Source organism: Mesoplodon bidens (assembly GCF_964165515.1).
Source record: "Mesoplodon bidens genome assembly, chromosome: 8".
NCBI classification, from domain to species: domain Eukaryota; kingdom Metazoa; phylum Chordata; class Mammalia; order Artiodactyla; family Ziphiidae; genus Mesoplodon; species Mesoplodon bidens.
The window spans coordinates 42,037,755-42,181,933 of NC_138165.1; the positions used below are offsets into that span (position 1 = coordinate 42,037,755).

General features: G+C 33.8%; 1 protein-coding gene across 1 annotated transcript; it reads left to right on the forward strand.

Annotated features, from left to right (window-relative positions):
* Positions 1-805: 805 nt before the first annotated feature.
* On the forward strand, positions 806-120,808 carry LOC308621309 (transmembrane emp24 domain-containing protein 2-like; the record flags this gene model as incomplete). The annotated part of the gene is made up of 2 exons (XM_081241749.1): positions 806-908; positions 120,156-120,808. 2 exons carry the CDS (start codon positions 806-808, stop codon positions 120,806-120,808), a joined length of 756 nt encoding a protein of 251 aa, XP_081097875.1.
* Positions 120,809-144,179: the final 23,371 nt, after the last annotated feature.

Sequence of the window (144,179 nt, forward strand, 5' to 3'; positions counted from 1 at the left end):
TTCTTCTAAGCTAAGGAGATAGTAGTAAACAAAACAATATTCTCCTGCTCTCCTGGAGCTTGCATTCAAAAGGGGAAAACAGTCATACTGAATACCTAAAAAAATACCTAAATAAGTCTGGGTGTATACACGCTCACACACATGTAAAAAAAGGCACAAATGAATAATTATGATTAAAAAAAAGAATGAGTGAGGGCTTCCCTTGTGGTGCAGTGGTTGAGAGTCCGCCTGCCGATGCAGGGGACACGGGTTTGTGGCCCCGTCCGGGAGGATCCCACATGCCGCGGAGCGGCTGGGCCCGTGAGCCATGGCTGCTGAGCCTTCGCATCCGGAGCCTGTGCTCCGCAACGGGAGAGTCCACAACAGTGAGAGGCCCGCGTACCGCAAAAAAAAAAAAAAAAAGAATGAGTGAAAAGGGGCATTATTTTCGATAGCACAGTCCGAGAAGATTTCTCTGAGAGTATGATATTTTCCCACAGACCTGAATGAAATGACTAAATGAGCCAAACAAATGTCAGGAAAAGTGGCATTCCAGACAGAGACTGTGAAGGGAGAACTTCGAGAAAGTGTCCAGGAATAAGGAGGAGGGCAGGCAGGTAAAGCCAACATAATTGCATGCATGTTAAATTTTCCTGGTTGCTTTCAAGCAAATTTCCATTTGTATTTTAATTAAATATGTTGGCATTTTTCTTCTGCAGCCCTGCTTCAGTCAGTTTTATTCCATGTAGTATCTCTTCTCAATCACTCCCTCGTCTTCCACCTGCTTCTGGAGTCATGAACTTCAAAACTTAGCTCTTCACTGTCAATGGCCTATCCTCGGGGGCCCAAGAGGCCGGTGGTAAGGACAGTTAAGCCGTTTCATCCAGATATCAATGCAAAGCGCCTTACTGGCTTGACTGCTTCTCACAGTACACTTTGGACATCCTGAGATCTCATTCTGCCAATCTGAAAATTTCCACCTCAATTTGTGCATTTTGTCTTCCCCTTTAGACACATTATTGTAGAAATTCCCTCACTGATCTCTCTTTGGTCACTTTTTATTTGTTACTCCTATTGGTAAATGATAGTTTGAATTCCAGCCCTGTTCTTAAAGGTTCTGGGTCCTTGCTCTGTAAACGGCTGTCATTGTTGGACTCTTTCTTTTGTCACATAAACTTATTGGTGAAAATGTTAACTCTGCTGGATGCTAGAGCAGTGCTGGTTCTTTCCTAGGATTGAGGGTGATCCAGTGAAATCTCTTCATTGACTGCTGACTGCTCTTCATGTCCTACACACTAAAGAACTTGCCATTCAAAGTGTGATAACAGACCTGCAGCTTCAGCAGCGCTGCAGTCACCCAGTAGCTTAGAAATGCAGATTCATGGGCTCCATCCCAGATTTGTTTAATCTGATTCCGCATTTAATGTGATCCCCAGAGGATTCATATGCACATTCAAGTTCGAGAAACACTGCAGTAATGACCTCACAGCAGAGTTTCTCCCAATAATAAAGTTCTTTAAAAACTGTCTCCAAGTTGTCATGGTGTGAATGATCGTTCTCAGAGGAACACGGTAGATGCCAACTCACACTGTATTATAATTACAGCACCAAATATGATTATTTTTGTTGTACATTCAAGCTATCACTTCCTTATTTCTGGCACTACAAAGTGCACCAGCCTCATCTTGTAGATTTCCTGCCCAGTCCTAGACTCAGCCATTTCTCCAAGGAGCCCTGGTTCCTTTTATGTAGAGGATGGTATTAGAAACCAAGATTAGTGCACTAGCTGTGACACTGAAGTATCATTGCTTCTAGGTACTGCAAATGACAAAACAAGAAACTCCAGTATATGTGAAGTATTATAATTGTTAACCCATACCACTGTGGGAAACAATTTTATCAACTGCAGTACAGTGCTAATGTAGAATTCTTCCCATTACAAATATTACAAGTATTTTTCGCCTGCATAATGTCTGTGGAGATTGTGACACCCCTGAGCTACACAGAACATTATAGCATATTCAGCATCCCTGGTCTCACCCACAAATGACAACACTGCCTTTCCTTCAATAAGACAAATTACAAGTTTTCTCTACAATTTCACCCTATTGAGAACAACTGACGTATTAGAAAGCCAATATTAATACAAGAAGTAAAACTCCCTTCAAAAAAGCATAGGCAAATTTTGCACAGTTTGGTTGCTCCCTCTGTTTTTTTCTACAAATGTGTACAGACAGAATTTTTATATTCTGGCAGTGCTCCTTTGGCAACTTTTCCTTTGGTTCATTCTCCAGTGGTCCTGAGAACACCTAGACTATAGTCTTTTTAAAAATTGAGCCTAGTGGTTGAATCCTAATACATGGGAAAGAAAATCTGACATGGTATGGAAAATATATAGTTTTAAAAATTGTAATGTCTTCTTAGACACTTTTTGGTATTGTGGGATAAACATACCAAACTACTAAAAAGAACCGCTGAGAGTGAATTTTGGGGCTAAGACAAAGAAGAGGTGCTTTACATTAAGCTCTTAAGAAGAATTTATCTCATATGGAAGGAAGTCAATACATTTGGAGCCTTGTGTTGTTTTCAGGTAACTTTATTCTACTTCACAGTTTCAAGCTCTTGTCCTAACAAGAACTGATAGCAGTGATTTTTGGAAGAAAATATTTAAGCACTGAATATTTAAGCAGATTCCCCTGACTCTGGCCTCACTTACTTGAAATTGTATTTCATCCAATAACAATTTGATGCTTTTAAAAATAAAAATCTGGCCATATTTCTCTCATGCTTAAACTTTTTTCATTATTATCACGTGGTTGAGTAATAATCCAAAATTCTGTGATTTCTCCTTTTCTATAAATCTAGAGACCACCTCCAACTAGCTCCTGCATAAAGAAACTATTTACCTGTCCATCAATAAGCCATGTGGTATTGTCATAGCTTTTTAGAGTATTTTCATATTTTATTAAAATTATTTTTTTACATGATTTGTATTGTGTTCTTTAACATAAGGGCCATGTCTTATTCAGCTCTCTACTTTGTGACATACTTACTGATTCTTAATAAGTATTTCTTGAATAATAAATCATAATTTAATGAAAATCAATATACATTAATGTATATCAAACATATGTTATATATTATAAATATATGGTTAATAAAAACATACATATATATCTTTTTAAAATACGTGAATGTTCTTCTAATTTGTTAAAATGTAATTTTACATTTTACAAAAAATTCTTCAATATCTGAAGAGTGAAAGAAAGCATTTTTATAAAGCAATTATTAACATAAGCATTAAGTGTATTGCATCATAGCAATTAAATAACATATGGCAAAAGATCATATGGCCTAAAGAGATGGATATAATTTTTTTGTTTGTTTTAATGGAACACTACAGTTATAAATTTGTGTTCTCTAAGGTTAATACTACTGAAAAACATAATTTGTTTATATATTTTCATTGCATTTTTATTAGCTGCAATCCTTTATTATAATTAATTAGTCTACACATGACACTTTGTGCTTTGAGTGATCATTAATTAGTTCATTATATGCATAAAAAGTGTAAGTCAATGTTAACATTCCCATTTTACAGAAATAAAATTTTATTTTTGATGATCAGAGTATATAGAACATAAACTATTCTTACCATTTTGTCCCTCAGCGATCAAAAAATAGTATTGGGTAGTTGTATTCTAGAACATTTTCTCAGCTTTGTTTTATACAATAAGACACTTGGATGGTATAAATAATAGATATAAATTTCAACATTTCATTTTAATTTAAAAGTGAATTAACAGAATAAAGTAAGTCACTGTTGAAGGAATTTAAGTTAATGTTGCATGTGGTTTGGGTTATTAAAAGTGCACACACTATGAAAAAATATTAGAATACCTCAACTTTTTCCCCTGATTCTTTTTGTCTCACTAGTCATCCCATTCCAGAAGCTTCCATAGATGAGTGTTTTTGTTTTCTCTTCAGAATTAGATAAATGGAAATACTTCAGAAATGTGTTCATAATTTCAAGCAAAGTCAGGGATTGCATTGGCTATGGAAGTCAATAGGATTGCCCGATATTTCTTTAGATATATTTAGATCACTATCACTTAATAAAGTGCCTTGACCACTTGTCAAAGACAGCCTTTAGAAGGGTGTGCACAGTTAGGAGCTCTCCATATTACTGTGGGAGTATGAATTGCTGCAAACTTTTAGAAAATTTTAGATCACATTTAGAAAATGTGGCCGTATCTATCCTAGCTGCAAATGTCCCTTTAAAAAAATCTGTTTATGACATCTCTCCTACAGAAAATATTTTTTTTTTTTGCAGGCCCAAGCTGGAATCATCTGGAATGTTTTTCAAAATGGAAAGTATTTGAATACACTTTGTTATAGCCATACAACTTAAATAAAGCTATATGTATGCACTGATCTGGAGTAATGTCTATGACATATTAACTTTATAAAGCAAGTTGCAGAGTAAAAATATATCAAAGCATAATTTTTGTTAAAATATTTTAAATATGTATTTTTGTTTATACAGGTTTTATAACCATAGTGCTGTGTGTGAATAGATTTCATTGATCTCTTATCATTGTACACTTCAGGGAATGGGGATCACAGTAATATCTAGTCATGGTCATTATTATTTACTTTCTTTCCTTAAACTTCTATGTTAGTTAACTTATTTCAGTGGTGTTAAATATCTTTTTACTTAAAAATAAGAATAATAAGTAATATATTGGGGGGAAAGGAACAAAAATTATATCTTGGAGTGACTTTTGTTAGAAGATCTCCTATAATGATTGACTAGAGTTGAAACTATAGAAGAATTATGACATATAATAAAATGTTACAGTATAGTTTCCGATTTATTAGACTGACTTGTTTAAAAAATGGCAACTTGTAAAGGCTTACTAGTTGACTTCCTCATCTTCCTATTTCCCTAGTTTATTGCTGTTCTTTTTGTTGTATATTATATATACTGTTAAATGGATTTTTCCAAAGTTGTTATTTGGGGTCTTGTCCTTTAAATTAAAGCACTTCTGAGAAATAAATAGATTGTATATGAAAACTTCACTAGCAAACTATTTGTTTTGAACCATTGTACTTTTTTCAAAGCTTGGATTGGATCCTAAGCTTGACTCACATTTATCCATTTGGTTCTATTTTCATGTGATCTTGGAGATACAGAGCTGATATAGTTCTTGGGCCTTGAAAATGTTTATTTCATGCCCAGATTTTTTTCTAACTTAGTGTTCTTCAATTCTGAACCCATCTAGTCTCTCTGCTCTCCCTATAGTTTTCTAAACCCTATTGTCAGTGTCTAATGGTTGAAAGAGAAACCCCGTAAGGTACATATCATAAAAAGACTAACCCAAGGTTGAGGTAAGAGATGTAGCTAAGACTAAGGGAAAGATAACAAATGAAAGAATTGAGACAGAATGTGGAGAGTTCCTGAACCAGCAGGGGCAGGGCAGGTTTTCGCCATGGAATGTTTATGACTCTGATAAATTATATCAAATTAGGCCAATCAATATCACTGCAAGATAAACCAATACTTTAATCCTGAAATATTTTAGAGTCCTGCCTAATTTCAAGTGGGTGTTGCTGCATGTGTACCTTCTTTTGCATATTTCAGGATAAGCACTGAAATCTACTTCACCTACTTGTAATAAGCGTGGAATGAAAAGACTAAAATCAGTGTCAATAGATATTTTAGAGAAGCATCTTCTAGTTAAACTATAGTTAAATGATTTTATGACAGACAATGATTCATTCTTTCCTTGTCTTCTAAAGTTCCAGGCAAGAACTTCCTAATCAATGGAAAGCTTTTAGCAGCATCGACGTTATTGAAATTTGCCAAACATGAAAGATAAGATATAGGACCCAGACTAATGGAGAACAGCTAAATACTTGTGCCTAATTCTGCTGAATAATAGATCATCTTCTCTGCATCTTTGTAGAGCAGGTCTATCTTGAGAATGTCCTCCAGAGTGTGAAATTACCCCATGGTGCTGTGGAAAAAGTCAAGAATATTTTATGGATATGGTCATCTATCCTGACTGTTCACTTGCTCTGATAAACTCTGCTCAGTTGAGAAAAATCATCACCATTATTTTATATGAGACTGTATTTAATCAAGTGAATTTAAAACTTACATGTCACTCTTCTTTTCATTTTAAGCAAAAATCTAAATGTGAAATTTTAAGTGGGACTGAGCACATACAAATTTAATTTTGAGAAGCAATTATTTTGCTTTTCACACAAACGTTGTGTCAGAACTTTGATGTTAGGAGAAGACAAGGTACACTGCTTATATCCTTTGCATTTAAGAAACCCACAAGTCATACTTCTAAACTGTTCTTTTGTTTCAGTTTCTAAAATTCCAAACACTTGCATCATTGATTTAAGTGTCACCTGAAATGTGTAATTGCAAAAACATTCTGAAAATTAAAATGCTTATGTTCTTTTACCCATCCATGACTACTGAGGTGATAAAATAATTTATTCCATTATATTAACAATTGCTTGATGCATCAAAAGATAATTTGCCATGTAATTTTGTTAAACCTGAAACTGTAGCATATTTTCTTGATAATACCATTAATATATCAAGAGTAAATAAAATGTTTAGTGGTAGGCACATTAATTATCGCCTTCATCTATCAGTGTTTAAAACTTAAAAATAATTAAATATGCTTTAATAAGATATGGTTTTGAGAAAGCAGGCTCATTTATGAATTGCTAGAGGTGCATGGAGCTGCGTTTCCCTTGAGAGATGGAATTTATACCTAACACCCCGCTGATTGTTCAGGAGGTAAAGAACCAATAGCAGCATGTACAGAGGTTTAATTTAAAGTGTGTTTCTCACTAGGCTGCTCACAACACTTAATTAAACTCTGCTGTTTTGGCAATGACAAATGCTGTAGTGTGAAAGGAACCAGAGTTGCAGTGACTGAAAAGCTTTTGTAATTTCTTTCATGTACACTGGCAGCCAGATCCAGGTCACAAAAGAAAGTAAGAATAAAAGGAGACGGATTTAAAGTGTTTGGACAAAGTTGTCACTTTTAAGCATCTATTTTAGATACCCACAAAAGTGCTGCGTTATTTAAAGGATTTAATCATGTTTGTGGAAAATATGGCATGTGACCAGAGACAACAATTTAAAGTTGTTGTGGCTTTGGGAAAAAGCTTCTTTTTCATTAGAGAGTATAAAGCCTGAAATAATAAGTGATTTGAATTTAGATAAATATGTAGTGGAAACATTTCTAGGCAATATTTTTATGAGACATTTTATATGTACTTTGCATAAAATGCATAAGTTCATTTCTGGGTATATTTTCAAAATTAAGGAAGTCTACTATATGGAGCAAAGAAAAAAATCCGAAATTTTTATATTTATATAAAATTAATTACGAAGTGAAGCATAGACAACTTTTAAAAATTCTTCCTGTAGAAATACTTAGTTTGAACAGTAGCCTAAAAGTCCTTTTATATGAATCATCATCTCTTATGCCCAGTCACACTTACATAGCACAGTGCTTTTCATAGAGCCATGGTTCCATTTTTATATCATCCTTATTCCCAAATGAGATAAAAAGTAAAAAGAATAAAAGATTGAAAAAGACACAAACAGTTAACATTTATTGAATGATGTTTACAATGTGTCAGAAACCATTTAAATGCTTTTACATGTTCAAATTCACTTAGTCCCTATGATAATCTATACATTCAGTACCAGCATAAATCACCACTGTACAGATCAAAAGACTGAGGTGCAGAGAAATTAAGAAATTTACACAAGATTACACTTAGTAATCATTTAGAGAGAGAGAGCAAAAATTCAAACACAGGTGATCTGTTTCCATAACCCATATCATTAACTAACATACCATACTGACAAACAGAAATATTACAAATTATAAGCAGAGAAATCAAAGAGAAAGTGACATATACACATTAATTATTTCCTTGCTTATCATTAAAAATCTACGCTCTTTCTGAGAATCATATTGCTGGAAGAAATTCAGATATCCTCCAACTCCTGTCTAGGTACAAAAAAAGAGGCCCAGAGAAATTAAGGAAGTGCACAATATTGAAGAATTAAGCAGTGGTTAGAACTAAAAATCAAACTAAGCTTCCTACTGCCAGTCTTTTTGTTTTCCAGAATACCATGCTTCTTTGCTCCTGACTGTTGGCATACCTTATCTCAGAAAGAAATGCTTGTACCAGGTATTACAAATAAGTAATGGTCTATTATTCTGTATTAATTAAAATATGACCATATTATTAAAATAATTATATCAAATTTTTCACTTGACTGAATTTTGTAGATAATAACTTATATCAACATGGTGCTCAAAGTGGTTCAAAAATATTTCTCTGAATGATTCAGTTATTGTCTATTCAACTGGTATCATAATTTCAAATAGACTCATGTCATAGAACTATAGAAAGAACTACAGAGCATGGAGAATAAAACTTTCATTCTCTAATAGATGAGCATTCCATCATACCTGAAAACATCCAGGGTATAAAATCTCAAATTTGCACGATAAATTTTCATTTTCACAAAACTCCAATAAACAATTTTCTAACTTATTTCAGCTCTTGGAACTTGCTATATTGGTTTAGAAAGTTGTCAGAGCTCAATGTTGTGTAGTATCATGAAATCTGCTACAAATTTGAAACAACTAAAACGTGTTTGAAACGAAATAGCATGAAAATATTATGGAAGGTGGGGAAAATTAGCTTAGCTCATTTCAGCTTTATATTTGGGGTAGTTTTAGAACATCCTATGTTTAAAACTATAATAGAAGTTGTATAATTAAATCATATCAAATATTAGGTTATTCATGTACACTGTAAACATTGTTGAGGTCTAGAATAATGAACTCAATAAGAATTTTATGTCTTTGGACCTTCACGATGGCAGAGGAGTAAGACGTGGAGATCAGCTTCCTCCCCACAAATACATCAGAAGTACATCTACACGTGGAACAACTCCTACAGAACACCTACTGAATGCTGGCAGAAGACCTCAGACTTCCCACAAGACAAGAAACTCCCCACGTACCTGTGTAGGGCAAAAGAAAAAACAAAAAACAGAGACAAAAGAATAGGGACGGGACCTGCACCAGTGGGAGGGAGCCGTGAAGGAGGAAAGGTTTCCACACACTAGGAAACCCCTTCGTGGGCGGAGACTGTGGGTGGCGGAGGGGGGAAGCTTCGGAGCCACAGAGGAGAGTGCAGCAACAGGGGTGCGGCGAGCGAAGTGGAGAGATCCCCGCACAGAGGATCAGTGCCAACCAGCACTCACCAGCCTGAGAGGCTTGTCTGCTCACCCACTGGGGCAGGGGTGGGGGCTGGGAGCTGGGGCTCAGGCTTCGGGGGACAGATCCCAAGGAGAGGACTGGAATTGGCTGTGTGAACACAGCCTGAAGGGGGCTGGTGAGCCACAGCTAGCCAGGAGGGAGTCCAGGATAAAGTCTGGACTTGCCTAAGAGGCAAAAGACTGTTATTTCAGGGTGCATGAGGAGAGGGGATTCAGAGCATGGCCTAAGCAAGCTCCAGAGATGGGCACGAGCCACGGCTATCAGCGTAGACACAAGAGACGGGAATGAAATGCTAAGGCTGTTGCTGCAGCCACCAGGAAGCCTGTGTGCAAGCACACATCATTATCCACACCTACCTTCCCAGAGCCTGTGCAGCCTGCCACTGCCAGGGTCCACCTGAATAGACAATGAATTATCCAATAACTGAGGCTGTGGACTTTGGGAGCAACTGTACACTTAGGGTTTACTGTATGGAACTGACTAGTTTCTAATTTTTATATTTTACTTAGTATAGTTTTCATTGGTGAATTTCTTTATTGGTTTGGTTGCTTTCTTCTTTTGTTATTACTTTTTTATTTTAATAATATATTTTTATTTTTTATTATAATAACTTTATTTTTTTGTTTCTTTTTTTTCCTCCCTTTTCTTCTGAGCCGTGTGGCTGACAGGATCTTGGTGCTCCATCCAGGTGTCAGGCCTGAGCCTCTGAGGTAAGAGACAGGAGTTCAGGACATCAGACCAGCAGAGACCTCCGGGCCCCACATAATATCAATCGGTGAGTGCTCTCTCAGAGATGTCCATCTCAATGCTAAGACCCAGCTCCACTCAATGACCAGCAAGCTCCAGTGCTGGACACCCTATGCCAAACAACTAGCAAGACAGGAACACAACACCACCCATTAGCAAAGAGGCTGCCTAAAGTCATAATAAGTTCACAGAAACCCTCAAAACACACTACTGGTTGTGGTCCTGCCCACCAGAAAGACAAGATCCAGCTTCATCCACCAGAACACAGGCAACAGTCCCCTCCACCAGGAAGTCTACACAACCCACTGAACCAACCTTCCCCACCTGGGGCAGACACCAAAAACAACAGGAACTACAAATCTGCAGCCTGCAAAAAGGAGACCCCAAACACAGTAAGTTAAGCAAAATGAGAAGACAGAGAAACACACAGCAGATGAAGGAGTAAGGCAAAAACCCACCAGACAAAACAAATGAAGAGGAAATAGGCAGTCTACCTGAAAAAGAATTAGAATGATGAGAGTAAGGATGATCAAAAATCTTGCAAATAGAATGGAGAAAATACAAAAAATGTTTAACAAGGACCTAGAAGAACTACAGAGCAAACAATGATGAACAGCACAATAAATGAAATTAAAAATTCTCAAGAAGGAATCAATAGCAGAATAACTGAAGCAGAAGAAAGGATAAGTGACCTGGAAGACAAAATAGTGGAAATAACTACGCAGAGCAGAGTAAAGAAAACAGAATGAAAAGAATTGAAGAGAGTCTCAAGAGACATCAGGGACAAAATTAAATGCACCAGCATTCGAATTATAGGGGTCTCAGAAGAAGAAGAGAAAAAGAAACGGTATGAGAAAATATTGGAAGAGATTATAGTTGAAAACTTCCCTAATATGGGAAAGGAAATAGTTAATCAAGTCCAAGAAATGCAGAGAGTCACATACAGGATAAATCCAAGGAGACACACGCCAAGACACATATTAATCAAACTATCAAAAATTAAATACAAAGAAAAAATACTAAAAGCAGCAAGGGAAAAACAACAAATAACATACAAGGGAATTCCCATAAGCTTAACAGCTGATCTTTCAGCAGAAACTCTGCAAGCAAGAAGGGAGTGGCAGGATATATTTAAAGTGATGGAAGGGAAAAACCTAAAACCAAGATTACTCTACCAGCAAGGATTCTTTCAGATATGATGGAGAAATTAAAACCTTTACAGACAAGCAAAAACTAAGAGAATTCCACATCACCAAACCAGCTTTACAACAAATGCTAAAGGAACTTCTCTAGGCAGGAAACACAAGAGAAGGAAAAGACATACAAAACAAACCCAAAACAATTAAGAAAATGGTAATAGGAACATACATATTGATAATTACCTTAAATGTAAATGGATTAAATGCTCCAACCAAAAGACATAGACAGGCTGAATGGATACAAAAACAAGACCTGTATATGAGCTGTCTACAAGAGACCCACTTCAGACCTAGGGACACATACAGGCTGAAAGTGAGGGGATGGAAATAGATATTCCATGCAAATGGAAATCAAAAGAAAGCTGGAGTAGCCATTCTCATATCAGACAAAATAGACTTTAAAATAAAGAGTATCACAAGAGACAAAGAAGGACACTTTATAATGATCAAGGGATCAATCCAAGAAGAAGATATAACAATTGTAAATATGCACCCAACATAAAGCACCTCGATACATAAGGCAAATGCTAACATCCGTAAAGGGGAAATTGACAGTAACACAATCATAGTAGGGGACTTTAACACCCCACTTTCACCAATGGACAGATCATCCAAAATGAAAATAAATAAGGAAACACAAGCTTTAAATAACACATTAAACAAGATGGTCTTGATTGATATTTATAGGATATTCCATCCAAAAACAACAGAATGTGCTTTCTTCTCAAGTGCTCATGGAACATTCTCCAGAATAGATATCTTGGGTCACAAATCTAGCCTTGGTAAATTTAAGAAATTTGAACTCGTATCAAGTATCTTATCCAACCACAATGCTATGAGACGCGATATCAATTACAGGAAAAGAAACCTGTAAAAATACAAGCACATGGACGCTAACCAATACAGTACTAAATAACCAAGAGATCATTGAAAAAATCAAAGAGGAAATGAAAAAATACCTAGAAACAAATGACAATGAAAACATGATGACCCAAAACCTATGGGATTCAGCAAAAACAGTTCTAAGAGGGAAGTTTATAGCAACACAATCCTACCTCAAGAAACAAGAAACATCTCAAATAAACAACCTAAACTTACACCTAAAGCAATTAGAGAAAGAAGAACAAAAAACCCCAAATTTAGCAGCAGGAAAAAAATCATAAGTATCACATCAGAAATAAATGAATATGAAATGAAGGAAACAAGACCAAAAATCAATAAAACTAAAAGCTGTTTCTTTGAGAAGTTAAAAAAAAATTGATAAACCATTAGCCAGACTCATCAAGAAAAAAAGGGAGAAGACTCAAATCAACAGAATTAGAAATGAAGGAGAAGTATCAACTGCCACTGCAGAAATAAAAATGATCATGAGAGATTACTACAAGCAACTCTATGCCAATAAAATGGATGAACTAAAAGAAATGGACAAGTTCTTAGAAAAGCACAACCTTCTGACACTGAATCAGGAAGAAATAGAAAATATAAACAGACCAATCACAAGCACTGAAATTGAAACTGTGATTAAAAATTTTACAACAAAAAAAGCCTAGGAGCAGATGGCTTCACAGGTGAATTCTATCAAACATTTAGAGAAGAGCTAACACCCATCCTTCTCAAACTCTTCCAAAATATAGCAGTGGGAGGAGCACTCTCAAACTCATTTTACGAGGCCACCATCACACTGATACCAAAACCAGACAAAGATGTCACAAAAAAAGAAAACCACAGGCCAATATCACTGATGAACATAGATGCAAAAATCTTCAACAAAATACTAGTAAATAGAATCCAACAGCACATTAAAAGGATTACACACCATGATCAAGTGGGGTTTATCCCAGGGATGCAAGGATTCTTCAATATACACAAATCAATCAATGTGATTCACCATATTAGCAAATTGAAGGATAAAAACCATATGATCATCTCAATAGATGAAGAAAAAGCTTTTGACAAAATTCAACACCCATTTATGATAAAAACCCTCCAGAAAGTAAGCATAGAGGGAACTTACCTCAACATAATAAAGGCCATATATGACAAACCCACAGCCAACATCATTCTCAATGATGAAAACTGAAACCATTTCCTCTAAGATCAGAAACAAGTCAAGGTTGCCCACTCTCACCACTATTATTCAACATATTTTTGGAAGTTTTCACCACAGCAATCAGAGAAGAAAAAGAAATAAAAGGAATCCAAATCAGAAAAGAAGATGTAAAGCTGTCACTGTTTGCAGATGACATGATACTATACTATAGAGAATCCTAAAGATGCTACCAGAAAAATATTAGAATTAATCAATGAATTTGGTAAAGTAACAGGATAAAATTAATACACAGAAATCTCTTGCATTCCTATACACTAATGATGAAAAATCTGAAAGAGAAATTAAAGAAACACTCTCATTTACCACTGCAACATAATGAATAAAATATCTAGGAATAAACCTACTTAAGGACACAAGAGACCTGTATGCAGAAAACTGATGAAAGAAATTGAAGATGATACAAACAGATGGAGAGATATACCTTGTGCTTGGATCTGAAGAATCAACATTGTGAAAATGACTATACTACCCAAAGCAATCTACAGATTCAATGCAATCCCTATCTAACTACCAATGGCATTTTTCACAGAACTAGAACAAATAATTTCACAATTTGTATGGAAACACAAAAGACCTTGAATAACCAAAGCAATCTCAAGAAAGAAAAACAGAGCTGCAGGAATCAGGCTCCCAGACTTCAGACAATACTACAAAGCTACAGCAACAAAGACAGTATGGTACTGGCACAAAAACAGACATATAGATCAATGGAACAGGATAGAAAGCCCAGAGATAAACCCATGCACATGTGGTCACCTTATTTTTGATAAAGAAGGCAAGAATATACAATGGAGAAAAGACAGCCTCTTCAATAAGTGGTGCTGGGAAAACTGGACAGCTACATGTAAAAGAATGAAACTGGAACACTCCCTAACACCATACAAAAAAATAAACCCAAAATGAATTAAAGACTTAACCATAAGGCCAGACACTATAAAAGTCTTACAGGAAAACATAGGCAGAACACTCTATGACATAAATCACAGCAAGATCCTTTTTGACCCACCTCCTAGAGAAATGGAAATGAAAACAAAAATAAACAAATGGGACCTAATGAAACTTCAAAGTTTTTGCACAGCAAAGGAAACCATAAGCAAGATGAAAAGACAACTCTCAGAATAGGAGAAAATATTTGCAAATAAAGCAACTGACAAAGGATTAATCTCCAAAATATACAAGCAGCTCATGCAGCTCAATATCAAAAAAACAACCAATCCCAAAAAGGGCAGAAGACCTAAATAGACATTTCTCCAAAGAAGATATACAGGTTGCCAACAAATATATGAAAGAATGCTCAACATCACTAATCATTAGAGAAATATAAATCAAAACTACAATGAGGTATCATCTCACACCAGTCAGAATGGCCATCATCAAAAAATCTACAAATAGATGCTGGAAAGGTTTGGAGAAAAGGGAACCCCCTTGCACTGTTGGTGGGAATGTAAATTGATACAGCCACTATGAATAACAGTATGGAGGCTCCTTAAAATCTAAAAATAGAGCTACCATACAACCCAGCATACAACCCACTATTGGGCATATACCCTGAGAAAACCATAATTCAAAAACAGTCATGTACCACAATGTTCATTGCAGCACTATTTACAGTAGCCAGGACATGGAAGCAACCTAAGTGTCCATCAGCAGATCAATGGATAAAGAAGAAGTGGCACATATACAAAATGGAGTATTACTGAGGCATAAAAAGAAATGAAATTGAGTTATTTGTAGTGAGGTGGCTGGACCTAGAGTCTGTCATACAGAGTGAAGTAAGTCAGAAAGAGAAAAACAAATGCCCTATGCTAACACATATATATAGAATCTAAAACAAAACAAAATAAAAAATGGTTCTGATGAACCTAGGGGCAGGAGAGGAATAAAAATGCAGATGTAGAGAATGGATTTAGGACACAGGGAGGGGGAAGGGTAAGCTGGGACGAAGTGAGAGAGTGACATGGACTTATGTATACTACCAAATGTAAAATAGATAGCTAGTGGGAAACAGCCGCATAGCACAGGGAGATCAGTTCCGTGCTTTGTGACCACCTGGTGGGGTGGGGTAGGGTGGGTGGGAGGGAGATGCAAGAAGGAGTGGATATGGGTATATATTTATACATACAGCTGATTCACTTTGTTATACAGCCGAAACTAACACAATATTGTAAAGCAATTATACTCCAATAAAGATGTTTAAAAAATAATAATAATTTTATGTCTTTGATTTTTAACAAAGCAGGGACAAGTATCACACTCAACAAGGGAGGGAGTTATAATTCTCTTTCCTATTGGAATACATTGCATAATCAACTTGACAGTTTATAAGACACGATCCACCAGAAGCACCACATTTGAAAAACTGTGCTGGGGCATGTGAAATGATGCCTCCAGGAGGAAAGTAACATCTAAAGCTTTCAATTCAAACACAGTTTTAATCCCATTCATTGGCAGTGAAGACTTAGTTTTTGGAGGACTACCAACAGCCATGAATTTTGTTTTCCACTTCTTCACATTTAGGCAACTTTACATTTAACAAAATTCACACTTTCATTCTTAAGGTCCTAGTTGATCTTTTTTTTTTTTTTTGTGGTACGCAGGCCTCTCACTGTTGTGTCCTCTCCCGTTGTGGAGCACAGGCTCCGGAAGCGCATGCCCAGCGGCCATGGCTCACCACGGGCCCAGCCGCCCCGCGGCATGTGGGATCTTCTCGGACCGGGGCACAAACCCGTGTCCCCTGCATCGGCAGGCGGACTCTCAACCACTGCGCCACCAGGGAAGCCCGTATTTGATCATTTTGATCAAGTTATTTTAGCTTCCACAGTAGACTTCTCAAAATTTTGTATCATATGTAGATGATTTTCAATTTTTGAAAATCGTTTACAACTGCGTTGAAAATTCATTTTCTCAATTGTAAACAGTATGTTATTACTCGGGTAAATATCTTTCATTTTGGTTTAAATGCACCTTCTCATAAATGCATTCTTGGACTATCCTATCAAAATTATGCTCTTTACTTTTTTAATTCTTTATCGCCAATCTCAGTTGCCTTCAAAGCATTTGTCAAATTTTGAAATTTCTTAATGTACATACATGTCTCTTTATTTTTATTTCTATTGCCCCTTCTAAATAATAAACTTAGGGCAGGGACAAAAATATTATTCCTGTTTCAGTCCTTAGCATCGATAAAATCCTTGTCATTTAAGCTGCTCAGTAAATTTTTACTGAGAGAATTAATAAATAATGAATGTACAAAAAAAGTTGTTCAAATATCTATAGATTCACTATTGTTTCTTTCTATATATTCTTTATTTCTTGTTTGCTACTACTCTGTAAGTTCCTTTTCCTGGCTCTTTACTTGGGAGATTTGACCTGGTAGGCAAAATTTCACTATTCTACCCAGAACAGAGAAAACAATTTGAAGGCTCCCATATTCTATACTCTTGGGTTACAAAGCACAGGTTTTCTGAAGCTTGATAGGTATTTATCCACAACAAGAAGCACATAGTCAAGGAGAGATAGGATTTCTTAGATGCGAGTGGCTGGTGTGACTGAGTATCAATGTTCTTGTGTTCAGTTTGCTTTCTAACTAGCTGTGTAATATTGAGCATATCATTCCAGCCTCTCTGAAATTTGTATTATTACATGTAATATGTGGGGATAATTCTGTCTCTAATTATCTGTCTCTAATATGACAGAATTATGGTGAAGAATCAATTGAGCTAACATATTTGAAAGAGCTATGACAAGTTAAATAATTATACAAATGAAAGTTACAGTAATAGTAATGACCAGGATGTTGAAAGTGTATGATATTCAATAGTGTTTTTAATATAACAAGCCATCATTTCTTTGATTTTTGTTTTAGTTTTTTCTATCTTCAGTAGCAGTAACTTAAGTTTGCTCAAACACTCCAAGCAATTGTTCTATCTCCTCTAAAATGTATTCGAGCAAATGCAGGAAAACACTATAGTGAGGTGTAGTGATAGTTACATAGTTATTATTCCTAACATTTGTTAAAATAGACCTTTTCTCTTTAGCCTTCCTGCATTTTCACTCCCTTCGATCTTCCTAAAAGCTGAATGTCTTCTGAGAAGTCAGAGCTGCTCCCTCTCCTGTATTCTCACGATGTCCTTTGCAATGTTTTAAATGGACTTAAGCTGTAAAGGGGCTTAGTAAATTTCACCTCTCTATACACTCAACTCTCTTTGCTCACATCCCATCACCTAACATGTAGTGGTTACAGATTGTACTTGAGTGGTTAAGGCTGAACTTCACATCCCAACATTTAGAGAAGCAATTCAAAGCAGAGAGTGAGCAATTCAGCCAGGGCCTATTTACCCTAGTCATTTATTTTAAAACCCTAACACTAAAACCAGACCATTTTAAATGGTAGATAAAAGGCAGTGAAATTGATGAATGCCTTTTGGCAAGTACAGTTGAGTTTCCAAGGGGTTTTATACATTATTGACACTGTCAGTGATTTCGGTGATTGTGGCTACAGCTGGGATGTTATTATTACCATGTTGCAATACTTCTGTTGGGAGGCTATTCCGTGGTCACAGCTGGAAGTGTTAGTGGCATTTGATGTTCATGACCTGCAGTAATTGTACTATTTTATAAGAGGAGTTCACAAAATCCACAGTCAAGAATTAAGCTGTGCCCGACCAAGTGACTTACGCTAGTAGGCAAAAGAATGAACAGGAGTGGCCTCAGTCAGAATTCAATAGTTACCACGAGAGACTGAGCAGGTCGTCGTGAGGGTAATGCTACCTCACAATGGCACCAATCTACACAGAAGTCTGGGGGTTGCTGTGTTGGCACTGATACATTTCCTTCAAGGCTGTCTTTGGGGTAGGAATTTTTTATGCCTTTAAGGCCAAGTGAATTCTATTCCACAAATGTATTGTGTGATGAATAACCCTTTTACTTTCTCTAAATTTATTTTTTTCAGATTATAAACGTAATATATGACCATTATGGGTAATCTGAACAATACAGCAAAGGATAAAGAATAAATTTGAAATCGCATTTAATCTCACCACTCAGAGGCAACCACTTTTAATATTGCTTTGGATGTCTTTTCAAATATACATGCATATATGTTTTAAAAATTGAGTTAATATTTTATACATAATTTTTAAAGTTCTTCCTTTACACACTTAAGACTAGGACTTAAGTAATGAACTGATTCGTATAAAAACAGGAATCAGTGACATTCTTTTAAAATTCTGAAATAAAGAAGAATAAGTTAATTTATTACAAAAACATTCATCAGGCTTTTGACAAAAACAGTCTGTAAAATATGTTTCCTTTGGTGTGTTGCTTATAGGCAACCTTACAATGGCAAGGATCACACCTAGGTAGATCAAGCAGTTGCTTACCTTACATAGGACAATGGGGCATTGAGAGACAGCTGTAATATCCTTGCCTCCACAATACTTTCCTTGTTGACCATTTCTAGTTATCTAAATTCAATCCTGAGGCATCAGTCTTTTAGAGCACAACAACAGTGTATACAGAAATCCTTTGTTGAAAAACAACCGTTTTTAGTGGGGTAGGGCAAGTATTCTAATATCAGTTACTGCCACTGGCTATTTGGCCAATGGCTTCTGAGATTTGGGAAAGCAGAGAGCAGAAAACTGAGGAAAAGGAACTCAGGCAGGCAGTTGGTGATGAGGAAAATGAGGAATATGACTGGGCATAGGCTGCAATTTATATGTGTGTATAGATGTGTTACCAAAGTCATAGGATTGTCCAGGTCATCAGCTAAGTGCTGCATTTCATGTCTACCCGTATATATATATACTCCTAGTACAACAAACACTCATTAGAGTGTTGTAGCCCAGCACAAGTCAGAAGGTACACATGCCGACCTTATTGTTGTGAATAATAGTTATCTTCTCAGAGTAATATAAGCATTATCATTGAATCTTCCCTCACTCTCACACCTACTATTTAAAATACGTTGTCATGATTTGTTAATTTTACCTAAGTAATGATCCCTTCTTACTAATTACTAGGGCCTTATCATCTTTCACCTGGCCTGTTAGAATAGGCCCCTCATCAGTATCCCTCTCTCTAATATTTCCTCTATCAAATATTTCTACACATAATAATGCATTAATATTCTCAGCAAACTGTTTAGTCTGCTGATCAAAGCTGGCAGTAGCTCTTCATTGTTAATAATAATAATACCAAAAAGCTTAACTTAATAACTAAGATCCCGGGCTTCCCTGGTGGTGCAGTAGTTAAGACTCTGTCTGCCAGTGCAGGGGACACCGGTTCGAGCCCTGGTCCAGGAAGATCCCACATGCTGTGGAGCAACTAAGCATGCAAGCCACAGCTACTGAGCCTGCATGCCACAACTACTCACGTGCCTAGAGCCCATGCTTCTCAACGAGAGTAGCCACTGAAATGAGAAGCCCGCGCACCGCAATGAAAAGCAGCCCCCGCTCGCCGCCGCTAAAGCCTGCGCACAGCAGTGAAGACCAGCGCAGCATAAATAAATAAATAAATTCATTAAGAAAGTTTTATAAAAAATAAATAAGATGCTTTACAATATAACTCAAATCTCTCTCCCTAGACTTAATCTCTAATTACTTTATGGCATCCTCTACTTCTGTTTACTTGGTCTAACTTCTGTATCTTGTACTTTCACTCCTCTGTGACTTAGCACACATTGATCCTACTTTTTTTACTCCTCTCACCACTATTGTTTGTTAAAAGTATTTCTACGTTAAAAGTGCAAATTAAATCATTTATTTTCTGACGTAAGTCAAAAAGAGAAAGACAAATGCCATATGATATCACTTACATGTGGAATCTAAAATATGACACAAATTAACTTATCTATGAAACAGAAACAAACTCCCAGACACAAAGAACAGACTTTGTTGTTGGCAAGGGGGAGGGGGGCATGGGGGAGGGATGGATTGGATGTTTGAGATTAACAGATACAAACTAGTATATATAGAATGGATAAACAGTAAGGTCCTACTGTATAGTACAAGGAACTATATTCAATATCCTGTAATAAACCATAATGGAAAATAATATGAAATATATATATATATATACACACATATATGTATGTATAATTGAATCACTTTGCTGTACAGCATTTATTAACACAACATTGTAAATCTATTTGTAATTAGTTACTATTTGTAATCTAGCATTGTAAAACTATACTTCAATAAAATACATTTTGAGAAAAGTGAAACCAGGGCTTCCCTGGTGACGCAGTGGTTGAGAGTCCGCCTGCCGATGCAAGGGACACGGGTTCGTGCCCCGGTCCGGGAAGATCCCACATGCCGCGGAGCGGCTGGGCCCGTGAGCCACGGCCGCTGAGCCTGCGCGTCCAGAGCCTGCGCTTCGCAACGGGAGAGGCCGCACAGTGAGAGGCCCGCGTACTGCAAAACGAAAAAGTGAAACCAAAAAACAAGCTCCTACATTGAGGTCTTTGACGCATTTTGAGTTAATTTTTGTATATGGTGTGAGATCTTTGTCTGACTTTGTTCTTTCTTTTATGAATATCATAAAGAAAATATTATTCTTTCTCCATTGAATTATCTTGTTACCCTTGTTGAAAATAGATGAACCAGTATAGTGGGTTCCTTTCTGGACTCTCAATTCAGTTCCATTGATCTATAAATTGATCCTCATGCTAGTATTAATATAGCTTTGAATTCTAACCTGAATCATAAAAACAAAGCCATCATCCTTCTTCAATTCTCAGACTTCAGCCAGTTTACAGACCCAGAACTCTTTGGGTGAAGGAGAGGCCAGTTCCCCCTGATGAATGACCCCAGTGTAGTACTGAAAATTTATGCAGTTAATCTTTCTCCCAGACTTTCCCAAAGGGAACACCTACCTTATGCCAGGGTGACTGTACACTGCGGAAAGGAAATAATCAGAACTTTCGGAGACTATCAAACACTGCTCTGAAATGACACTAATTCCTGGAAAACCAAAACATCACTGTGAGCCTCCAGTCAGAGTTGGGGCTTACAGAAGTCAGGCAATCAATTGAGTTTTAGCTATGTCCTTCTTTCTGGGCTGTGGCCAATGGTTTGGCTATACAGTCAGGGACTTGGAAGGCACATGATTTGAAAATGGATGATACTTTCTTACTGTGATCCTGCCATTTTTCTAAAGCAAATGCACCTTGGGTTGTTGTAAGTCTGATTAATTTCCAGAGTTCTGCAAAAGCTGATTTCTGCTAGTGTTCTCATTGCTCTTATGGGAGAGGACTTTCAGAGGTACTTATCATGGCATTCCTTCTGATGCCTAGAACCTACTATTTCTAATACTGAAATTATACATATGTTAAGTAGATACAAATTAATTAATTTTTAAGAATGGGGAACTAGAAGCAGAGAAAGACCATGAAAACTATAGGCAAAAGAGAAAAGTTGCAAAGTCTGTATGAAAGCATGAGCTCTTTATGAGTACATGTAATAAGGGAGTCGGGTAAATTAGAGTTTAGCCAACTTTTTTTATACTATATTATATAAATGTAATTAATGGTTAACTCTTTCTGGCTGTGAAATATATCAATAGCCTTAGAGTTACACTTTATATTATGGGGTGAGCCTGTGTTCTATATTCTATTTAAAAAGTGGAGGGAGAGGTAAAAAGTCATTTGAAACTAAAATGTAAGCCTTTGTAAGTTATCCAGAAAACTGAGGTACGGGTGACTAGATATGAGTAAACTCTAGATAAAAGTTGCCTATTTAAGCACTCATAGGGAAGTGTTTGATATGAATGTATAAAGTTTATAGTCAAAAATATTTGCATCATAGAATATTTCTGAGTAAAGCAATTGTCAGCATATAATCCTGATAAGAATATTACAGAAGAATTTTAATTATTATGACAAAAAAATCCATAGTAATATAATTCATTAAAGTACAGAATCAATCAAATAAAGGAAGTATTCTAATTTTCATAGTTGGATATAAATTAAAGATTTTATGTAATAGAACTCAATTTCTTTTAAAAATTATTTTGGAGAAGTAATTTGAATTCTTTGGAAGATTTGTGAGTGTACATATTCTTCTCTCTCTCTCTCTCTCTCTCACTCTCCCTTTCTTGCTACTCATATATTATATTTAGTACATAATTTGAATATAATGATATTGAACCTAGTAATTATATAAGGAATATGTATTTGAAAAAATGTGTTTTGTTCAATTCTGATGTTATTACTCTATTTGGGGTTTGTTTCCCATTTTACGTTTAGTGGTAACAATACAGGAAAACATCATTCAGATGGTGCGTTGGCTCTTCGAAGATTTTAGGGAGCAAATAATCCCACAAACAACTCTGTAGGAGACGTGTGAGGCAAACTTAGTGCCTAATAAGGAGGTAGGCAGCTAGAGTGTTTTGAGTGCCTACTACATGAGAGCACGACACTTTTCCTGTTTTCCAATATTAAAGTCATCAAGGAACTTTTTCTTGTGCTTTTCTATATAATCTCAGGTCTGAATTCTCCTATTTTCACTTATTTCCTTTCACCTGTGTATTATTCAAAGAAATGAGCTTTCTAACTACTTCAGCCAGCACTGTCAATCTGGTGCATTGCTTCAGACAATAAATACAGACTATAGAGAACATAGTTATTTGAGACAAGTACAAACTTTACTTTGCTGATTATATTTTTTCCTCCTTTTCTACTCTTCCTTTAAGAGACTGACTTCTCTGTCTTTTTTTTCCTTGTCCTCTCTCTTTCTCTTTTGTCATTCTTCCCTTCTTCCTTTCTTTCCTTCTTTCCCTCCCTCCCTCTTTCCTTCCTTCCTCCCTTTCTTCCTTCCTTCCATCCGTGTTCAGTGTGTTTGTTGTGTGTTTCTGTGTTTGCACGTGTGTATATTAACATTCTCTTCAATTTTCACCTTTCTGTTTTCTTAGAGGACCCAGTAGGATATCTGAGATATTTTTTTTTCTTTCTCTTCATTATTATCACATAACGCTAAAACAGAGAGGAAAACCAAGAAGGCCTCCAGAACTACGGAAGCTGATCTTTAGAGAATTTTTCTCATGGAGCACTAGAGGTGAGTGAATGGAAGCAAATTACTTTCTTCCTCTTCTCTTTCCACTTTAATCTTGGTCAACCTTAAATACACACAGAGCTTAAGTTTAAAAGCCCAGCGTCTCCGTCCAATTAGTGTTTCTGTGAGAGAGGTTTGCCGATGCCTCCAAGTCTCTTTATGATGATCTCAGGGTTATCTAAAAATCCAAAAGATTCTGATGTCGTGCTTTTTCAGGAAGTAATAAAAAGTATCTTGTGCTGATTGGAATGTGTGCACAGAAGGGAGAGAGGGTTAAGCACTTTGGGGCAGAGCAAAGGATGAGATTACCTGAACTCTGCTTCTCTCCGGTGGCTACAGGGGCAGTTGTTTTCAACAGAGCTCACAAAACAGACTACAGAATAAGACTATACCTTTAAAAAATATTGCAAAGGTCCATCCAAATCCCACAATGAAGTGTGTGTCTAAGCCTCTTCTACTTAGATTTTTAGCCCAGAAGAAGCTGCTAATCTTTCAGTGAGAAATGAAATATTTTATTTATATTTAGATAGCATGAATGCTTAAAATACATCAGGAATTATGATCAACATTCACAACTGATTAATTTGCCATTACTGTTTTTTATTTAAAATTTTTGAAGTCATTTTATGTTAAACATTCTTCAAAATTTAGAGAGAAACAAAACATTTACCAAAACGTTTATCCAGAGTAATAAAACCAATCTAGAATTTTGGTATACTTTCTTCCAAAATTATATCCTATATATTTATATTTAACTTTTTCTTTATTGGATTTATCCATAATGCAGAATTATACCTACTTATTGTATAATAAATGAAATAATACAGGGCTAAGGTGTATAAAGACAAAGCTAAACATGTTCTCCGATGTCCCCTGTGCTTCTCCAGCCTCACCACCATGTAACCAACATAGAAAATGTCTCACATATTCTTCAACACATGTTTTTATACCAATATACCTTGTGCTTATTTTTACTGATATAATCATGTTACACCCATCAATCTGCAACTTTCTAATTTCACTTAAGGTAACATAATCCTCCAAGTCAGTACACATAATTCTAACCATGTCATATTATACTCCTTTATATATATGTGCATACATAGACATATATTTAAACAAACAAGAAGAGGATATATCATGTGACTTTGTTTTTAAGGACTTTTTTCTTTTGCTTCTCATTCTCCTTCTATCTCCTCTGCATTTCTACCATTTTTGCCTACCTCCCAGATATATAGAAGCAAAGTGGTAATAACCCTTGAATGTGGTGGTATCACAATAACCCATGGTTGATTGAAATGTACAGCAGGTTTTAGGTGAGGCTTTGGCACTAATAGTCTGAATACCAAGAATGCTCTACTTTAATGACCCAGAAAGGTAAAGAGGATTAATGAACATGACAATTATCTCATACATATGCTGGGGCAATAAGATCCTCCCATGAATTCTACAAGCATTTGAGTTGAATACATATTAAGACTCAAAACGAAGAAAACCACTGGCATTTTTGAGCCTGACTGAAAGATAGTCCCTAGAAACAACTAAACTTGCATATGAGACCTTGTGTAAGGATTAGGAATGGGACCAGGGCAGAGAAAAAGTAGAACTTTTCATTTTATGTGGCTGGTCCACAATCTTCCCACCAGTGTGACTCTATTGCTTCCTTCTGATCTAGAAATTTTCTTTACAGAGCTAAGGACATTGCCAAGTTTAGCCTAAGGTACATAAACCAAGGTTACTCTGAAATAAAAGTAGAGCAGAGAGTGAGAATAAGAATATAAAAAATTCTTGTGTCTTCCACCTCAAATTAAGTTTAGGGAAAATTCACTCCCCATTACCAGAGATTTCCATTTAATCCAGAAGAAATGAAATAACAAGCACTTATTTAAACAATTTAGCCATAAGCTTCTAGGTCATAGAAGCACATACTGTATAACAATGGACACATTATCTCAGGTTCAGACGGTGTTATGCTAAGATAGGGAAGAAGCAAAAAAACTTGTGGCTCAAGAGTAGAAGAAATATTTGGATATAGGTAGAAGAACTATTTGAATCTATGTTAAAGATTTACATGGATTTCTCCTTGGTCTTCACAGATGCAGAGAGACTAATTAATCTAGGATTTTGTTGTTTTTGTTCTTTTTTATGATAGATTTACCTGGGTTTGGAGTATTGGTCTCACAATTATTTTTTTCCATTCTTGCAAGTTTAGGAGATTAAATGCTGATATAATTGTTTATGTTCAATCTTCAATTTCTTTACTGAGGTGAAAAGAACTCAACAAATACTCATGTTCTTAATATTTCCTATATCTTTTACTTTCTGTCCATTCTCTTGGACAATTTCTTTTCTTTATGAAAAATTTAGCAAATGTTTGAAGAAACATGTGTTGTATTTTCACTCCTTTACCTGTAGGTATTATGCTTGCTGAATAATTTAAAGGTAAAATCAAAACATAACCATCAATGATAAAATACAGCTGAATTGTGCTTAGTTTTACTTTGAACAAAGAAATAAATTATGACTAAAAAAGGGTCAAAATTTAACTATGACAAATTAAACAAAATTCCACATTAGGCATGGCTAAGTAGATTAAGACAAGTGATTATGACTTTAGTATCTTTCTGATTAGAAATACCTGTGATATAACCTTCAGGAAATCAATTTACCAGAGCTTTACAATATTTGTGGGTTTTTTTCTCCTAAATCCAACCACCAAATGTGCTTTAAATACTATTAATGAAAGAACTTGTGTTAAGTCGTAGATAATAACTTTTAATTTATCCTATTTTAGTCAATTCTTAATTTTCTCAACCATAAAGAGAAGTTATGTTTTTAGATTGTCTCATAGATTCTTCCTAAAATCAAAGTATTACGTCTCATTTTTAATCTTTAGACAAATTCTGTTGCTTCTATTTCCATAACGCCTTGACTCATTTCTATAACCCTGTGCATTTTCTTAAGTTTGGGACTCTTACCTGTATTTTTCAATAAATATTATTATAACTTATTTCCCTGTCTCCAGTAAGCCCTCATTTTAATTGTACCATCTATTTCTAACACATTTTTGTTTTTAATACAAAAATTTGATAATATCACTGTTAGTCATTTCTTTAAACATTAATAGTGAAGTTCACCAGGTTAATTTAATTTTATCATGTAGGAAAATGACTACAATTCATGCAACCCTTTTAGGATTCTATAATTTCTATAAGCAGAAATGGTAATGGTTAAAACATTCTTGGATAGAAAAAGTTGTAAACTTCCAATTATATAGTCTAGGTGTTGATAACCAATATTCCTTGTAAATTTGGAATTACTGGAACAAAATCAATACCTAATTTTGATTAATAACTCTGATTAATATGAGGTTTCTGTTTTATGTCTTTCAAAGCTTAATGCAATAAATTTTCCACTTTGATGTTCTTTGACATTTTGCAAATTAAATGGAGCCTTAAATATGATCCTCTTCAGTACAAAAGTGGACAGGATCCTTTGAGACTACTTTATTTACTTCTGTCAGAGCACTCAAATCATGATCCCACAAGACAACTGTTCGTTTGACAGATGATGATGATTATTATTATATTTAAGATCCATAGTGCTTTAAACTTTGTTTCATGGAATGGTGAATAAGCACACATAAATGAAGCCTCAGTCAGAGATTTTAAATGGAGGAAGAATAAAGATTATTATGATGCTATCGTTTTATTAAAATTGTACAACCACCACTTTAAACCAGTTAGAACTGTACTTTCAAAGTGCAGATCATTCTATGATTCTGACATCCACAAATGATAATAATGATGATAATATAATAATAGTAACAATAATAACAAAATAGTCATAATGACGCAGTGCTTACTAAGTGCTACATATTATTCTGAGTGATTTACATGCATTAACTAGTTTAAACCTTAGCAAAACCCTAAGAATTAGGTACTATTATTAGTCCCTGTTGCAGCTGTGGGAAATGAGGGGCAACTTTATCAAGTAATATTTCCCCAAATCACAGAGCTAGTGAGTGGTGGAACTATGTTTTGAAACCAAACGATCTAGCTACAGAATCCATGATCTTGATCAGTATGACAAACCATTTTCTAACTCAACTTTTAGGATCATACTGTGCAAAAGGAGTTATGCAAGACAATTGGGGATTGTAAGAATCTTACAACATGCTCAGTTTTAAAAACTGAAATCTAGTTTACGAAACGTCAGAATATCTGGCCATATAAATGAGACTAAAAGGTAAAACATAGCTCTCCAAAAGTGTTGTGCATTTTTACAATCTTATGACTTTATTCATACTACTCTACGTTCTATATAGCAATCTGTATGTTCTCTATATTCTGTATTCTTTCTGTGCTATTTTTCTCTAAGAATCCTTCATGTATAATTACCAGTTTACATAAAGTTGTTTCTGTTCCCCCTAATAGCAGAATGCACTCTTTTTTTGTGACCCCATTGTACCTGGTATTTTTACTTCTATTTAGGACTTTGGGCCTACTATGTGCCAGAAACCATTTCCACAAATGAAAGCTAGAAGTAGCAATAGAGCAACACATTAGTAATAATCCTAGTAGAGTAATTCATGAAAAGACATATTTGTTGGCCTGGCAGTTAATGGTGGCAAATTGAACACATTTATTAGCCTCCATTTCCTCCAATGTCTTTGGTAAAACAAGAAAAAGATGTTTCCCTAAAAAAAAAGGGGGGAGGGTTGGTGATGGATAAATCCACAAAATTAAAATGAATATAAAAATAGAAAAAAATTTTTTGAAACTTGAACGCAGATAGGTGAATGGTCACTGTCAGAAGATTCCAGAAAGATGAATCCAGTAGTCCCTTTGGTAAGAACCAAGAAGCCTATCAACACTTCCAAGGTTTACTAGCTGACCTTTGAATTCCCCTGCTCTTCTAGCAGCATAATAAATATAATAAATACATAAATAGTATAATAAATAATATAATAAAAATGTATTTTATTTCTATTTGTTCTAGAAATTCTGACTAATCCAATCACCTTAGCCTAATTTTCTGATTCTGAACTTAAATGCAAATGGTTGAGAATTAAAGAAATAAAGTTTGTTAAAGCAAACTTCAAAATGTAGTAATGGGAATTTTAAGTAAACCATTTATATTTTTTTGTGAATTCTCACCCTCTCTTTAAAAATTATTTCTGTTTCTTCAGATATTCTATTGCTATTTTTTCAAGTAGATCATTAATATCTTTTAAACCTTGTAATGTAGTCATATTACATTGTTATTAGGCATAAGTGCATATTAACAACAATAGCAATATTGACAATAATAATAATAACAATATAGTTGTGAGTAGCATATAATACTGCAGTTCTCAAATACATAAAGCAAAAAATTGGCAGAAATAAAGTAAAAAGAAAAAAAAGAAAAATCCACAATTGTAGTTGGAGGCTTTAACTTTCATCAATAAGTAATTAATAGAACAAATAGATAAGAAATCAATAAGAATAAAGAATTGAACAACACTATCAATTAAGTTGACCTTATGAATGTTTACACAAAAAGAGGTCAGTAACAGCAGAATATAAAATTTTCCTCAAATGTGAATAGAACACTGACTAATATTGACCATATGTTGGGCCAAAAACAATATTAAATATATTTCAAGTGATCAAAGTCATTCATACTGAACATGTTCAAGGACCACCATTTGGTATTTAATTAAAAATCAATAATAATGAGATATTTGGAACTTAACAACCATACTGCTTACTAAGTAACCCAAGGGTCAAAGAGAAAAATCACAAGGAACTTTAGAATATAAATAATTAAATGATACCCAAAACACAACCTATAAAAATTGAAACAGATAGCTAGTGGGGACCTGCTGTATAGGGCAGGGAGCTCAACTCCGTGCTCTGTGGTGACCTAGATGGGTGGGAATTGGGGGGGTGGGAGGGAGGTCCAAGAGGGAGGGGATATAGGTATACATATAGCTGATTCACTTCATTGTACAGCAGAAGCTAACACAACATTGTAAAGCAACTATATCCCAATTAAAAAAAAAAAATTCATGGGCAGCAGCTTGAACAGTCCTTGGAGATAAACTTTGTGACAACATTCTCCAGGTCAAACAACACCTCTGAGAACTCCTTTTTATTCTCCTCTGCTGGCACCTTCTTCTCCTCTATATTCTTCGTGTATCTTGGTATGTTTTAAGCCTCTATCCTAATCTCTTTTTCTTCTTATACTCTTCAATATCTAGGAGATCCAACACATCTCCAATTATTAAGGACTATCATTATTTTTCATTTACAGTGCAACTTCTTGAGCTCTAAACGCCAAAATGATATTTTTGTGAGCAAATGCAATATTGTATTTATTGATGAATTAAAAATTAAAATATTTTGAATAATTTGAATATATGTTTAAAATAAAACATGACATTTTGGCCTACAGTCTTTTTTAAAATAATTTTTCTTCCTGTTTTACTGAGATGTAATTGACATACAGCACTGTATATGTTTAAGGTGTACAGCATGATGATTTGACTTACATCATGAAATGATTACCCCAATAGGTTTAATGAACATGCATCATTTCACATAGATACAAAAGAAAAGAAAAAGAAAAAAAACTTCTTTCCTTGTAATGAGAACTCTTAGCATTTACTCTCAGCAATTTTCATATGTAACAGAGTTATCATATTATTCATGTTGTACATTACATTGTAATTTTACATGATAATTTATCTTATAACTGGAAGTTTGTACATTTTGACTGCCTTCATCCAATTCCCCTCACCCCCACCTCCTGCTTCTGGTAACCACAAATCTGATCTTTTTTCTATAAGTTTGCTTGTTTGTTTTTTAAACTATAATTGACCTTCAACACTGTTAGTTCATGGTGCACAGCACAGTAGTTAGATATTTCTATACCTGACAACAGCTTTTAATGTATCTTAACTAGGGGGGCTCGTAGCTCTCCAAAGTCAATTTATAATGAAACCTGATTTCACCATATTATTTACGTTTTTGTATTACCTTTATTCATTACTGTCTCTTTCATAAAACTGAGTCATCTTTAATTGTATTTTCCCTGTATCTGTTCATTCTCCTCATAATATAATCTCCAGATTAAAGGCAGGGTGATAATTGTAAAAATGTAAATCTGATCACCATTCTCCCTTGTTTCAATTATCACTGAGAGTTTTTTAAAATTCTGAGATAAGTAAACATTTGAAATGTTTAAGCAGAAATAAATAGGCTTTGCAATGTTAAATGGAAGAAGACAGAAAAGAAAAGTTTATTTCGGAGAGAAGTTATTTATGTGTGAATATTATAGAAATATTTATTTGATCAGTAGCCCAGAAGATATATCCTATGTACTTAAAAAAAAGGTGACAATTTAATAGATAAATTAACATTAAGATTGAAAAATTAGAAGATCTTGCTATTAAAAAACAACTCTGAATAAGTATATAAAGGAGTGAAAGGGCGAATATACATATATTATATATATAATATATTATCAACATATCATTTAGATACAAATAAGATGAAAATAAAAATAGGTATAAAATGTTTCAGAACAACATTGTAAGCTGATAAAAATTAAAATTGTGGTGCACACTAAGTTGTACCTCCCATGTCCCCATTGAGGATGGACTTGTAGCAGCTTCCAGCAGACAGATTCTAGTTGTCAGCTACTTCACGCTCTACCTTGGTGGCAGAGAGCAGCCTTTTGTAACACCTCACACTTCCTAGGGTGATCCACATCCAACAACTGATAGAGAAGATGGTATCAGGACAGCCATTCTGGAGAGAAACTAGGATGGGTCATATATGCTCCAGAGATCCACATGGAATTGCCTAAGGTATGTTAAGCTTATATCACAGTTCAGCCTCTCTCAATCTTGCTTTCCACCTTTCCTTCCACAGGTGTTGGGCCCTGAGATATATCCTGCATGCTCAAGTCTGTATTAGTGACCAATTGCAAAAAGACTAACTAACAAAAGAAGATTACTCATAATTATGAAGACATAGGAGCCTTTTCACTTTTTATACACTACTGATCCATTTTGCAGTGAGCATATTTTTCCACTTTCCTTTTTACATGTAATCATATAAGAGGATTACATTAGTCACATTCTTTATCATTATGTAAAAGTTTGGAAATTATAAACACAATTTTAGCAGCAAAGAAGAATCCAACCATTTAATTAAAATGAACAATTCTACCTGACACTTTGAACAGAAAGAAATCAGAATTGCAACTAAAAATTATTTTGAAAATAATTATAATGGGTGGCATGTTGTCTACAAAAAGTTATGCCATTTCTTCCAAAAGCGCACCTGATAGCAAATTCACAGACAAAAATGATTTTATTTTTAAAGAACACAAGTTGAAAATAATCAACTAAGCATCCAACCCATAGAGTTAGGCAAAAAGGTCTAAAAAAGAGGAAGAAGAAATAAACTATAGAGAAATCAGGCCATCAATTCAGAAAAAAGGAGAAAAATAACTATAAATATTTAAATAGACCCAAAATGTAGATATGATACATGGACAAATATCATCAGGAAAAACAATAATAAACAAGCATGTGACTTAGGGCTGTATATATGAAATGACTGTAAACAAATAATTAACTTACAACTACATGCTAATAAATGTAGCAAGCTCTAATGGGCTTGCTACAAATGGGCAAAGGGGAACTTCCCTTGTTGCTCACTGGTTAAGAATCTGCCTGCCAATGCAGGGGACACAGGTTTGAGCCCTGGTCTGGGAAGATCCCATATTCTGCAGAACAACTAAGCCCATGCACCACTACTACTGAACCTGCACTCTAGAGCCCGCAAGCCACAACTACTGAACCCGTGTGCCACAACTACTGAAGCCTGTGTGCCTAGAGCCCATGCTCTGCAACAAGAGAATCCACCACCATGAGAAGACTGTGTGCTTCAACGAAGAGTAGCCCTTGCTCACTGCAACTAGAGAAAGCCCATGCGCAGCAACGAAGATCCAACACAGCCAAAAATAAATAAATAAATAAATTTATTTTTAAAAAAAAAGAAAAGACAAAACAGGGGACACTAACATGTAATGTTACCAAGTCCAAGCTTGCGCTGCTCACCACAAGACAGGCAAATAAATCAAGAAACGAGTTTGTTGGGGCAAGGAATAGTGACTTTATTCAGAAAGCCGGCAGACCCAGGAGATGGGGGACTAGTGTCCCAAAGAACCATCTTGCCTGGGTTTGGATGTTAGCTTCTTTTATAGAACAAAGAGGGGGAGGTGAGGTGTTAAAGTAAAAAGGTGATACGTTTTGCAAATATTTCCTGGTTCAGACAAACTGCAGAGGGGATGTGTTAATTTCTTCTTTCCTTCAGCCATTCACAGGTGGGCCTGGTCAGGATGTTTCCTGTGAGCTTAAACAAAGGTATTTTAGCTTAACAGTCAGACATGGGAGCCAGGGTTCCAGGGCATGGGCCATTACGTATACTTTAAGCTATAGGCAACATCTCTTTAGTGATTAACTTGTAGCAAAAGCAATAGAATACAAAGATTAAAAGAAACAGATCCAATATGGAGTCAGATTTGTGTTTTTCCCAATGACAGTCACACTTATGACTATACACTTACTGGGCATGCTGGCATCTATGCTAAGTAATTTACATGCGTTATACCACTTAATATGCTCAACCACCTGAAAGAGTAGGTTATTTCATTATCTCCACGTTACATAAAATAGTAAGGCTTAGCTAGTTTGGACACTTACCTAAGATTATAAGACTAAACTAAGAGTGAAATGGAATATAAATTCAGATTTTTCTGACTTTAAGGCTTAAACCATGAACTTCTGCGTACTACTGACTCTAAATATCAAAAATATAATATAGTAAAATATCAAGTATCAAAAATATTGAGTATCAAGAATGATGAAGTCACTGTGTGCTATTTTCTAAAAAGAATAATCCAACATTCAGATAGCTATTTGTATAATTCTTCACATCAATATTTCAGAGGGAGAGAAATATTAACTCTGCTTAACACATGCTAAGAAGGTTATTGGAAATATTTGAAATGCTTTCTAATTTATACAAAATGCTATTATTCTACAAACCTATCAGTAATCTAATTTAAGTTCTAGATAACAGATTATTTTTTTTTGTTTGTTTGTTTTGTTTTTTTTGTTTTTTTTGTTTTTTTTTTGTTTTTTTTTGTTTTGTTGGCGGTACGCGGGCCTCTCACTGTTGTGGACTCTCCCGTTGCGGAGCACAGGCTCCGGACGCGCAGGCTCAGCGGCCATGGCTCACGGGCCCAGCCGCTCTGCGGCATGTGGGATCCTCCCGGACCGGGGCACGAACCCGTGTCCCCTGCATCGGCAGGCGGACTCTCAACCACTGCGCCACCAGGGAAGCCCCAACAGATTATTTTAACCATGGGTTTTCTAGCACTTGGCACAATAGCTCTTTATCATTTGCTCATATCAGATAATATTACCCGTAATGATAAAATATAAGTGAGTTTCCTATTAAAACTTATATTCCTTATATTCCCATATTTATTGTTTAATATCAGATATATCAAAAGAAAAGGAAAAAGCTATAATATTAAGAAAGGAAAATAGTATTATGATTATTTACAGATGATACAATTCTTATCAGGGCAAACCAAAGTAAATTAACTGAACAATTATTACACTGAGTAAGAGAGTTTAATAAGATGACTGGTAAGAAAATAAATGTTCAAAAATTGAGTTTCTTAATGAAAGCAATAACCATATAGAAATATAATGAAAATAATTTTTTCACAGTGAAAAGAAAATCTGAAAATCCAAAATAATTAATAATCAATCATGTGGAGGCCCTAGTGAAACAAAACCATCAAATTTTAATGAGGAAATTATAATAATAATGTATATCTTACACATATAAGATATATATTATATATACATATATATAATAAAATATATCTTTACCCATAAATATTACTTTTAGTAATCTTAGATATATAGTTATTCAATTGTACAACAGATTAGAGAAGAAGGTACAGAACTTCAGTTTGTGAGCTTGAGAAGGAACAGTTCTGTACTTCATGGTATACCCATCTTTATTAATATGTACATTGTATGTATATTTGTGTGTGTGTACACACAGACACAAACATATATGTATACAAATCTACACATATGTATATATACCTATGATGTGTCTTTTTGGATTAACAAATTTTATAATTCAATATTATCTTTCAGTAACAAAATAAATGCTGCTGAAACTAGAAATAGTGATTTAGAATAGCAACAAAAGAATTTACCAAGAACAAAAAGTAAACAGACATTAAAACCATTAAGAAGGTTTGTTTTGAAAATGTTATAAATGCTCTTTTACAAACAGTATGCAATCTCTTGTCATGCTTGCTTATAACCCTCAATGTATCCTCATTTCACTAAAAGTAACTACGAACCTTCTTATACTGGCCTTCAACTCACCTTATCTCTTCTTCTTCACCTCTCCAACCTCATTGCTTTACTGGGTCGTCCTCACCCCTTCCTGTGCTTCAGGTACACTGGCCTCCTTACTTTTCTTCAACAAGCACTATCCTTTGCATTTGCTCTTCTCTCTGCCTAGAATTTTCTTCTGCCAGATAGCCACATATATCACTTCCTCATCTCTGGGAAGTCACCTTCCAGCAAGGCCTGCCCTGACCACCGTATTTAAAAGTGCAACCTGTTCCAGTTCAAAGACCCTAAGGAGGAAGTATACTTGACATCTTCTAGGAATAGCAAGGAGGCACTGTGGCTGCAGAAGAAAGGAAATGTCTAATCTGTTAACAATTGTTATTACTTCATGATAGGTATTGGTTATAGAGTAGTTATACCTTACATTTTCCTGTATTTTTGAAATTTTCCATAATAAGAATTATTACGTTAATATTTGGAAAAAATAAAATTACAATAAACAAATACAAGTTAAATTGATGACACAATTAGGTGACCCCGGAAATTAAGAGTCAAATATATGAATGGACTATATACAAGCGTTGATGCAGTGTCCTCCTTCTCACTGTGGATGAGTATTTCTAATGGTGAAATGTCACTAAGCCTTTTCTGCATCTGGGACCACTTCCCAAGCTTTATGCTGCATTTGCTCTGTAAGACTCCTTGGTTCTACCTCAGTGTACTCTGGGACAAAAGAAATGGGAGATTACTCCAGGAATCTATGCATTACTAATACATTTCTGTTCATCATAAAAAAGAATCACCGTATCATTCATGACTTTTTAATTTCATAATCATTTGATCTGTTGACATCAGGCATAAGATAGAAAGTAACCAAGGTAGCATTAGGTCCTTACAATAGTTTATAGAATAAGCCCAGCAACATTCTGAGGAGCACACATACCAAAATATCCAGCTCATTCCAAAACTAAATGTAATTATCATTGTGCAACATTTGGGAAAATAAAACTTTATTATCTGAATAAAATTTGATTTGTGTAAGAGATGAAATGACAAATAATGAATGAAATATTGATACTGATTACTATAGACAGTGCATTGATGTGTGGGAAATGAGTTTATGAGAAGACACATTGATAGATAGGTAGGTAGATGATAGATAGATAGATAATTAGATAGATACATAGTAGAACTCAACAGATTTCACACACAAGTAAAATAAATATATTATTGCCCCTATTGTCAAGGCCATTAAAAATTTTTTTCTTCCTCAAGTTGGAAGCATAAATGAATATACTGAATATGACTTTTGCATTTGAAAATGACCAGGCAGACATATAAGAAAAAAGGGAAACTTTGTGTTTGTGGTATTTGCATTTGTTGACTAGAGGTAAAAAGACACCAGTGTTTTTCTTCTACTCTCCTCACTGAAGCCTTTGCACATGTTAATTCTCCCAGAATAAAATATGAATTAAAAAGGCACTCCTCTCACTATGTAAATACTGCCTCTCATCACATAGCTCATAGGATACTTGAAACCTGTTTTTGAGAAGATTCGACTGTACTAAGTGTGTTTTTTCAAAAGTAATCCTGAGGTAAGTTTCTTTAAAAAAAATAAAAAGGTAAATAATAATTACCATGAGAAAAAAATGACGCTTTTAATTAGGTTCTTATCTTTAGCTTAGAGCTTTATTTAAACTCTATTTTTGTCTCTTTAAAACAAGATATTCATACAATATTGCTAAATTCAAATCATACTCTATGTAAGGCACTGTACTAAAAGCTGGGCAATATTCTTAATCTTTCGTCTTGGTTTCAAGAGGGAACACAGAAACTCACACATTCTCAGAGTTCAATAAGCATTTCTTAAGTGGATATATTTATAAGAAAAAAAATTGTCAGATCGTGTTATTAAGAAAAATAAATGAAGATAAAGGGATTAGTGAGCGCTGCAGTAGAGGGCGGGAGTTTTATTTTATAGAGAATAATCAGGGAAGGACTCAGAGATCAATAACCTCTGAGCAGAAAAGGAGGGCTTGTGAGCATGAGCCAAGCATTTCTTGGGAAAAATCATCATAGGCTCAGCGAAAAGCATACACAGAGGCCCTGAAGCAAGAATGCATTTGTGATTTCCAGGACAGAAAGCAGGGAAGATAGCCAGTAAGAGATTGAATGTGGGCTAAACAGGGATTAGTCATGTAGGACCTTGTGGGCCTTGGAAGACTTGTAGTTTTACTCTGAAAGTCATGAGAAAGCATCAATGGCTTTAAACAAAAACAGTGACACAATCTCACTTAGGTTTTAAAAGGATCACTGGGTTTTGTATTATGAATCAACTATAGAGGAACAAGAGTACAGTTAGACCAGTCGGGAAGGTATTGAAAGAATTCAGGCAAGAGTTCATGATGGTCTAGACCAGAATGTCAGTCATGGAGGTGATTAGAAATGTTTGGATGTATTTTGAAAGGCTAACAGTGTATTGTGCTTATGCTCAAAACCCAAACTGGCTTCTCATCCGACCTTGGTCTGCAAGTTCCTCCAGGGGCAGTGTCCTGACTACTTCTCATGTCTGATTTCTGTTACTCTCTCCATGAATGCTCTCTTGTGTGTCAAATCTATTCACAAATGTCATGTCCTCAGAGAAGTCTTCTCAGAATACCCTCTTAAATACACCTACATCATTTACTTTCTCCTTGCCCTGGTATGTGTCACTTCATAACACTTATTACTATCCATCATTATATTACTTATTTATTAATTCTCTGTCTCCCCTTTCAGAACATAAAATAAAAGAAAATATATTTTGAAATAGATTCAGAAAAATTCAAACAAGCTTGACATGAAATTGCTGTTAGTCTATAGATGTCAATTATGTTACATTGCTGAAAAAAATCTAAAATCTTAGAAATACTAATTGAATTCTAGCTTCATTACAATTTGTGCTCCATACCTTATTCATTATGCTGTTTTCCACTGATTAGATAATTAAATTTTAATCATAAATGTAAGGAAAAATTACTAAGCCTACATGTATTTTCCTTCACACTTAAAAAATAAGTACAATTTCTGTAAAAAACAAGGGTATGTAATCATGAGATTGTTTCACTACATTAATTATCTAATACTATAAATGTCTTGGCACTGATTATGTTGCTGCCTTCCTAAATTAATTCAAAAAGTTTTCTGACGGCCAAATGTGCAAGGCTATGAAGTTAAATTAGACATTACCCTGCCTTGAAAAGCTTATAGTCTAACAGAGAAAAGCACATTGCTATCAATTTGGAGAGAAATGACATCTTGAAAATATTGAACCATTTCATCCACAAACACAATTTATTTCCACTTATTTGGTATTCTTTAATTTCTTTAATGAGTGTTTTAGCATACAACTCTTGCATATATTTTATGAGATTTATATCTAAGCATTTCATTTTTTGTGTGTGCTATTAATTTTATGGATCTTGTCAACAGCTACATTTGATTTGATTGTATTGTCTTGAATTTTTGTTTTCAATTTCATTGATATATAATAGTATCTTAATTATTTTCTTCCTTCTGCTTGCTTTGTGTTTAATATAATTTGTTTCTAGTTTCTTAAGGTGGAATCTTAGATCACTGATTTAAAATCTCCCTCTTTTATAATTCATATTATCATTTTTATTTATACTAATTATATAATTTTATATTTAGTATAAATTAATATATATTATATTTCTATGCTATGTTATAGAATATATATGTGTATATAATTATAGTTATAACATTTAATTTACTTAATTTTTCTACTAAACACTGCTTCAACTGCCTCCCATAAATTTTGATATGTTTTGTTTTAATTTATATTCTATTCAAAATATTTTCTACTTTCCCTGTAACTTCATCTTTAATCCATGTTTGTATTTTAAAGAAGCCTGTCCTTTAATTTCCAAATATTTTAGGATTTTCTCAATATATTTCTGTTAATGATTTCTAGACTTGAGAAGTTTCACCTGACTCTTTGCAGTGTTCGTGCCCCATCTGTCCGTGAAGGAAACACTCTTTCTGTAGTTTTCAGAATATGTGGTTGCCTTGAGACTTCAGTTCTCTAATAGGTCCAACAAAAGTGATTTTGCAGATTAGCTGGATTTTTCTTCTGATTAAGTTGAAAGATACACTCTTTCCATCTTTCCCTAATCTGGGTAGAAGCCAGAACTACTTTTGTTGTTTGAAATTTCATACTTCCTACTTTAACCAATATATTAATTTTTTTCTTCTTTATTGTTCTTTGCATCTACTTTTTTCTTCTAGTCTCAATTTCCTTCTGTCTGAAGTATATCTTAGTATTTTTATTTTTAATATATTTTATGTAACTGATAAAATCTTTCAGTATTCATTTGCATGATGTTGTCAATAAGCAGTTTAGGGATAGAGATCTAAGTGGAGAGTTATTTACACAGCAAATTTTAATGATACTATTGCATTCACCCTTGCTATTTGTTGCTGCAAGGAGACATTCATTATCATCCAAATTATTATTTATATTTTCTCCCTGATTGCTTTTGTAATTTTCTCTTTGCCTTTAGAATTAGAAATTCTATTACAATGAAACTGGGTTTTTGTTTTGTGTTTAAGTTGTCCATCTCAGTGCTCAGTGAGCTTTCTGAACCTGAAAGAGTATGGAAAATTCATAATCATTATTTCTTTCAATGTGTCTTCTCAATTTTTCATCTTCTCTTTCTATAATTTGTAAGAAATATAATAGTGGATTTTCTCATTCTACTTTCCATGCTCTTACTCTCTCATATTTTCTTTCATTTTATCTGGATTCTGTTTTATTTCCTCAAATCGATTATACAATTTGATATTTTCTTTCAACTTGTATCTATTTTAATCCACCCGTTGGATTTATTTTAATCCATCCCCTGGGTTCTTCATTTCAATGAGTATACTCTAGTGTTTCTTCTATGCATATTTTTCATATTCAACATCTCTGAAATTTTATTCTCAATGACATATTAAAATTATCCCCAGGTGTGTTTTATTATGAAGTTGTCATTGTCTCCACATGTATAAGTAAAAGCATTAGTCTCAAAACTTGCAGAATACTTGTTAGTCCACTTATAAAAAAATCTTCAAGGAGATTTTGGATTTAAAAATAGAAATATATTGCAAGTAGCTAATGCCAAATAACTGGCCATGCCTCATATCTACCTCTTATTTTTCTTAGAGTTACACATGATACCTTCAAATGGTATTTGAAGGACTGAACAGATTATATTTTACTTTTGTTAAAATACTCAGGTTTTTAATATAAGCTACAATAAAATAATATAATTTTCTATCAGTTATCATTAAGCTGAAATTAATAAAAATCAACTAGTCTTTATCAAGAAGCTACTATGTATATGATATAAGGCACTATGTATACACGACAATAGTTAAGAATATGGCATTTGATTCAAACAGACTTGTCTTCAAATTTAGGCTCTACCATTTAACAGCTGCACGACAAGGAAGTAGTAAGTCACTAAACCTCTATGTGCTAGAGAATACCAGATGACTCTTAAGTCTATCTTTCCAGTTTTCTTCATGATGCAAACCTGATGTTGAGTTTAACACATTGCTCCAAAAATTAAAGTCTATATTACCCATCCTATATTATAGTTATATGAGGCCATGTGGCTAGGATCCTGCCTATGTGATTTAAGGAGAAAAGCAGCATGGAATTTATTGAAAGACTTATTAAGAGAATGGGGCAAATCCTTTTTTTCCTTCTTCACTTCTCATACTGGTTGGAAGATAAATGTAGTAGCTGAAACTCTACCAGTTAGCTCTGATTATGTGGTCATCTGCTGAGTAAGGCAGCGTGGAAAGAGGGAATTTTGACTTCTGATGACACTTCGAAGTTACCATGGCAGCTCTGGTCATCTTTTATATGAGAAATATAAATGTGATGTTTATGATATTGATATTTTTTCTTCTGTAATATGCTGATAAACTAATCTTAGCCAAGTCATTGTTTAAGCTTTCTTCTCATGTTTCACATTTGTATAATTATAGTAACTTTTTCATTAGGTTATTTGTTGCAAAGAACAAATAACATATGAAATTGTGAAGATCAGTGTCTGGAACACAGAAATTGCCTTAAAAACTAGCTATTTTTATTCACTGTAAAATAATTGGTAGGTGGTTTCTTCCTTTGAGGACCTCCCACATAATGACACCCATTTTTTCTTTTTATCTTCTACAATCCATGTACCAATAATAGTTGATTTGCAAATAATTTCAATAAATAAAATTTATCAAACTAGCTAAGGAATATGTGCAAATCCCTTTAAAAGAATTTGATTAAATGTATTGCTTGAAAAAAAAAGTTATTTCTTGTATATGATGCATTTATCTTCTATGATTATAGTCAAAATTGATCATTTCATGTATAAAGTCCACCCAGATATTTACAGAGGTAGCCAAGAGAAATTTATTTGACCTTTTTTAAAGTGTGTGTGGTAAGATCCAGACAAAGAATTCAATATGTATTCTGAAATTTTAGAATAATGTATGGTTCTTTAATGCCTAATAAAAAATTGTTCCATTTACATGTGTTGTACTACTATTTTCTTGAAAACATTCCTGGGAGATCAGCCCCTCTTTAGATTGCATGAAAAGCTATAGACCTCAGAGATTTTGTTTTAGCCTACTTGAAAGCAATCATTGAAATTTCGCATCTCTGCCAGTTGTCCCAGGTTTACAGGGATCCAAGCTTATTGGCGACCCTGGAATTCCACTGCCTATGAGATCACATATTCTATTTGGACCAACAGGAGAGATCTGGATGTCAAGCATGAGTTGCACTGTTGTGATTAACTAAGTTTCCACAAGTATTGGAAGCAGGGAAAGGAGAATGGAGAATCCAGAAATCTTTTCTTTGAATCCATATAACAGATAATGTGTCCTCTGAATTAGTCTAAATCTCAGTAGGTGCTGAATCACAGAAGCTTCTGCAGCAGATACCTAAAGAGACCTAGTTTTTTTGAGAACAGAATATGCATTTTTTTATGTTTTATTATGGAAGTTGTCTTATCACAGTACCTGCATATATATATACGATACAATTCTGCAATCCTAAGAAGTACTACTCCTTATTTTATTAAAAAACAGTGAGTAGCCACATAAAACCTATATAATTTTCTGGTTTGTGAATCAAAGCCTTGGGCAAACCATTTTTTCTTTTGTCTCCTATACTCACAGGGCAATCCCAGTGTTAAATTGCTGTACATTGAAAAGACATTTTTACACTCTGACCCCCTAAAATAATAACTGTCAAACATGTTTTATTTTTTCTGTATCTTAGATTTTATCTTGATCCTATTTTTTCTTTATTGTCTTATTAATGAATGAGGTGTATATGTAAATATTGAGATGTACGATTTGGTCAATAAAAGACATGCTTTTAAAACAACAAAAAAGTAAGATGGAAAATACTGTTTTACTAACTTGGAAAGTGAAAGAGAAAGTGTTAATTATTCTGTGTTGGAACAACACTTACCTTAATACTGATGTAGAGACAGATACCATATTTATCTTAAACTACCCCAGAGCAAAGAACCTGTGAAGAAGACAGTTACCTTTGGAACCATATTTATCATGTAAATAGCTCAGAAAAGGATACTGCCAGTTACATCTTTAAAATACAAAACTGCATGCATTTCACTATTTTGTAAATGCCAGAGAGATGCAGCATCCGTTAGAGTTAACGGTGCAGCACTTTTGTGTTCAGTAGCATGAATCATTAATCATGAGACAGGCCATATTCTTGTACTGCTTCTGCTTTCATTACTTGGCCTAATTAAACAGTTCTCTGAACTGGAATCTCAGATTCCTCTGTTACAGATTATCATTAATTATGGTGAAAGTGCTCAGAGATGTTGGACTCAATTATATTCTACTCAACTCTGGCACCGTGTGATTCATTGCGCAGCCTGCTCTGCAGATGTACTCTTTTCTTATCTCGCACTCTCACTTTTGTAAATTGGGCTCTGGCAGCCAACAAACTAAGAGTTATGTGCTGCGTTTTCATTAAAAACATGTTGGAGAAGCACAGACCAATTAAGGATTCTGTATTTTATAAGGAGTGATGAGATGAACAGTGGATTCTGGGAGAATTAGCTCAGTGAAGAAGTGATCTCAATCCCATTGTATTGCAAAATTCGGTGCCTATTTTCTTTTTTGGGTTCAATTGGTTAAGTCGCTGGCTCAAAACTTTAAAAAAAATAACAAAATAAATCAGTCTACTGTTAGTCAATAGGAAGAAACTCAAAATTTTGTTTGGTGCTTATGTGAGCTACTGGAAAACATTCCTAGCGACATATGCCAAGCACATTATAGCTCAAAAGATACTAATTTCATCAATTTTGACAGTCATTTTCCACGCTATGTAATGAAATCTGTTCAAGAGTACTAAGTCTAGGCAGACTGGACTAATAGATGGCATAGACAAAGCCAGAGTATCAGGATTTGCAGGCTTTTGGTAATGTGAAATGTGTGTGAGGAAAGAGTGTATAATTTGACATATAGCATGTGCAAATCATATTATCCCAAAGTACTTCTACTGCATTTAGAATTTATTGGTTTAAGGATTCTCTTTTCTTCCTTCATTTGTTTACTCCTTCCTCCCTCCTCTCCTTCCTTCCTTCTTTATCTCTGCCTTCTTTTCTTTCTTCCTCCCTTTCTTGTAGGAGAATCAAAAGATTTTCCTTTTGTTTTGAATATTATGGAGATTGTGTACACTTCAAAATGTATTTTAACAATTAAAATAAAACAAAGCTTACAATAAAATCATTTATTCAGTTTTCCCATTGGCTACAAAACCACACACAAAAAATAATGTCTAAAATCATAGGTATTTAAACATTTCATGGAAAGACAATGTTTACCTAATTTAAATTAAAACTACAAAAAAAAAAGAATGATATGAACTTTTCTTGGGAGATTGTCCATTAAGTAGTTGGAAGGACATTGAGACCTCATGGATCATAATTGCAGTGATAAGTGTGCAAACACATTTGGGAAGAGTCTAAGAAGGATATCTAATTTTCTCTTCCTTTCCTATCATGAGTTTTAAATTATAATAGAAATTATCTGTTTATAGAACATCTGTTCTTAAAGCGAAATCCACTGTCATTTAATTTACTTCTGCTGTCATTTTTTAAAAATAGCAAATTTTCAAGGTTTTTACCTGAAAATATTTATTTAATAAAAATGAGTATTGAGACTAATTTGTATAATATGGAAAGTTTGTGTTATTGATAAGGAGAGATAATTATCTAGTTCAATAAGAAGTTATGTTGGTTTTTTGTGTTGTTGTTCAAACAATTATTATTGAAGGATATGATTTCACAATATCATCTACAGGGACAAAAAAAAAGCTTTCAGAGCTGCACTTACAAACCAACCATTTATTTAAATACAGCAAATGGCTTAAAGCCAATACTTACTACCAGGTAAACATATTATTCTAATCAATATATGAGAAAAATATATAAACATTATTTGTTCAAAGTAAGTATGAGGTTAAGAGTTCTCTCTTCCCCTCATTGCACTTGAAAAGTATGGTGTCAAAGCAGTCAAAACTAGTGTATTTGTTGCCCTTTTTTTTTCTCATTTGAGAGGTTAACAGAAATAACACACGGTAGTAACATATCACAAAGCTATGCTCAAGGGTGAAATATAAACAGCTCTGTAACATGTTTGTTACATGATGAGTAACATGTCTCATTATTGCTAGTTTTCTACTTTTACAGACATCACCTTTGTTTATCTGACATTAAATTGTCCTCAACCTCATCTTAAAACCTCTTTTCTACAATGTAAGATATTAACTGTGTATATTCACCCATAAAAGCAGCTCCCAAAATAAAGGAAGGGCACATCCTTTCTCTTACTTTCATATTTTCTAAAGTTTCTATTTTGATTTTTCCTAAATGAAATTTAATTTTTATATATTTCTATTGACTATATGTCCATTTCTCCTGAATGCAGTTAGGAAGAGAATAGAATTAAAACAATGTGGAGGGGAAAAAAAGTTCTAGATGTAAGCCTTTTGGCTTAACAGTTTGTAGGTTTTCATATCCTGCAGTAGTTTCAGGTTTTAATATATATGAAAATCAGTGGTCTTGTATCTATGCATATGTGTCGTCTATAATATAATTTTGACAGATGGTGAGCTGGATAAATCTAGTCCCTGGCTTGTCTTGCACTCTACCAAAACTTGTTTAAAAAGGCATTCACATGTATTTATTTTTTAAATAAAGATTCATGTTTTTGGCCTGCTCTTATTTTTCATTGAGATGCCGGCATCCCGATCTTTGATGGTCCCATATACACATTTTACCTGAGCTGTTGTGATTTTTTTTTTACAGGGTTATTCCATGCATAATACTGATGCCTATATTATTCTACATCTTCTCCTTATTAAAAATAAATATGTTACCTTGCCCCTGTTTGCACTATCTAAAATTCTGACAACAATATCTTACTTAAAAAAATAAAAACCTAGAAACCAGGAAGCAGTTTCTCCCACTAGCAGCCCCAGACAGACTGCTCATTGAAAATGTAATACACTGCTGCCATGTCACAGGTCATCTGGCAAATGGCAATCTGAATTTTAAAAGGAATATGAATAAAATTCTGTTTTATTTTGAAAATGAACTTTCTGCCCTCCATCATGAATCCAATATATGTCTTAATCTTCTATGTTCTTGAAGCCTGCGGCTCCTGGCTGAGTCCTTTGACTTCTGAACCTAATAAGGAAATAGGTTGTTTTCTCATCCTCTTCTCATTTTTAGAAGGGCTGAAACAAACAGTCTCCTATTTCAAATGTAATTGACAAAGCACAAAAACATGTATGTTATATAATTTTAGGTTTACAACCAAGCTCAGCACTGGGATGTTTTATTTTTAAATTTGATTAAGACGTTATACCTGTGGAAATGTGCTGTCAAGATTCAAAATCAAAATTGCCAAGTGTATGATTGCATGTTTACCTTAGAACCGTACATGTGAAGCTGATAAAGGATAGAATGGGTAATGGTACACTTCAATTGGGAACATTTTCATTTAACCTGGACATATTTATAGCCAAACAGAGAGTTGTATAGACAGAATTTAAAATATATATTTATGGCTATTGTTCCTGTTTAAAAATCAACTGGGCGTGTGCTGTGTCTGTATCTATGTGTTTTATTTTCCTAAATAGAAGTTAGTTCATAATTATGCTCATACTTTTCTAAATTGAATGTTTCCACATTCAGTTAAATTTATGACTTCTAATTAAAGAATAAAATGCTCTTATTTTCAGAAAAACAATATTTTAATTTTTCAGTGTATTTGTTCTTTTTTATTTAAAATCCTAAGAATTATATATTGCTATGCCTTAATTATGCTTGTTATTTTTAATGAAATAATTACGGGAATTACTTTTTAAGAAGAAAAATGGTAGAATGTGAAAACACTTAAAATAAATGCAGTTAGGCATGCTATGCTGCAACTGTATCTCATAGCCACATTTGTGCAGCATCATCACAACCTAACTGATCATTCTAAGGAAATAAATGCTGACATTTCAGGGAGTGTGTGTGTATGTTGTGTGTGAGATAGAAAGAGAGAAAAAAAGAGACAGGTACACATACACACTTAAGCAAAGAGTTAATAGTGAGACTTTTTTAGCTTAAAACTTGTCCATGCTATTTTTCAGATCATAGTTATATTTTAAATTTCTTTGGGAATTATTTGGCCATTCTAAGCTTATAGCAATTAACATATTACCAGTGATGCTCTAGTTATTAAAGTTCACAAGGACAGAAAACGTTTTGAAACTTTAATTTAAATAGCTGGTTTTAGTCTGCACTCTTTTTCTTGATATTCTGATAATATATAGGCTTAAAGAAAACATGAACTAAAATAGAATCACTTGTAGTTGAATTAGAGTTCAACAAATAATTATTGAATATCCAATATGGTCTAAACATTGAATTCATAATTAATGTACACAGTGATGGTATAACAACAAGATAGATATTTTAGTTGGGCAAACAGACAAATAATATGAGAATTGTTATAAATTGTGACAAGTGAAGCAATAAAGGCGGGCAAAAAATAAGTTAGAAGCACAGAGGAAGGCAGACATGGAATGGGGAAAATGGAGGCCGGGGAAAGCATTGTGGGAAAAGTGATACCTAAGAGTATTCTTTAAGGATGATGTGAAATATGTTAGATGAAGTGTAGCTTAGATTATCTTCCTATAGATTGAGTTTACCAAAATGTGTAAATGAGGGGAGGGATTCATATATTTGTTGGGTAACTGAAAATATGGACTATAGAATCCATATTTTAAGTGACTCCTGAGATATCCATTTTATTGCTTCCTCATTGTATAGCAGCCATGTAGTCTGGAAGAAATTAGTGCCAGGTCCAGAGACACATGTTTCTTAGACTAAGTCAATTAAGATAGGTGCATTTCCCTAGAAAGTTATTGTTCTAGGAACTTAGGTTTACATAAAGCATCCTTTAATAGTTCATAGACATTTTATCTTGGTTCACATGTGAGTACATGACCTGATTGACACAATCATACTACAGGTTAGTGATTTAATTTCATGGCTATAGGAATGATAATCTTTATCTCCCTCTTGTATGAAGGCAGCAAGGATGCTAGAGCTCTAAATATCACATCCACATTCCGAGTAGAAAGAAGAAAGACAAAAAGCAAAGGGTACGCAGACCAGCTGCATCATCTCCAATGAAGAACCTCCCCAGAAACCATCTCCAATAAATTGTGTTTACATCTCAGTGGCCAGAATTGTGTCAAATGTCTACTTCCAGCTGCAAAGGAGAAGGGCATGTATTCTTAGCTGCCATACATACACTCCAAAATAAATTGGAATTCTGTTAATAAAGAAGAGGAGAGTGAATATTATGTAGGATACTAACATTTTCTAATATACAGTCCCTGACCTCAAAGTGTTCATAGTCTGCTATGGGAAATAGAAACACAAAATACTTACAAACTATTTTAAATTCTACTTTAATAAATGTACCAACAAAGTATTGTTAAGGAGAGAATTATCTTTGCACGGTGCGTTTTTACTTGTAAGACATACATAGATTACATTTTTCTGTATAGAAATTCAAGGAAGTTTCTAGCTTCAAAGCCCAACAAACCCCAATATTGTAGAAAATAAACAAAAATAAACTAATCATTTTTGAAAACCAAGCAGAGACGTCATCTGTGGACTAATTCCTGGATGCATTGTTTTAGAGGGATGAGCAAAAATAAAACCAAGGTAAAAAACAAGACTGTGGTAAAAGTTTGCAGCTTTTCTTAGAAGTACTCTTCTGTTTCACTGGGAAGTTGGTGAAGCATAGTGCCTGGTGGGCTTGGTGGCTGAATTTTCTGGGGATTACAAGGCACACTGTATTAGAAAATCTTTGTAGCCACCTTATAAGAAATATCTACAGCTGTACACAGAGAAGGGCAACCCAGTCTCCTATTGATGCAGAGGACTCTAATATCTTCTGCAGAGTTTGCACAACCCTTGACAAGCATGGAAGTTTTAAGTAATAGAAATATCACCAAACATCTGATGTTGGAAATACCTTGGTATTAATTGAAGGTAGCAACAAAGAAAACATAAAAAATAGAGAAATCTGAAAAAGATGTTTATTTAATACTTAAAACTCATACATATTAAATAATAGATGAGTATAAAAAATCGGAGATTTTGGAAATGAAAAAGTTTACCTATTACAACAAAAAATTTAACTTGACATAAGGCCTGATAGCAAAAATTATGTAGATAAAAACTAAGAACATCTTCCTGAACAACATAAAAAGATGTAAAAAGATGTAAAATATAAAATACAAGCCAAGAGACATGGAGGATATATTGAGACATTCCAGTATACATCCAAGAATATAACCAAAATAAGAGAATAAAACGAATAAAAGAGAAAAAATTGTAGAAGACTGCCTGGAATTTTTCCATAAAATAAAATAATAAATGGATCTTTATTTTTAAATATTTACTAAGAAACATGAGATCATTTTTTCAGAGCACAATGTTTTTATAATTTATATCCAATGGAATAATTTTGACCACAAATTTCTCAGCAAGCACTAAAGCAAAATAAAAAAGATGTTTATTCATTATAAGAACTCAGAAAGTTAACTTGTTATATACATTAGTGTATAGTATACTATACTATACTATATTGTACTATACCATACTATACATGGGTAAACTAGACTAATAGGATAGTAGGGCATCAGAGAATGTACTTCAGGGAAAAAAAAAGAAACAGGATAAAAAGTGGGTTTCAGGGCTTCCCTCGTGGCGCAGTGGTTGAGAGTCTGCCTGCCGATGCAGGGGACGCGGGTTCGTGCCCTGGTCCGGGAAGATCCCACATGCCGTGAAGCGGCTGGGCCTGTGAGCCATGGCCACTGAGCCTGAGCATCCGGAGCCTGTGCTCCACAACAGGAGAGACCACAGCAGTGAGAGGCCCGCGTACCGCAAAAAAAAAAAAAAAAAAAAAAAGTGGGTTTCAAGGAGCACTAATGAGCATACATATCAAGGAAACATAATGTTAAATATAAATAATATTGATACTATTAAATAAATAATTACTTTAATTACAGTGTGGAATTACTATTCCAGATTGTAGTAACATGAGTATTGGTCAGGGAGTCTATGGGGGTAAAAACCAAGCAAAATAAGTGTTTCAAGATCCTTGTCTTCAGTGGAGTGTGTGGGAGATGTAAAGTATTTTGACAGGCAAAGGGACAGGCAAAGATTTCTTAGGACACTAAAAATATAGATGAAAGAAATATGATAAATTGACTTTATCAATATTAGTAACAGTTGCTCTTTAAAAGACAGTGCTGTGAAAAATGAAAAGACAGGTTAATAGGAAATATCAGCAATAGAAGTGACAGGCAAAGAACTATCTAGAATATGTAAATAACTCATAACTAAACAATATGAATATAAACTAGTCAATTGAAAGATAAGTAAAAGGGTTTAATAGACACTTCACTAAAGAAAAACTTAACTGGCTCAAAATCACGTTAAAAAATTCTCAACATTAATATTCATCAGAGAAACACAAATTGAAAACATGATGAGATACTACTGTGCACCCACTATCATGGGGATAAAATTGAAAAGACTGACAAAACCAAGTGTTAGCAAAGATATAAAATTAATGCATTGTTGGTTGGAATGCAAAATGGTACAGATAACTTGGAAAACACTTGGCTAAAAGTAAAAATAACAACTATGCCAATTGTTGAGAGGAACTAGAACAGGCAGAAATTTCATAACTTTTGATGGGAATGTAAATGACATAACTATTTTGAAAAACTGTTTAGCTGGCTTTTTAAAAATAAATTTAAATATACACAAATCCAGTCCATTAATTGCATTGCTAAGTATTTCTCCAATACAACAAGAAAATTAATACAGACCCAGCAGATATTCAAATAATAAAGGAATACTATGAACAACTCTATGCACATAAACTTAAAACTTAGATAAAACAATTCCTTGAAAAACACAAACTACCAAATCACCTAAGATGAAATTGATACCCTGAACAGTCCTATATTATCAAAGAAATGGAAATGAATTTGTAGTTAAAAAACATTCCAATAAGGAAATCTCCAGACCTGAAGATATCACTGGTGAATTCTAACAAATATTTAAGAACAAATAAAACTGATTTTGTACAATATCTTCCATAAAATAAAAGAGGAGGGAAAATTCTTATCTAATGTTATGAGAGCAGAATTATCTTGAATCAAAATTCAGATAAGGAAAGTACAAATAAAGAAAAATGACATCATTAACTCTCATGAAAATAGACATAAAAAATCTTCAAGTATTACCAAATCAAATTCAACAATTAAAAAAGCAATGCATCATGACTTAGTGTAGCTTAGTGTAGCTAATATTCAATATTCAAAAATTAATCAATTTATAATAATCTACATGATCATATCAACTGATGCAGAAAAAACATTTCAGAAAATTCAATACCATACCAATTCATGACAAAACCCTTAGCAAACAAGAATTAGAAGGGAAATTCTTCAATATAATAAAGGAATCTAAAAAAAGAAATCTTACATCTAATGTCATATTTAGTGGGGAAAGACTGAATGCTTTCCCCCTAAGACAGGGGACAGGGCAAGGGCATCCACTCTCACTATTCCTATCCAATATCTTACTGGAAGATCTAGTCAACTCAATACAGGAAAAAGAAAAAATAAAATACATACAGATTGGAAGAGAAAAAATAAAACTCTCCTATTCATATGGATATGACTGACTACATAGAAAGTCTCAAGGAATCTATGAAAAAGAATGATAGAACTAATAAAATTTGGAAACAAATTTTAAAAAATAACATTTATGATAGCTCTAAAATCATGAAACTCATAGCTACAAATCTTTAACAAACCATTTATAAGATCTATATGCTTAAGACTACAAAATGCTCAGAAAATATATCAATGAAGATCTAAAGAAATGAAGGGATATACTGTGTCCATGAATTTGAAAACTAAACTAAATAAAATGTTCAATTATCTGAATATTCACATAAAATTTTAACACAATTCTTATCAAAATCCCAGCAAGATACTCTGTACATGTAGACAAGTTTACTCTAAAATTTATATGGCAAAGTAAAGGAATTAGAATAGCTAGAAGAATTTTGAAACAGAAGAATTAAGAGGAATCTTAATCTTAAATCTACATGATTTCAAAACCTATTGTTAGATAGCTACAGCAAATAATACTGTGTGATGTTGGCAGAGGGACAAGCATATAAATCAGTGGGGTGGAGTAGAGAGCCCAGAAATCACCCCACAGAAAATGGACAAATGACATTTGATAAAGAGCAAAATTAATTCAATAGAGGAAAGATAGTCTTTTCAACCCTTAGTTTAGAGAAATTCAATATCCATAGGCAAAAAAAAAAAAAAAAAAAGAATTCACCTCGAACTAAACCTCACATCTCAAACAAAAAATTTACTCAAAATGAAAATCACAGACTTAAATGTAAATATAAACTTTTAGAAAATATTATAATATTTTTGAGACCTAGGGCTTGCTAAAGAGTTCTTATACACCAAAAGGATGGTTTATAAAAGAAAAAAATCAGTGAATTTGGCTTTATTAAAATCAAAGACTTTTGTTCTTTGAAAGACCCTGTTGAAAGGATGAAAGAGCTACAGACTGGGAGAAAACATTTGGAAACCACATATATATGACAAAGGACTTGTATGCAGAATATGTAATAATACTCAAAAATCAACAGTAAGAAAATAAATAACCAACTTTAAAAAATGGACAAATGACTTAGACACTTCACCAAAAATGATATACAAATGGCAAGAAAGCACATGAAAAATTTTACATCATATGCCATTTAAAAAATGCTAATTAAAACCATGATGAGTTAGTAGTACACACCTAGTATAATGGCTAAAATATATTTCCAGAAAATATTGGAAAAAGCAAATGCTAGCAGGAACTCTCATTCTTTGCTGGTGGAAGTGCCAAATGGTACACTTGGAAAACAGTTTGGCAGGTTCTTAAAGAATCAAATCTATTCTTACTTTATGACTCAACAATCTTATTCCTGGGTATATAAAGAATACCCTAGAGAAAGGAAAAATTATATTCTCACCAAAACGTATACACAAGTATTTATAGCAGCATTATTAATAACCATCAAATCTATAAACAACCTAAATGTGTTTCAGTAGGTGACTCAGTCAACCAACTATGCTGCATCCATACAATGGAATACTATATTATTCAGCAATAAAAGGGGTGAATTAGCCAGGTTATCAAGGTTAATATCAAAAGTGCTAAGCCATGTTAATAGTATATGGCATGATGTGATGTCATGAAAGTAGTATTGTACCTTTGTGGTCTTCTCTCAAAAACCCATTACCTTAGTCTAATCATGAGAAAAACATCAGACAAATCCTAATTAAGAGACATTCTACAAAATAACTGACCAGTACTTCTCAAAACTGTAAAGATCATCAATGTAAAGTAGTAACATGAGTGAGATCTTGGCACAGTAAAACATTAGGCAAAATGAAGGAAATATAAATAATGTATAAATTTTGGTTAATAATCATATATCAATATTGGTTCCTTAATTATGGCAAGTGTATCATACAAGATATAAGACAAAGTAGGTATGGAGTTTATGAGAATTCTGTGTATTATCTTTATATTTTTCCTTTAAATCAAAAAGTTCACATTCAATTGAAAAAGTTGTTAAAATATTTTTTTAAGTGCATGGAAATAAACCTTAAAATTAAGGTCAAAAGTGAAAGAAAATGTAGAAAAACAAAACAAGAGGCTAACTATTGATATGTAAATTTGGACGAATCTCAAAGATGTTACTCTGAATAAGAGAAGCCAGTCTCAAAAAGTTACATACAGTATGGTGCCACTATGTTCTCAAAAATACTTTAGTGATGTAGACTAGCTCAATGATGGCCAGGGGTTAAGAGCTGGTGGAGGATTTGACTACAAAGTGATAGCAGCAGGAAATTTTGTGATGCTAGGGAACTATTTTATATCCCCATTCTGGTTATGGTTACACAAATCTATACACGCGCTGAAATTCAAATAACTGTACATAAAAAGATCATTTTATGTTGATTTTAAAAATAAAATAAATTAAAAAATAAAGACATAAGTTACAGAAATATATGTATAGTATGTTGCCTTTGAGGAGGAAAGAGAAGGAAAAAAAGGATATACAGTTTTATAGGTTTCTGTGTGCATAACACTTATCTGGAAAAATAAAGAGCCCACTAACCATGGTTACTGGTTGGGGTGAGCTGTAGGGAGACATCATCTATGTCTAAAGTTTATACTAACAAATGATGTTAGATTTAACCTTAGGTATTTTACAGTCATTGTTACATTTCTAATATTATCTTTATATTACAGTTATATTTTCTAATAATGTTTTACTGGCATAAACATGTAGTCATGATTTGGAATAACTTTTTGTATCTATTAATATTTCTACATATTTGCCTGGATTTTATAGGTAGGCAACTCCTTGTCTGAAAACATTACCATTTTTTCTTCTTCAATTTCCAAATAATTTTCCTTTTATTCGTTTCACTGTTTAGAAAATCTAATGCAATGCTGAATAGAACTATGATGGAAGGCACACTTATTTCCTACATGGATTTAAAGGGAGCTATTTATTTGCTTTGAAGAATAATATTTTGTAAATTTATAGTATTAATAAATAACCTCTATCAACAAAAATGTATTTTTCTATTTCTAGAGTTTTAAAATGTTGTAAATTTTATCTAATGGCTTTTCCTTTATTTTCAGTGTTATAAAATGTAAATATTATCTAATAGTTTTTCCTTCATTTATTGAAATTGTACTTTTTTTCCTTCTACCTTGTCTTTTAATGTGATGGCTAAAAGGATGTATGTTTACATTAAATCAACCTTGAACGTTCTGGTTTGGTGATTTATTTTAATATATTTTACCTATGTTCATAAATGAGGTTGGTTTTAATTACCATTTCTCATATACTTTTGCACTGTTTGCTATAAAAATCTATACCACCTTTAGAAAATGATTTGGTAAGCACTGAAGTTTTTTCATCTCTACATGATATTTTATAATATTGGCTTTTATGGTGCTTAAATGTAAAATACAACATACCTATAAAATCATCTACAGAAGTGTCTACTTTTTGAGGAAAGGGCAAGGTGTAGGTGTGTAGATACTCATATGCAAAAGCACTATTTTATCTTGAGTAGTTTTGGTAAGTTATCATTTTAAGGAACTCCCTATCTTTGTTTTTACTTTTTTCTTATATAAATATGCAAACTTTGAATTTTTCTGTCACTTAAGCAACTTTCCATACTTACTATTTAACATTTTCAATATTGTATAATCCTGAGTGTTTTCTAATTTTCATTATAATTTCTCACGTGACCACAGGTCATTTAGAAATACGTTATTTTAAAGGTTATTGGAGGCTTCCCTGGTGGCACAGTGGTTGGGGGTCCGCCTGCCAGTGCAGGGGACACGGGTTCGTGCCCTGGTCCGGGAGGATCCCACATGCCATTGAGCGGCTTGGCCTGTGAGCCATGGCTACTGGGCCTGCACGTCCAGAGCCTGTGCTCCGCAGCGGGAGAGACCACAGCAGTGAGAGGCCTGTGTACCACCAAAAAAAAAAAAAAAAAATTTATGGGGGTTGACTCTGTTATTTATCTCTATCTTAGTTCCTTCAAGGTTAGAGAACCTGTTCTAAGCAACAATTACTCCCCTGGACCTTTCTGTTGTTGTAAAGATTTCTTTTGTGGCCTAGTATGTGTTCAATTTTCATAAGTGTATAATGTGTGCTTAAAAAAAATTCAAGTTCTCTACATGACAGGTATAGATATTATATATGTCCATACGAACATATATTTGCTCACTGAGTTGTACAAGTAATATATATTCTAACTAATATTTTCCACTCAATCTATCAATTAATGAAATAAGTATATTAAAATCTATAAAGATAGACTTATTTATTTCTCCTGATAATTATGCCAATTAGTGTTTGTATATATTTGGAACTATGTTAAATGAAACAAAAAATCATGAGTTATATTTTTCTGGTATGTTCTTTCTATTTTATCTTTAAAGATCCATTTTAGATCTATATATTCGTTTTATAAGTATATTTTTATATTATTGGAAGTATATAAGTTTCATTTAGATTAAGGTAGGTTATTATTTTTAAAACTATGTATTTAAAAACTTTTAAATACAAAGCTCTGTCTATTTATACTTGTTATGGTTACAGACTTTATTTCCACCATATTATTTTTGTTTTCTATTTACCATCATTTGCTTTCCTTTTCCCCTTTTTTCCTGACTTTTATTTTCATGGATCGATCAAGTTTTCTCTATTCCATATTTTGTTTTACTACTATGGAAATTAATCATTTTGTTTCTCTGCTTTTGATATTTATCATCAAATTCTTAATATATATGTAGCAAAATCTAATGATACTAATTATTTCTCCCATTCTCACAAAAAAACACAATTTTTGAATCCCCAAGTCCAAAAGATGCTTATATTTTACATGATATTCAGTATTCATTAGCCAATAAAAAGTCATCATTGTTACAACACAAATTCTTTTGTATTGTCAGAGATTATTCAGACTTGCCCACATATTTATCAATTTTTATTGCTCATCTTTGTTTTATTTATCTCACTCCTTTCTTCTCTTAATTTCTTCTTTCTGATTTACATCATTCCCTTTTGGAAAAGGTGGGAGAATGTTATTCTCCCTCTATCTCAGTTTCTGAAAATGTCTCTTTTCCTCTCTCCAAATAATTAGCTAGCAGTATATAGAATTGAGGCTTGACAAATATTTTTTCTCCACATGTTAAGGATATTATCCCACATCAGTTTATGGTTTTATGTTGCTCTGGAAAAGTTACATATAACCCTAAGTGTCATTCTTTTACATATAATCCTGTTAATAATCTCTGGTTATGTTTAAGACTGTCTCTTTTCCTTTTAGTGAACTTTCCTACAATATTTTTAATTATCTTATTTAGGATTTTGTATATCCCACTTCTGAGAATTCATGGGTTAATAATGCCGGGAAATTTGCTTTTGGAACACTGTGTAGATATATAGAGGCTATTCACTACACTTAACCTTTTCCATTACCTCTCCTTCGTGTTTTGTATTTCATTTCATTTACTCTCAAAGCTACATATAAAATAATTTATAAAATTTTTATCTTTCATTTTACTAATTCTCTGTTCAACTATGTCTAATTTGATGGATAACTTTTCCACTAAGTTTTTATTTTTATTTTTTTCATATTTTGGCTTTATTTTATATTGTCATGCTCTATTTCTGTTTTCTATTCTGCTGTTTTTCAGCTTAATCAGTTTAAACATATGAATGATATTTTCTGAAGTTTAATCCTGCTATTATTTTTATTTGTACAGACTCCTAATCATAGTATCTTTTCTATCCCCTCATGTGTCTTGTAATTTTTAATTGTGAGCTAGACTCTATCTTTTAAATTATTTGCCATCTTGCATGGAACATACGTGCTTCTCAAAATATTAGTAGTGAAGAACATTTTTTCTTTCAAATCCATCACAGATTTATACTTTTCTAAATAAAATTAAAATGAATTGCTTGAAAAAATGAAATAAATGGAGACATAAAAGTACTAGTTTTAAAAAATATTAGACCAAATTTTTATTACTTACTCCATTAAATTGCTATAACCATTTCTAACATTTTCAATTTCTGTACTTACCTTGTCATCACTGATGAGTAGAAAATAGTTCATCAATCAGCACCAATCCACAGATCACACTCTAAGTAACATTGCTCTAAAATATTTTTGTATTCGTTCTGTCTTGTACAGCATATTTGTCTCTGGTGTGAGAGAAAATTTTATCTCTCCCTGTTGATTAAAAAAGACTGTCAGATTATGTGGATAAGTAAATTTGACTTTCAAATTTACTTGAAGTATAGGCCAATGTTTACAAATTCTCAGGAGATGTTTGTTTGTTTGTTTGTTTGTTTCCCAACAATAGACCAGGTAGGGAAAGATAAGCTTCTTTTTCCATCTCTCATATTGAAGGATGGTTATTTTTCTCAAACATCCCTTTCTTCAGGGTACAGTCTTTTGAAGTTTACTGCTTTTTGTGGAGCTCCTAATGATAACAGTCCACCTTGTGTGGGCACAGACTCACAATCCCAGTCATACAACTACAGAATTAAGTGAAAAGCTTATTTCTTTAATATTGTCTTGTCATCCTTTCTCACCTCCGCAATGAAAAGCAAGTTAGACATACTTTACCTTGCAGTTTTAATACCTTATGCAATAAGTTCTTTATATTATTTAGTCAAAAATAATCTAGAGGCTGACACATTCCTAGGAACCTAATCTTAGATTTGAAGAGCTTTCTTGGCTTGTTTGAGATTTACTCTTCAATGCTTATATTTTCTTTACAGTTTTTCTCTACTCAGAAAACTGGGTGATCTCTTGTTTACAATCACCCAATTCATAACTGACACAAATATATAATTTTGGAAAATTACCAGATATAAACATAAAGACAGCAATAATAAAGGGCAGAAAATAAATAGCTAAAAACTTATGCATTCTTCTAACTCCAAGAAAGGTTGGAAATATAGCCAACTATGTGCTATGTACAGGAGACATCTAAAACAAAACCATACCATGGTATGAAGTACAGAGGGAGAAAAATATATTTTTTAAATTCTAAAAAAAGCAAAGGTTACAATATTAATAACCAATCAAATCAACTAAATGAAACAGAGGGAACGACTACAATTCATTAAATTCAATTCTAGGTATTGTACTAGGCATTTGGTTCACAAAAGTTATAATACGTGGAGGATACATATTAGCAGAAAAAATAAACTATAATAAATGGATAAAATATTTTTGGAAGTGGTAAGTTCTAAAAAACAGAAAATAGATACTATATTAAGGTCGAGGGCTCACAATGTGGAGGCACATTACATAATATGGTCAAGGAAGATTTTTCTCAAGTTATTTTTGAATTGTTATATAAGAACAGATAGGAGTCAGCATAGGAATATACAGAGAAATATACCTCTTTCCCAGTTGCACACTGGAATTACTACAGGAGCTCTTATTTTGTAAAACACTTGAGATACACTATACTTGAAGATCTAAGTGAATTATAGGAATTTTTAGTAAAATATACATAAACATTTAATAAACCAATAAACAAAGATGTGAAAAATGATCATGATATGAAAATTATCATTTTATCCCTATAAAAATAAACAAGGTCTGGATTGTTCTGTTTGTAAAGTTTTTCAAATAAACAAATTCAAATACTATTTAAACTAATCTATAACATTGCTTTCAGAGCAAAGTTTCTAAATATTTCCTAATCTATCACAACACTGCTAGCAAAAATTGACAAAGATAAAAAAGCTAGACAGCCAAAATAACCTTAGACATATCTCACTTATTAAAATGATACCAAATTCCAAAAGAAAATATTATCAAACTAAATTAAGCTGGGTGTATAAAATGACATTCTGTGGACAGGTGGGTTTAATCTTAGACATGCAAAGGTCATTTCCTTTCAGAAAGCATACTAAAATAATACATTAATTAAGACACAAACAAAGATATTTAGAAAGATTTAGATGATGTCAACATAAAACAAATAAATATCTAGTCACTTGCTCCTCACTCACACTACACGAGCTCTATGGGTTGCTGTATGACTGAACTCTAAAGAGATCTGCTAGGCTATGTTGAGCTGGGCTGGGCTGACTGTGTTCTCTAACTGGACCCAGTCTGAAGGATTAACCCATCTGGAGTATTCCATTCTAATGGCATAGGGCACAGAGGTAGGGTTGGGTGTAAAAAACACAAACCCAATTTAAAGCTTCTTCATCCATGTATCATTGGTCAAAAGCAAATCACATGGTCCAGCCCAAAGTCAACAGAATGAGAAATGATGCAAAGTGTGAGGAGAAAAAGTCACTGGGAACAAACCATACAATCTACCACCCAAAGTAACATACATAAATTAACATATAAAAAATGTTAATAACCTAGAAATAGATGTGTTATTTTTGATATAATAATATAGAGATAGAGCTATAAAAACCCAAAAGACAACATATATCTGCAGTTTAGCACTAAATGCATTTTTACTTAAGTGTTAGAAACAGAACAGATGCTTACTTTATCAGTATTATTGAACAATATTCTGGAGAATCTAGCCAGTGCAATTAAAGAAGAGAAAGAAATAAGTAACATACAAATTTGCAAAGAGAATAAAAATTTAACACTTTTTGCAGATGGTATGACTATATAAGCAAGAAAACTCAAGAGAATGGATTATAGTCAACAAGCAGTAAAATAATTCAGTCAAGTGGATGTTTTGCCAATTAATATAGAAAGTAGCTGTTCTATATACAAACAATGTCAAGTTAAAATATAGGCAAAGGAAAAATCTATTGTTTTATATTAACATCAATAGTAATAATAACAATGATAATAATAATTGAGTATACCTAACCAGATATGTAGTGAATCTATATAAAAATATATAAATCTATGATCTATTGTATGCCAGACATCATACAAATTATAGATCACAATAGTCTTGAATGAATAGTAAGAAAGACAATGTTCTTTGTTAAGAAGTATATTGTCCCTAAATTAAATTCATAAATTCTACTCAGTACCAATTAAAATTCCATCAGCCTTTTTACAGGGGGGGCATTTGACAAAATGACACTAGGGTTCATCTGGGGGAATAAATGTGTGACAATATCCAAGAAATTTCAGAATAAGATCAGTAATGAGAACCTTATCAGATATTAAAAAGGCCACTAATGAGGGACTGTTTAGATAAATTTTTGGTCTTTTATATAATAATTAATATGAAGCTATTAAAATAGATATGAATGTGTCATATGCAGAGTTACATGATACATTATTTTAAATATATAAACACTTAAATTTAAGAACACACACACATCAGAGGATTAAAACCAAATACAAACAACTATTAAGTGGTTACATATACAGAGAGACATTAATGGTTTTCCCCTAGGGGAAAAATTTTGCCTTTTTCATTGTCTGATTGCCTTTTTGCCATATGTGTGCATTATTTTAGATTCTGTTCTATATTTAATTGTCAAAAAAATTCCTAATGCTTATGGGCTTATGATGTGTCCAGGAATCTCAATGAAATTTATATCCATAGCAAATATTGTAGTAAAACTTAGTACAGAACAAAATGCGTTCAGATCATCTATGAAACTTTAATAATTTATTTCCTTAATGTGTTGTACTGTACTAACAATTTTAAGGTACACATTTGCCCCGCTGAATAGATTTCACATAGATTTCTCTGATTATAATTATAATATTAATCAGTAAAATATGAAGGGCTCCCATTTCACAATAGCTGAAAATTATTTGAACTTTCCATTAATTTTGATGAGTTTCTACTCTTTTTACCTTGCCATGTGGATGTATTATTTTTCACAGGAGACAGTCAAAAATATCTGTAATATTTTAATTTAGTAAAGAGCTCAATGACATCATTCCTTTGAGACACTATAAGATTACAAAACTCTGAGTGAAAAGTGTCATAATTTGGTGTACAATAAATCTCCCCTCTTTGCTTAGGGGCCTGATAACTGCAGATTCTACTATAAAAAAAATCCAAGTATTATTTAAACCTCATTCTTCACTGGTGTTTCAAGACTCTTAACTAAAAGGATCCAAGCCATTGTGACTTTCAAATATGAGTTTTTTAAGTATCTGAAATGGATGAATGCCTGAAATAACTCCCCAAAAGAGATGGAAAAAGTTAGCAAAGACTTAATGCAAAGGAGATATATCACATTACGTTAGTTGTAGCTGCATCACTAAAACAACTTTGCCCAGGAATCTGGCCCTATGGAAACATATTTGATGTTGAAACAAGGTCTCTTTGCTAGTTATTTCATTGCATGTCCATCTGCTATGTTGAGATTTTGCCAGCTCACAAACTGGTCTGCTATTTTCAGTAAGCATGTGCCAAAGCAGCACATGGTTTAGACTGGCAGATTACATAAGGCTGTGAGTATCCACTATAATAAAAATGTGGTCTTTTGCCCAGTGTGTTTGATCCTTAAATTGCTCACTGTACATTCATTAACTCCCAAAAATTCCCTTGAAAGAGGTGACATATCATTAGTTTACTTTATAGTTAAGGAACCTTGACAGGAGATGAAGTGACTTAACCAGATCCACAGGTGAATACTCAATAGAATGTCTGGGTTTGTTTACCTGGAACTACATCTTCTCACCTGTTTTTGATACTTACATTGAGGGGAAAAAATGTCATGTAATTCACTATGGTATAGACTGTGCTCAGCATGGTATGATACTCTTGAAAGAAGACAAAAACACATATTACTACAATAAATTCTGATGTATTTATACGTCTAGAAATCCTTACTTTCAAACAAATAATTGACCTAATATTATATTTTCCTCTTACAAGTCTACTGTGGTGCTTGCTTAGGCTTTATTGGACTGGTAGTCTCTGTGCCAGAAAGACCATTTAAGAAGCTTTAGAAATGTTACCTAGTCCAGGACTTCCCTGGTGGTGCAGTAGTTAAGAATCCGCCTGCTAATGTAGGGGACACGGGTTCGAGCCCCGGTCCTGGAAGATCCTACATGCCGCAGAGCAACTAAGCCTGTGCATGACAACTACTGAGTTGCACTCTAGAGCCTGCAAGCCACAACTACTGAGCCTGCGTGCTGCAACTATTAAAGCCCGCGTGCCTAGAGCCCGTGCTCCACAACAAGAGAAGCCAACACAATGAGAAGCCCGCACACCACAACGAAGAGTAACTCCCTGGTCTCCTCAACTAGAGAAAAGCTCGGGCACAGCAATGAAGACCCAAACACAGCCCCCCAAAATAAATACATAATAAACCCATTCTTCTTCATTTTACAAAAAATATACTACCTAGTCCAACAGAATTCTTTGAAACCTTTGAACATATCAATAACTTCTTTGGAAAGATGTCAAATAATGTTTCTAATTTTGTCAGCTTTTACAATCTTTTTAAAGATTAAAATTATACAAGAAAATAAATATTTATGAAAATGTATAAACTTACTATTCCTAAATATAAAAATATGGTATTATAACAAAATTTCAGTATCACCATAGTTAAATATAGGAGTTTTGGTATTTTGTGGTCCTTTATATTAATTGAAGCTTATCTTCTTGATCAAAACAAATTTCTATGTTTGTTAAAAAAATCAAATTTAAAATTTTTCTGGAATATTTTATTAAGGACTTTGATGAGCACTCAGTGTACCAATCACATCTGTGAAGGACATAAGTCTGAACAAGATATAGAAAATAGTCATTTGTTGTCAATAACTGAAAAACTTTATGGGCAAAAAATAGACAAACCAATCTAGTTATAATGGGGTACTGATTAATTTAATGTCACCTTGCTCCAGAGTCTAAAAAAATCCAAGTTTACAAAGACAGAATAAAGAAGGCTTGCCTTGGAAAAACCTGTATAAAAGTCACAGTGGGGCTTCCCTGGTGGCGCAGTGGTTGAGAGTCCGCCTACCGATGCAGGGGACACGGGTTCGTGCCCCGGTCTGGGAAGATCCCACATGCCGCGGAGCGGCTAGGTCCGTGAGCCATGGCCGCTGAGCCTGCGCGTCCGGAGCCTGTGCTCCACAACGGGAGAGGCCACGACAGTGAGAGGCCCACGTAGAGAAAAAAAAAAAAATCACAGTGAAGTTTTAGTTTAGCTTCATAATCAGTGTGAGGTGACCAGAGCATCATACTCAGCTTGGGGCACCACATTTTGAGGGGAATTTTAATAAACAAGAATAGAGAACACAAAGCATGATGGTGAAAGACCCAATGCTTAGTTTAAGTAGTGAGGTTATTTAACTTGGACAATTTAGGCAAGACACAAATATTTAAAATTTTTTGAAAGTCTGCATGTGAACATTTATTTAGCCATGATTTGTATGATTCCAGAGGCAAGAATAAAATCCAACAATTGGATATTACTGAGGGACAGATTTCAATTCAAGTTAAGGAAGAATTTTCTTTAAATATAACTACCTAAAAAATGAATGGGTTTTCTAAGAGAAAAATGGTTGAATGTCTTTTTGCAGAGGCTAGAAGACTATTTGTAAGTAGCATACAAAAGGGGATTCAATTATCTATCAGGAGAGGGGAAATAAGGGATTTGGAGCATATTACCATCCATTTAAAATTCATACATGATTTAAATGAAAATTTTCTAGAAGCTAAGGCCAATTGCTTGTGCTGAGCTGATATGTAATATATATTATATATACATATATAATATATATATATATATATATATATATATATATTACACTTACTAACGTTTGGATAAAACCATGTCTGGTGAATTTGAATTGCAAGGTTTTTATGGTGTAAGAAGTTAAATCTTAGTAAATAGATATTACTTCTTTTAAATGAAACAAAATTTGTATTCTCTTCTTTTGAATCTCAAGCACTTTGTCTTTGATATCATTTGACTTCCTGCTTAACTGTTATAATGATTCTAACCATTGACCAGAGATAAAAGTGACAACTAGGACTGCGTGTACAAGGACAAAAAGGGGAGACAGAGGTTGGTTCCTTGAAGATGACAAGGGGAAGGCTGGATTTGCTGTAGGAGGCAAGAGGCCACGTGTAAACAGATTCAGAAGGGAATAGTTTGGTCTGAACAACAAGAAACGGGGAAATGTTAATCTCTCAAAAGCTTTCCAAAATAAAAAGGACATGGAGAATACAAGATTTGATATGTCCTAACCCTGCTATCTAACTGAGAAACGCACAAAAGAAACGGGCCAGATAACACTGGCATTTATCAGGAATGGAGCAGATACACCCTTTAACCTGATGACTCCATGGGCAGACTACAAGGAAGAGGCTTACTTGTTCTGGGAGGCGAGTTCAACATCGACGCGGAGGGATAAGACCTGAACAAAGAAACGAGGAAGTAAATCTAAGAACCTGAGGTGGAATCCTAATGGGATTGGGCAGTAATTCCCATTTCCTAGAGCAAAAATGACTTTTTCAGTAAGTCTTAGCAAGAGACTGCATTTTCCACGTCCCTGGGCTACTTCATGGTGAGTCATGACGCAGCTGGATATGGGACACGCTGGGGATTTGCAGATTTCTAGTAGGGGCTACAAGTCATGCCTTTTTCTGTAGGGACAGATATTATTTTGAAACAAAAAAAGAGAGAGATTCTATTATATATGCATTTTTGCACACCAACCAGGTAAGCGATTTTGAAGGGCTTCAACTCTTCTATTTTTTTCCCACATATGAAATAGAATGTTATTCACTTGAAGGAGTTCTTTGTTTAAAATGTTAATATTGGGCTTCCCTGGTGGCGCAGTGGTTGAGAGTCTGCCTGCCAGTGCAGGGGACACGGGTTCGAGCCCTGGTCTGGGAAGATCCCACATGCCGCGGAGCAACTGGGCCCGTGAGCCACAATTACTGAGCCTGCGCGTCTGGAGCCTGTGCTCCGCAACAAGAGAGGCCGCGATAGTGAGAGGCCCGCGCACCGCGATGAAGAGTGGCCCCCGCTTGCCACAACTAGAGAAAGCCCGCGCATAGAAACGAAGACCCAACACAGCCATCCATAAATAAATAAATAAATAAATAAATAAATAAATAAAGCGAACTGTCAACAAGTAAAAAAAAAACAAAGACAAAAAAAAATGTTAATATTATTGAGATCTCTCTCTCTTTATATATGTATATACACAACACTAATAAATGAGTTTTATCAGACAAGTGTGTATTCAGGAAATAACGTGTGCTATTACTCATCACTATTATTCAAAATATTGCTAGTAAATAGTTGACTAAGTTAACAACCTTGATTCTATTAAGGTAACATTTCATATTCTAAATGCTCTTTATTGAATGCATAAAAAAGCTGAGGTTCATTTGCAGGAGCCAAAGGTGATTTCAACAAACCTCACCCCAGAGAGGCTATAGCTCCATGAAAGAAAGTAATTCTTTGACCATCTTCCAGTTACCAGTTCTCAGTGTTCACTGTTTATGAAACATTGTTTTCAGGAAAGAGAGAGCGAGAGCGAGAGAGAGAGAAAAAGAGAGAATTCCGGTTGTGTGTTCACCTTCTAGAGTAGGATGCCCAGAGACAATTACATAAGAACACTGGGGAAGGGGTGGGCTATAAAAAAAAAGGGCATCAAGCTAATGATACAATGTAAGTAAGTGAATATAGACAATGTTCAAGTCCTAAAGTTATCCTGAAGAAGTGAGCAAGAGAAGATCTCCAGGTTGGAGAGTGATTTGTAGATTGATTCTGGGTCTCATAAAAATTGTTTGATTGAGGGGAAAGTTGAGTAACCCTAAAAACAAACCAAAAAACAAACAAACAAAAAACAAACCACCTGAGATAACCCCACAACAAAGTAATGTTATTAAGGCCTTTTTAATCCCTTCCCTCTTTACTTCTCCCTCTATAACCTCCATAAACCAACATAAGATAGTGACCGTATAGTAGTCTATGGCAAGTGGGTGGCAGGTGCCTGGCTCTCAACATGGGATTGTATAAATGAAAATGCCCTCATGGAAGGTGAGGGAGAATCCCATCAAACACCTGGGTGCATAGGTGAGCAGATAATTCCGCAGACCCACAATTTAGAGAATGTTAAATCAATTTTCCAAGCACTAGAAAATTCTGAAAATCCACCTGTTGGATGATGAACCACACCTTCTGCATGTTTTATGTGAACATACTGGAAAAAAATTCATATTTTTTCTAACTATAGGCTCCGTGCTTTATTTTTCCTTTTAAAGATTAGCCTAGATTTAAAATTTAAAATGCATGGTCTACAGCATGAGTATTAATTGATTAATAAGACATCCACAGAGATAGAAACACACATAAGATAAATTCTCATTGCTTCTTTATCATCATTTCCTTTATTTAATCACATTATCTATGGTTATAGTTACAATCTTTAAGTTTTAAAACACTCCTATGCCTTAATATCAAGTCAATTGAATCATCAGGCTTATCTTATTCTTAAAATACAACCATGTGGTCAAATCTAGTTTGAAATAAATTTTTTAGTGAGTCTGTAAAAAAATTTTGAATAAAGGATCATTTATAAATGTATGTGTTAAACATTCTTTGACATTCATTACTATTCATCTTGACAGTAAAAAAAGTTTCGAACATGGAAATGGACAGAAAAGTACAATGAGCAAGTCTAACTTAAATAATCACTTAAACTTAAGTCATGCAAGGAACGTTTATTATAACAGAAGTACTTGAAATTACATAGGGAAAAGCTATGACAATTGGCAGATTATGGTTCAAGTACCTGTAAATTTGTATGACACTGTAATGTTTTAAAAAATGTAAGAGTAGGGAAGCCATATGCTATTCAGTTTTGGATAAATTAATAAAATTCTGCATATTATTATCTACTTAACTGATATTTTGTGGTGTCTTCAGTTAAATTTAAACTACTGTAAGTCAGTTCAGTAATATTTACTGAAATAACGAGAAAGAAGATAAAACCTTGAATAAATGTACCAAGAGAAAAACATTACAGTCTTGGCATGTTTATAGTTCAACAGGATATTAAGTTAGCAGTTCAGCAAAAAATGAGCCTTCCAAAATATTTTAAAGTACTGATTTATTCTTTCATACAATCAGCCTAGTGATTTCTTTAAAAATCTCATCCATATGTGGACATTTATTTCTTGCTGAAGCCATCGATAGTTTACTATACTTTAACTAGGTAACTCAAGACCTATCTTTTTTAAGCCAGGACAACTATAGTTTTTCTCAAGATCAAGCATATGGTTTTGGCGGTTTTGCCATATGAAATAAAGCAAGGCTACTTTTCCAGAGTCTGCTATTTATCTCTTTAAAAAAAGCCCACTAAAGTTTGACTGACACTAATTTCCTGAACAAGATACCCTAGAAACTCCAGTTTATCTCATAACATCATAACAGACAGGGTTTGTGATGTCCCCTCTGCAAGATTCTTTATTCTGTCAGTTTATAGCATTTGAAATGACGGAAAGAGATGCGTTCCTTTCATATGCCATCCAGGAGAACAGAACCTGTCACCAGCAGTGTAACGTGCTATGTATTATCACTCTGAGTGATCCAGAGGCCCACAGACTGTCATCTTTTTAGACTGTACAAGTCAACACAAATAAAACTGAGGAGGCAAATGATAATGTCTGAGACAGAGCCAGGCTCATTCGGGCCATTACTTTTTATTCAAACCTTAGAGATGACATGATGTGAAAAATGAGCCTGTGTCTAGTTCAGTGCCCATCAGTGTGTGAGCACATTATCTTCCACTTTTCACATTGAATCTCTCTGCACTCCCTCTGCCAGTTAGAGCTTGGCAGCCTGTCAGCTTAAGGGAGTTGGACTCCTCTTTTTTTTATTATTAATTTTATGTTATTATAAATAAACAGTAATACTACCTCTCTGATGATAAGTTGCAACCATTTGAGCTACTCATTCAAAAAATTATTCACAGTATTTCCTAGAGCTTATTCTTCTTAGAGATTATTCTTCTGTACCTAAATAATTAGAGATGGCATCTGGCCTGTTATTTTGAACCAAAATATTTATGGAGGATAATTTTTTAAAAAAACTTAATAGAAATTCCATTTAAATAAATAAGCTGAGTATTTTAATCTGTATTGAAAGAGCATTTTGAGATAGAATTGCACTGTCACTTCCTATCTATGATAGAGCCCATAGTGTGCTATACCTAAATACCTCAGATATTTCCTATCAAAAATGGAATAAATACTATACTTTTGTGCTGTATAAAAGACTCAGGAATAATTTTTTTCTGTAGAAACTTAGTGCTGAAGAAAAGCCTGATGAATATTTTTACAATCCTGCCAGTTGCCAGAACTTCACATTGCATTCCATAGACATAAAAGAAACAACTTTGTGCCTGGTGATGTGAAGAAATCAATTAATTTATCATATCGCTCTTTATGTGTCACATTATTTTGTCCAATGGTAGCAAATTGAACTATGAAAATGTACTTTTCAACAGCTCTATTGCATTGAAAACCTGACAGCCCTCAAAGTGTAGATTTGCCATCTTCAAAAATAGCTGAAAGCACATAAGCACACACACACACACACACAATTTGAATAAAAATCCATTCCCTGAAGGGTTTTTAACATTGTTCACTAGCATAATCAATAGTTCGTTAAAATTCCTAATTTTCTATTTGTAATCTTCAATTATCCCCAGTATCCTCAAAATACTCTTCAGTTACATTATAGATAGAACTAGGCACATTTTAAAAGTTTTCTGAAGGATATAAACTCTAAAGATGAGATTTCTATGGTTCAATTATTTAAATTACAAGTACTTCATTGAAATAGAATAAAAAGTTAGTATTGCATATGACTTGAAAGATATGACTTGTGATTATTTTAATGGTTAATGAATATTTAGTTTTCCATCACACCATCACTTGCTATTGCCTTCATGATGAATTATATTCCATCTTGTAGCCATAGAAATCTGAGAATTTTAGAAAAAGAAGCTGAATTTCTTGTTAGCAAAGTTTCACATGTTTCCTGTAACAGGAAGTACTGGCATGCTTTATGATGAGCTTTGTTTTATGTTAGAGTCATCAGTTTTTCCCTTTTAGACTGAAGCATTGTTTGGATACCGTAATTTCTTACAACAGAAAATGGTTTACAATGTTTTCAGTTCTCTTCTGAAATGTCAATGATAAGCATTATTGTTTGTGCAGAATTTAAATGTTACAGCACTGGAACAATGGTAGATGAAGAGTATTTATTTTAACTTTGTCTTCCATTTTCTTCTGCATGGATTATCATTGTTGGGTTATTTATGGAGAAAACGATGGGGTGAATGTACAAAATTGTGTGTACTGCCTGAGTGAGATATTAGAACAACCATGATGACTTTCTATGGTGAATATTTTGTTCAGATATCACAACAATGTTGGTGGCATTAGTTGAGGTTTATTTTAAAATTTCAACTCAAGTAATAAATAGCATTGCCTTCAAATGAATGACCACCTTTGAGGGAAACCAAAACCTTATGTTATGGAAAGGTGATACTGATATATAGTGTGTGATAAAATAAAATATTTTACCTCTTTTGTTTATTCAATATTTCAAAGAGTTTTATGTCAACTATGTAACTATTTCATTTTATTTTGTCTAAAAGCCAAACCATCCCACGTAGACTAAAATTAAATTGGAATATTTTATTAGGTTTTGAATTGTTCTCTAATGTCACATTTTTTTTAAGAAACAGAGATTGAAATAGTAACAGTTTCTTCAAATGTTAAAATTGTATTTCCTAAAAAGAAATAGCTTTTTAAAATTTGAGGATGCACTTAAACCGCAATTGAGCTATTATAAGTGATTTTTTTGTTCCACTCTTTATGATGAATCCTAATGCTTTTTACTTTCTCACTGTGATGCTGTCCTTGGTACGTATATTTTTTAGAGCAGCTACTAATACTAAATTAGAATGATATATTGGTTATCAATGGAAAGATGGCATTAAGTTTATTCAATTCATTGGCAAGATCAATCTGTTACCAGAAGGCATCCAAATAACAAATAATCACTAGTAATTTAAATTTTACTCCCAATCTCTTTTTATTCAGAATATGCTTAACATATGTGGATTATTTTCATATTTGGTTTTCATATAACACTCATTGAATTAAATACTGCATTTCTATACTTTCAACCTCTGTGAAAATGGCTTGTCTGCCTCTTAAACTATTTCTAATTTATATATCTATATATATCTATATATATATCTATATATATATCTATCTATATATATATATATATATATATATATATATATATATTTGTCTTGGTTTGGTCTTACTTTTTTCTTTTTCTTTCATTCTTTCTATTTTCTGTGTTCAGAAAAATGTCAAGTACTTAATCCATTTTTATACTTACATTTTTGAAGGAAATACCCAACTGGTGACTTTCCAATCTTGAATAAGCCTAATTTTTTCTTAAGTGGAGGTCAATATTCTTCGAGGTTTTTATATTTTCTTTGTTCTTTATTTAGTTATTAGAAATTTTGCAAATTTAATTTTACCAAAGAACATATTTAAAACATTGATTGATATTCTATAGAAGTAAAATCAATTGCAACAGACTTTATGTGTTTATACTTTTTATAAGATTTTGATATACTCAGAGGAAGAGATTAACTGTTCAAAATGCTGGAAGTAAAGGAGAACAGGAATGGGAGAAGGGATCACCTGTTCTAAGGGCTAAATTGTAGCAGAAATTCTTCATATTTGGAGCACTTATGACAGTTAAAGAGACCGTCCATTGGGGATACGGTTTTTTTAAAATGTTACTAACTCTTACTCTAAGGTTTTTATTTCATTAACACTGGTTTCATAGATTCCTTAATTTCAAATAGATCTTTAGCTTGAATAACTTTATGCTACTAAAGTAAGTCATCTTGCCAAAGATTAATGGATATTAGAAGGGAAGGGCCAGTTTTGTGCATCTCAAGACTACTGTATTATTCAGGGCAAAGAATATCTGAACGAATCTTAAGTAGGTTTATGCAAATAGTCCAAAATCAACTGGAAATGTTTATAATAAATTAAAAATTTATTTTTCTACCAGTGTCCAGGTGGGAAAGAGTGTTGAGTGGTATCTTCCTTTTCAAAGATGAAATGTAGGGGGGGAAAGATAAAATTAAATAACCAACAGATGCAAATTCTCAATGCAAGTGTTGTCTTAACGTAGTCTCTTGCTGGTTATCACAATAATAGTGGAAGTTCTATACTACACAAAGGTAGAGAACCCATCAAAAAGATATTCATTAGAAGTATATATTTATAACTCTGGGGAATTCTGAGTCAGGACAAGATGATTTCGATGGTATTTTTAAAATCTACACAAATCCATTAATAAAATAGACAGAAAAATAACTAATAATAGGGGGAAGAAGGAACAAAATGATAAGGTATACCTAGAAAATATAAAAGATGAGTTGATAAGGTCCAATCACCATCAAATCAGAACCCACACAAGTTTTGCTTCTGAAGAGTTAATAGAATAAAGTAAATGGGAATTGAGGAGTCCAAGAACCTGAGAACACAGATATACCCAAGACACAGCTACCTCTAAAAGGAGAATGGAATCCTCTCAGTATGGAATCCTCAGAAAATTGATCTGAGTAAAAGAACAATAAAATTAGAAAATATTCCACAAGCTCTAAGTTGTATGAAAGTGCAGAAAAGACTAAAAGGATTCACTACACTATGGAACTGTGAGGCTATCAGAGTAGATTTGACATCAAGTCGATTATGGTACTACCCTAGCATTGGAGAAGAATGGACATTAAGTTTTGGGTGACCAACATTCTCAATTTGCCCTTGACTAAGGGGTTTCCATGGATGTAGGACTTTCAGTGTTAAAATAGTCCTAAGAAAACCAAGATAGTTTGTTACACTACATTAAAGACATTAGAAATATTCCAAAAATTCTTCTGCAGAAGGACAGAGACCTAAGACTACAGGAGAAAAAAATTCTGAAATTTGACAAAAAGAGCAAAACAGGAACACTGGGTGTACAGAAGGGAAAATGTTCAGACATAAGAATTACAGAGAGAGTTTTATGAGAACAGGTCTCAGATGTATGAAAGTGTCTATGAGAGGACTTTAAAATATTCTTATTAATAACAGAAGATGTAATTCTTAATCACTGAAACTAGAAAATCTACCACTTTCTTTCTTCATTCAGGAAATTTCCCTTAAAATTTTGATGAAATGCATCTCATATAAGCAAGGACAAATAAAAAGATTATTGCCAAGATGAATGGATAAAGAAGATGTGATATATATATTCAATGGAATATTACTCAGCTATAAAAAAGAATATTGCCATTTGCAGCAACCTGGATGGACCTAGAGAATATTATACAAAGTGAAATATGTCAGCCAGAGAAAGACAAATACTATTATTATATCACTTATAAGTGGAATCTAAAAAATAATACAGATAAATCTATTTACAAAACAAAAACAGACTCACAGACATAGAAAAAATGTTGGGGGATATATTAGGAGTATGAGATTAACAGATACACAGTACAATATATAAAATACATAGGGAACAAGGATTTATTATTGTATAACTTAGAAAACAATGTTCAATATCTTGTAGTAAACTATAATGGAAGATAATCTGAAAAATTATATATGTATAACTGAATCACTTTGTTACACACCAGAAACTAACACAATATTGTAAATCAACTATACATTTAAAAAAGATTATTGTCATACTCTCTAAAATATATATAGTTGAGAAAAAGATAATAAACTGGATAATGTAGTGCTAGATAATGAAAGATGAATAGAAAAAATTATGCCAGCAAAGTAGATGAGATTATTGCCTATAATTTTTAAATGAATTTTAAAATGTAAGAAGACCAATAGAACCCCCAAACAAGACAAAAATAAAATAAAGAAGTTTAAAGATGAAATAACCAAACAGCAACAAGATAAGAAAAGAAAAATGATAGTGTTCAGAAAAAAAAAATAAGAAAAATTTTAGAAATCAATTCTAAACTACAAAATATAGTAATGATAATTGAAAGTATAAAGAAGTTAAAAAAACCTCCAAGTATATAAAGAGATAAATATATGAGAAATAAGTACAGAGAAAAAAATTAAGGAAAATTTTAGAAATCAAGACTAAATTAAGAGCAACCTGTGTGAATGAATTTGAGGAACAGCAATGTGAGCAAGCAGGAGAAATTGCTGGAGGATCAGGAACCTCAGGTTCTAATCCTAACCTCTGTGAAAAATTACTGCTTAGTATTAGACAAATAATGCGATCGTTTCCATTCCTCAGTTACCCCACTTACTAAATAGGAGTAATAATATTTTGTGCCTATTTTGGATGGTTTTCATAGCACCATATAAGATAGTAAGGGGTACAAAGCAAATATAACACAAGAGATTTTTTGTTTATTTCGTTTTTGAAACCCTTTGAACTTAGAATACTGATCAAAGGAATAAATGAATTATCTAAACCTAAAAAAAAAAGCTAAATTACAGTAAGTAAAAGAGCAAACATACTACTGCAATGGAAATAGAAAGTGAAAAGTAGTATAAAAACAGGGAAATAAAGGATAATAAAAAGAAAAATGTTTGAGAAAAAATATAGATTATGAGGAAAATGAAGGAAGAGAGAAGATATGAAAAAATCCACTGTGTATAATTGAGGTCCGTGAAGAAAAAAAGTCAAGTAATTGAATAGAGCATAGTCTCAAAATTATAATGCAACAGAACTTTCTGAAAAAAAAAATTGAATGTGCAAGTGGAAAGGACTTGCCATGTACTACAGAAAGGACACTCAAAACAATCAATGCCAAGGGCTTCCTTGGTGGCGCAGTGGTTGAGAGTCTGCCTGCTGATGCAGGGGACACGAGTTAGTGTCCCAGTCCAGGAAGATCCCACATGCCGCGGAGCAGCTGGGCCTGTGAGCCATGGCCGCTGGGCCTGCGCGCCCGGAGCCTGTGCTCCGCAAAGGGAGAGGCTAAAACAGTGAGAGGCCCACATACTGCAAAAAAAAACAAAAAAAACAAAACAAAAAAAAAACAATCAATGCCAAGACCGATTTTAGTGAATTTATTGGACTTTAAAGGTAGAGAAAAATAGTTTTTTAAGCAACCAGACAAAAAGATCAAGCCACTTATAAGTTCAAGCCAATGTTATGTTATTTATGAATTTAGGTAGCACTGTTCTGACAAGCATTTCCTGGAGAATCTTCAAGAGGATAACTATCAGACAAAAATATCACAGAAGCAGTCTTGGCATAAGTTTTGGTGTTGAGATTTGAATATAATTAATAAATGCATAACATTAAATGATGCAGGTAAAAATGATAGAGTACTATGCAAATGCCAAGAAATGGAAAATTTATATAATTCAACAAACAAAAAGATAAGGATAGAAGGTATGGGTACGTAAATGTAAAATAACCTTTATAAGAGTTATTCATAGATATTAACTGGAAGTAAATTAGATAACTGGTGAGGAAAGAAAGGGAAAGAAGACGTTGTTTGTAAATATAATTATTGCTCCTAGTAGAAAATAAAATATAAAATATTTTATAGAGAAGATAATAATAATATAATATTGTGTATATGATGTGATAATCATTGTAAAAATGAACTTTATTATTCTCTCAGGGACTACCTGAAAGGTAGCATTGAATTAATAGAAAATATATTTTAATAAATAGGAACTATGAGTATTATATAAAGGTACCCCTAGAAAAAGATGAAAATCTTCTGAAATATTGAAATATATACTAAAAAATAAACATGGAGAAAGCATGTTTATAGTAAATTAATTGTATATTACATTACATATTTAAAAGTTTCACCTATTTTCTCTACATGAATATAAGCAACCAAAATGAATTAATGAGTCATGTTAGTAATTAAGTGATCTATCTCAATAATTAAAAGAGAATCATGCTCAGATTTGCTAAAAAAAAAAAAGCAAAACCTAATTTGGCTGAATATAAAGATGTATATAAAGAAAAGGGGATTCAGAATGATTAAAAATGAAAGATAGGCAAAAGTATACTAGGGAAACACAAATGAAAACAGAGAATCCCAATCTTGATTTTGTAAAAAGTGTAAAACACAGGCTTTAAAAAGGAAGGAAGGAAAGAAAAGAGGGTAAAAGGAAGAAAGAAGGAGGGAGATGTGGAGAAAGAAAGATGGGGATAAAAGAAGGAAGGAATAAAAGAAGGAAGGAAGGAATTATTTTGGCTTAGAATTTTCCTTTGAGTACTACTTTAGCAGTATCTCATAGATTTTAGTATTTATTTCCTATTTTCTTCTAAAAACTATTAATGATTTTAGAAAAAATTAAAACTTTGACAGAAGAGTCATTTTATAAATGGCTTTGTAATGATCAGATGGAAAAAACTTGCTTAGGATTTGTTATTAATTTCTTGTTTACTTGTAGTGTTATTTATCATAGTGCTAGTATTTTTGCATTCAACAAAATTAAATGAGACTTTCTATATGACCCAATATACCTTCAATGTTTGTATATTTTCTATGGGTTCATGAAAAGAAGACTTGGTCTCTATTATGAAGGTGTACAATCATATTGTTTAATTATATAGGTATTATTTTATAGGTATTATCAACCAACTCAGACTGATAGTGATAAATTAAAGTCTACTATTAACAGTACTAGTCTCTGTTTGTGTCCCATCTAACTTTCACTATATCAAAGTAGCTTCTAGGTTTTGTATGTATAAAATATATATTCATAATTGTTATGCCTTCTTTGTAAATTGTAACCTTTAACTTCATGTGCACTTATTTCCTGAATTCATCTTAATTGATAACTTCACAATATATTTCTTCTTTCTGTTTACATTTGCCTAGAACATGTTACCCATAATTTTATTTACTTATTTATTTATTATTTATTTATTTTTTGTGGTACGCAGACATCTCACTGTTGTGGCCTCTCCCATTGCGGAGCACAGGCTCCGGACACGCAGGCTCAGTGGTCATGGCTCATGGGCCCAGCCACTCCACGGCATGTGGAACCTTCCTGGACTGATGCATGAACCCCGGTCATCGGCAGGCAGACTCTCAACCACTGCACCACCAGGGAAGCCCCCATAATTTTATTTTTAATGTTTCTAAATCATTTTTCTTTAGTTATGGTTCTTGTAAATAGCAAAGATTTTAATTTTATGAATCAGTTTGAGCAATTTTTCTTTAATAGGTGAACTAAAGCTTATTTCCATCATTGCCATGACAGATATGTTTGGTCTTAGTTCTGTTGTATTTATATGTACATATATATGTGTATGCATAAAAATGCATATGTATATATGCATATATAAATATGTATATAAGTATATATATATAGAGACCCGAAAATTTATATGATCTATCACTTCACTATTTTAGTTCTCATGGTTTTGTATTTGAAATTTTCTTCTAGTTAACTATCTTCATACTTGTATATCATTTGTAAACATACTTTTACTTATAACAGTTCATTTGTCATCTTTATCCTTTGACAAATCTGAAAGTGTATTCTAGTGCTAACATCCTCCCCTTTCCTCTCAACATATAGACTAATTATAAATATCCAATGTCATTGCACCTAAAGCGATTAGAGAAAGAAGAACAAAAAACCCCCAAAGCTAGCAGAAGGAAAGAAATCATATAGATCAGACCAGAAATAAATGAAAAAGAAATGAAGGAAACAATAGCAAAGATCAATAAAACTAAAAGCTGGTTCTTTGAGAAGATAAACAAAATTGACAAACCATTAGCCAGACTCATCAAGAAAAAAAGGGAGAAGACTCAAATCAATAGAAATAGAAATGAAAAAGGAGAAGTAACAACTGACACTGCAGAAATACAAAAGATCATGAGAGATTACTACAAGCAACTCTATGCCAATAAAATGGACAACCTGGAAGAAATGGACAAATTCTTAGAAATGCACAACCTGCCAAGACTGAATCAGGAAGAAATAGAAAATATGAACAGACCAATCAGAAGCACTGAAATTGAAACTGTGATTAAAAATCTTCCAACAAACAAAAGCCCAGGACCAGATGGCTTCACAGGCGAATTCTATCAAACATTTAGAGAAGAGCTAACACCCATCCTTCTCAAACTCTTCCAAACAATTTCAGAGGAAGGAACACTCCCAAACTCATTCTACAAGGCCACCATCACCTTGATACCAAAACCAGGCAAGGATGTCACAAAGAAAGAAAACTACAGGCCAATATCACTGATGAACATAGATGCAAAAATCCTCAACAAAATACTAGCAAACAGAATCCAACAGCACATTAAAAGGATCATACACCATGATCAAGTGGGGTTTATTCCAGGAATGCAAGGATTCTTCAATATACGCAAATCAATCAATCTGATACACCATATTAACAAGTTGAAGGAGAAAAACCATATGATCATCTCAATAGATGCAGAGAAAGCTTTCGACAAAATTCAACACCCATTTATGATAAAAACCCTGCAGAAAGTAGGCATAGAGGGAGCTTTCCTCAACATAATAAAGACATATATGACAAACCCACAGCCAACATTGTCCTCAATGGTGAAAAACTGAAACCATTTCCACTAAGATCAGGAACAAGACAAGGCTGCCCACTCTCACCACTCTTATTCAACCTAGTTTTGGAAGTTTTAGCCACAGCAATCAGAGAAGAAAAGGAAATAAAAGGAATCCAAATTGGAAAAGAAGTAAAGCTGTCACTGTTTGCAGATGACATGATACTATACATAGAGAATCCTAAAGATGCTACCAGAAAACTACTAGAGCTAATCAATGAATTTGGTAAAGTAGCAGGATACAAAATTAATGCACAGAAATCTCTGGCATTTCTGTACACTAATGATGAAAAATCTGAAAATGAAATCAAGAAAACACTCCCATTTACCATTGCAACAAAAAGAATAAAATATCTAGGAATAAACCTACCTAAGGAGACAAAAGACCTATATGCAGAAAATTATAAGACACTGATGAAAGAAATTAAAGATGATACAAATAGATGGAGAGATATACCATGCTCCTGGATTGGAAGAATCAATATTGTGAAAATGACTCTACTACCCAAAGCAATCTACAGATTCAATGCAATCCCTATCAAACTACCACTGGCATTTTTCACAGAACTAGAACAAAAAATTTCAAAATTTGTTTGGAAAAACAAAAGACCCCGAATAGCCGAAGCAATCTTGAGAACGAAAAATGGAGCTGGAGAAATCAGGCTCCCTGACTTCAGACTATACTACAAAGCTACAGTAATCAAGACAGTGTGGTACTGGCACAAAAACAGAAAGATAGATCAATGGAACAGGATAGAAAGCCCAGAGATAAACCCACGCACATATGGTCAACTTATCTTTGATAAAGAAGGCAGGAATGAACATTGGAGAAAGGACAGCCTCTTCAATAAGTGGTGCTGGGAAAACTGGACAGGGACATGTAAAAGTATGAGATTAGATCACTCCCTAACACCATACACAAAAATAAGCTCAAAATGGATTAAAGACCTAAATGTAGGCCAGAAACTATCAAACTCTTAGAGGAAAACATAGGCATAACACTCTATGACATAAATCACAGCAAGATCCTTTTTGACCCACCTCCTAGAGAAATGGAAATAAAGACAAAAATAAACACATGGGACCTAATGAAACTTAAAAGCTTTTGCACAGCAAAGGAAACCATAAACAGGACTAAAAGACAACCTTCAGAATGGGAGAAAATATTGGCAAATGAAGCAACTGACAAAGGACTAATCTCCAATATTTATAAGCAGCTCATGCAGCTTAATATCAAAAAAACAAACAATCCAATCCAAAAATGGGCAGAAGACCTAAATAGACATTTCTCCACAGAAGATATACAGACTGCCAATATACACATGAAAGAATGCTCAACATCTTTAATCATTAGAGAAATGCAAATCAAAACTACAATGAGATATCATCTCACACCAGTCAGAATGGCCATCATCAAGAAATCTAGAAACAATAATTGCTAGAGAGGGTGTGGAGAAAAGGGAACACTCTTGCACTGCTGGTGAGAATGTGAATTGGTACAGCCACTATGGAGAACAGTATGGAGGTTCCTTAAAAACTAAAAATAGAACTACCATATGACCCAGCAATCCCACTACTAGGCATATACCCTGAGAAAACCATAATTCCAAAAGAGACATGTACCAAAATGTTCATTGCAGCTCTATTCACAATAGCCCGGAGCTGGAAACAACCCAAGTGTCCATCATCGGATGAATGGATAAAGAAGATGTGGCACATATATACAATGGAATATTACTCAGCCATAAAAAGAAACGAAACTGAGCTATTTGTAATGAGGTGGATAGACCTAGAGTCTGTCATACAGAGTGAAGTAAGTCAGAAAGAGAAAGACAAATACCGTATGCTAACACATATATATGGAATTTAATAAAAAAATGTCATGAAGAACCTAGGGGTAAAACGGGAATAAAGACACAGACCTACTTGAGAATGGACTTGAGGATATGGGGAGGGGGAAGGGTAAGTTGTGACAAAGCGAAAGAGAGGCATGGACATATATACACTAGCAAACGTAAGGTAGATAGATAGTGGGAAGCAGCCGCAGAACACAGGGAGATCAGCTCGGTGCTTTGTGACCGCCTGGAGGGGTGGGATGGGGAGGGTGCGAGGGAGGGAGATGCATGAGAGAAGGGATGTGGGAACAGATGTATATGTATGACTGATTCACTTTGTTAATAACCAGAAACTAATAAAAAAAATTTAAAAATAAAAAATAAATAAATAAATAAATAAATATCCAAGGTCAGTCTCTTTCAGAGTTTCTTCTCTTGTCCTCAAATGTGATTTAAAGCAACATTTAAGATAAAGAGAAATGGGGACAGTTAATCTAGCACTGCCTGACACCTACACATTAAAGCTATATGTTCAATAGGGCTCTTAATGAACATAACACAAAACTGTTTTTCTCTCTGCCAGCAAATACAGCAAAAATGCAAAAAAAAAAAAAGAAAAAAGAAAAAAGCACTCTAAAGCCTAAAAAGCATGCATATCAACTTTCTTTTTTTGTATGTTTGACTCAGCAGTTTCTAATTGCTAAGGACTCAGAAAGCCATTCTCGCGTTTGTTAAGGCTGTCACGTTCTAACATCCATGTGCTAAGATTGTAATTCAAGCACTCATGAGACCTAAGGTCCATGCCTACAGCTTTAACTTAAAATAAAAGTACTGTGTAGAGAACCATCAGGAGCTCCAGGTGTCCTGACAAGGTCTAAATCTCATACAACAATCCCTTAAACCAAATTTTGAATTTTAAAATTCCCATTAAAATGGTTCAATTCCAGGTATTTTGCTTCCCAAATGGCTCTCTGTGTCAATTTATTGTAATTCCTAGTCTTTGTACTGTAAGTTGATAATATTTCCTTTGTAAATAACCAATTTGAAACCAATTAAGAGATAAAGTCAAGCAGATAGGGACTAATCTGGAGTCAGGTAGTTTAGTACATTATATAGTACTAGTGATGTTAAATGGAAAACATAGCTTATTGTGTCAGCTAGTCTTCTTAGCTCTCTCCCAAATTGCATTTCTCCTCTAGTCAGAGACAGTACAGGGAAACTACAAACTTCTCTCACAGATGCCTACATTGCTAATACCTTGGAATAATAGAACTGGCTACGGCTATTTTGCAGGCAAGAAGAGCCCCAAAGGAAAGAAAGAAGCTGAGCCAAACACAGTTTATCAATATTTTAAAAACTCACCTATCTTGTAGCTCATGCTCTCACCAACTACTGGAATTGAGGGAATGGGGCAAAGGGCCAAGAACATGGTAGACGTCTGTCAACATGGAAACATAAAGCATGGGCAAGAGACATCATTTCATAATATTTGCCAGTTCCCCTCTTCTGCCATGCTTCCTGTTTCCCATTTCTTCCTTCTTGATTCATTTCTTCTTGAAAAATATCCTTCAGAAGTCCATTTAATACAGTTTTATGAGGGACACTCTCAGTACTTTTTTTGTCTGAAAATGTCTTTATTTTTCCCTCACTCTTGTATAACACTTTATAAGCATACAGAATCTGTAATATAATGATCATTTTCTCAGCACTTTATATATTACTGAAGAATCTTAAGGTATCAGCTGTGTAAAGACACTTGTTAGTACGATTGTTATTCTGTAAAGATAATTTAAAATTTTTCCTGGTATTTTTTTAAACATCTTTATTGGAGTATAATTGCTTTACATTGTTGTGCTAGTTTCTGCTGTATAAAAAAGTGAATCAGTGGGGCTTCCCTGGTGGCGCAGTGGTTGAGAGTCCGCCTGCCGATGCAGGGGACACGGGTTCGTGCCCCGGTCCGGGAAGATTCCATATGCCGCAGAGCGGCTGGGCCCGTGAGCCATGGCCGCTGAGCCTGCACGTCCGGAGCCTGTGCTCCGCAACAGGAGAGGCCACAACAGTGAGAGGCCCGCGTACCGCAAAAAAAAAAAAAAAAAAAAAAAAAAAGTGAATCAGCTATACGTATACATATATCCCCATATCCCCTCCCTCTTGCGTCTCCCTCCCTCCCTCCCTATAACACACCTCTGGGTGGTCATAAAGCACCGAACTGGTCTCCCTGTGCTATGTGGCTGCTTCCCACTAGTTATTTTACCTTTGGTAGCGTACATATGTCAATGCCACTCTCTCACTTTGTCTCAGCTTACCCTTCCCTCTCCCCATATCCTCAACTCCATTCTTTACATCTGCATCTTTATTCCTGTCCTGCCCCTAGGTTCTTCAGAACCCCCCCTTTTTTTTTAGATTCTGTTTATATGTGTTAGCATATGGTATTTATTTTTCTCTTTCTGACTTACTTCACTCTGTATGACAGACTCTAGGTCCATCCACCTCACTACAAATAACTCAATTTTGTTTCTTTTTATGGCTGAGTAATATTCCATTGTTTATATGTGACACATCTTTATCCATTCATCTGTCAATGGAATTTTTAAAGATCTTTCTTTTTATGCTTAATGTTCTACAGTTTTAATGCAATGTATGTATCTACCTGTGAATTCCTAAATTAATCATGAGCAAGATGTATATTTTCCAAATCTGAAGATTCATGATTTTATTAAAAATGCAAAGACCATATAATAATATATTTAAATTTTAATTGATATAAAATAGAAACCATAGTAAAAAGTAAAATACTGTGAAAAAAGAAAAAAAAATATAGAAAAGAAAGAAAGAAAGAAAAATGTCTACTGTATAAAAGCTAATTATTGTACTTATTGGAGACAGATTTTTAACAAAGGAAAAGTAGTGGGCTACATCAGAGATGAAGACTAGGTCTAGAGAAGATTATTTTGGTGTCTTCTTTCTGCTCTTTTGTTTTTCAGTTTCATTAGCTAAATAAATTTCTCATGTTAGAAAGAAGTCACTCTATAAGGCATGATAGGATATTATAAAAAAGGAAAAACAGTTAAGAAAATATCTGAAGAAATTATTAGAAAATTCTAGAGATCACAAATCCAAAAATTATTTATATATATCAGGGCTCTAGCTGCTTGCAATTATTACATTTAATAGGTTAACTTTTTTCTATTAAGTCTGGCCCCATTAAAAAGATAATTTTAGGTCATTCACTACTTTTAATTTTTTAAATCAGCTCCATATTTTAACAGTCACCTTGTTGGATGATGAATTTCTTAAATGCAATAAACATTATTAATTAATATATCTATATGCCAGTGTCTCCATTAATATGAGTATACTTTTTTTTTTTTAGTTTCTGCTTTATAACAAAGTGAATCAGTCATACATATACATCTGTTCCCACATCCCTTCCCTCTTGCGTCTCCCTCCCTCCCACCCTCCAATATGAGTATACTTTAACAATCTGCTGTGGGTGTGCAATATCCTATGAAAGACTAATAAAAATTGTGGTTTGGGCTTCCCTGGTGGCGCAGTGCTTGAGAGTCCGCCTGCCGATGCAGGGGACATGGGTTCATGCCCCGGTCTGGGAAGATCCCACATGCCGCCGAGCAGCTAGGCCCATGAGCCATGGCCACTGAGCCTGCGTGTCCGGAGCCTGTGCTTGGCAATGGGAGAGGCCACAACAGTGAGAGGACCGCGTACCACAAAAAAAAAAAAAAAAAAAAAAAAAATTGCAGTTAAAGAATTTATATTTTTCATTTTTGGTTTTACACAGCAAATTCAGTACCTTATTTCATTTGAAACCATGGAAACACAAAAGGCAACTTGCAAAAAATTTTGCACATCTGTTAAAATGCAACTGGTCTGTGCTGTCCACCATAGTGAACTGCAAAGGATTCCACCACAGAATATTTTTTCCATATTGTAATTCCCTTCCCAGATGGTAGTGCAGACAGCTTCATGGACTATATGACTTTTTTTAGCCAATTCAAGAAAAATTCTATTCTGAGAAGACAAGCTCTATTCTAAGTAGTGACATGAAATATAGAGGTCTTAGACTAGACTCCTCATCACTCCGTCACCCAATCTAGCTCATTATTCATCAATAGCATATTCTTTCTTACGGAAATAAAGGTGAAAGAAGTCCCTTATATTCATCAGCGATATGGCATTCATGAAGCATAAAGTATATTTGTCAGCTATTCAATTTTCTAATCCATTTTATTTATTTCTCCATCATTTTATTCTTTCTAAATATATAAAACATAACAAGAATTTCATATGGATACTAACATGCAAATACAATATATACCTATCCATGTAAGTTCTAAATATTTTGTATATTGGTTTCTGTTATACAGAAAAAATTTTATTCATTTTTTATTGGGGGGGGGTCCAGAAGATTATAAAAGGAGAAACCTTGACATTTTGTAATTTCTAAAAGAAATACCAATTATACATATTAATACTTACTATTTTCCATTTTGTGGAGACTTAACTTGGAAGTCAGTTCTTTGCCAGTCTCAATAGAAAATTAGTAAATATTACTAGAATATATATTCTTTAAAAAGTAAGTTTGGTTCAACATTAAAAAATAATATACTAGGGCTTCCCTGGTGGCGCAGTGGTTGGGAGTCCGCCTGCCGATGCAGGGGACATGGGTTCGTGCCCCGGTCTGGGAGAATCCCACATGCCGTGGAGCGGCTGGGCCCGTGAGCCATGGCCGCTGAGCCTGCACGTCCGGACCCTGTGCTCCACAACAGGAGAGGTCACAACAGTGAAAGGCCCGCGTACAGCAAAAATAATAATAATAATAATAATATACTAAAAAATGTAAACATGCATTTGTAGGTTTTAGATTAAAATACCCAAGAAATGTTGAACTACAAAGTTGCCTTTATCTCCATAATCTCAGACCAAAGGCAGAGATGCAAGCAGCCTAGGGAAGAAACTAGGAAATACATACTTTAACCATTTGCCCAGTATTTTTCTGGTGTCACCCATTGGTCAAGAACAAGGAAGCCAAGAAAGCAAGGACGTCCACTTTGTAGGTCAGCATACCTGAAGAAGATGAGATGAGAAGGACATATAATAAATCAGAAGGGGCACAGAAAGAGTGAAAATGTGGAAAACATTTTTTGTTGTTGGCAATGAAAATCCATGAATGCTTCTAGTTGTTCTAGGTTTGTTTTCTATATTTTTGTTCAAAGTAAAAACCAGTTTCATATGAGTCAGCACTTTATCAACTGTTGGGATCATCTGACTTAGGTGTCAGCTCTAGAATATTAGAAAATAGAAGGAAAATAAAGAGATATACAATTTGATGAAGAGAACGGTCTTGAATGTAAAAGTAGCTTGTCTGAACTGAAGGGAAGGGATTTATACGGAACACAGCATTATCCTCTAAATCAAGGGTCAGCAAACATTTTTTTTGTTAAAGAGTCAGTAAATACTTAAGGTTTTGTGAGATATAAAGTCTCTGTCACAACTATTCATTTTTGCCATTATAGCCACAAAACAGCCATAGATGTTAAGTAAGTAAATGAATGTTACTCTAGGCCAATAAACTTTTATTTATGGATACTGGAATTTATGTTTCATATACTTTTCATATGTCACAAAATCATATTTTTCTTTTGATTTTTTCCAACCATTTTAAAGTATAAAAAGCATTGTTAATTCATGAAATGTAGAAAAATCAAATGGCAGGCCAGATTTGGCATTCACTCTATGGTTTGCTGATGCTTGCTATATATTAATGGTCTTCAAAGTCAGGTATGCACATTGTTGGGGTGAGAAGGGGTGTGGTGACAATCCACTGGAGAGCAAACAGTCATACATAATTTTTCCACACCTTTCCAAATTTCATTTTTGTATATTTTATAATATAAATACGTGTTTAATTTAACAATGGATAATAAATATATTTATTAAGTGTATTCAAAATTTGTTTTAACTGATAGAGAACACAATCCAAAAATTTGCTGACAGTATCACTAATATAGCATCACCTATCGGTATAAGTAACACTTGGACCCAGAAATATGTATTCTAGATGAGATACAAATTTTTCATAATATTACCAACAAGTGCTGGTCTCTCAATCTCCAGGAACATTGCAAGGGTGACACATGATCTTGAGCCCTCCTTGTATAGTTCACATTCTCCATCTCTGTTTCAGATTTTAGCTTGTCATTCAGTGTTTTGCTCATTATGCAATACCAGAAGTGTCTTAATATGTCTCTTCCTATCAACCCCTTTTCTAGAAATTGTCCACTGTGCTTCTCCCTTATCCATTGTCCAATTTCAGGCTGATTGGAAGAAGGCACAGTTCTAACACATGCAAAATTTTAAAGAAATCCTGGAAATGCCTACTTACTTGCAATAAATGTCTTAGAAAGGTAAGTTAATGAGTTTTCTCTTTTAGTATTTGCTTCAATTGTATCACCCAAATACATTGTCTGAAAACAGAAATAAGGAAGGTGTTGGAGGTTTGAATAGAGAGGAAGCCTGTTATAGGACATAGAAATCCCTCACAGTACCTTTCTTAAATCTGAATAATTCACCATGGAGCTTCAAGAGGACAATCCAGGGTGGTTCCTTTCATAATTTTGCAAGTGGTGAAATGTGAAAATATCTCCTTATTCTTTTATTTATATATAATCAGCAATGCTGTTTAAACTTAGTTTACCTGGACCCATTCAAATGTCATTGAATGAAGCATAACACAAAAAAATATTTTATCCCTTTAAGGAAGTAGATTTTAACTATGCATATGTGTTGTGAATCATATTTTTTAAATTTTTCAATAGAAGAAAGGCTCATGATCTTCATTAGATATTCAGATTTCATCTCTCTTCTTTCCTTGTGTAGATCTATGGTTATCAGAAAATCACCTCCCCCCAATAATTCAACACTTTTACTCCCACTTCATAATTTTTTCTATTCAAGTGTATCATTCCCATCAGGCTGAAAAAAAGGTTGTTCACACACACACACACACACACACACACACACACACATCAGGTACATTTATTTCTGCAAATTAAAATTGCTTTTTGCCACTCATTTTTTTGAAAGGGAAACTAAGTTTGTAAGATAACAAATTTACCAAATTATTTTATTTCAGTATTGACTATAGTATATTTGCTAAAATCATGCAATTACTTAGCATAAATCATGATTAAAAGTCCAATACCATGAAGGCTACTCCTTGATTTTATTTTTATGATAAATCCTATATTGTTGTTTTTATTGTATTATATTAAAAAAGATAAAGACCTTATTTTATTTTACTGTTCTATGAATTATTCTAACTGTACAATGAATGAAATTCACAATGTTTTCCCTTCTCTTGGTCTATATTAGTATAGTTTAAATCATCCAGTACAAAATTTCTCCTGAGAATATTCTTTATATTTGGGAAATAAAGGGGAAAAGTCAAAAGAAGGAAGGAAGGAAGGGGACTAAAGTTGAAGCTACTTTACCTAACGATTTATAAGCAGTTACCTTTTTTTCCAGGCCTGAGATCTCGCCAAGCCCATACACCATGACTATTCATCACTGCTGTTTAAACTCATGAAAGTTGAGGGCAATGACTTGGTAATTCTGAATTCACCTGCTGAGCTCATCTAGTCATTATTTGGAACTTTGCAATCCCCCACATTACACATGCATACGCTGCACCGTCATTTACAGATGCAATGAGAGAAAACCTGATAAGATGAGTCTCTGGGAGAAGAAAAGGCATATAACAAATACAAAAATTAAAACACTCGGGAATAAGGTAAATACTGAGAGTAAGAACTGGGAATGAGACAAATATTGGATTAAGACAAATACTGCTGCAGATTCCAATGTCAATTCTAACAGTGCTAGTAAAGATTGGGTTGTGTTGACTGTTAAAGATGAGCAGCTAAAACAGAAAGCAAGAAAAAATCTTCTAGGCTAGAATCTTATGTCACTGAAAGTTTTTGACTCAGGTGACTTAAATTTTTAGATTATTAAAATAAACTTAAGCTCAGGTGGCTGTATCTTTAAAGGTTATCAAGCCTAATAAATTAATATAACAAAATAAATTTAAATTGACAGTTAATAATAAGTGAAAGTCCCCTGAGCCTCTAAAGTGTTTTTATTTATTTATTTTACTATAGAGAGCTAAACTAGCCTCAAATATTTCACACTTATACATAATTTTAATTATAAAATACAAGGTATTACCACAAAGAACATTTCTGTTCATATAATATCAGCACTGAACCTATAAGCTCACATTATTCATTTTATTATCCTAATGTATTTTAATATATTCAGGTATAACACCATGATTATTGATGTTCATTTAAGAATATTTCTATTGGAAGAAATTAGGCAGATTAGTGTAACAGTGATGGTCTAGGCTCTGAAACCAGACCGTCTGAGTTTAAATGCAGATCCTGGCCCCTCTTAGGTGTGGATCCTTGGAAAACTTGAGTCAATTCAAAAGAAGGAGTACCTGGTCTTTCTTTCATTCTTGTTTTTTTTTTTTTTTAACCTTATCTTTCATATCACAGCTTGCCCAGATGCAGGGCAGAGGGGGAGAGGTGGTGTGGGGCTTGAAAGTCGTCAGCCATCTAACATCAAAAGTGGAGTCAGACTCTTTATTACCTTAGGTTATTTTGAGAATGAATTGAGTGGATTTCTCTAATGCTCACTACAATGCCTGACACTCAGAAAATACTCAGTGTATCTTAGCTCTTATATTTTACCAAAGACGTGGAATTGGAATGTGTCTAACATGTATGGCAGTGAGGGAAAAATGAGACATAATCATGAGCTCAGAGGTTAAGTGCGCTTGACAAGAATGATGGGTGTGAGCACGAAATACTGAAGGGTACAACTGAAAGGCATAAGATGGAACTGAGAGGGAGAACACATGGATACCTCTATTCCTCATACCATAGTTTCTTAGGAAATAAATTAATTCTAGCATGTATACTTCCTCTGTGTTGCAATCAAGTTAATGTGGTCAGAGTTCAGAAATAACCTTTTAAGTGAATTATGCTCCTTTCAGTATAGAACTGTGGACAGTTCTTCACAAGCAGAATTGTTAAAGATGGAAAATCTAAAGAGAAAAATTCCAAACCAAAAATAGTTAAGTACATATCCTTCTTTGAAATCAAGACAAATATAGCTAAATTATATGTTGTGCCCTCATACTGTCATGTAGGCACAAGTCGAAAACAGTGTTCCTTGGTCTCTATTTAGTAGATTTGAAATACAAAACCATTTATGGTTTTTGTAAACCATTAAAGCATGTATTTACTCTTGTTATCTAGGAAATATGATAGACTTGAAATGGTCTTTGTCTAAAAGACCCCAGATATCTTTGTCACTTCTAAGCCTTTCTAGACATTGGAATGTTCCTGTGTCCTGGAATTCTCTAGACCAAAGAAGCTGTGAAATCAAGTTGATATCAAACTAGAGTTTCCAACATATGTTACCTCAAGAATCCGCTACACTCAAAGCCTTGCAGTGTAGACAAACTCTGTGCACCACAGTCCATTCTTAACTCCCAGATTCTACCTCAGGTCACATAGACGCACCAAGAATATATTTACAAGGAATAGGCTTGCAAAAAATCTATCTTTAACTTAAATGCACTAAACATTGGGTCAGTGTTATAGGAATTTAAATGGGATGTAAATGTTTTTACTTCACTATAAAATAAATACATGTTATATCATATAGATACAGGTGACATTGAGCGGGATTTCCTAGTGATCCAACAAGAAGCAGTAGCTGTATTAATCATCACAGAGAGTTGAGATTTTTTTATTTATTAAAGACTAGAAGCGTCTGTGTTAATATTTAGCACTCTATCACATCCATGTTTCCATTAATAGCATCAGTACTCTCTCATCAACCAAGCTTAAAATTTTTATACACTTTTGTTTGATCCTAAACATTATTCACCATAGAAGTCTAGGTCGAAATTTAGAGATTAAATTTAGCATTGGTTACTCCCACTCTATGGGAATTCTCTAAGCTAATGTGACTTTTGTATTTGCTATTGCTTCTTTAGCTGCTTTACCTCTCTGCCATATATAAAACACTTAAACACCCTTTTTGTTTCCTTTATTTTTTCTGGGACCATTTACTACTTGTGTTCTTTTTTGGTACCTTAACCACTCTTGTTATGTGGCCCATACTTTATTCTTAAACTTCCAAATTGTGGTGTTATTCTCAGGCCACATCTTTGTTCTTTACCTGTTTTCTTTGATGAATTCATCCACTTTTATAGTTTGAACAAAGGTACTATTTCCAACCTCAAATTCTCCCTGGAAACTCAGTTATACATCATTCAGTGACCAACTGGTTAACTATTGGAGCTTCAAAGTCAACATGTGCAATTATAGATAACTTAGCTACATATCGACTCCTCTCTGGATTTCTTTGTTTCATTTAATGGAACTATCCTTCTCCACTCAACCAACTTGAAATAGCATTTTTGATTCTCTCTCTACCTGGGAAACATGTCTGTTTACACTTTCAGTTGTGTGTTTTTTGTAGCTGGAATATCTTTTACATCTATTCCTTTTTACAATTTCTATTACTACCACCCTAGTTCAGTTACCAATAGCTTTTCAACAAGATCCCTCAAGTAGCCTCTTCACTAATTCCACCCACCTAGAATCTCTTTTCTTTATTAACATGACACATTATGTCAAGTCAAATATTTCTAAAGAACAATCACCCTGCTGGATAAAATATTCACTATCAAATCCTGTTCTTCCTGAACTTTAAAGTCCCAGCTTGTTTTTCAACCTGTGTCCAACAACTCATTTACATACACTAAATGTTGCCACCAAACAGCACCACACACAGTTCCCTATACATTACTTGTGTTTTCCAGCTCCACAGCTTGTATCTTCTTTTCTTTTCTTTCTAATTTCCCATCAGTTATAACATCCTAGGCTGTCAAAATTTTAACAGTCTCTGGAGGTCCAGATCAAATACTATTTTCCCAATAATGCACTCTTTTATGTTCCCTTCTAAATTGAAGTTAATCTCTTAATACCCATTGTACTTTGTTTGCAAATTTTTAAGTAGAAATTGCAGGATTTTTCATTATATTTATTTGTCTTCATAATGTTCTCTCTTACCAAAATGTTAGCTCCTCAAAACAAAGGTTGTGACTTAGTTATTCATGGCATTTCTCTCATGGTCAATCATGATGTCTTTCATGAAATAGGCACCCTTTATATGTTTTTGTGAATGTGTAAATACCTTAGTGTTGTATTCTAATTTAAGAAATGAAAAGACTATTGCATAATGGTGATAAAGTAACTGACCAAGGCCGTACAGCTTGTCACTGGTAGAGCTGAGCCAGAATCCCAACACACAGAAGAAAAAATAGGTACAGAGAATAGATGGCTTCTAGTCCCTATTTCCAGTGCTATATTAGTTAGGATTTTGTTCAGTTATAAGTGAATGAAAATACAACTGCATGATAAGGCAGACAATAGCAATATGCAAATATTTAGCAAGTAAATATAGATTAGAGATACTGATCAAATATTTAAGCCTGTCTTATTGGTACTTTTATGCTTGAAAACAAAATTTTAACAGATATAAATCAAGTATTTTCATTTTTCTGGAAATCTCAATTGCATTGCTGCTGTAGAGAATCACCAATTATCCAGGGACCAATTAGCCTGTTTGTGGATTATTTACACCCTGTGGATTCTTCCTCTTTGCTTTTCTCCTCTTCCCTGCCTTTTGACCACTTCACAGTTGTTAGACAGAAGATATTAAAGAAGCACTGAAAAGTAAAAAAAGTAAAATTAAGACTCTGTTATTATACATTAAACAGAATTGTGCTACTATTAGCTGGCTAAATCTTTTGAATGAAATGCTAGACAACTGAGCCAAAGAGTAATTAATTTATTACAAAAAAAGTTTCAAATTTATTTTATTTTTTAATATCTTTATTGGAGTATAATTGCTTTACAATGTTGTGTTAGTTTCTGTTGTACAACAAAGTGAATCAGCTATAAGTGTACATATATCCCCATATGCCCTCCCTCTAGAGCCTCCCTCCCATCCTCCCTATCCCACCCCTCTAGGTTATCACAAAGCATCATATTTGCAAATGAAGGGACTGACAAAGGATTAATCTCCAAAATTTACAAGCAGCTCATGCAGCTCAATACCCAAAAAAACAAACAACCCAATCCAAAAATGGGTGGAAGACCTAAATAGACATTTCTCTAAAGAAGATATACAGATTGCCAAGAGGCACATGAAAAGATACTCAACATCACTAATCATTAGAGAAATACAAATCAAAACCACAATGAGGTATCACCTCACACCAGTCAGAGTAGCCATCATCAAAAAATCTACAAACTATAAATGCTGGAGAGGGTGTGCAGAAAAGGGAACCCTCCTGCACTGTTGATGGGAATATAAATTGATACAGCCACTGTGGAGAACAGTATGGTAGTTCCTTAAAAAACTACAAATAGAACTACCATATGACCCAGCAATCCCACTACTGGGCATATACCCTGAGAAAACCATAATTCAAAAAATACATCTACCACAATATTCATTGCTGCACTATTTACAATAGCCAGGAAATGGAAGCAACATAAATGTCCATAGACAGATGAATGTATAAAAATGTGGCACATATATACAATGGAATATTACTCAGCCACAAAAAGGAACGAAATTGCACAGGGAGGTCAGCTCGGTGCTTTGTGGCCGCCTGGAGGGGTGGGATGGGGAGGGTGGGAGGGGGACGCAAAAGGGAGGGGATATGGGAACATATGTATATGTATAACTGATTAAATTTGTTATAAAGCAAAAAATTTAAAAAAAGGAACGAAATTGAGTTATTTGTAATGAGGTGGATGGACCTAGAGTCTGTCCTACAGAGTGAAGTAAGTCAGAAAGAGAAAAACAATTACCTTATGCTAACGCACATACATGGAACCTAAAAAACAGTACTGATGAACCTAGTGGCAGGGCAGGAATAAAGATGCAGACACAGATTTATTTTAAATACTCAATTGTTTCATTTTAAAGCTCAAGCTAGCTGAATATGCTGATTTAGCAATAATAATACAAATCAAATTGGGGGATTATTCAATATTTTATTTTATGCTATCCTGCATATTCACAGTTTGTTAAGAGCTTGTCAAATGAACTTTACTAAGGTTCACTATGACCTTTTATTGTCAATCTAGAATATTCTTGTGCAGTTTATTCCCAACAGTTCCCAATGATGTGCTTCTATTCATAGGGAAGTTCCCAATACAATTGGAAAAATCCATCTTCAACTACTAACATGCACTTTTCTATTTATGTACAATTGGAAGGGGTCCTAAAAATCAATTTGTAGTGTTGCCCATTGGGGAATTAATTCTTCATACTTGAATTTCATTTTGGCAGAGAGGAATTTACCTGAGCACATTTTAAACATTTTTTATGCACATGCCGTGTCCTCTGTCATTTCGGGCCAACTCTATATTGGCAATCTCTGTGGAGTTTCTCTTTTCCCTGGAGGCCTCTGCTGTGTTTCATGAACACAATGCAAAATTTCCCTTCTCAGTTGTCCTGGAACTATTCTTTTGTCTCTAAGAATAAAATTCTGTTCCTGACATGTAATGATTTTCTCTATACTTGACTGTGTAGACCCAACTTCTGATAGTTTCTCCTTTTGTAACTCTTCTATCACATACCTTGTTTTCATGAAATAACCCAAAATCATGAAGTATATGATTATTTAAACTGTTGCTTTATCCCATACTATTTTAAAACTTTAGCTCATCCATTTTTACTTTCTTAGTAATTTTTTTAACCTAGTGCCTTTGGACATTGTGCCCAAATTTAAAAAAGGGGAATCCTTGAATTAAATGGCAAATGTATTCTAATGTATTCTGTGCACTCGATTGTATCTCAAAATCATCCAAGGAAAGGAAAACATTAGATTTCCATGCTGAATCAGGAAACAAGAGAGTGTTTCGATCTGGGAACCATGAAATTTTGATAGTAGATATGATTGCACTTTCTTTTGCAGTGTTTTATCAACTGGGTAAAATTGTAATTACTCTCTTTTGTTTATCCTATCAAAAAAAGCATTGATGAAATACTATTACATATTTCCCTTACTCTTAGAAAGTTTATCAACCCAATTTTTAAAATTTTTGTTTTTAAACTGTAGAATTCTGTAAAGAGTGAAATAACAAAAGATCAGATGAAAGCTGTACTCTGATGCCAATCTTCCTACATGTTGGATTTCTTTATTCTTCATTCTTCAGGCTTCAGTTTAGCATATACATCACTCCTCTAGAAGTAAAAGTAAAATAATGATTCCTTATATGGATACAGTAGTTCACAGCTTACATTACCAAATTTACTATATCACCTTCAAACTTGCAACAGTCCTGTAGGAAATTTAGTGTGGTTTATTCCCCATTTTATTGATTGAGAAACTGAGGCAGAAAAGAGGTAACATGTTAGGGAAGCAAAGTTGAGAGGCCACTTTTGTACTTGATTCTTACATGTTTCTCTAAATTAAGCTGCCTTTTGAAAATAAATAAAACAATAAAAACTTTATTTGCCTAGTGTTTTAAAATTTGTATAGGACTTTCATATGTATTCCCCTTTTATTTTGGCAGAGTGTAGAGGAGAGAAACAATTGCTTCCTACTACAGAAAAAAATTATGTCAATCTTTGATTAGAGACTGATCATATGAAATAAGAAAGAACATGGAATAAGGTAAATGTTCTCAGAAGAGAAATATGTTTAAGAGAATGATTGGATATTTTTTCTATAATTTTTACTTTCAACGTAATGTTAAAATGTATAAAGAACGAAAAAATCACTGAGAATTTTTGTGCTTCTTGTTTAATGTGTTGATTTTCGATTGCTACTACATGTAATAAATGCTTTCATGTGTTTGGAAAATATAAAGTGGAAGTATTTTACATTTTCACAGGGTTGTCAATGGATAACTGTTTTTTAAGAGAGAAGGAGAGATTGAGACACATGTGTGTAAAATTATAAAACACTTGGAAAACAATAAGAAAGTCTGCTTTTTGCAATATGGTTTTAAAGTGTGCATGTGGAAACATCAGTCAAAAAAACATTTCACGTGGGATTTTTTTAAAAAATCAAATTTAAAACATATTTCTTTGTTTATTAGATGGAAATCATCTTAATAATATACTCAAAGATAAATGGAAATGTATTTTTCAGGATGAGGTTTAACAGTATGCTGCATCTGACAGAGTGATTATTGACAGTAATGGTAAAGTTAAAAACATCAAGAAGTTAAAATACTCTGCTAAAATATCAAAAATGGTGGAGAGGAAGTGGAAAATTATGTGAAATGTTAGGGATGTTTCATTCTAGTACCTTGACCTCATTATATTATCAGCTAAATATGAAACACATAGACCAGATAAATGTCTCATTAAGTATTTCACAGTTCTTTCTTGGAAATTGGTAGTGGTCTTGAAAATGAAAAAGAGAAGATTTTTTATGTAAAAATATGGTACAAAAAAGTATTTCACTGAAAGTTTTTATTAACTCACCAATGCATGGTGGTGGTTATTGTACTAATTGCTTTTACTGAAAGAAGACAAAGATCTATGCTACATACAATTTTTAATACAAAATATTTATCCCATTTTAGATTTAGGTATATTTTCAAGTTTTCAGATATGGTGCAAATTAGAAGCTCCCCACCTCCAAATCTGAGAAGGCTCTCCTCAGATAATACCATTTTTTACCTTAATTTGACATGTATTCCTACTTACATATACTCACATATTAATGCATGGAATACAGAAATTGATTTCATACTGATATTTACTTATTTCTATTTTTTATCTAAAAAATTAATGTGAACACAACACAAGAACGTATGGATAAGAAAAATGGAATTACTTTTCAGGATAAAAATAAACCTTTTTGGCAATTAATTAATACATGTAATGTTAATTATTTCATGTAATTAATATAACCAGTCTCTTCCTATAAAAATTGGAAAAATTCCATACAATGAATTATTGCTGTATTTCTAATTCTGGTGAAGTTCCCATTGCTTTGAGATCTACTTAAATATGACAAGGTGAATATGATGACACCACTTTTCTTTCAAAGACGTAGTCATGCTGAAAATATCTACCTAGAGGACAAGTCACAAAGCATAGAAAACATCATAAAGTATGCTTGTTAACAATAGAAAAAATGAATGGAGAAGAAAGAGAAGGGTGTCAGATGAGAAGTGCTCATAATACCTGCAATATATAAACACCAGGCTTCAGTTTCCAAGACAAGTGAGTCTCAGATTGACAGATGGCGGATGACTGCTTCTGGTGGAGGGAATGGTAGTTAGTTTGCAAGTAAAAGCAGATAAAGGAGCACATGAATAACAGTGAAATCTTTGGTATGTGTTTAAGGCTTAAATTATAAATGGCTTAAATTATAAATGGTTCATGATTGACTGGCCACAAGCAACTTATTAAGAATGCACATATGGTGAAGAAACTGCAGTAGTGCACAAACAGATGAATGCAGCAGATCATAAAAAATTCTATATTAAATGGAAAGGAGTACTTGAAAAACAGTAAGTATGACAGAGGCCTAACGGTAGAAGAAATCCAAATTAAGAAGGCACCTGCGATTCAAAGAGCAACAAAAAACGTTTGGAATTTGGACATGTTAAACTATGGTTGATCTAAGGACTAAGCTTCTAAATGCAATTGCTAAAGTTCAATGATAAAATAATATAAAAGTTCTAAATTAGACAAATGAAACAACTACCTCAGGCCTTTGCATGTGATATTTGACCCAAGTACTCTCCACAGAAAACATGGCTGTCATCCACAATGAGATCAAACTCAAAGAATTAGAGAAATATCACCCATGGAATAAGGAAATGTTCCTTTTCAGAATTACCTGATCAAGTATGTCTCTAAGAGATGTTTACAAGTTTATTCTATTACCTCTTGAAGGGGCTATGCATATAAAATCTTGTACCATTTTAACTACAACCCAGGGAATTGGTTCTTAATCTATTTCTTATTTTTAAACCAATGTGTGTATGTATGTGTTTTATTATTCTTATTATTCAGGTAGAATTGACAAGCCTATAAGAATAATTTGAATGATTTATGTCCTAAAATTTTCACTCTGAAATTACTTCTAGAAGTCACTTGCTTTAAATTCCCTGTCATTCTTCAGATTAAGAAAGTGGCTATTATCGGAAAGACAAGAAATAACAATTGTTGGAGAAGAGGTGTTGAAAAGGGAACCTTCCTACACTGTTGGTGGAACAGTAAGTTAGAGCAGCCACCATGGAAAACAGTATGGTGATTACCCAAAAACTTAAGAAAAGAACTACCATATGACCCAGCTGTTCCACTTTTGGGTATTTACCCAAAGAATATGAAAACACTAATTCACAAAGATATATGTAACCCTTATGTTCATTGCAGCAGTATTTACAATAACCAAGGTATGAAAACAACCTAAGTGTTCATCAATAGATGAATGGATAAAGAATATGTAAGATAGGTATATATGTGTGTGTGTGTGTGTGTATATATATATATATATATATATATATATATATATATATATAAAATGGAATATCACTGAGCCATAAAAAATTGAAATTCTGCAATTTACAACAATATGGAAGGACCTTGAAGGTATTAGTCTAAGCGAAATAAGTCAAACATGTAAGAAAGATAAACATAGTATGATTTCATTCATATGTGGAATCTAAAAAAACAAAACAAATGAACAAAAAAATAAAACAAAAACAAACTCATAGTTACAGAGACCAGATTAGCAGTTACCAGAGGGGAAGGGGGGTGGGGGGTGGGAGAAATGGGTGAAGCAGGGGACAAATGTATGCTGATTGTTGGTAACTAGACTTGTGCTGATCACTTTGTAGCATACACCAATGTCAAATTATAAGTGCTGTCCACCTGAAACTTATGTAATAATTTTTTTTAATTTAAAAAAGTGAGGTTCAAACTGTGTAGCTGAATTCCTCAAGGCACAGCTAATTAATTATCTCCTTAGCTAAGACTAGAAATCAAGAATTTTGATTCTCCAGTGGTGTCAAAGATTACTAATAATGACTTGACCAAAGACAGTTTTTCAAGGAAAAGATTTTTCCCCCTTTCTAGAAGGAATAATGTCATTATAAGAAAACTAAGATCTTTAAATGTAGGAAAATCACATTCAACTTTGAATAAATGTTTCATCTCCAGTTTTGTTCTCTCCTCTAACCATTTAATATGGATTATGAATTGGAGGAAACTCTGATCTCCTTTAATTTCTAAATTCCACACAAACCACTTTTAAATATCTAAGCTTATCATTTAATTTAAATGCTGACAAACCTTACTGTATATGATTACACATTGGAATAACACTTTGAATGTGTATGACATATTTTAAAATCTAATTTAGTTTACAGATTCTCTCTCATTTGCTCTATGCTAGCAAAGCACACATGGATAATTAATCTTAATCTGATTCCTATCAAGAAACAGAGAGGTTAAGTGAATGGCTCCAGGTCACACAGCAAGTCAGTAGCAATTTTTTAAATGTCTTATTTAAATACAAAAACATTTAGATAATAGAATCATTATTTAAGGTCATCAATAGTGGTAACACTTGTCATGTTGAGATAAGAAAAACATATTCTAATTCTCACAGGACATTTTGTAATGGTAAAAACTGGCACAGTGAAGGCTTCCCTAAACTTCATTTCTGTATCATTTAACCTTGCATATGATAAAAAAGGAGAAATTCAATTCTAGTTAGCAAAAATGTTGAATGCTCAATATTATTATAATTTTTATGACAACATGTATATTCATTCAGATAAAATAAGTTCAATTATTTTCCTTTTTAACTTTTATTAAACGATAAAGTCAAAATAACAAACAATGTTATTAACATTGAAATGACATTGTTTAGATAGTGTATAATATAAATGAGCAATATTCCAAAATTCTCTTGCTTTGGTGATGAAAAACACAGAAAATGTGTTAAATATTTTTGCTTGTTTTGATTATAAAATCCAACAGCATATGGACCAAAAGAAATTACTTTTTCCTTAATTTTTTTTTTTTTTTTTTTGCGGTATGCAGGCCTCTCACTCTTGTGGCCTCTCCCGTTGCGGAGCACAGGCTCCGGACGCACAGGCTCAGTGGCCATGTCTCACGGGCCTAGCCACTCTGTGGCATGTGGGATCTTCCCAGACCAGGGCACGAACCCATGTCCCCTGCATAGGCAGGCGGACTCTCAACCACAGCACCACCAGGGAAACCCTTCCTTAATTTTTTAAACCACACCTAGAGTTTATTACAGAAAGAAGAGCTTCAACATTACACTTGCTTGAAAGATTAAGGATTAGAGTTTAAGAAAGTTTTATTATGAAACATCCTCTATAAGAAAGATATTTTTACCAGTGAAAGTATATATTACATTTTTCTTTTGAGTTGCATAGCAAGCAGCATACCTTACAAATATGTACTGTTAACATATTAAACTATGCTATTTTTTATATTTTTCAAATGTTTCTACCATTTTAAAAAACATTCTGAACTATATAAAAATACATTTCAAAACGAATAATTCCTTGAAAATTCAGACACTTTTTCTCCTTGTAACTGATTGTGATATTAACTAAATATGTTATTCCAATGATATTACTACAACTTCATTTGTTCCCTGATATTTAAACATTGAATAATTATCATATTTCCCTCACCTAGAGGGATGACCTTAGCATATATTCCATCAGGATGAGCTTTATACTTTCTAATATGCTTCATGAAAATTACCTATTTTGGTTATGCCTGGTGATGATGCTTCTTAAGAATTACAATAAAATTAAAAGATTCATTTTCAAACATGGCAGGACATATAATCCAAGTTTCAGTTCCTGTTGTACCAACGTGGAATATAGGCTCTGAACTTCAGAGGAAGAGAAGATCTTTATCAGTAAGAGATGTTCACAGTTTATTGGGAACTACTTGAATACCCATTATTCTCTTACCATCCATATTAGGAAAATAGAAAATTAGAGTTGAATACAGCACAAGTCATTTCTAAAGCAAAATCAACCAACAAAGACACAATTTCATTGCATTAGGAGAATTTTACTCAAATGGTTTGTGTGCATGGATAATTAAATATATCCTTAAGCTACAGAATAATGGAGATGGACCAGTTGGCCACTAAGAAAGCCATCAATATAGATAGGAAACAATTCATTTTACCAACATGCAACCAATGTATATAAGAAGCAGTTAATATTCATTGCACAGAGGAATAGAAGGAATTATTATTAAGAAATTATTTTCTATTTAAAAGAAAAAGAGAGTCCAGCCTCGCCACCCCAGCCTGCCATGTCCCGGCACTCAGCCACCGTACCAGAGGCAAGTGCTGTGCTCTGGGAAGTGCAATCCCTAGGAAACAGCCACTATTACACCTCCAGCTTGGGGGAATCGGTGGAATCCATAGCAGAAGTGGCCGTATCTACCTTGGCTCCTCACTTGGGTCCTTCCCTTCGCCTCACTGAGAGCCTGTCCCAGCCACGGGGACACCTCTTTCATCCTCCCTCTGAGGCTCTTGGGACCCATGGATGGCCTCGACGATTGAGGGCCAGACTGCAGACAGTGGCAAGAGGCCTTCAAGATGGCAGAGGAGTAAGACACAGAGATCACCTTCCTCCCCACAGATACATCAGAAATACATCGACATTTGGAACAACTCCTACAGAACACCTACTGAATGCTGGTGGAAGACCTCAGACTTCCCAAAAGATACATGTATTTTTTTCCTTTTTCTCTTTTTGTGAGTGTGTATTTGTATGCTTCTTGGTGTGATTTTGCCTGTATAGCTTTGCTTTTACCATTTGTCCTAGAGTTCTGTTTGTCCATTTGTTTTGTTTTTATTTTAATATAGTTTTTAGTGCTTCTTGTCATTGGTGAATTTGTTTTTTGGTTTGGTTGCTCTCTCCTTTCTTTCTTTTTCTTTTTTAAATTATTTTTATTTTTAAAATTATTTTTAATTTCTTATTTTAATAACTTTATTTTATTATATTATATTTTATTTTTTCTTTCTTTGTTTCTCTTTTTCTCCCTTTCCTTCTGAGCCGTGTGGCTGACAGGCTCTTGGTGCTCTGGCCAGGTGTCAGGCCTGTGCCTCTGAGGTGGAGACCCAAGTTCAGGACATTGGTCCCCCAGAGACCTCCTGGCTCCAAATAATATCAAACAGCAAAGGCTCTCCCAGCGATCTCAATCTCAATGCTAAGACCCAGCTCCACTCAATGACCAGCAAGCTACAGTGCTGGACACCCTATGCCAAACAACTAGCAAGACAGGAACACAACCCCATACATTAGCAGAAAGGCTGCCTAAAATCATAATAAAGACACAGACACCCCAAAACACACCATTGGACGCTGTCATGTGGAGCAGAAAAACAAGATTCAGCCTCATCCACCAGAACAAAGGCACCAGTCCCCTCCTCCAGGAAGCCTACACAATCCACTGAACAAACCTTACCCACTGAGGGCAGACACCAAAAACAATGGGAACTATGAACTAGCAGCCTGCGAAAAGGAGACACCAAACACAGTAAGTTAAGCAAAATGAGAAGACAGAGAAACACACAGCAGATGAAGGAGCAAGATAAAAACCCACCAGACCAAACAAATGAAGAGGAAATAGACAGCCTACCTGAAAAAGAATTCAGAGTAATGATAGTAAAGATGATCCAAAATCTTGGAAACAGAATAGAGAAGATGCAAGAAATGTTTAACAAGGAACTAGAAGAATTAAAGAGCAAACAAACAATGATGAACTACACAATAAATGGAATTTAAAATTGTCTAGAAGGAATCAAAGGTAGAATAACTGAGCCAGAAGAATGGATAAGTGACCTGAAAAATAAAATAATAGAAATAACTACTGCAGAGCAGAATAAAGAAAAAAGAATGAAAAGAACTGAGGACAGTCTCAGAGACCTCTGGGACAACACTAAATGCACCAACATTCAAATTATAGGGGTCTCAGAAGAAGAAGAGAAAAAGAAAGGGACTGAGAAAATATTTGAAGAGATTGTAGTTGAAAACTTCCTTAATATGGGAAAGGAAATAGTCAATCAAGTCCAGAAAGCGCAGAGAGTCCCATCAAGACTCACCAAGAAAAAAAGGGAGAAGACTCAAATGAACAGAATTAAAACTGAAAAAGAAGAAGTAACAACTGACACTGCAGAAATACAAAGGATCATGAGAGATTACTACAAGCAACCATATGGCAAAAAAATGGACAACCTGGAAGAAATGGACAAATTCTTAGAAAAGCACAACCTTTTGAGACTGAACCAGGAAGAAATAGAAAATATAAACAGACCAATCACAAGCACTGAAATTGAAACTGTGATTAAAAGTCTTCCAACGGGGCCTCCCTGGTGGCACAGTGGTTGAGAGTCCGCCTGCCCATGCAGGGGACACGGGTTCGTGCCCCGATCCGGGAAGATCCCACATGCCGCGGAGCGGCTGGTCCCGTGGTGAGCCATGACTGCTGGGCCTGCACGTCCGGAGCCTGTGCTCTGCAGCGGGAGAGGCCACAGCAGTGAGAGGCCCGCGTACTGAAAAAAAAAAAAAATTCTTCCAACAAAAAAAAGCCCAGGACCAGATGGCTTCACAGGTGATTTCTATCAAACATTTATAACACTGAACTAAAATCCGATAATATCTGTCATCCAAAGTTCTCTTTGTGTCACAAAAATCATAAGTGCACAGTAAAGACTCAACCAAACAAAAATGTTTGAGATTGCTTAAATGGTTTGTAAAACATTTATAAATGTGTTGATGAAGTCAGTTTGATAGTTGGAATGTAATGTTATTTCAAAGCCCACAGCAAATGCAGTGATCTTCATCTTACAAAAGCAAATTTGACTCAATCTAATGAAAAAAAGAAAGTGGTTTTCAAATTGAGTCATGTTTAAAAATGGACAGAACACCTAAATAGACATTTCTCCAGAGAAGATATACAGACTGCCAAGAAACACATGAAAGGATGCTCAACATCACTTATCATTAGAGAAATGCAAATCAAAACTGCAATGAGGTATCACCTCACACCAGTCAGAATGGGCATCATCAAAAATTCTAGAAACAATAAGTGCTGGAGAGGGTGTGGAGAAAAGGGAACACTCTTGCACTGTTCGTGGGAATGTAAATTGATACAGCCGCTATGGAGAACAGTATAGAGATTCCTTAAAAAACTAAAAATAGAACTACTCTATGACCCAGCAATCCCACTACTGGGCATATACCCTGAGAAAACCATAATTCCAAAAGAGTCATGTACCACAATGTTCATTGCAGCTCTATTTACAATAACCAGGACATGGAAGCAACCTAAGTGTCCATTGACAGATGAATGGATAAAGAAGATGTGGCACATATATACAATGGAAGATTGCTCAGCCACAAAAAGAAATGAAACTAATTTATTTGTATTGAGGTGGATGGACCTAGAGTCTGTCATACAGAGTGAAGTAAATCAGAAAGAGAAAAACAAATACTGTATGCTAGCAAATATATATGGAATCTAAAAAAAAAAATTGTTCTGAAGAACCTAGGGGCAGGACAGGAATAAAGATGCAGACGTAGAGAATGGACTTGAGGATACGGGGAGGGGGAAGGGTAAGCCGAGACGAAGTGAGAGAGTGTCATGGACATATATACACTACCAAATGTAAAATTGCTAGCTAGTGGGAAGCAGCCGCATAGCACAGGGAGTTCAGCTGAGTGCTTTGTGACCACCTAGAGGAGTGGGATAGGGAGGGTAGGAGGGAGACGCAAGAGGGAGGAGATATGGGGATATATGTATATGTATAGCTGATTCACTTTGTTATAAAGCAGAAACTAACACACCATTGTAAAGCAATTATACTCCAATAAAGATGTTAAATAAATAAATAAATAAAATGTATATGGAGAGAAAAATAAGGAAATGGGTTTGTTATTTTAAATTTGGTAAATGGATAAAAATCAAAACAGGAAAAAAATGACTCATTATATCACAACCCAAATACATGCACTGTTAACATTTTGTACCATTTACTTCTAGTTTTAAATGTCAGTGTTAAATTTATATAGTAAAATCATAATGAGCATGGAATTGTGTTTCTACTTTTTTATTAATTACTTTTAAAATCAGAAATTCTAAAGTTTTTTTCTAATATCTACATATTAGTTTATTTGCTTTATTAGTCTATTTATTATAATTTGCATAATTTTTTCCATTTCACCAGCCATTATTTTGAATCTTGTTTTCCTGTGTAACAAAAAATGATGTAATAAAAATGTATCAGAAAATGATTGCTTTTAAGATTCTCAGTATATATTGCTAAACTGATTTTTAAAAATTCTGATCAGTGTTTGTGGAGAAGCAGTACAGCATGCTGCTTAAGAGCAGAGAATCCAAAGCAGCCTTTATGGACTTTACCACTAACTTTATGGACTTTACCATTAACTTTCTGCATGACATTGGAAAGATCACTTAACGTCTCTGTGACTCAGTTTCTTCAGCTCTAAAATTTAGGTAGTGATAATATGTTCCTCGGAGAAGTGCTGTAATATTAAACATTAATATATGTAAATGCTTAGAATAGTTCTTGCCCATAGCAATGTGAACCCTGATTATAAGAAATGTATCCAGGTAAATTGATAGAAACTTGCTGTTCCCAACTATTAATTATGTCATATTATCCAAGGTTACCCCTTTCACAGGTAAGCAGAACTTAGAATAAATATCAGCTACAGTTAAACACAGCTTGTAACCCTTTGTGTAGATGTTTAATATAATATACTTGTCAACTATATATAAGCTTTTATTGGGGGAAATTTTTACTCACAGACATTTTCAAGTAATTCCTTTCTTGTTGGCAGTGGGTGTAGTTTCTTATTAGTGAATTCATCAGGGACAAGGTGAATATGCCATTTCAGCCCATGGGTGCATGGTCTTAGCATCTGCATCCCTGCCCTAGGGATTCAGCTATTTCTGCCTTAGCATTCCATTTTACTTCTGAACTGGCAACTGGTATTTTTATTTGGCATCTACAAGGCGTGTCTAAATTATTCCTCTAAATTCCACAGGGATTTCCATAAATAAGAGTCACATATGAAGCCATGTTATTTTCTCATTTTTCCAGCATTGTGTATTAGAGATCTAACTTTCACCAGAGATGGTCACATTATCGAGGGAAAACATTTTTTGTACATTTTCCTTTTGCCTGGAACTCTATTCATTTAGCCCATGGTTCTAAGCTTATTTCTCCTGAATTCTTTGATAAAATTTGCCTTTCATAATCTACCTCAAGTCTTCTTTCCACCAACAATAAGTAGGCATTAAATTATCCTAAAGCATTTCTAATCCCTCTTTTTTCTTGCTAAGAAGTGCCTTAGCTATCATTATTTGTAAAAAATAAAGATAATTCTGCTAACAGCACTAATCTAAGAAACACAGAATGGGATTATCAAATCAGACTCACAACAATCAGAGACAGACAGGCAAGTCCTGCTAAAAGCAAGTCATAGACAAGGACTTTCCTTTATCTTTCTACTAATTAATGCTGTCAAGTGTGGTGATTTGCATGTTCACAAGATTTAACCAAATCATTTCTCCCTGGTCATTCTCCCAGTTCCAACTGGAATGACAAGTCAGAGACAAGTTGCTAACCCTGCCCCGCTCCTTTTTTAATCCAAGAAAAAGTTGATGACAATTTAACAATAATAATTTTTAGTAGGTATGGAGAGAAAATGGTTAATTAAAGAGATACATAAGATGTATAAGAACTTGATTTAATTAACTGAATTAGCACGTGTGTACTATGGTCTGAATTTGTCTCCTCAAAAGTCATATGTTGGAATCCTAATGCCTAATGTGATGGTATTTGGAGGTGGGGCCTTTGGGAGAGAGTAGAGAGTGGAGCCTTCAGGTACGGGATTAGAACACTTATTAAAGAGGACTGGAGAGCTTGTTTGCCCCTTTCTACATGGGAGGAATTGAGGAGTCAGTGAGAAGTTGGCAGTCTGCAAACTGGAAGAGGTCCTTCACCAGACCCTGATCATGCTGGCGTCCTGATCTTGGACTTCTAGCCTCTAGAACAGTGAGAAATAAATGTCTGTAGTTTACAAGCCATCCAATCTCTGGTATTTTGTTAGAGCAACCAAAATGGAACAAGACAATATAGAGAAATATATCCCAGGCTTCTTGATTTTTGTTTGTGGTGATTATTTATTTATTTGTTTGTTTATGAATGAATTGAATTATCTAAATCTAACTTTTATTTACTTCTGCTGGTTTTTCTGTTTGACTGAAGAAAAAATATTAGGTTGATGAAAATAGCCAATTTTTTACATGACTGAAATAGGCAAAGATAACTCTATATAATTTTTTTCATTGAATGAAATAAAAAACAATTTTTTTGAGTTTTATTGGCACACTTTTTTTTTTTATACAATAGAGATCCTGCAGTGATTTTAGGGAGTTCTCAAACATCTTCAAAATATTTTTTCTGTTGCATTCTCTCTCTCCTCTCCCTCCGATCCCAAGTACATTTATTCTCTAAATATCTCTCTGGTGCTCTGACTTTTTTTTTCTTTGACTTCAGTTTAGATAATTTGTGTTTAATCTGCTGTTAAGCCTTTTCAATAAATATTTCATTTCAGATACTTTAATTTCCAGTGATAGGATTTTAATAATTCTTCCTTAGAGTTAAATTTTATCCTCATAAACTCACCCTTATTTCTCTATTGTTTATGGCAGATACAATTCTAACCCCACTATTTCTGCTAAGTATCTCTGTTTACTAACAACAGTGACAATGCTATTTGATTCATTATTTTGTAGTATTTTTTTCTTGAAAATATTTTTTAGTCATCCACAGAGTTTTGCTTTTACTCTAAAGACAAAATTTGACACAGAGTTTTGCTTTTACTCTAAAGACAAAATTTATGCTTTGTCCTCAAAGCATAACTATCAAACTTCAAAGTTATGATAGAATTTTAAGAATACATTAGAACTATTTTACTAGTATTGATAGTATGAGATATAATCATCTGTCCTTGTGATATTATCTTAGTAATTCTTAAAAAATATGTATAGGTATGCATTTCAAAACTTTCCTGGAGAATCCTTCTAGAACATCAGAAACATTGTATTTGAATTTTGGTTATACCTGCCCAATAGTAAGAATACTTACAACTTAAAATTCTTTTATGCAATGTTTCCTTTAAAACTTGTTAGTTACCTTTTGGAATTGCATTCAGAAATCCATCTAGTCTCACTACCTCCTGAAGGTCAGACAGTATCTAAACCATGCAATTAACAATGTTCATTCAACATAGTTATTCAAGGATGAATTTCCTTTTGTCAGATTTCACACTTCTGATCCAGCATGTAAGGAGTTTAGAAGTCATTCCTGTGTCACCATTGTGTCTTAATAACAAGGAAAAAGCTGATAAAACTAAAATAATCAACAACTCTTTTTTTTTGTATTGGAAGTATAGTTGACTTACAATATTATATTAGCTTCAGTATAGTTTATATACTATAAATTCATTATATTAGCATCAGAAGTATAGTTGACTTACAATATTATATTAGCTTCACAGTGCACAACATAGTGATTTGATATAGGTTACACACCATACAAAGTTATTATAATATTACAGACTATATTCCCTGTGCTGTACATTACATCCTGTGACTTATTTCTATTTGTATCTCTTAATCCCCTTCACTTATTTCATCCATTCCACCCACACACCTCCCAGGCAACCACTAGTTTCTCCTCTGAATCTGTGAGTCTATTTGGATCTCCAGGGGGACCCAGTCATAGGGACTCCCTCATACTTCTATGAGTTTTACCTGCAGGAGTGGTACCATTTTCTTACAGCAAATACTGAGGAAAAATCCCTTCGAGTTTCCAGCAGGAGAGGGGGAAAAGTATTTTGAAATATGCCAGAGTATTCTGTTCTGCTTAACAAGTCCTGCTCTCAGAAGAAACTATTTTACTAAAGCCTAACCTGCAGAGATTTTATCACAACCTAACTCATCTGGGGAAGGGAAATACCAAACTCTAGCTCTAGACCCCTCTAATAATGCTGATCCAGCCTAACAGAGGTGGAGAGGCAGAGGACAAAAAAACAAAACAAAACAAAACAAAAACTGAGATGCACTGGTGAAGCTCACTGTTCAGGAGCACAGGCTCACCAAAAGGTTGAAACCTAACCTAATCATAGGATTATAGAATGCTTCCCTTCCCCCAACACCTTACCACTACATTACCAAAGGCCTATGTATTGCAGTTCCTTTTACCAAGTACATGATGTCTATCTTTCAACAAAAAATTGTAAGGCATATTAAAGGTAAAAAGCACAGTTTGAAAAGACGAAACAAGCATAAGAGCCAAACACAGACATGGCAGGGATGTTGGAATTAGACCAAGGGTTAAAAAACCTTAATATGGCAAGGGTTTTAATGGAAAAAGTAGATAACATATAAGAACAGATGGATAGTATAAACAAACAGATGGACATTTTAAGAAAGACTGGAAAAAATAGAACAGAATATCCAAGAATTGTGGGACAACTACAAAAGGTATAACATATGCATAATGGAAATATCAGATGGAAAAGAAAGAGAGAAAGGAACAGAAGTAATATTTGAAGCAATAATGACTGAGAATTTCCCCAGACTTATATCAGACACCAAACCACAGATCCAGGAAGCTCAGAGAATCTGGTTATTACATGTGATGCTGTTATTAATACATCCCACAGTCATGGTATCTTTAATAATGTGGGCTGATCATAGAGATAATACACACTATTGCTAAAACAAAATGGTTACAGTTCTTCTTAAGGCATGAATTTAGAAAATAATTTCTAAACTACACATTTCACCTCTGCTTTAGGTGACAAAAATGCTGAGTCATCTAACTAATTGTGACAAAATAGTAAGTTTAGGGATGTACCAATGTGTGATTGTAACCAAGAAAGCTTGTTTCTAATCAATTATATTTTACTCTGAAATAACTAGGCAGAATTAAAGATGGTCAGATTAGGAGTTAAAATATGTCTGTAAGCGAAGAAAGGATTTGGCCTTCTATATTTGAACTAATGGCTTAGGAGAAGAAGATTGTATGTTTTTGGGTCTAAATAACATTCACCTCAGGCTCTAAAGTTCTACACATTACATGCAACAATCAAGCAAAGATTATGAAATAAATAAAAGCAAGAAATACACTGTTAAAACAATCAACAGAAAAAGATTAGCAAAGGATGTGTATGTTGGAACTATGAGACAGATCATTTAAAATACTATGATTACTCTGTCAAAATCCTCTTGGAACATTTTGGCAGACAATTGGAAACTATAACAAAAGTTGAACAGAAATATGAAAGAAAAGATTGAATGGAAATACTGGAAGTAAAGGACACTGTAACAGATTAAGATTGCTTTAGTCAAAGTTATCCACATATTCAACTGAGTTGAGGAAAGAGTCAGTGAACTTGAAGATAGATTGAAAAACATTATCCAAACTTGAATACAAAGGGGAATAAGTATAAATAAACAAATAAGCAAATAAATGAATGAAAACCAAAATTAGAACAGAGCATCCAAGATCTGTGGAACAATATCAAATGGCTTATGTATAATTTGAGTCTGAGAAGAAGGAAAAAGAAAATGGAGGAGAAAAAATATTTGTAAAGGGAATGGCTGAGGATTTTCAAAAAATAATGAAACATATTAAACCAAATATCTATAAGCTCAGAGAACTCCAAACAAGATAAATACCATAACACACACATAAAACATACAAACTACTGTAAACAAATATAAAGAAAATTGTGAAGTAAATTAAAGGAAAATAGACACATTGCACAGACAAAAACAAAATAAGATGTGAAACAGAGTCCTCCTCAGATACTATATAATACAAAAAATAATTAAAAGTCAATTTTAAAGTAGTGAAAGAAAAAATAACACAGAATTCAAAACAGAGTAAAGTATCTTTTGAAAAAGAAAAATAAATTTAAGAAATTAAACAAAACTTCAGAGAACTTATTAAGAGAAGATCTGTACTGCAAGTAAAAAGAAAGTAAGTTCTCCAAGCAGAAAGAATTTGAAAAATCATATTTTTAATAAGTATGTGGAGAATATTGATACCAATCTTTATAAAAAAATTAGATGTATTTCTATTTAGATAAGAAACAAGACAAAGAAGACTAAAATCACTGCCACAATTTAGTATTGGTGGTCTTCGAAAACACTAGAAGTGGGCTTCCCTGGTGGCGCAGTGGTTGAGAGTCCGCCTGCCGATGCGGGGGTCACGGGTTCGTGCCCCGGTCTGGGAAGATCCCACATGCAGTGGAGCGGCTGGGCCCGTGAGGCATGGCCGCTGAGCCTGCGCGTCCAGAGCCTGTGCTCCACAACGGGAGAGGCCACAACAGTGAGAGGCCCGCATACAGCAAAAAAAACAAACAAACAAACGAAAACACTAGAAGTAAGAAAAGGGAGTAAAAGGTACAGGAATTAGAAGTAAAGAAATAGAAGTCTCTTTTTTTTTTGTAGATCATGTAATTATTATTGTAGAAAACCAAAAGAAACAATAGAAAAACTTACAGAACTAGTAAAAATAATTTAATAGCTTTCCTCTGTACTAGAAAAACCAATTAGAAAATATGAGAAATAAAATATCATTTTTCTAGGAGTATAAATATGTTATGACAAAAAATAAATTCTATTAAAGGAAATAAGTGAATAATTAAAGATATTTACCATGCTTATAGAAAGGACAATATACTAAAGATATTATATCTCAAAATAAATTTATAAAGATATTATATCTCATAAAATCATGGTTAAAATTGTATATATTTATATGGATTATGAAGACAAAGATCCACAAACAGTTGATTTCCAAAATATACTCTACCAGCTATTAAGCCATACTACAAAACCTTATTTTTAAAAACAGTATGGGTACACTGGGCAACTCAAGCAGAATAAAGAGCTCAAAAAGAGATCAGTGTATATATTTTTGTATTTAATATATGATAAACTTGATACTACAAAGCAATGGGACATGTGTCCCTGGAACAAACAGATACAGTTATTTTGGAATGAAATCTGGTTCTAGTTAATGAAATTAACTATATGTTGATCATGCAGCTCCTGGTCCACACCTCTAGATATATATCCCAGAGAGATGTCAACATGTGTTCATAAGGGAATATGAACAAGGACACTCATCAATGCATTGTCTGTGTTAGTAGGGAGTTATAAGCAACTCAGATATTCATCACTAGAGAAATGTATACCTTAAGTATACTATGCAAAATCGGTGACAAATAGAACAATGGGCCAAAAGAACATAAAACAATATATGGGTACATCCTCCAAAGAGAGTGTGCATGCATGAAATTAGAAACAGAGTGAAATGTATGTAAATGTAAAAAACAAAGAAGCACTACATATTATATGTCGGTGGATATATATCTAAGGGCTTTTGTCAAAAGATTAGACGTTTATGAGGTGGAGAGAAGAGAGATAAAAGACAAAGAAATACAAAGTAAATACATTCAAAATGAGAAGATAGGAATTTTCTTGAGCATTATTAAATTAACTAGAGCTTTAATTAAAACATAGGACACTATGAAGCTATAGAGGGTTCTAAAGTAAGTAATTACATAGAATATGCAGATTTAATACTTGGAAAATTCTAATGTGTAGCTGGTAAGTACTATGGCTAATTATTACATTCTCTCTAACTGACTTTTACTATTAAGATAGAAAAGCTGCTTTTTGTTTGTTATTTGTTTAACATTTTTCCTTCCTCTTATTTGATTTTATTTTATCCTTAAGGGCAGTATTTTTTCTCCAAATCATATTTTTCACAGTGAATCTTAGGATCATGAATTTATTGTCTCAGTATACCTGTAACCTTCTTAAAGAGATTTGAACACTTAAAATATGTCCAGATCCTTCTATCAGTTCTACAGACATGCAGTAATTGTGTCTTATTCAACTTTACTCTGTGACAAGGACCTTGAGAACATATATAGTAGTTATACAAAGAAATGGAATTTTATTTAATATGCTGGTGACATTTCTGTCAAGACATTGACCCTGGCTGAGCATACACTAAGGACCATATTGTTATTTCTAAATTTTTAAATATTATGGAAGAATTATACAAAAATGTCTGTAATAATTTAATTTACATCTATATTTTAAGCCCTTCAGCCTTCTTTTTTTTCTTTTAGAGTCTTCCTTCTGGACTTCTAGTGAGATTATAACCCAGTGTTATTGGTTTAATAATAGTAAAGTATGATGACAGGACACTTAGGAAATGCCACTATATGTGAAACAGAATGTAATGTGATTTTAGATCTGGAAATCACTGGTGATGAGCAAAGTGCGAATAAATATCAAATGTCTTCTCTTTAGCACTAAATGTAAAATGTTCCAAATCATTTTATCCAACTCTAGATGTTAACTTAAATGTAAATGCACATATTGAATGCAATAGCAGCATAGCAAACAGAATTCATAGCAGAACAAGTAACGTGATTGGGGATGCTGTTTAACTGTATTTCTTAATGCCAAGAAACAGCAAATAGAATTGGTCTTTAAAAACACAAAGCATAGGGTGCTTCGGGTGCTATAAAAGATACAGCTGCACTATCCATGATCTAGACTGCATCTAAATTTCAATCTTGTAACATAGGAGAGTGAGGTAAAAACCTTACCCAGGCAACTGTACTAAAACAAAATCTAACATGCCACTTCCAAATGGTTAAAATATCTGCTTTAGAGCATACTTTCAAGTCTATCAATTAGCCTATTTTCTAAGACATTCATGCTGAGGAGTTAACTTTCTTGATTTGGAGATAATACTGGTTAAGACCAAAAAGTGAATCCTTTTATGCCTTGTGAGATCCAAAAATTACATAATATCAATTATGTTTTGTCTAAGTCAAAGACATTTGGTAAGTTTGCAGACTCATTGAAGACATTTTACAGGATCATTTAGAGATCTAAATTTTACTTAAGAAAATTATTCATTGGAATCTGAGGCAAAAACATAGTAATGAGAAACTCAAGATAATGGCTTGGAATTCCCATCGTGAACAAAGTAAACTTACTCTTAAAGAGCTCATAATTTTTATTTTTTATTTGTCATTTGTTGCCCTAAATTGCCTCCTTATTTTCTCAAGTAAAGTTGTTCTCAGCAGGGTGTTGGGTATATCAGAATTCATCCCCAAATATCCCTTGATACAATTAAACGATGGTATATATTTGTACAACAGAATAATTTGGCATTAGTAAAAAGCACGTGTATATCTATCTGTGTTATGCAACGTTCTCTAGAACTAGAGCTTAGAACAGTGCACATTGCATGATTTATTCTGTTTTTTTAAAAAAAGGATATGTATGTCCACCTATAGATAAACATAGGAATAGAGAGATTATTTTTACATATATGCTAGTACATGCATATTATTTTTCTGGAAAGGTGTAAAAGAAAAAAATTGGTAATGAATAACTTTGAAAACAAAAAATAGGGTCTGGAAAATGGAAAGAAGACATATTTGCTTCTCATTTGGTACTGTTGTTGGCTGTTTGGCCTTCTTGGCAGACTGTTCATTTTATTTAAAATTAATCACTGAGATTATCTGGCTGGTAAGATTATAGGCTATTTTAATTTTTTTCTGTACTTAAAACATAGTATGAATTAATTAATTAAAACATAAGGCAGGAGGCAAAGAGGGAGAAAGGTAGAAAGGATGGAAGGAAAAGAGGAAGGAAGGAAAGAACAAATAGAAGAATGCTTTCAAAGCAAATGTAGCTTGATTTCCCAATTGGTATGCCCAGCATGAGGAATGGACAGGAATGTGGAGGCAAATGCAGTGTGAAAAAAATGTTAAGTAACTAATACCCCTGGCCTATTATTAGAACAGAAGTATTGAGTTAACATGTTTTTTATCATTTCTTACCATCTCGTGTCAATGTGCTTAATCTTACAATGATTTCTCCTCAAAATTCTAAATATCTGACAACTCCTTTCTTTACATAAGCTACATCAGGAAGTTTTACAAACCTTTAAATATAGAGTAGCAAAGCTTTTGTAATTAAATGTTCAGCATTGGTTAACTGGGCATAAACAACTGTGAATAGTGCAGATTTTTAAAGAACATTTTGCTTGTAAAAATCACTGTTCAAGTTTCCAACCAGGTATCCCTTTTAAAAATGAAATTTGACAGTATTTGCTTAAGAAAGTTGAAAAATTACTTTTGCATAAGAAAACATACCAATAAGCTATGATGTCTAGTTTTGATGTGTGTAATTAAAAGATTACCCTCTTCCCTAACTTCTAAAAAATTTCACACTTGTCTATAAATTGGTAAGATTTTCTTAGAGCAAGATATATAAAATGCCTTTATTCTGAGTATATAGTTTTGATACTTTTAGGAATATATACTAAAAATATAGTTAATTATATACTTTAAAAGGAATATGGAAATTTATTGGAGCATTGCTCATAATATTGAATATTTAGAAGTGCCCAAAATATTTAACAAAATATGATTAGTTTTAGAAAGTATGCATTGAAAAACTATTCAATCTAAGAGACACAGAGCTTATAAGTATTGCCAGATAAATCCATCATATATTTCATTTGAAAACAACCACAATATGAAATGCATAATTTAGTTTCATTTGCAAGAATTACTTTATTTTTTTCTACATATAAATTGATATATGCATAAAAAATCTGGAAAGATACACATTGGAATGTTAGAATGTTTGCTTCCAATTTGTAGGATTAATGGAGCCTTTTTTTTCCCATATGTGTATTATTTAGCTCTTCTACAAAGAACATTTAATATTTGGGTAATAGAAATAAAGTAAAAATAAACTATAAAATACCAAATTAAAATTACAGTACCACATGTCTCTGAATTATGATTTCTTCTACTCCACTCATGCCTGAAGTCTCAATTCAAACATCTTCTCCTCTGAGAAGCTTGCATGTAATTTTGCAGCTTAATTTGATCATACTGCTTTGTCTCCAATCTACTTGTCTTTGTTTTTTTAAGGTTACCTATCAAAATGAGAGCCAGTATTTAATAACAAGCCTATTTGTCCACTGAATTCCTTGAAAGCTAACACCATATCCCCATTATCTAAGAAAAATCTATAAATTAACATTTCTTCAGTGTGGTTTAAATCAAAACCAAAAATATAAGAAAGAGAAGTTTTTAAATATCCATAAACCAATCAATATGTGCAAACTTTGGTCAATCTATAGGTAATTACACATACAATCTGTCTGTAAATAATTCTACAAGGGAAAAAAATTCTCCTTATGAATATATGGTACTTAAAAGCCAGCAGTCATTGGATAACTTCTGGGAATTTTCTCATATTCAAAGTGGCAGGCTAGAAAAGATACAAATGTTTGTTAATAGCTGTGAGTGCAATATGAAATTCAATCCATTATTGATGGAACAGTTCAATAATCAGTAAGTGTAACGCTGAAGATACTTTTGACATGTCCCTTTGTAACTGTACAACCTCTGGGCCAGCCATTTGCCTATTGCTCTCACATCTCAGTCTTTTATTTGCTCTGCTCTTTATTTCAAGGAACTGCATTCATGCAGACTTTTGCCAAATGACTTAGAGTTAGGTTTAGCCATGCGAGGCACTGGTAGAATATTAGAGACTAGGAGAAGAGAAATCAAGGTATATCTCCTCTCCCGTGATGCCACTGATGTTGTCACAAGGGTCTGAGTCACCATGGTGGCTCTAGTTCCTGCCAGATAATGTCTCTCCCTGTGTTTATGGCACCTACTTGGCAGTCTCCACCATGGCTCTACATCCCATAGAATGACCCTGGCTTCCAGGTTAGTAACATCACTTCTACCTGTTTTCCTCTAGCCTTTGGAGTGATATCTAGTTCCTTCTGTTTACTAGTCTTTAGATTGCTTCACTGGTTCTCCAACTCTTGTATCACACATATAATCAATTATTTGTATCAAAGTCTCTATGTTTGAAACAACTAGGGTGTTTTCTCATTTTTATCTGGTATCTTTCAATACAGCACTCAAGTCTTCTTTTGTAACTCAAATTACAGAGAAGTTAGTATGCAAAATGCCTTCCTCAAAAGTACTACGTAGTAAAAGCTCTAGTTTACCTCATGTACCTATCTGGAAAGCACATTCTGAAATGTATTTATAATTGAGTATACAGTTGTTCAAGGACTTCTGCAAAACAACACCGGACAAAACTCTTTTTACTCAGTACTTGCTAGAAGCACCACAAAAAATTGAGAATAATTTAGCTAGCACTATAGATCATGAGACTTACAAAGATGATATACCAAAGTATATACATTTTCTTATATGGTGAAATATATTATGTTTATTCATGTAAATGTCTTAAATAATGTATAGAGGTAAACACAGTGAGATTATGAGGTTTGTTTTTAATTCCTTGTCCTTCTCATATTGATGAAGTCCTTTGTCTCAAGTAGTTAATAGAATTCTCTCTATCCTAGGTCTAGCCTGGGTTTGGTTTTTATCACCCTAATTCTGTACAGTTCATTTATCTCCGTCTGGTTATTACTGCTCCACACTTCCCAATCCATTTAACAGTGTCTCACCTATTATTATGACTAGAGGAATCAAATTTCCTATATAATGGTTCAAAGCAAATTCTTAGTCAACTACATTAAGGAACTTCCACACATCTGTTTGAGTTCACCACTATATAGATCTTGGCTATGCAGAAAGCTTAGGGAATAAAAATTTCTTCCATTGCTCTGCAGATATGGCCGATGCAACTTCTTGCTTCTCAAAACTTCTTTCGGTTCTTTCTGAACTGCTGTTATGGGCCAAGTTTAAATTTTTTAAAAATACCGTTTGAGGGTGAAACGAGCATTTTCAAATAAGTGTCTGAAACAAATACCTTCATATCATTCAACAAATATTACTCTTTTGCCATTTCTTGTGAACCCCATTTTGTTAATATTATGTGTTTTAATATTTAAATAAATATTCCAACCCAAATGAAATGACTGAGTTATTAATGGTTTTACAAACTCTAGATGTCTGATTGTGTTTTATGATGATTTTTTGGCAGTAACATACCAAGTTAGAAGTTACCATGTTATACCTCTAAACTTTTTCTATAAAACACCACCACTGCCAAATCTTTTCTAAGAATTATAAGTCTTCTTGGGCAAGTTTTCTGCACCTCTAAGAGTCTTGTTAAATTTATCAACTTGGCAGAGCAACGTTAATGCCCTGGTCATCTTCTATGTGGAATTTGAAACTGTGCTATTCTACACCCCTGTAAAGACTGAGAGGTGGGGGGAACTTTCTGACTCCCCTGCAGCCTTCTCATGTTGCATGATTAGCTGTTTGAGATGCTAGTTTGACCCAACTCTTAGTTTGTGTCTAAAGGGAAAGTCAAAAAGACAAGTGCCTGATGAGTTTAAAACTTCACAGGCTGTCAACAGGAGTCATGAAACCATAAATTATATGTTGTAAGAACAGATTGTGATATGCAAGAAGTCATTCACACAGGAAGGAGCAGTGAAATTTGGAGCCACTGTAAATTGGGTGCAAGCCTCAACTCTGCCACTACCTCAGTGACCTTAGACTAGCAGGTGCTCTTTTCTGAGCCTAGATTTCATTCTCTGTCATGTTAGCACAATTGACATTAGAGCCATGGCCTGACATTTTGAAGATGAGAAACCTGGAAAGTCCTTCCAGATTCTCTTGTTCAACCATCTGCTTCCAAAATCCTTTACAGTTTGAACTTTTTTCTTAAGTCCAAACAGTTATGTGATGATGATGATATTCAATGATGACAGCTTTAGCAGGGTTGCTTTTCATAATTTGCTTAAACTTAAAGGTAAATGTGGAACATGGTCACACAGCAGATGCAGAGATAACCTCAGGAGAATTGTCATCGTTGCAGCAGGAGTTTTAGATGGATTTAGGTCTCTATTCTGAGGCATCTAACAGTAATTAAGAATTGTGCCACCTGAAATAATCCTGCAAAATGAATGTGATTTCTTGACCCCCAGAGACCTCTTACAGATTAAGATGTCTGTCCTGTAGTTAACTCTTTTATCATCTTTGTTGTATAGGGATCAGTTTTAAGTCACCACATTTGTCTCTAATTCATTCAGGAAAAATATTTCTCAGGTATGGAGAAATTATCATCATTTTACATGTGGCTTTAAGAACTGATCCTGTCTTCTTTGTAGTAAAGTATTTTTTATAGTGAGTTAAATCTTGAGAATCAGCACTAATTTCATGATTTTTATAGGATTACCTTTATCTGTGTGTGTGTGTATATGTGTGTGAGTGTATTTATATTTGCTGCTATGTCCATGTAATGACAAAACGATGTGGTTTGGAAAGAAAAATCACCTAAATGATTAATGGGATCACAGAGGCAAAAGATTATATTTATATATATACATATATGCACAAATATATTCAAATACATATATTCCATATATCTTATTATATGTATATAAATATATTTAAATATCTTATAACAAGTATTGTTTGTAGTAGACAAACGAGTATGATTCAAAATAAAAGATGAAACAAAGATGTCAGTAAAAATTTAACATCAAAGAAATCCAAATTGGAACTTCATATAACATTCATTAATTGTGAAATATTAATCTAATATGATTTCATTATAACCCCAGACTTTTCCAGATAAAGCATTTTTTCCCCTTTGTAGCATTTTTTTCAATAGCAATAAGGAAGTCTTAAATGTATCATATTTCTTTGTTGAACAAAACTATACTACATTTCAATCCATGTTTGCACATAGCTTTTACTTACCATTCAAGGAGAATTTTATTTTATTCAATCACTTATCATTTCTTCTATAATCATTAATTCAAATTTGACTTTCTTTGAAATGAATGTGCATGCTTCCTTATATATAGTTAAATTTTTGGTGCAATGTGCACAACCCATTTAATAATTTACAAAGTATTTTCAATTCTTTCATTCACCATTCTAGCAGTTTGTTGATGGAAATCAATATGGAAGGGAAATTGTATAATCAAATTTCCTTAAAAGAATGTCATTACTACTGAAAGACAGGGTTGATGACACAGAGAATTAATCTGAACTATGATATATACATTTCCCAGATATAAGAAGGTTGTTAAGAAGTTAAAATTATGAACTTCAATTTTTTTTCTGTATTTGAAATAGACAACCACTAGCAGTCAGGGTAAGAGGACAGGAGAACTCTCAGATGAAGTCATTTTGAAATAGTTTGCATGATTTTCACCTAGTTAGAATATAGAGATTGAAATAACATGGGAAGACTTGCAAGTGATAATCATGGATATAAATGACTAGCTGTTCAGGTAATTCCATTTTTGTTGTTTATAGTTCTACAGCGTAAGAATACTGCCAAAAACTACAATAAAAAGGCCAAAGAAAAATTAAATTAAAATAGAAAATACTTTTCCCAAAACCTACAAAATTTTATATTTTATGATTTCACAGATGATTTTTCCATGTCAAAACACATACTATTACTTTCTCTCCTGCCACAGTTATACTTAATACAATGTAATTTGACTGATTTTACCAAATGTCCATTGTGTCTACTCATGTCAAATATCAATACTTGTGGACTTTGAAATTAGACCTTTTTTGTATAATAAATTCCTATAAATAGTTAAATATGCTTCAGTATTTTTCTAATTGATTGCCTTGTTTACCACCTAACAGGTGCTAGAATAACTTTGTTTTGATTATTGTAGTATTATAATTCAGTTTCACTCTGACAGGTCAATCCTCCTCCCAAATTGCCTCATCTCCAATTGCTAATCCATATTTCTCTTCAAAAATGTCCTGGTTATATCCACAGATAAACAAATTTTAGAATCAATTTGTCTATTCTTTTAAAGCATGCTGGGTATTTGCATTGGAATCAACGTATTTACTGGCTAATTTATAGTTGAAATGGTATAAGTGCAGTCTTGAGTCTTCCCAATCTAGAACAGATGTGGCTCTCCATAGAGTCTACTTTTTTTTTCTTAGTAGAATTTTGTATCTTTATTGTTCTTGTATTGTATGGTTTCCATGAATTTATTGGAAATTTTGTCCCTAGGTGGTTTTCTGTGTTGCTATTAAGAATAGCAACTTTTACATATACTTTGTGGTTTATTGTTGATATATAACAAAGTTACCAATTTCATACATCATCTATAAGCTGGCTACTCTTCTTGACTCGTTTCATTTTTAGCCATTGTCAGATGATTCTTTTTGGTTTTCTAGGAATATAGCATATTATCTACAAATAATGGTAGTTTGCTTCCTTTTTCCTATTATAGCTTTCTGTTAATTTTTTTCAAATAAATGCAGTTGAGCTGAGGCAGCGGTGACGGCGGCTCTGGAGGCCACAGTCCCGGTCCTGGCTTCGGCCCCAGCCCCACCGTGGTGACGCTCGCTGAGCTGCTGGTGTTCCGGGCCACAGTCTCGGGCTACTTCGTCAGCTTCGACGCGCATGTTGAGGAGTGCTTCTTCGAGCAGGTCACCTCGGGCACCGAGATGGGCCTCATCTTCGAGGTGGCCAAGGGTGGCTTCCTGGACATTGACGTGGAGATTGCAGGGTCTGATAATAAAGGAATGTATAAAGGAGACCGGGAGTCCAGTGGGAAATACACCTTTGCTGCTCACATGGCTGGAAACTTTTTTTGTTTTAGCAGTAGGATGTCCACCATGACTCCAAAGATAGTGATGTTCACCATTGATATTAGGGAGGCCCCCAAAGGACAAGACATGGAAACAGAAGCTCACCAGAACAAGCTAGAAGAAATGATTAATAAGCTCACAGTGGCAATGACAGCTGTAAAGCATGAACAGGAATACATGGAAGTTCGGGAGAGAATACACAGGGCAATCAATGACAACACAAACAGCAGAGTGGTCCTTTGGTCCTTCTTTGAAGCTCTTGTTCTAGTTGCCATGACATTGGGACAGATGTACTACCTGAAGAGATTTTTTGAAGTCTGGAGGGTTGTTTAAAAAAGCCTTTTTCTGATGATCCCAAACTCATAATTCACTGTTTACCAAGTGTCTTGGTCATAATAATGTCATTAGTTTCAATGTTTTTATTTTCTAAGCTGTACATTCACAACTTCTGTTTCTTTGTGATTAATAGATATTGGGGGAAAACACTTTTTTAGGAAAGTTATAGTGAAAATTTGATATTTGATTGGCATGATTTCATATTTGAATTCTTCTTCCATTATACAGGTCCTTCCAGAACTCAAACACTGTAAGTGGAATATAGATGTATAAAACTTTTTATATACTCTTCCCTTTTGCTTTCATAATAAAATGCAGTTTGTTCAGGATAGTACTTTATTGACAGTACTTTACTAAAAATGACTGCATTCTTGGGATCCCTTATCCTGCAGTTCAAGTCATTAAAGATTCATTTTGTTGAGTCCTTATCAGAAACAACAATCTGAATCTTGACATTTTCTATCCAGTCTAATGGCAGAGATCTGTGACTAGAGGATACTACCAAGTTGGTACTTTTTTACTTTGTCTATCTTGTTTTTGCTTTAAAGATAAGACTTAAACCAACAACCTTTTTCCCCTTTAAAGTTTTACTTTGAACCTTAGAACTCAGTCACCTCCACTTAAAATTGTTGACACAAGCAGCTAAGAACCATTTTTTGGTTTCTGCCTAACCTTGTAAGAAGTCTCTATTAAAGCCAATTCTCGGGGTGTTGCAGTGAACAGTAGTTCTTTTTCTTTCTATGCTGGCACATCCACTTTCTCTACTCTTGGCACGTGGGAGGTATGCATTCACATAATTGGAAAAATCTGGATTTCTGATGCCAAAGGGTTAAAAGCCTCTTGGATTTCTTTGCAGTGGTATACAACCACTATTTTATTTTTGATCAGTGGCATTTTGGCCACTGTTTAATTAGCTCACTGAACATTACTGTCAGTACTAGTGTGTTTGTTTTTGTTTTTCCTGGGTCTTTCTTTTGGTGTGGGGATGATCCAGGATTACATTGTGACTGATGTATATTACTTACTTGTCCTTTTTTTGGGGGATCTTTGCAAGAGGAAAACTACTAGTAACGAGTTTTATATAATTAACTTAAATTTGTTGCAGGTTTTCATGTTCAGGATAAACAATTTTTCAACCTTGGGTGAAAATACTTGCAACAGTTTAAGGTGACTGTGTTTTACCTTAGAGCAACTTTTGCATGCCAACTTGGGTGCATGTGTGTGTGAAAACACTTCAAAATTGATTTAAAAGATGTAAATTTAAAACTGGTTGTGTATCTAATCTGCCCCAGGTTTAGTAAATAAACAATTCTTTTTAAAAACAAAAACAAACAAACAAATAAATGCGGTTAACATCAGTTTCAAATGAGGTTTAAAAATAGTTCCATGAAAGAACCCCCTTGACTTCTTATGACATTACAATCTATGCAAAAGTTCACTGTCAAGCATGAGATTGGCTGTTAGTTTGAGATAAATACATTTGTTGTATTAAGTAACATATTATCTCAAAAATTTTATCAGGAATGAATGTTGAATCTTGCAATATGTTTTTAGCAACTATTGAGGTAATATCACTATTTGTATTTAATTATGAATTTTACTAATTGCTTTCTTACAAATATCAATCCACAATTTTTGATATTTGACATGAGTAGACACAATGGACATTTGGTAAAATTAGTCAGATTACATTGTATTAAGTATAACGTTAACAAGGAATAAACGTTAACTCCTCCTCATAGTAAATAATCTTAAACTTCATTTCACATTTTCTGAGATGTTCAGTGGATTCCCTGGAATTTCTATGAAGTCTCAGGTGCTAATGTTACTTGTAGTCAACTTTGGTACTCATTTCCAACTTTTGAGGAATTATTTTCTTTAACATCTCACTGTTTGCTTATTTGTTTGCTTTTATATCTAATTCCATAATGACCCAAAGATGAAACTCTTAACATTTTTTTTCATAATTCAATTCTGCCTTTTATATTTTTAGGAATCCCCTTTCTTCCTGCTGCAGGACTAATTATATGGGTTTAGTTTTCCTTTTTTTGGGTTTTGATATTAAATGTTTGTGTTACATGACTGGAGTGTTCTATAGCTGTAAAAATACTGTTAAAACATTCCATGAAGCTTTTCCTTGGTCAGGGGACTTGGTTTTCCCTTCAAGCCATCACTGTCCTAATAATTGTCAAGGTCATGGATAGGGCTAGAAGTGAGCTCAGGTTAACTTCAGTTTATATAAAAGTTCAATTTCTATTGTTGCCAATACTGAATATGAGGTACTGCTCTGTCTCTGTACTCTTTCTCATAATAATTATTTTTCATCTAAATTACTCTTATTTCCATTGATACTTTGTTCCTGTTCCATAGACTTTTATCTGTTATTCTTCTATCTATAATACTCTTCCACAAAATATCGGTGTGGCTAACTTCTCATTATTAATGTTTCTGATCACTTCTCGCTGCCTCAGAAAAGCCGTCCTTGACAAAAACATCTAAAGTTTTTTAAGGTTCTCATCACCGACCGCTGATTCTCTACTTATTATCCTTTTATTTTCTTCATAGCACTTTATCATTTTCAACCTATCCCATTTAAATAATCAATTGTTTACTCCCACCCCTCATCCCCACCTCACACTAGAACCTGTAGACTATGAGAGTAAGGACCTTATCTAAGTTCTTCACTGTAATACCCTCAGTTCCAAGAATATGGAGTCTTTCTTCCAAAGAATGAAAACTTTTACTGGATTTTGTATAATTCAGATTTGTTTTATTCATATGCAAAAAGGAAAGCAATGCAGTGTTATGTAACCTGGTTGCATCTCATATATTATATTGATTTCATGGCAAACTTTGGATACTGCAGTATAAAATATTAATTAAATATCTGCTTATAATTTTGCTACCACAGTCAGTGATAAATAGGAATATTTTGCATGTTTCTGCTTTACAAATTTATTTAACATGTTTCCACATCTCGTCTATGATGTACAGTAAGAAAACAATAATTAAAGGAGTCAGAAAAGTGATTGTCAAACATACAAAAGGGTATTGTTACATGATATAGAGGTCTATATGTAACACATTCAATTCAGAATATTGAAAAAGCTGGAATACCTTTAACCATATCAAAAGTTGGAATACCTTTAACCATATCAAAAGTTGGATTGGATTTAGAATGCATATGCCTATATATAGATATACACATATTTAGCTTTTTATGCAAAATTGATATTACCATATTTAATATATATATATATTATATTAAATACTTAAGCTCACATGGTTTTAAAAACAAAATATTAAAACACTTGCCTCATACTAAAACTTTTATTTTAAATGATTTTTAATATTATTCCTTAAACTGAATTTAAAAACTGATGTAAAATACTTTGCCTTTATGGATACAGGATGTTGACTTTAATTACATTCAAGAAGCAGTGCCTTGGGGATAAAGGCTGGAACAAACCACCAATCATGGAGTGATTGATAAGTATAATTTATCTTCACCATTTCCCACCCTGCAACCTCCTTTGTAATCACAGAGAGAAGTAGTACAGGATGCACAGGTTAAATACAATAGTGATAGAGAAAACACTAATAAATTTGCTCTAAGTCTTTATGTAAAATAAGAGCACTTTTCAGAGAATATCAAAATGCTTAACGCTTGAAGATTTTGGTCAAACTACATTAGTATTAGTGACATTTTGCCATATATTATTATTGCTTGCCCCATTTTACTTTATTCAAGTTTTAAAGATTTCCATCAAAATTTCCAAACACTTTGAAATTAAATGCATAGATCTATGGAGCACTTGAAAAAGAATGGGAAAAGCCATGAGGAAAATATTTTCTGTAACTAATATTCTGAATGGGAAGTAAGTTTTATATTCTGAAATAATATATGTTTTAGCATATACTGAAGGGAATATATTGAAAGGGACCTTGTTTGAGCTACATCCTGTTAGGCAGCTGATGACCAGAAAGGTTTCTCAGACCTAAATTCTAGGATACTCAACAAGTAGAGACTATTGTTTTAGGTATTGTACTTACGTGCACTGTTGTATTTTATTATACTATTCTATTATCTCTTTAATTTTTATCAAGTAATGAAGAAGTTGTTCTTGGATGATCTTAACAAGTTGTTACATGCAGAGTGCATCTTAAGACCAGTGGAAAAGCAAAGCAGCTTGATCAGGGTTAGAGTAATATCATTTTTTAATTTATTTGTTTGCATGTAATTTAAATCATTTGATATTTATAACATGTTTTTACCAAAGTATCCATAAGAATTTATACCGTAAAATTTTGAATAAATTTAGGACATAATGAAGGAAGACATAACAGAAAACAAATAAATAAAATATAAATTGTTTAGCTGGGTTAAATTCATGCAGGAAAACCAATATTGCTGGAACTCAAGCTGAATTCTCACTAAGATCACCAATTCGCTTGGTGACTCTGTATAAACTGAAATCTTTCGTTAACCTTAGTATTTTAGCTAAAGATAGACATCCGTGGCTCTCAAACTTTAGCCTGCACTAAAATCATTAGGATTTATAAACACAGATTTCTCTTTCAGTAAGTCTGGTGTTGTGCCAGAGAATTTGCATTTCTAACAAGTTCCCAGATGTTGTTTATGCTGCTGGTCTAGGGACTGCACTTTGAGAAGAACTGATATATAAGATATCATACACACACACACACACACACACACACACACACACTCGTGCAGCATGACAAGTTTTTTCCAGGAATCAGATTTTTCTATTATGAATCTAATTTTAAACCTAATTGTTTTTGATTTGACATCTTTAATGTTGTGCATACTTTTCTTATTTTGAGATATAAAGGAGTGCACCACCATGTATTACTCAAACTTCTAAGGATAATAGCATAAATACTACTCACTTAGTAACATTGGATGGCTTCGTAAAATTAGTAAGTTTATCCAAGCCAAAAAACAAAGACTCTGTTAATTTTTCCATATTAATATATTATTATCTGAATATAACCTTGGTTTAAATCAATGAAGGAATCTAAACAGGCAGTGCCATTGCTTCACTTGTTGTGAAAGAAATATCATTTTAGGACTACTTTCTTTGTGCTGTTAAGTCTGGCTAGCACCTTAAAGGCATTGACTTATTTAATCATTCTAAAAGCCTATTATGGCCTTAGAAGTGTCATACAGAGTGAAGTAAGTCAGAAAGAGAAAAGCAAACATCGTATAATATCGCATATATGTGGAATTTAGAAAAATGGTATAGATCAGTGGTTCCCAACATTTTTGGCACCAGGGACAGGTTTTGTGGAAGACAATTTTTCTACGGACCGGGCGGGGGTGGGGGCATGGTTCAGGTGGTAATGCAAGTGATGGAGAGCGGCAGATGAAGCTTCCCTCGCTGGACTGCTGCTCACCTCCTGCTGTGCGGCCTGGTTCCTAACCAGTCCGCGGCCTGGGGGGTGGGGACACCTGGTATAGAAGATCTTAGTTGCAAAGCAGAAATAGAGACACAGACATAGAGAACAAATGTATGGATACCAAAGGGGGGTGGTGGTGGCAGGAATTGGGAGACTGGGATTGACACATACACATTATTGATACTATGTATAAAATGGACAGCTGATGGGAACATGCTGTATAGCACAGGGTACTCATCTAGTGCCTTGTGGTAACCTAAATGGGCGGGATCCAAAAGGGAGAGGATATCTGTATGTGTATGGCTGATTCATTTTGTTGTGCAGTGGAGGCTAACCCAACATTATAAAGTGACCATACTCCAATAAAAATTAATTAAAAAAGTAAAAACCTATTATGTGGATTAAAATACTACTATTTAAAGAAATGTAAGATAAACTTTAAAACACTACAAAACTTGCCCATTGCCAGTCTTCTAGCTAGTAGTAAATCTATCATCTAATTCAGACAATTTAAGCCCAGAGATCACACTCTGGTCTGATGCAAAATTTAATGACAATGAATGTAAATGAATGAGGCAAAATTTAATGACAATGAATATAAATGAATGAGAGACCTGAAAATCCTAAGTTAGAACATATAAGTCTATATGTAGGTATAGTTAATCTTTTTTAATCAATTGATGGCTTGCTGTATCTTTCATGATTAAGTTTGTCTGAAAGTAACTGAAGAAAAAAAATTTAAATTTGACTTAGTAAGGTAGAAGTTATTTTTTCCATATTCAGAGAGTCAAGGGAGAAAATACTAGAGATGGAAAGATGCTACATGCTGTCAAAAAATAAGCCTTCTTATCTCTTATGCCTTTGCCATGTTTGGCTTCCATTCCCAATGTCATCTAATAGTCCTGTGTAGTTGAGAGACTTGGCCGTATTTTAAAAATCATGGCCAAATGTAAGTAAGAAATAAAGACACATGACCTTCCATTAAAGACACTTCTCAGTTGATGTACAAAGCATTTCTTGTTATAGCCTAGTGCTATAGGACCACATAAGGTTGCAAAGAAAGCTAGTAATGTAGTATTTTCTCAGAGTAGCCATGTGGTTACTAAAAAAATTGGCTTTCTATTACTGTGGAAGAAGAAAGGAATGGATATTGGAAGAAAATTGTAAATTTCTGCCAAATTTGTTGATCAACTATCAATGAGTTAATCAGTCATACAATTAGTTATTAGCTAGGCATGGCTGGCTTTCCAACTTTATCTCAGAAAATTTTACATTTTGACAGAGATAATATTACATATTAATCAAATCATTTCCTCTTTCTGGACACACAGATGACTACATTGTCCACTCCTCCTTTAAGTTAGATTGTGTATGTATGATTCAGCAATGGCCAATGGAATATGGATACACGTGATGTAGGAAATTCAGGCCTGGACTTGAAAACTATATAGCACAATTTCAATACTCTCCTTACCCTGATACAACAATTGGGACACTATTTTTCTAGATCCTCTAGCTTCAGGTTTTAAAGGGTTACCTGATCCACATCAAATTTTATGTGAGATATGTCCTTATTATCTTAAGTCCATAGAGTTGAGACCTATTTACTACTATAACATAGTCTACTACTACAAGTATTGTTTAAGTAGAATTAATATCTTGTGTAAATGTTATTTATTACACCAAAAATCTCTATATTGAGCTAGTTCTCTATACCAGGTACCTCACCTCTATATTAGCATTGTGATGTCATTGACCATCTTGATAAGAAGAGTTTTGATGAATTAGGGAGCATGGAAGCCATATCAGAGTAAATGTATGAGAAAGGTGGGAAATAGTGACATTTCTCATCAACTGAGACTTTTTGCTGAGAGTGTGCGTAGAGAAATATGGTGAAAACAAACAACAAATAACTAGATTGAAGTCAATGAAAGTTTTTTTATATAATTTTTTTATTTTGAATAATTTTAAATTTACAGACAAGTTGCAAACATAGTGCAGAGTTTTCTACATATCTCCCATTCAGTTCCCCCATTTTTACCAGTTTACATTACCATGGCACATTTGTGAAAACTAAGAGACTGCCATTTTTACATTACTATTAATTACCATTCAGACTTTATTTGTATTTCACCAGTTTTTCTGTTAAGGTCCTCTTTCTGTTGCAAGATCCAGTCCAGAGTACCACAGATAGCTTTCACAAAGTTAGATGATATCATTAATATTGATATGATGAGGAAAGCAATGAATATATAAATAGTCCAAAAACAAAATACTAGAGATAAAAATTAGAATATCTGAAGTTACATATCATATAAGCTTCCACCTAAAGAAATTAGAACAATAGCAAATTAAACCCCAAAACAGGTAGAAGTAAGGCAATAACAAACAACAGAAATAGAACACAGAAAACGCAGAGAAAATTAATGAAAATAACAACTGCTTCTTCGAGAAGGTAAATGAAACTAATCAATTGCTTGCTAGGATAATCAAACATAAACAGAATAAACAATTTACCACTAACAGGAAAAGGCAACAGGACATCACTACAGATCCTAAAGATAGTAAAAGGATAATAAAATAATGTCAAAAACTTTATAACAATAAATTTTAAAAGTTAGACAAATGGGCAAATTTCTTAAGTGACTCCAACTACTAAAGCTTATTCAAGAAGATGTAGATAACCAGAATAGTTCTACATCTATTTAGGAAATTGAGTTTATAGTTAACTTTCTTACAAAAATATGTTTAGACCAAGAGGTCTTTACTGGTGAATTCTACAAAACTTTAAGGGAAGAAATAATAAAGAATCCCCACAATCTCTTCCAGAAAAAAGAAGGAACATTTTCCAACCATTGTAGAAGACCAATATTATTCTGTTATCAGAATCAAAGACATTACTCAAAAGTAAAACTACTGATCAAAATCCATCATGAATGCAGATGCAAAAATCCATAAGCAGACATTTGAAAACATGTACAGTAATATACAAAAATAAAGTAGATTAACAAGTGAGATTTATCACAAGAATGAAAAGTTGATTTGACACTTGAAAATTTATCAATTTAATCCAAGTTATATTAAAAGACTAAAATAGAAAGTTAATAAAATCATTTAACTAGATGCAAAAAGTCATTTGACAAAATTCAACATAATACAAAATTAGAAGGCAACTCAACTCCTTCAAAGTTATAAAGGATATCTATAAAAAACCTAAACCTAACATTGTAACTAATGGTAAAATATCAGATGATTTCCTCCTAATATCAGAAACAAGGTGCAGATTTCTTTTCATCCCACTTCTATACAATGTGTCCTAGCCACTGGAATAAGATAAGAAAAAGAAATAATAATGCTTGTTACTCAATATTCAGAATAACAAATCATTGAACTTATACTTCATTAAAGAAGATATAATGATGACTAATGAGCACATGAATGTTTTTCAATATCATTTAAATGCAAACTAAAACCACAATGAGATATCATTAGTATATACTTGAATGTCTAAAATTAAAGACCAAAAATACTAAGTATTTAAAAATGTCAAACAAATTGAACCCACATATATTGTTGGTAAGAGTGCAAAATAATATAGAATCTTTGATAATTAGTATAGGTAAAAATATCATATGTTATATAGGTTAAAATATTAATTTAATCAATTTACAATCCAGGATCCAATTTTTAAATATTTCTCCAGGAGAAACGAAAACACATTCTCACAAAAATACTATTACTCTAATGTTCCTAACAGCTTCATTCATAATAGCAAAAAACTAGAAAAATCCCAAGTCTGAATTAAATTAGATAAACAAATTGTGGTACATGCATACAATGAAATACTACTCAGCAATTAAAATAAAGGACTGCTGATATATGCAAACTCATGAATAGATCTTAACAGAATTATGCTAAATGAAAGAATCCAGATACAAAAGCATACTTGCTGTGAGTCCTTTGAAGGGTAGTAGAATATGCCATCCCAAATAATGACTGTAGAAATTCAGGACATGCCATTCAAAATATGCCACTTCAATATATGGTTTATTTTGAGCTGTAACCACTTGAAAAGCAGCAAATGCAGGAAGAGGCTTTCTTTGACCTCCCCTTATCTGCCTAAATTCAGATCCTCCAAAAGGAACTCAACTGTCAATAAATCCATTTCTTGGGAATTTCATTAAACCACAGAAGATTGACTCTTATCAAAGGAGAGTCTAGACATTGACATCACACTCAGACAAACTTTGTGATTAACTACCATATCTTCCATCTGTTCTTCTAAAGGCCCATTCATCTGTCCTAAAAATTATTTACTTTCCCCTAAGAGACTTGCACTCCTCCTCGCATGTCCCTGTTAAAATGGTAATTAAGTCTGAATTCTAAAGTCACCTCTCTGAGTTACTCATTTTTTCCCTGGTTATCTCTCATGCATATATAAGGTATATATGTTATTAAGTTTTGGATTTTCTCTTTTTAATCTGTGTTTTATTACAGGAATCTCAGCTAAGAACTCAGAAGAACAGAGGGAAAATTATTTTTCATCCCCTACACCTTTCATATGCATTTTTAGAAAATGCAAATCTACTGTGATAGTAAGCAAATCAGCATTTGTCAGAAGCCATGGAGTAGGAAAAGGTTAATGACTGCAGTGGTGCAAGAGGAAAGTTTATGGAATGATGCAAATGCTTTATGTCTTCACTGTAATGGTAGTAGTTACACTCATTTAAATTGATATTTTTTAATTGGCAAATCACCCTGTTTCAGTAAAGAGGTGTCAGGGAGCTGGGTCTAAGAACGAGAACTTCAGGGAAATGTGCAGGTTTTTTGATGTTGGTTTAAAAGCTGAGGTAGCTGAAAGGAATTGAGATGTTAAAAATTTAGGAGTCCTTGGTATGTAGTGTCAAAGAGATAATAATGGAGATTGTGATTCTTTATTTAGGCCAAGTACCAACTAAAAGTAAAATTCTAGGTAACCAGGGAGCACTACCATAAAAAATTTTAAATGAATAAAGAATGTTGACATTGTGCTTTCATAGAGTTACTTGGGATGGCATTGGATAGCTCAAAGAGAGAGAAGAAGAATCTCAAATATAAAAGTTCTTATTTCAAAGCAGAGAATGAAATGTCCATGCTGAAAGACTTTCTCTTTGAACAGTTTTAGGGTTATTGCTGTAAACCAAAATCAGAGATTGCTTCCACTATATACAAAAATATAATTTACCAAAATGTCTGGATATGAAATTAATATACAAATTCAATAGCTTTCCTATTTTAAAAATTTAATAACTATATTAAAAGAATTAGGCTCCTGAAAGACTAAACACTTGTTTGACTCAGTTCCTGATTCTTATTTCTTTAGATTATGAGTCTGCCTGAATATCAGGACAAACTTCCAGCTTTGTAGACTGCTGGATTTTTAATGATAATGATGACTTTTCTAGGAAGTCTTTAACAGTTGATTATTGCCTAAATCAATATGACAATGAATAAAAGGCCATTTTTAATGGTTGGGTTAAAAATTAAAGGATGACCAAACCACACAGAAAGTGCATAGACTCACCACAAGTAAATCCACCAAGTTGACTCTAACACCAATTTAACTATATGCTTTCAAAATAAGAAAAACTGAATGCATAAGAGAACATATTTGTATAAGCTATTGATGCTTCTTTCAAACAATAACATTAGAAAGTTCTTTAAAGCATAGAAGTGTCTTAAGTATCAGAACAACTTTTTCTTTTTAGTTTTGCCATCCTGAGCTTTTGTGACCCTTTATATTCATTTCCTATGTTCCAAATGGCCTAGCCTGCCTTTTTCCTCTATCTCACTTACATGGCCAGGTCTTTTACAATAGGAATGGTTAGCATCAGAAGAAAAATCTATTCACCAAAGATAATTGAAAATCCCTCAGTGTTCTCCATCTTGTTACCCTTCAGCCTTTCTTTTCTATAGCTATTATTTTAGAAGGTAAGTTCTGTCCAAGGACGAGCTTCTCAAGTTTGATTCTCCCTTTAACCAGTGATCCTCCACTATTATGAACTACAATAGAAGTCAAATTACAGATGAAAATCTTTCACTTCACACATACAGTGCTCTCCATGAGGGGAAATATTATTAGAATTTATAGGAAATGTGGGAGAAAAAACCAAAACTCTCCAACCCTACTTTCTGTTGCCATAGGTACAGATATGCAGTATGTACATACACATATGTACATATACTATATATATAAATTTTTATATAAACTTATAATTCACTTTGTTATATTTAGCAATCAGATAAATGTAATTCCTAATATTCCAAAAATAAATTCACTTATAAGGATATTCCAGGATATTATGACTTCAAGTTAAAGTGTTTCAATGATATTTGCTCAAAAAAAAAACTATCTCCATTTAGTCTTTTTAATGTGGGAGAAATTAGGAAATTAGGAAATAATATTAACTTCCTGGGTAAGTGTAAGTGATCTTTCTGGAACTAACTTAACCTCCATATAAGCAGAAAGGTTTTTAAGCAGCTTCCCATATTCTTAGGGTGTTCAGTGACAGGAAAACTGTTGGTAGATGATTAATGCATTAGCAAATATATATTATTTGTATACATCCACTACTATCCTTATTCCAAGGTAGATGCACAATAGGGCAAGATAAGTTTATTGTTCTTACACAGTTATGACAGAGATCAGGAGAAAATGCTACAGCACATGGAGTAATTATGAAACAGTAAAGTGCAAATTAAATTCAGAGAAGAGGTATTAGTGAGAACTGAAAAAGTGGATAAGATTTCATTGACAAAATTGCCAGTAATAAAAGGAAGAAGGCATGGAGCTAGAAGGAGAAATGATATTTAAGGAGCACAGACTATGTACAATGCAGTATTCTTGGGCACAATCACAGTGCCTGAGCTGGGCCTAGAAGCATGAAATGAAAGAGAAAGGGCATTCCAAGAAAAAGAAATAGCAACTGTTAAGAAAAAGGAGTCGGCCAAAGATGGTAAATCAAGGGAAAAAAGTAATATCTGCCTTCCAGAAAAAAGGCTATACTGAGAAAGAATGAGATCACAAAATAAAATCTAGATAAACTCAGGGACAGAACAAGCTACATAATTTGCTATACTATACATAATTTCCAATACATAATGAAAATGGTGGGACTTCAAAATTTTTTAAGAATTTTGGGATAGTGATAGCAGTGTCTTAGGCAAGAGTAAGGCCTTTCTAGGTACATGGCCCAGAGTGCAGCACAGGCCACAGGCCCATGAAGCCAGCTCTGCTGAAGGCCATTATAAAGGAACCTGAGATTTAGGTATAAAAGCTTGATAACTGATGAGCAATAGGGGAAACCAGGCTCCTAAGCCAAGGAATGACTTGAAATTAGTTATTTAGGAAGATTTTACTGGCAGCAGCATATAGACTAAATTGAGAAGACCTCAGCCTGGAGACATGAAGGAGAGTTCACAATTCAGAGTTCAGAGAACATTGCAATCATCATAGCCTGAGGGAGAGGCTTGTACCAGCCTGGTGGAGATGGAAATGAAGAAGAAAGAAAAATCTGACATATATAGCATGATGACAGATTTTTACCCCCCAAAAGTAACAAACATGGTAATATATTTTTGCTTCATTTTGGCTTTAACTGGAAGACTGAGAAAATGATCATAGCACATACAAAATGACCACACTGTGAAATGACACACGCCTTAGGAGTGAAGTCAATGAGACTACATAGAGAGCTGTCATCTGAGGTAACAGGTAGCTATCTAGGTTAGAATTCAACTCAACGTAAATGTCCTGAACATTGAAACTTTCAACGGTGGAAAAGGCTAATTTAGAAAATGATAATTTCCCTGATTCTATAAGGGTTCAAATTTTTGGCCATAGTATTAGTTTCCTATTGCTGCTCTAACGAATTACCACAAACTTCGTGGCTTAACCAGACAGTTGGTAAGGCTGCATTCTTTCTGGAGACTCTAAGAGCAGAATCTGTTTCCTTGCCTTTTCCAGTTTCTAGAGGCCCCTTACATTCCCTAGGCTATGTCCTTCTTCCATCTTCAGTATCAGTTGGGTAGCACTTTTAAATCTCTCTCTCTCTCTCTCTCTCTCTCTCTCTCTCTCTCTCTCTCTCTCCCTGCCTCACTCTAGCTCACACACACACACCACTCCCCTTCCCCCAGATATGCACACCTCTATCTTGGTCTTTTCTGACTTTCTTACCTCTCTCTTATCAAGATTCTTGTGATTACATTGGGACCACCTGATAATCTACCCATCTCAAGATCCTTAATTTAATCACATCTGCAATGTCCATTTTTTTGGGTTTTTTTTTTTTTTGCGATACGCGGGCCTCTCACTGTTGTGGTTTCCCCCGTTGCAGAGCACAGGCTCCGGACGCGCAGGCTCAGCGGCCATGGCTCACGGGCCCAGCCGCTCCGCGGCATGTGGGATCTTCCCGGACCGGGGCACGAACCCATGTCCCCTGCATCGGCAGGCGGACTCTCAACCACTGCGCCACCAGGGAAGCCCCTGCAATGTCCATTTTATCCCATAAGGTAATGTATTCAAAGGTTCTGGAGATTAGGAAGTGAACATTTTATTTTTTCAGGGGAGGGAGCATTATTCTATCTACCACAACCACTGTTAGGAATTGTCATTTGTTGAGAGTTTGGGCTAATTTTCATCTAGTTTTATTCAGCTCTAAGATCCTTAGGTTCTAAGAGACTTGGGGTTTTTTGTTTGTCTGTTGTTTTTTTGTTTGTTTTTGTTTTTTGACAGGAAAGTAGGATTCATTGGTGGGCATGAGTAAGGAGGGGACAGCACCAAGGCTCTCATGAGTGCAGGGCCTGTCATTTGTCCAGGGGACCACAATTAGTGATATATTTGACCCCACAGGTATCTGGGATGAACCACTCTTCTGCCACCACGTTTTCAAATTCATCCACATTGAACTTAGTAAATCCCCACTTCTTGGAGATGTGCATCTTCTGGTGGCCAGGGAACTTGAACTTGGCCTTACAGAGGGCCTCAGTCACATGCTCCTTGTTCTGCAGCTTGGTGCCAATGGGCATTATGACTTGGCCAACGTGGACTATGGCCACTGTGCCCTGGGGATTTCCAAAGGCACCACACATACCTACCTGGAGCCTAGATTGAGGACAGCATGCCAGTCATGAATGCCCACTGGAAAGGGCTGTCTCCAAGGTCCGTTAATGCATCCTGTACAGGCAACAGGCTGCACACACTACCGAAGAGGCTGCTGTTTGCAGCCATTGCATGCTGGGCCCCCCACGGGGAAAAGACCATGGTTGGCTTAATTGGCTGCAACTAAGAAACTTGTTTTGTTATAAAGAAAGTAGGAAAATGAGACTGGAGCATAAACCAGAGAAGGAGATAAAGGTTGGATTTAACCAAATTTAAGCCCTTACTTTGGATCAATTTCCCAATCGTAAAAAGAGATGAGCAGAGGGCACAATTTTGGGAGTTAAATGCAGTGAGGATAGTGAGAGGAGAAAAAGTGGTCAGTAATATGGAAAAAAAAAAATGATACATAAATTTATGGGATACATTTTTGGTAATTGACCTAATGTCTTATCCCAGAGAACATTTAATTGATAGCTTAAGATGAGGGATTGGAAGATTTGATATTTCAGCTTGCTAGGATTTTCAAAATGATGCTACCAACTGGTTCAGCAAAGAAGCAAATCATAATTCAAAAATATCATTCACTAGGTGGAGAAGTGGATAAACATATCAAGACATATTTTATGAAACTCAATAGAAATTTGTAAGGAATAGTTTGATTAACATGGTTATATTGTGAGAACAGCAAAGAAGATAGGGAAATTGAAAAAAAAACAATGAAATAGAATTTTATAAAATATTTCTGGCCCTGAGATTTTTATGCTAAACTACTTACCCTTCAAATGAAAAAATGTTGTATGAAGGGTGAGGTAGGTAAGGATCATTAAACTCTAAATTATTTTGCACAGTTTGATTATGTATATTACAACTGCCAGGAAAGTAGGCAAAATAAGAGAAAAATCAAAGGTGCTAGATGTCCTTTTGGTGGAGCACTTAGTGTTATCTACTGAGTTCTCTGGGTATTCTATGATTCTACAGAGATGTGCACATTAGATCACCTTTCTGTTGACTAGGTTAATTTATAGCTCGATGGGACTATCTCTACAAATTAAGATGTAGAAAACTGATAGTAACCCAAGTAATTTTTGTCCATAGAAATGCAAATAAATTTTGTTTAGTAGAGATACAATTGATTTCTACCTTGTAGAAATTATGACTTGAAATAATATATTTAATAGAATCTTAAAATGTTAATGTGTTAAATTTTTAGCAAATTCTTTTAAGCATTTATGATTATACACATGTATGGATATATGTATGTACAATATATTATATATAATATATATTATATTAGTATGTATTATGTGTGGGAATATATAATAGAGACATCTTGAAAATCTTTGAATTGCCTTTAAGAGTTTAGCAGTTCCTTTATTAATTAGAGTTGACTTTATTTTTGTTATGTTAATTTTATATTCATACGAAAATTGTGGTTTTATCTTTTTGAACATTTATACTTTAACACAAAACTTGCTTGATAAAATATTCTGATTTTAGGTATGTATTAATTATTACAATACAGATGGATAAAAAGATCATTTTGGGGAATTCAGTTTATAAAATCTGAATTTAAGCAAACACTTGAAAATAGAAAAGAGCTTGCTTTTTTGTAGAATCATGCTTTCCAACATGAATGTATCGTCATCAGAATGTATAGACATCCAGGATTATAAACTGATTTACAAGGTAACTTGTTCATTATGGTATTAATTTGAGGGTTCCCTAGGATATATCAGTTGGAAAGATTGTTGTATACTGTCTTAATTTTCAGAAAGTCAATATTTCTTAGAGAAAGATATTTCAGATTTTTAAATATATCCCAGAAAAGAAGCAGCATATTCTAAAAAATCAATGCTTTCTTTTTTCTTTTTTGTAAGGAGAGAGGTTAAGATAGACCTAGGTATCAATTGTAACTCCACTGTCCCCCATTGACTTTAATCAGAACATTTTGTTTCGGTCAAAGTACATTTCTTGTCTCAAACTTGATTCTCAGATGTGTGCAATCAAAATAAAAGCAAAAAGTACAAAGTAGATATTTAATTTTTTATCTTTCTTTGAGTTAACTATATACTCAATGAAAATGTTGATCTTATATTTTCATGACACATTTGTGTTACACAATATGCATATAAAATTCCTTTAGAAAAACTAGAAATTCTTGCATCTCCTCTCAATCATATGATTTATATAATTTTGAGAACACAGCAGCCCTGCAGCAAAACATTCAATGAATTATTAAAAAGTTCTGAGAACTGCTTTATGGGTATAAAGAGCTAAATAAGGATCGTCTAATTCTACCAGTTATTAACATATAAATTCAAAAAAAGGAAAAAGTCCACACACAGGTATTTTGTCCAAAATTAATGTTTCCTACTTTTAAGAAGGTCATAAGAGCAAAAATGACATAAACTTTGGATCCACTTCACTTCACACATTTATTTATTCATCAATATTTCCATAAGTAAATTTGTTAACCTAAGAGTAAATGTTTCAAAGAGGAAAAGAATTCAGAATAAATCAAGGAAAAATACAGGAAATTAAAAGGAATAATAAATATGTGAATACACATAATCACTAGAATGAAAGCTCAGATAAAACAGTACATACTTTAGGGCATCATTCATTATCACACATACACATAAATGTATATACAGCAGTGACACATTTGGGAAAGAAGATGAACAAATTGAAGAGTTCATAAGAGAGATTTGAGGAAAGGTTTGGAAAATGAGGAAAGGTTAACAGAAGAAGGCATGTTCAGTCAAATGAACATACCAAAAGGAAATATGATAGTTATTTACAAATATATATATAATGAAATGATAAAAAACAAGACAAAGACAGAATAGAAAATATGAACTAGGAAAGACACGCAAAACTTAAGAAAATCTCTAAACAATGAAGGATGTAAACCTAAAGAATATGTAACTCTTATGGTAATAGTCTGTCATTATTGAAAAGCCAATATTGAGGTTAGATGCTTATTAAGGAAGGCTCATAAATAATTAAGTTAACCCTGCCTTACTACAAAGGAGAACAGACATAAACCAAGACCTTCCTTCCAAAGTTGAAATCTAATTTTACTTTCTCTTTCTCTTGTTGAGATTGGGCTGCCTTCTAACTCATATTTGAAAAATATTTGAGTTTTTCACATAAAAATAGAATGAAGTACAAAATGAAGTGAAAATAAAGACTACATTGAAGGCAGGATTAGCTTGTACAAGCATGATGGAAAATGAATTGTGGTTTTTTTACTGGTCCAAAAGCTAAACGTCAATTATTTAGTCAATATAAATGTATTGCTTTAATATGCCAGGCACTGTACTAGGTACTAATACAAATCCATTGCAAGCAGAATCCAAATATGGCTTTCTCTTCTTCAAGATCATGGGTGTCTTATATATATATATCTTATATGACTACTAACCATCTCTCAAATAATGTGTTGTTGGTTGCAAGGAAACCCTTCTCTCTCTATAATGGTAAAGAACATCAAATCAGAAGGCACTTCTTCCAATCAATAGAATCACCTTTAGAATGGAGAAAAATTCATTAAACTTTTTAGCAAAACCATGAGATTATAATTAGCTTGTTAATGGTAGAGAAAAAAGTTTAATAATTGTGTTTCACTAATTCAGAATTCATTATTTGACCAGATGCTGACAGGAATGTTATTTTTGCATTGATTAATTTATTTCTTTTTATAGAAGTAAATTAATAATGTAAATAAGATTACAAGAGGATCCTTCAAAATACTTAGTAGAACAAACTTTCTAAGCACCCTCAAGTACTTTAGAAGGAACCATTTCCACACAATTGATATGTTAATTACAAACCATTAAATCAAGTCAAGGATGTGTATTGGATAACACTTTGTTAGTTTAATGTGAGTTAATGTAGGTACTTGAAATAATGGAACTCTATTCCTTTCTGAAATAATATATTTTCAGACTTTTTTTCTTTAATTAAAACTAAGCTTCCTCCAATTAGTACAGATTAATGATATTTTACAGGAGTCAATATTTAGGAACCAAGAGGTATTACTGACTCTTCTATAACATAGTTGTAGTCAGAGAAGAGGGAAAGACTGGGAAAGTAATCTTAGAGTTGATGTCTTCCAATTGAAATAGTACTTTCACACATAATAATATGACAGATATGACAAATTTGGCTATGATCCAGATCAAAATCATTAACAATTTGAAATATATACATATATTCCTAGCAAATAAAGAGGAAAGAATATCTGTGCTAGCCAACATAGAAAGAAAGCATATTTTAATATATAAAGAGGTTGTCTAAGGAAAAGTCAGTCTTATGTATCAATATATGTATGAATATACCTTCCTCCTCTTTAACCCACATATATTGACAAAGCAGTATTAAAATAAGAACAAGGTAGGAACCTAGCTAATTTATACATCATTAGAACCCATTTTTACTGGGGAGGTGGGTGGAGACTGGCGGGATAGGATAGTGTTGATTTGAGAAAAAAACGAGACAGTGCTTTTCATCAGTATTACTAATTTATTGACCATCATAAAAATATATGGCACACTAAAAGTTATGAACTTGACTTCTTTTTTTTTTTTTTTTTGCGGTACGCGGGCCTTTCACTGTTGTGGTCTCTCCCGTTGCGGAGCACAGGCTCCGGACACGCAGGCTCAGCTGCCATGGCTCACGGGCCCTGCCACTCTGCGGCACGTGGGATCTTCCCGGACCGGGGCACAAACCCGTGTCCCCTGCATCGACAGGCGGACTCTCAACCACTGCGCCACCAGGGAAGCCCTGAACTTGACTTCTTGAGGGATATTTATGGAAGGGGAATGACCAATGTTTTCCTTTAAAATAATCCAAGAAATATACTCACTACACTTTAGTATATTTGACAGATGACTTAATATAGTCTTTAAAAATATATTTTGGTATGTGAAAGTTTCAAACATCTCAGAAGCATAGAGAAGAGTAGATGAATCCGCTTTTACCCATCACCAGATTCAACCCTTATCAAGATTTTGCTGACTTGATTATCTAACCTCTTCTCCAGCTCTGGCTCTCTTGCTCTTACTTTTCTCTTTCCTGAGGTATGTAAAGCAAATCCCAGAGATTATCTTTCACCCAAACATCTTTTGGTAAGCATCTCTAAAAAAGTATATGGACAGTTTATCACAAACAATAGTACAAAATGATTTCCATTTATGGTTCTAATTTGCTCGCCCATGTCTTTGCTCGTGACCCAAGTGGACTATAGATTGCTCTAGGCCAGTGACCTCTTTCCATTAAGAACATGGTCAGTGATATAATGTTGGCAAAATTTACTTTTTTTTTGTAGGAATGGGATGTGATCTAAATGTTGTGTTCAAAACCTTTTCAGTTTTCATACTGCCTGAGTTTTTAAACACTTGAAAATGTTTTCTACTTAAGAGAAAATGGGAAAAAGTATTTAAGAGAGAAACATGTTTTACCACATCCTTGGTACCGTTCTGACTTCAATGGAGAAGGAATAATATAATCAAAAGTTGGCCATATTCACAATTGCTTTAACTCCATCAAGATATGAAAGGTTTATCATACTAATTTTTTATCATTTTTCCTTCTCTTCCATCATTTAAATTGATGCAACAAGAGAGAAGTTTTAAAATCATATTTTCAACTCATCACCAAATTTAATTTTGTAAGTCTTCTTTATTGGCTCTTCAGATAAATAAAAGCTAAAATAGCAACTGTACCTTTAAATGATTCTCTCTACATATTGTTCTCTCTAAATATTTTATTTATTTAAAAACAATATAACCACATTAATATTTATTTAGACATTTTTAGTAATCATTTTCTTTTTCATATAATGAGAGATTATCAAAAGCTAATTCAGTGAATGAAGCATTTCACATACAAATTTTTGCATTATCTGATAGGTTTTCATATGTAAATTACATGCATCTGTTTATCTCTGGTGAATAGTGTCAAATATCCTCAATGCAAAATGAACCTTAAGTAACATTATCTTCCTAATGACTTTTCTTTTCCCAATGAAAAATTGACTATTTGTACCAGGTATTTAGAAATTGTCATTCAAAAAGAGCTTTTTTTTTGTTTGTTTTTACTGGACTGCATCAGGGTAAAAAAAGGAAAACGAACGCTTTGAGGTAAATTACGTTTATATTGTCCTTCTACAAATCTTTTGGAGTTTTATGTTTAAGATTATGAAATCTCATCCATAAACATTTTGAAACACAGAAGGTGGAATGTTTCAATGAAAAAAAATTCCGCTACATTTAAAGAATTTTTGTTAGCCGTCAGGCACTTAAATCACGTTTACAAACATGGAAAGACAAATGCTCAAACATCTGAAATAGTCTCTCTCTATTCTCAAGTAGACCTGTCTTTGAATTCACCATGTGGGTGAAATCAAAGCACAGAACAAACACTGTTTTGATATGGCTTTGAAGATGATAACAGCTTCTAACAGAGAAAAAGGCAGCTTTGGGTTTGCAAGAAAACGATGATTGACTTGACTCCCAGCCCAAGGAAGTTTACCTTTTAATGAGTGCTTGGTGAGAAGCTCTCACCCAGTGTTTATTTGTGAGGGAAGCTGCCTAACTAGAATAGCTCTCAGAACTCTAGGTTCGCCATGCAAGATGTAACACACATCCTTATAAGCAACAACATCTTTTGATCCAAGTGAGCATACGCAGGATCCTGATGTGCATAGAAAATTTAGAGGTGGCCTAAGGATTAGAACTTTTCCTCTATGGTATATAAGCTTTCCTATTAATTCATGTAATCTGGTCCCCATGTGGAATGACTAATTAATACTCTTAAATATTAAATAATAATCACAACAAGGAAAATATTTAACCTCTATTTTTTTCTTTTTCTTTTTCTTTTTTTTTTAAGAACTTGGTGTCTTTGCTCTCGGTAATAGAAGTGTTAGTTGGTACCCTCACTTTCCATCTTCCACTAAGAGTTTAGTCATCAAGAATCTTCCTATAATTTTGTAAATCTAGTTTGGGATCCATAGAATTTTCATTATTTTGGTTTGTTTTTGTTATATTATTGAGGCCTTGAGTTCAAATTATCTTATGTAGAGTCAAATCAAACATGCTTTAAGTTCATGCTTATATCTTAGGGAGAAATTAGTTTTAACCTATGAAGCTAATAAGCAAAATATACAAACACTAGAGGATATTAAAAATTCCAAGTAAGTATTAGCACTCCAAATTATCTTTAGAAATAATGACATTGTATTGAAGATAAACAGTTTGGGCTACATTTAATATTTTTTTAAGTATAGTTGATTTATAATGTCATTAGTTTCAGGTGTACAGCAAAGTGATTCAGTTATATATATATATATGTATGTATATTTTTTTCAAGAAGGAAATAATGCTATTTGTAGCAACATGAATGGATATAGAGATTATTATACTAAGCAAAGTAAATCAGACTGAGAAAGACAAATATCATATGATATCATTAATATGTGGAATCTAAAAAAAATGATACATTTAGCATTTTTTCAGAGATTGGGTAGATGTTCTCTAATCCTGTTTTCTACTCTTGGGTACACAAGGGGTACATTTCTCAAATTCTCCTGCAATCAGATTGAGGCCATGTGAGTGGTTTCTAGCCACTGGATTATGATTGAAAATAATATATGTCCCTTTTAGGCTTGGAAGAAAAATTTACTAGCAGTATGAAGTCCTACAAACGAATCTGACCTGACTGAATTATGGATAATAACCTTTGATAATTAAAGTTTTCTTAGAATACAACTATGCCTAGTTGTTTACAAATACCTGTGGCTGCTTTTATGCTACAATGGCGGATTGAGTATTGCAAGACACCTTATAATAGGAAATCATAAAATATTTACTATCTGACCCTACATAAAAAGCTTGCTGATTTAAAGATTAGAAAGAGGCTCAAAGATTGACTACTGTGACTAGAAAAAAGAGGAGAGTTAGTAGTATTAAGGGAGACATTTCAGAGTTTATGACTCTGAATGGTAAGGATATCCATAGTGTGGCTATACATCTTAGTTCCTAAAGTGGCATAGGGTAAATTGATGTAAGGACATGGGGCTGTATAAACATATGTCTTCATATACGTAAATAGTGGGACCTACCCTGCCAATTTCTGCTCCATATGTAGTTATAACTTTTTGATCTTTTTTCAATTAATTTCTATAGCCCACAATGCTCTACTAGTAGTATGTTCACAATCTCTCTCAAGACCTCCCCACCACCTCATATTGAGCAAATATCCTATCAGCTTACTCAGGGTAGAGGACAACAATTCTTTGATTGACAAACTGAGACAGAAGTAGGATCTTAATTGGCTTACTACTGTTGTATTTCTCCCAGTCATGTAGGGGAACTTTTGGAGACTCATCCTGCATAATCAGTGGGTGACATTTGTTAACATTGCTGGCATAATATGTTCTTATAATCCCAAATTGTGATATCAAGTTATAGTTTATTTTACCTTATATGTAAGTTCAGCTTAAGTTCTGCCACTGTTCCTCTTGGGCAGGTGGTCTGGAAGGGATAGCACTAGCCAAAAACTGGGCTAAAATTCGTTCCCACCAACAAACTCTGAGGTTGTTTCTTGTATTGAAGGTAAACCACCTGTTTAGTTTCTTCTTCTCATCAACAAAAATTTTGTATCAGACATTCATTGTTTCATGCTTGGTATCTTGGCCAGAATGTCCCCAGTGCCATTATGCAAATAGGTTAATTCTCTAACCCAGAGCTCTGCATAGAGGTGGATTTTGCTAAATCACATAGGAAAAAAAATCTTGTTACA